The sequence below is a fragment of the Teleopsis dalmanni genome, chromosome X (assembly GCF_002237135.1).
Source record: "Teleopsis dalmanni isolate 2A chromosome X, ASM223713v2, whole genome shotgun sequence".
Lineage (NCBI taxonomy): Eukaryota > Metazoa > Arthropoda > Insecta > Diptera > Diopsidae > Teleopsis > Teleopsis dalmanni.
Window position 1 is genome coordinate 41,322,717 of NC_051848.1, and position 144,179 is coordinate 41,466,895.

Below are 144,179 nucleotides of genomic sequence, written 5' to 3' on the forward strand. Positions count from 1 at the left end.
AAATAATAAATCTTCTACTTATTACCATTATTAATATATATTAATTCATTGTTTTCTTGTCTTTGACTACCAGACATTATGAATTTAATCTACTTTCGATAGAGAAATACCGCTTAATGAGACCGATTATCCTTTCAATAATGTGAGCCTCTAAAACTATATAAGAAATTATATGCCCTTTTTATCAACAACAATATAGAGATTAAAAAAAAACATTTAATAGTTCAAGAAGTCCAGAACAAAATTATTGCATATCTAGCGACCTCAGCGAAAATGTTGAATTTGTATCCACAAAGTTCTAGGTGCACCGATGCATCAACTATAACTTAGAAGAGATCATTGCAACCCGAATTAAGATATGCAGACTACTCATAGAACGTGCATTCTTGCTTACTCCCATAAAAAAGATAGGTAACAAAAGCTCTTTGCCTCACCTCGGAGGGAAGAAATATAAATACAATATATTTCACATATACTCGTAATTAGGAGTTTTTTTAACAGTTACGAATATGTCACAAGATTTTGAAAACTTTACCTGTAAAAAAATCTGAGCATACCTAAGTTTGCATTTGAAGAAACCAAACTTTAAAATACTTGATATTATATATGCCATAAAATAGATAGAAATTTTAGAAAAATATATTCATATGGCTCTTTTACGTATTAATTAATAATAATATTCTAGATAACTAATATATGGGGGCGCCATATACAGTATATGTCAACCTTGGAACTTTTCAGCTAATGCAGTATGTGTATTATGTGGTCCTTCGATTTTAGTTATTCATCGCTCAAATGGGTTTTAAACGTAAAAATATTGTGTAAAGCTCTATTAAGAGATAAATATTTATTTATAATAGCTAATATTTTTAAACATATTGTGTTTCTGAAAAGTTAATTGCAACATTAAGGACTCATAATGGATCTAACATAATTTATAATTTTTTTTTAATTTTTTTATTTATTTTAGAAAGACTGTTAATGATATAAATTGATTGTGCAAATTTTAAAAATTATTAAAAATTATATTAAAAGTATTATTATATATTCTTCACATTATAATACTGTGACTCAGGATGTGTAATCTGCTAAGCTCTATTATCTTGATTATCTTCTTTGATACTTTGATTTGTAATAAACATGAGCATTTTAGGTGATTTTATATTTTTTAATATATTCTATCAGAAAATATTATATATAATAATTCATTCCCAATATTTATAATCACGTTTTAGGTGCTGGTTCCAACGATTACGCACATATTATAATAAAAAAAAAACAAAAATATTTAAATTTAATATAATGTATTTAGCCTTTAACTATATATTAACACTTTAATTTTTAATGAAAAAAATTAAGATAATATTCGGAAGGTAATGAAAATGAGCTGATTTAAATAGATCTTAAGCTTTAATCCAATTTGATTAAATTTGATTAAAAGACCTAATTATAAAACGGATACGGACAACTGTTCTCAGGCTTATAGGAATATTATAAACAAGTGACATAGGATATTGTATATGTTTTTTATAGTTTTTATTTTTTTTTTTTGTGTTATTGTTTTTTGTGTTTATTATTATTATTGTATTTATTCTATGATTTTTCTTTGTAATTTTCTGCTATTAAATTGAATGTTTTTTTTTTCTGAGTTGGTAAATCAGCACCTTTACTCTATTTTATCTGTGGACAGTTTTAAGTCATACTAAGAATAACTGAATACGGGGCTTTATAATATGATAAATTGAATATTGTGTATTTTGTTAGTTTTCCTGAAGATGACTATCGAAGATAGTCGAAATATTGGAAAAATATTTTAATAAAATATAAATTGTTTTTAAATATAAATAACAAATTATAATTTTTTTATTTCTATTTAAATGATCAATTAGCTCGCTAATAAATTATCACCATTTTGATTACTTACATATGTTATTATTAAAACTAAAATATTTAAATTTTATATAATATACTAATTTTTTGATTTTATTAACTTTAAATTCATAATAACACTTTAATAGTTAGGTCAAAAAATAAAGATTACATTTGAAAGGTTAAACTAATGGGCTAATTTTGGGCTGCAATCCGATTTCATTACTCACGTATATTAATATCATAAAAAAAATTTAATTTTATATCAAATATATAGAAATATAAATATATATAAATATATTATTTTAATTAAATTTTAAAGTTTTAATGTATGTGCAAGTAGTTTCTCTGGTTTTTGGGCTTGTAATTCCATTTGATTAGTCACATATTTTTTATCAAAACAAAAATATTTTTATTATATACAATGTACTAAGTTTTTCAAGGAAAATATTCTACAACTTTTTGGCGCCTTACAATAATTAAAAAAAAAATCACTTGTGTTTTAATATACATTTAAATCACCAAAAACGTATCAAATATTTTGACTTGCTTTACTTCATAGAGTCATAAACATTTTGTATTTTTTTTTTATTTCGAAATAAAAATTTTTTATGCTTAATATATTTCCCCTTTAACATATCAAAATGTTCTTAGTTATCATTTAAAATGATGATTCCAATATTAAAAAATCTTTTATATTCAAATTTTATATTTAATTTTGATTTTTTTTATTTTATTTGACGATGTCTCGATTAAATTTTGATTTGGAAATCAGCCAAACGAAACAGAACTTTTTATTAAATATTTTTATGATAAATTTTACCAAATAAATTAAATTTAAACAAAAAACGAATATTAATTTTTTAATCATTTGATTAAAGAAATATGCAGAACTATAAACACTCATAAAAAACTTTTAAAACATGAATAATAAGGCTACATCAAGATATATATTTATAAATTATATTAATTATGAAATTTTTTTTAATTTTATTTATGTGTTTGAACGAATTAAAATATTTTTTTCATATATATTTAAATAACATATTTGAAACGTGTGAACTTGAATTAAAGACACATTCCGTTGAAGGACAATGTTTAAAGGGATTAATTATGAAATATTTAATATTAAGCGCACACGATAAATAACTTATTTAATATATTTTAAATTGCGCACCTTACTTTAATTGAAAATAATCACTCAAAACACTGAATTATATATTTTACGGTTGAACCGACTGCAGCAACTCTTATGCCGAACTAAAAAACTTAGCACTCTCAGTTCATTAAACAAGTCTCAGATAACTTTAAAAATCTATTTTCAAACTTTTTTCTTTTTTTTTTTCCAAAAAAAAATTCTTTTTGTAATAATTTAAAAACTAAACCCCAAATGCCCTACTACACACTTGCTGCGTCCATTAACTAGAAGAAATAATACAAAAATTACTTAAATATTGCCTGCATTACAGCAGCACAAAAGAGACAGCAAATAAAATATATTAATAAATAAACATTTAAAAAATTAAAATAATAAATTTTTAGAAAATAAATAAAAATACTAAAATACTAAAATACTTAGTGCTTTTGTCAGCATATGAAAAAAAGTCATTGGAATTGGTATAGGAATACTTTTTGATATATGTATATAAAAAACGAACATTTTAAACCCCCCAAAAATCAAAAAACAAAAAAAAAAAAACTCACAAAACTTGTCGCCAAAAAATGTACAAAATTTTAAAATAATTTCAAGAAAAAATTATGAAAATATACTTAAAAAATTGAAACATTTTTAAGAAAAACTTTGAAGAATAAAAAATTTGTCACGCATTGCCACAAAATTCTAACATTTCCGCTTGATTTATGGGTCAGCCACAATATCGGGTAGGTATTGTTTTTTGGCCCATGAAGTAAGTAAGCCCGTGGCAACGTTCGTGTGTGCACGATCGCCACAGTCATTTCGCTTTATTCAACAGCTAACAGCTAAACATATGTACATCAATATGAACACAAGGCTATAGGCCACTTGGAAGTCATATATCCACAAGAGATATACCATATTCACTTCTTATTCCATGCTCACACATATACATATATATGACTTTTAGTTAAAAGAAATAAACTATAGGAAATAAAATTCAAATGTAAGCATATATAAAAATTTGTTTAAACAATATATTTTGTAATATTTTATACGGTTTCCATAACTAAGTTATTGCCATGGACATTCCTATGGTCACATTTTCAAACATATCAAAATTTATGCGTAGGTATGAATTACTAATGAATTCTTTTATATACCAAAAATACGTACCACACATGCACGCTTAACAGATTCTGTTGAATATATATATACGTGCATACATAGGTATAAAGCCACCCGTCATAGTTCCTATATATTATACAAATATATATCTTTTGAGATGCGATTCCTAATTTTAAACGAGAAACTTATATATATTTCAATACAAATTAAAAAATTATATTTGAATATTTTTTTAAATATTTTAATTTAATTTTAAACTTTGATTTATAGAAAATTAATATATGTATATATATTTGATAAAACCATGATTTATATTTTTATGATAATAAAATTTATTATTATGATATATGTAAAACCTAAAAGCATCACTTTTAAAAAATCTCCAATGATAACACTTTGCAACACCAAATTCTTTTTTTAGGTTAAATTTTTTAACGGTTTCCAATCAATTTAACGTTGTTGAGCTTAATTCTCCAACTAATTTTTCTCCTAAACATCTGGGTCCCTTGCAATAACTGGTCGTATCTAAATCTCCTTGTTTTTAGTTTAATTTAAGGCTGTTGAGTTTAAAACTTCAATTCGTTTTCTCTTAAGCATATAGGTCCCTTGCAATAACAGGTCGTATCTGGATCTCTTTGATGTTAGGTAAATTTAAGGCTGTTAAGCTTAAAACTGCAAACCTATTTTTCTCCTAAGCATATGGGTCCCTTGCAATAGACCGTATCTGGGTCTCTTTGGTGTTAGTTTAATTTAAGGTTGTTAAGCTCAAATTTGCGAACAGTTTTTAGAACAAAATTTGATGTCTCTTCTTGAAAAGGAAACTACCATTAGGAACAGAAACATCTATTATTGCAACAATCATTGAAGTTTATTTGCGCTTAAGGGAATGTAAACTGCATTAAAATTCAATAGGAATACAAAGTGTATGGATATGGAAAAATGTATGATTGAAAAAAATCATTAAGTTATGGATAAATAAACTAGGCAAGTACAGCACTCAAAACTAGTTGAATTATCAAGAAATCTTATTTTACAAGATGATAATAAGACCATAGTTCTTGTTTGAAAGTGTAACCCTTGGAAAACCAGTAAATACCATGAGCAAACAGTTGTGTTTGACGTTTACGATTGATAAATCTGAATGCAATCTAGATTTACTCTAGATCATCCAAGAACATTTTTAGAGTAATCTTAAATTTTTGTAATTTATACTTTATTTGTCGTAAAAAAAGAAGTTCTAGAGTGTTATAAATTAGTCTCGAGTGTTATACAAATTCACCAACCGAAAATAAAAAAGACACTAAAAGTAAATCTTGATTTAAAAAGTTACCATAGATTTACCAATCGAAAACGCCGTTACTGAGCAGAGTATGAGGATCAATGAAATTCTGAACGGTACCACAATATGTCAGAAATGATGATCCATAAAGAAAAAAAGAAAATAAAAATTAAGATAACGCATCACAAGATAACGCAAAAGACAGATGAAGAAAGGTGATATAATGAGTGAAATATAACAGTCCGAACTGCTTAGTCTATCTTTATGTATGGTAGGAAATTTGTCTATGGCAACAAGCAAAATAGAACAACAGTTAAAAAAGTAGAACTGTTAAAAATCAGCAATTCCTTCCTAGACAAACAATACAATACAAAGAAGATGAAACATGTAGTTTTTTTAGAGGTACCTATTATACCTTTTTTTAAATTTTGATTATCGGTGTTTCGCAGTTTTTTAGACCATTTCTTCAGTGGCTTATAAAAAATATATATATAAAAATATGTATAATATAAATATATAATAATAAGTAGAATTATTTTAATAAGAGAATACATATTGACTTCTTCCACATATTGAATGTTTTTGGTTGTAGAAATCGTTCCTTGACAGTCTAAATGGCTTTATAATAAATCTATTGAAAAATGTTTATCTTGCCGACTTCAAATGTGGTAAAAAAGTAAACTGATGTTTATTTCTTCACAACTGCTAACTAAAATTTAGTAATGGTTACAAAAGACATAACTAATAACATTCTATATGACAAATCTCAGGACAGGCAATCACTCAACACAGAGAGGAGGAAAATTAAAGCTATGGCTTTATGTAAAGAGCTGAAAAAGATTAAGCAAATAGACGTTACCAAAAAATTATTAGCTCGAAAATATCATATGGAATTTTAAATTTATTGTTTCTTCACAACTCATTTTTATAACCCCTAATTTTTCCTAAGTAGGTGGTTTTAAGCCTAATAAACATAATTGTCTACCCCTAGTTCTTAAATCTCATATGTATTATGAACAATTCTTAGCATTATACATTTCAAATATGAAATGTAAAGTTGTGTAGAAATATAAAGTTGTGTAGAAAATAAATAGTTTCCACATAGACCGGCTATATATTTATTGCATTTTGGCTTAGATCCTCCCCCTTAATAATTAAAAACTAAGAACTTTTTCTATTATACGTTCATTCAAGAATTCTTTAAGAATCTTATGAGGTTTCCAATATGAATTTGTGATATGGTAGATTCTTAAGGTTCCAAAACAAGTGTTTTTTAAAAATTATAGTCAGCCTCTTTGCTAAATAGATAGAAGAGAAGTCTTTATTTCTATGCATGCATACCTATTAGACAATGCCTAGTAATAAGGAATATAATTGTTTCCTCTTAAGTTAATCTGATCATATAAAAATTGAGCTTTTCTAATATATATCTTTTACAGATTTGTAATTAAAATATATTTTATTAATTCATTTCTTGAAAAAGCTCTTTATTGGAAATTTATAAAAAGTTCAAACGTTCCATTTAAAATACATGCCACATGTTTCAAAAAAAATACTTGCGTTATTTAGAAATTTTAAAGCTATAAAAGCTTTTTAAAATCTATTCTATATACCTATTCACATAGAATCCCATACAAATCATATGAACAGATAAATATTTTATAATCTATAAAAGCTTTGTAAAGATATATTTTCCAAGGACATTCGCGATCAATTGCAAACCGTCCGTCTGTCCTCTTGGTTGGATAATCTGCTTATTTCATTATTTTGGATTTTATTATATTTTTCTGATCCTCTAAGTTTATACCCTATATTTTACAGAAAACACATATGGAAGACGCGTGGATATGCTTAAAATATTTTTTACATTTTAGTTTTTTACAAATGATTTTATCCGTAATAGAATTCAAGAGTGAAAATGCAACAGGTTTCCTTATATTTAATGGAGAAACCTAAAGTGAATATAAAATCTCACGAATATCTGTATATGAGAAAATATTTTGTATATCATCATAACAAAACTGATTGAGTTGCAAAACGCTTTGGAGGTTGTCAGAAAAAAGTATCTACAACAAAAATGATTTGAAGGAAATCTGCGTTAAATTAATGGACATTTAAACAAGACTACATTATCACATAACCCAGACGATAATAAGAGTTGAGAAACATTATCTCACACTTTATGTTCACTTCAAACTGATCTCCATTGTCGTCAGATGCAACCCACCTTCATTTCTAGATATAGGACATCAAGCCTGTGAAGGTAATTACTTGAATATATCAAACTGATGAGGGACTCTATTTCACAGGTCTACATTCATACAGCATATAACTCATTTGTTGGGTTACTACTTCAAAAAGATGCATAGATCTTTTATATAACGTCCTATTTAAAATAATGATAATGTTAATTGATTTAACAATAAGGCGTGATACCTATTTATAGGCGCCCTGAAATTGATTTGATTTGAATTAAAGTATAATCCGTAATCTAAGCAACTCTTTACCCTATGCTACATACCATTTTAGCTCAATTCTCTAGATATCAAAGTTTGAAGTTGAACAATTTTTCATAAGAACCAACAACAACAAATTGATGGGCCAACTAGATGAAAAAATTGTTTGTATTATCAATGTATATACCCGTTGTAGTTAAATGAAGTGAATAGTTTTTATAAATGTTACTAATAGAAAAAGTAAACAAATTTAAACATCAATATCTGGAGAACTAAGCTATATTAGTATATAACGTAGTGCAAACAGTTGCTTCGAATAGATGACTTTCATTAAGTCCGTTGAAGCAGCCTAGCAATAGGAATCTTACCGAAAATGATTAATTTAAATTTTTAATTTATTTTTTTATTTAAAAACTAAATTAGTATTCAGAATTAACCGGAATTTCATTCCATTATCCTTGAAGTATTATTCAAGGACTTGCTGTGTCTAACAAAATTATTATTGATTTGGTTCAATATTGCGAGGGCAACTAACTGTATTGTAAGTATTAAAGTAAAAATATTAATTTATATAATAACTTTGTTTTTCAAAATATTCCCCGTAATGATCTATACACTTTTATATACATATATAAAAGTACATAAGTATATATATATATATATATATATATAAGTACTTATATATATATATACTCCAACTCTACATAATAATAGTCATTGCAGTTTTTTCCGTTCTATTTAAAGCGGTTCCAAAACACGATTTTGTAGGGGATCAACGGCTTTTTCTGCAGAAGCCAGGCAATTATCTAGGCAATTTGTTTTAGATGTGTTGGAACAAGTAAAAGTTTTTTGCTTGCAAATCAGAACAGTCCAGCTGATGACTAATTAATTTAAATGACTTCTTCATTTGTTTGACCCTATGTTCAAAAATTTACATAATCGTGATGGATTATTATCCGCTTTTGTAAGTTAATTTAATTTCTCTGAACACTTCCAACTAACAAAATATAGTGCACCATTAAGCATTGACTACTTGCCATTTCTCTTATAGCGGTATTACCACATGACCAGTTTTTCTGACAAATTTCATTAGACTTAGTAAAAGTGATACATCCACACCATCAACTGCTGTTTAGTTCTAGGTATGAATCCGAGAGTCATTTCCTATTTATGAACATTCAATTCAATTCGAACAAATCTCTGTCACATTCATGACATCTTCGTGATCACATAATAATTTATGTCAGATAATGGATATATCTAAATATTTAATATTTAAATATTTAAATTCGCATTGATCTCACAGTTTGTCAAAGGACGAATAACAACTGATATTGAACTTGAACAAACGTCCGCGATCATACTCTATATTACAGTTATATAGAACTATATATAGCAAAGCTATATATATGAGTGGTAACAACTTTAATTAGATTTAGTTTACACGAAACACCCAAGAAATAGACTGCTGTTTACTTGTAGGCATAAATCCAAGATCAGACCCTAGTTTGATTTTATACATATCTTTTGAAAACCCGCCATTATATTTGTGTCTAAGCATTTCTTTGCATCAATCTGCAAAAACATCATTTCAAACGGTTTCCAAAATATTTGTAATCCAATAAGAACAAATCTTATTCATAGTAATAATTTAACACAGTTATACAGGGTAAGATCGTATAGTCAAAAATGGCTGTATAGCTGTATAACTTATCAATCCAGCCCCACCTTTGTAATCCACAATGAAAATCTTAATAAAGCTTTGCAGTTCCAAGTCAATGTGAACAGCATGAATCGCGTTCAAATGATCCAACGTTTTAAATGAGATAATGAGAAACTTTTGTAAACTTTTAAGTATTTAAAAGTATTAATATTATTATAAATATTTAAAAAAAAAACATTTTCAAAACAGTATGAAATCTAGAAACGTGAAACTAATAAAGTGAAAGTACTGGGTAACAGTTTTTACAAAATTCGGGGTATAAGTCCATTATGTTAATGAGAGATTTAATTATACAAAGTGACAACAAAATGTTTGCTACAATTTTCTTTGCGAGAACATTTTTATGTAATACAATTTACAAATCTTTAAAAACTAAAAAAAAAAATAATAATTTTATAAATTCCAAAATTTTGAAAAACAAATGCAAATTGATTTACTGACAGATGCCAGCTGCTACTTTTGCGTATTCATTCTGCATACAAAATCCATTTTAAATTATACGTAGTTGGAAAGTAGATACAAAAATCTTCAAGTGTATTTCGATCTAAATTTTATGGGTCAATGATTTCAGAACTTCGAAATAAACAAAAATACTGAAAATCCTATTTTTGTTCATTGACGGTGACATATTCACTGAGCTCAGATTTCTTAGTATTGAACATCTCGAGGTCGAATTGACTTTAAAAGAAAAACTGTTTTCATATATGAAATATAGAGTAAGTACTACCAGCTCGATTCAGATTTTCAATTTTAAACGGATATGTAATAATTTTTCAATTTCAAATACATTCATATAAATACTTCTACTAAAATTACAAAATAATTTTCATCCACAAATTCATATGTATTGATATTCCAATGCGCAATATATTCACACAAACACAATAATATAACATAATATAATCTCATTTTCAGTAGTTAATTTCTATAGTGATCACATAAGATCGTTAACTAATTTCATCCATATATACACCTGACTTCATATAGAAACCTTGTGAAAAGTTTTATTTGACTATTTCAACAATTGAGAGACTAATTCGTATATCTTTTCATATCTTTTTTTTTCTCTTTTCATATATCTTTTTAGTCCGATTCTTCTTCAACATGGTATAAACATTTAATTAATTAAATAAATCTAATCTAACCGATGTAATAAAAATTGATCACGATTCTTACATTCGTTTGACTATTAGCAGTTGTTATTTCCTCCGGTAATTCATAAGCAGAAAATTTTCTTTCGATTATAATCAGAAACCAGCAACCCATAAATGAAGTAATATATGTCTCTCAATTCTGTGAATAACACACTGGTTCTCGGATCTTCATCAGTTTTTGATACATCAGTATAAATTCAAAATGTCCAGTAGATCTTTCTCAATCCTTTAGTTCTGGTGTCAGAAATGCAATTGTACCAAAACTTTTATTCACTTTTCATTTTTTCACTGGCTTTGATCCTCCATTATTTAATTTTTCAAAACATATTTTTTAATATTATTTAAAGCAGGGCTGTCCAAAGCGTTGCCCGCGGGCGTCATGCGGCCCACGACTAATATTGCAGTTTCTGATATAAGCAAATTGTTGTTGTTTGAACAGATTTCATTTGTTTCAGATCATGACCTACTATTTATTACGCTTGACTTCAAGAAAACTAAAAAATCCATCTCAACTAGATTTTCTTTTTGGGATTATAAGTCAATTGATTCAGTGGGATTATTTTGTGAACTTAATTCAACTGAATGGAATGAATGTTGGTCTGGTATTTCAGTTGATCAAAAATTAGATGCATTTAATAAAAAATTGCTTAGCCTTTGTCATCGGTATGTACCTTTTCGTATTATTACCGTCAATAATGTTTCTTGCCCATGGTTTAGTACTACAATAAAACGTTTTATTAATTTAAGAAATAGAAAATATGCAGTTTGGAAAAAGTACCCTACGGAATATAACTGGATGAAGTTTAGAATTGCTAGAAATGTAGCTGCTAGAACTGTTTTTAAGGCTAAGTCAGATTACTATGAATCTAAGCTTGGTGGTACTAAATCTACTAAAACCCTTTGGAATAATATCAAAATGCTTGGGGTTACAAGAAAAAGTAAAAATATATGCAATATGGACCCAAATGCTCTAAATAACTTCTTTGTTTCTTCTGTAGAGGATAATGGTAGCTCTTCTTCAGTATTCTTTGATATGAATATTGTTGACGCTAATAAAGGCTTTAGTTTTTACTGCGTCAGTGAAGATATTGTTTTTAAGAATTTAATGAATATTAAGTCTAATGCTGTTGGGCTAGATGAAATTCCTCTTAAATTCATAAAGCTCATTTCACCATTTATAATATCTCCATTAACTCATATTATAAACTATTGTATTACTACCTCTACATTTCCAGTGGCATGGAAACAAGCTAAAGTTATTCCAACTGAGAAAAAAGTTAATGCTTCATTAGTTTCTGACTATCGACCTATCAGTATTCTTTCTTCTCTCTCCAAAGTGTGTGAGGCTATAATGTCTGAACAGATTCGTAATCATCTAAACGTTTTTCATCTGCTATCTCCTTATCAATCTGGTTTCAGAAAAGGTCATAGTTGTGCGTCTGCCTTGCTGAAAGTCCTTGAAGATATTAGATTAAGTTATGATAGGGATTTGGTTACTTACTTATGCCTTCTAGATTTTTCAAAAGCATTTGATCGAGTTGATCACGCTTTGCTCTGTCGAAAGCTCATAAATAAGTTCCACTTCTCCAGTTTAGCTTCTAAATTTATTTTTAGTTATTTAACTGAGAGATCTCAGTCAGTAGTTACTGATAATAAATTTTCAAATTTTAAACCTCTGTCTTCTGGGGTTCCTCAAGGATCGATTCTTGGGCCATTGCAATTTTCGATCTATATTAATGACGTTTTCTCAGTATGTCAATTTTCGAGGCTACATGGATATGCCGATGATATACAAATGTATTATTCGTGTCGGAGTGATAATTTAAATGACATTGTCACAAAGATCAATATAGATTTAACATGCATACATTGCTGGGCGGTTGAAAACAATATGCTGCTAAATGCAGATAAAACCATCATATTGCCGCTTAGTAGGTCTGAATTAAACTTAGAAGAATTACCATCGGTAGCTATTGGAAACTCAATTATTAAATATAGTGCATCAGTTAAATGTCTAGGATTTAATTTGAATTCAAAGCTACATGCCTCTGATCATATCAATCATGTCGTTAGGAAATCATTTATTTGCCTCAGATATTTGAATTTATCTGCTAAGTATACCCCTGTCCATGTCCGTGGCTTATTGGTCAGACAACTAATATTGCCTATAATTACTTATGCCGCGTTGGTGTACTGTAAACTGGACTACGAGTCCCTTGCTAAACTGAGAACAATAGTAAACTGTTGTACTAGATACGTCTACGGCCTTAAACGTTTTGATCATCTAACAGTTTATAGAAACGCTATACTGGGTTGTGACATTGAGCAGTATTTAAATATTCGAATCTGCCTATTTCTGTTCCAATTAAAAACTTCTAAATATCCTGAGTACCTTTATAATTGCTTGCAGCCTATGCGTTCCACAAGATCTCTTCTTTTCATAATTCCAAGATTTAATTTTGTTGCTACCACTAGGTTTTTCTTTATTCATTCAATTCGATTATGGAACGCTTTACCAAGTTCAACCCGAAATGCATGTGATTTAAGAGTTTTTAAAAAGTTATTGTTAACTGAACTTATTTAAATTATTATTTTTATTTTAAATTAAATGTTAATATTAGTTTAATTTTTATACTTCCTTTATATCATATAATAATATCCAATTTGAAATTATAGCAAAATTGTATTTTTTAACTCAATTTTATTATTTTCTACTATTTGTAATTTTCAAAATAAATTGTACTTGAATAAATATTTTGTTAGCTTTTAAGTTAGTTTTTAAGATAGTGCAATAAAAAGCATGTACTTAATGCACTTAATATTATAAATAAAAAAAAAAAAAAAAAAAAAAAAAAAATAATATATGTGCCTCCCGCGACATGTTGCTAATCTACCACAAATAGGTAAATTTTTCTTTATTAAATTTTGGTAACATCATAGTATTTTATTTTAATTATATCCCAAATAAACGAATTAACATGTTTTAAATAATTGATTACACCTCAAGTTAATTTACTTAAGTGGTAAAGGCTTTAGTATATATTTCTTTATATAACTGGTAAAAAAAAAATATATTCAACCACAAGTCAATATATTAAAAATAAAATCGTTTATTGCCATTTTTCGTATGGCAATAAATAAACGTATGTAATTATTTCTGCGGCCCTCTAATCTATTGATTTGAATTGGCCCGCTATCTTCTATGGTCTGTACAGCCCTGATCTAAACTATAGTATTTTTATTATAGTATGATCTATAGTATCTGCTATAAATTTAATTTGAAAGAAATTAAAGCAAATTGTTTGTTTTTGTGTCGGAATGATGTTTCGTCTAATTTAATCACATCATGAGGTGTCAGTTCTAAGTACTGTTTTCCTGAAGATTTCTTCAGAATGATTATACCCAGTGCACGACAAGTATGACGAATCCCTTAATAACTTCGTAGGATTACGAATGAGGCAATAACTTTTAAGCAAAGGACTTATTCAACAGTATATATATACATATTCCTTTAAAAGTAATACATTCATTCTAACCTTTCAATAAAAAGGTTAACATAAACTTCTATTTTAGTAGATCCAGAAGTTTAGAGTACAATTTATTCTTTTTTATAATTTGCTGTAGATGAGCTTAAAGTTGTAACGTTTAACAGCCAAATAATATTTTCTATTTATTATTTCTTAAAGATAATCGGTGAATCAAAATTTACTCAGCTGAAATTTTGGTTTTTCATCACTTTCAGAAGCTTGTTTCGATTGCTATTGACTCAACTGCCTCATTACAACTGCCTCATTACATTTCAATTTGGCTTCAGACTATAGTGATCGATCCAATTTTATTTATTGTCACATACCATATATAAAAATTGTTCCAATCAACGTTATGATTCATAATCCATTATTACTTTTATTTTACCAGATGCAAACTAATATCGGTCACACCTTTCCCATTTTCAAATAATCGTACCAACTAAAGTGTTCACTTCAATCTTAAGTGAACACTTAAGTTATATATCAGCCATCGTCCTAAACTTTATTTATGATCATTCGAAGTGATTCATCAAATTTTTTAAATAATATCTGGTGAGCAGCGCATAACCAGAAAATAATTGATAATAACTCACAGTCACTATAACACTTTTCAAGAAATTATTGGACCTGCATAATATGGATCATTGCATAGAACTGCACATTCAAAATAATGCTTTATTATCACAGAAATTGCACATTACTCCATATCACAAAAGCAGGAACACAAAATTAGCATCACAAAATGAGCGTCACAAAAATAGCAAATTTATCATAAAAGTAGTATCATTAAAATATCGTCACACAAAAAGCGTTACCAAAGTAAATTGTAACAAAATTTTTTTAAATACCGTTTAAAACCTTGTTGAACTCAATTTGCTACTTCTTGAAATCATGTAAATTCAAACCTACTGAATATCGTAATAACTAACATACAGTGGACGTGTGAAAAACCCCTCAATGCCCTACCAGAAATGTTTTTTGTAGTTTGATTAGAAATGGATTAGACAATTAAACTCTACAAAGGACTTGCCAAAAAATTGTAAGACTAAATATTCATATTGCAGGCAAGCAATATAAACACAACATTAATACTATTCATAATTAACCACAATACCTTACTTTCCAAATCAAAAAATTAAATATATAGGCTATATGTATTATATATACTTTTTATCCTGAGTTCGGATTTAGCCTGCTGCTAAAAATATAGAAGAAAAAATTTAAGATGAAAACTTTTAACTCCTTTTCTGATTTTTCAAAATAAAAGTTACTATCATCGCCTAACTCATACTCTAACGAAATACATGATTAAATAAGTTCCCTCTTAGAACATGATGCTACAAAACTTCATCAGGAGTAGAACGTTTAGAGAGATTGAATAACATAAGTAACATATACGAGTATAATTGATTATATTTATTTAATACATAAAATGATAATTTACTCATGAGGCAAAAACCGGTCACAATTCCTTTATCAGCAGTAGCTTGCTTACGATAAGTCCAGCTAAACAATTCTAAGGTACCTGTATAGATAGATTTCTTATATATATTTATCTTATAGATTTCTTAATTAAATATTACTTAATTAAGGGTAGATTTTTATTTGACACCCTATACTATATATCATTATTATTGAAAGTGAAAATCCTAAACCCGATTCCTTTTCAATATCCGTACAATACTTACGAATATCGCTTTTATATGGAACAGTTTGTATTAAAATCGGAATATAACTATTTTTTTAATAGCAGTGTTTAAACGAAAAATATAGGGTTTTCACCTCGACAGAAAATTTGAAGTCTTCACACCTACTTATAAGATTGGAAAATTCTTGTAGTTATTTTCAAAAAAAAAAAATTGTATCAAAATATCTGTACCGACAATGAAGGCATTATCTTCTTGAACACTCTCCTAGAACTTCTGGCAAAAAGCTATTTCAACAGCTACTGGTAACCAAAAATAGTGTAGTACTCGTACTTTACAATTAACTATAAATCACTAATTAATTATTTAATTAATTATAATTATTGCTGAATTAAGTGGTGTTCAACTGAGCCTCTTATCGACAATTAGATATATTTTGAAAGCCCTCGCTCCTTAATTGACATGCAATTTCGGTCGTCTAGATACTGTAGGCGTTGTGCCACTTTAAACGACCAAACGGATTTACCAAAAATCCGTTATCAATCCATAGAACTACTACCCACTACTAATCTTAATTCCTCGTAAATGACCGGAATGTTTTCATTTTAGTTTGCCATTATCTATTATCTTCTTTTATTCAACATGCTATATATGATTTTATCGGCACTTTCAAGTTTTTCCAAGTGTACTATTTCCTTTTCAAAAAAATTTAAGTAATTATATTTAATTTTCTAACTACAAATAACCTAAATTTTTACTTTTCTTTTTGTTAACAAAGGTATTTTGCCCCTACTGGCCCCACAAATCTACATATACTATTTCGAGGTAGTTTTTTTTTTTATTGATTTTATTTTTATCGCGTACGTTGCACCCTCTGTTGGTCACGCGAATCTGTTTGGATATATTGTTATTTTTTTTTACAAAAAAGCTGACAGTTTATTTGTGTCTCTTTATTATTTAGCATCATGTCCATTATTGCTTGTCTCTAAAAGCAGTTTTTCGTTGGAACTTAATTCTTCCTTAAAATTTCATTTTATTTATAAGGTCTTTTAAATGTTTTTAAATATAATACCTAATTCTTATTTATTTTCTTGAGGTACATCACGTCAAGATCACCACTCTGGAAGTACTAATGATTAAAATTTATGAGTAACCTTACCATTTCAGGAAATAAAAAACTTGAATCCTATATTATAAAACTCATTATTTTTGTTTTTGAAATTACACATAAAGTAATTAATCTTGAGATAACACTCTCAAAGTACTTCTATTGTCTTTACTTTGAAACTATAGGACACCGCTAGCAAAACTTGACACGTTTGTAGATCGAAGAATCAGAAACAAAAGTTTATAAGTAAAATTATCGTTATGAGATAGTTAACTAACAGAGGTCAGGACCTGGGCTACTAGCTCACTTATTTGCACCTTTATGAATTTTTCGTTCTTTAAAGTTTTGATAAGGAAGCCTATCCGAACTTCAGTGAAAACGAACCCCATATAAATTTCACTTTTCCCTTTTAATGCAGTTACGTATTTTTCATCATATATATCAAAGAAGCGAAAAAAAGTAAACTTCAAATTAAGAACAACTATATATATGAACATAGTCAAGATAGACTTATAGGACTGTGGCCGTTTCCTAAAAATATGCCGGAAGCAATATTTCATAATGAAAAGAACGCCCATATAAGAATAGCGTGCTCAAAAAAAAAATTTTTCAAAAGGCTAAGGTTTAGACATGTGTATATGAGGCAGACTGTGTAGCAACAGTAGATAAATTTGAACGCGAAGACTTTCTTCTAGTAAAATAATTTCAGAAAGTATGGAATAGTAGATATTTCAGGAAACAGATCTTTTTTTTGCTTTTTATAAGGGGGCTATATCCTATCCTGCCTACACTAAAGCGCATATCTGACAACGTTGACTTCTCACGAAATTAAAAACAAAGAGCAACTTGATTTGGAAGATTTTACATTAAAATTCAAAATGAGCAAATATTTTTTGGGAAATGCCCTCATTTTTAAAAACCGAAGCTATGGTATATAAGAATTAAAGACAAAATCAATTTTTTTAATTTTAAAACAGAATTACAAATACTTCAAGTTACGCTTAAAGAATTAAACTTAAGACTTTAATCAACTACACAATAAGAAAATATTACAATATGATTACCAAAAAGGAGCAACGAACGATACGGTCAGGATCTGGTGTCCTTCAACGAAAACCGAAGCGAAGTCTCTTGATCTAGCTTCCAATAAACCTTAAGCACAAACCGAACTATTGACGAAAAAGTGTTTTTGATGCCCTATGCTCCAAATTTATGGAGCATCTATGCTTTATGTAATATATCTCTCGAAACAACAGAAATGGTGTTCTAGTTGAAAAAACCAAAATTGAACATAAAAATGTACAAATTGAATTAACTTTTACTCAGGAAGATAATAGCATTACTTAATTTTAGTAATGTGAGTAAAAGCGATTGACCACATCATTAGTAATAGATATTTACAAGCATATATATATATATATATATATAAGAATTTTAATTAAAAAGTTAATATACCTGAGACTCCAAGCTATCACTGTATATATGCAGTATTAAACAATTTTAAAATTCTCAATAAAAATTTTGGTCAATATTGGTCAATAAAAATTTAACCAATATACCAAATTTTTTAGTAGAAATTCAAAATAATTAATCACCCGAACAATATATCAAAAATTACACTAGACCATTACTTTAATGAGAAAGGACCGAAATATTGATATATATAATATAAAACATCACTGAAGACTCAACTAAAAGTATATATGCATATATTTTTACTTTAACTACAAGCATATAAAAATATTATAAACAACTTCTTATAGTATAAATAATATATATGATACTTCACTTTTCAATATTTACTAAATAATTATATGAATCAATATCATGATTATAGATTATAGTCGACATTAATGAAACAGAAATTTTTTTAACTTCTTCTTTATCTTTAACTTTCTATATATGTATTAATATACATATATATTGTATATTTATATAATATACAATATTTAAAATTCAAAAAGCATATACGAGATTTAATTTCTTTTGGTTTTACTCCAATTTAAATTCAATTTTCGTTCCCGTCTGTCGATACCAACGGCTGGTTATATATCTAATACTGAACATACATATATATATGATATAGTAAACTCGGAATTATTCAACACTAAAATTAAACACAATCTCGTGTTTATTGGGGACTAAAAATGGTATCGCAAGTTGAAACAGTTAATATGTCGTATTAGCAGTGGTATTGCAATAATAACGGGTCTAAAAGTGTTAGTGTACTAGAGCGATGGCATCAATAACATAACCTAACTTATTTAATATATTAGTGAAGAATTAATACACATTTGCCTAAAAGTTGATAAACATTATGAAATACAAAAATCTTTAATTAACATTGTTAACTAACGGACAAAATATTCACGAAAACTATATATTTTGTAACCGATGAAATATTAAAAATAATTTTTATTGATAAAAAATTGTTGACCAATTCAATAAATTATTTAATATAAGTTTTTGTAAAATAAATAAAAAAAATTTGAAAAAAACTCATTATAACTTTTTATAGTAGAGTAGTAGTATATAGTATATAATATATAGTAGTATTTATAGACATTTATAACAATTATATTATATATATAAAGCTTACAGCTATGACATTTTAGCCATCGGCAGGGTAACTTTTTATATATTCCTGTTTAAAAAAAAAAATAGTCATTTACATATATGAATATCGCCGACGTTTCGAAGTTTATCTGGGTTTTAATAATACTCAACACTGAGAAATAGGTCAAATGAACTTCGAAACGTCTACGATGTTTATATAGACAACTACATACAAATAAAAATAGAAATAAAACTTAATTTGCAAGCTCTTATTTTACATATTTACATAAACCTTTTTTAAAAAAGGGGAAAGCTTATACCGATAGTCTAAAATTTATTAGTTATTTGAAAACAATCCAAACAACCGCCTTATAAACAACATTTCTCTATTCGAAAATAGATTTACTTATCTTATAGGAATTAATATTTAATTTTAAAATAACTACTTATTGTGTATAAATCATTTAAAACCAAAACAAATTTGCAAATTTTATTTAAATTTAAATCAAACAGTTATAAGTTATAGATCATTAATATAAAAATATATTACATTCAAATTTTAATATACTAAAATCTTATCTTATTTATCTTATATAAATAATATAAAAATTATAAAATATTATTTATTTTATTTATACATATTTATAATATACATAAATTTCCAGAAGTAGATATTAACAATTTTATACATAAATTATATTCATGTACACAAATAATTTGTATATATAATTCATATATATATTATATTATAATTATATATATATATATATATATAGTTTAAAGTTCTAATAATATTATGTTAGGATTTCCTTAAAAATTGATATTTTGGCTTTTATTCTAAGGACGGAGTGTAAGCCGTGGTCGTATTGCTACGATCCACTAGAATCAAGTATCCCACATATATTGTATTTTCTCTCATATCGTTTTGACAAAGTTATTTATTATAGATAAGTTGTATTCTCATGTAAAGATAAGAAGAAAAGATATTGAAAATAAAAGTTACTTAAATAAAAATAAATTCTTGTATTTAAAAAATATTTTCATTGTGAAACATTTTAAATATATACTATAAAAATATTTAAACGGAAATATAATAATTTATGTGATACAATTCAGTACAAAATATATACAAAATACTTTAACAATTGTTATATTAATTAATTTTTGTAATGTATATTAAACTTTTTAAATATAACTATAATCAAGAAATAGTAAAGAATAGTATATAATTGTACAGAAAAAAATTGCTATTTGTAATTTTATATAGATTATAAGATGAAGATTAAAAAATAATAATTTATAAAATGTTTTTTAATATATAAATATCCGCATTATACTTTTATTTGAAACAGATTTTTGATCATAATATATACAAAAATTAATTAATATATTTTAAGATAATTTTAAAATCATAAAAAATTACATACTTTGTTTAAAATAATTATTTAGTTGAACTTATCAAGAATTAGTGTATTATTAAAATTTTTTAAATAAAAAATAATTTTTGAAATAATTTTTAATTTAATATGTATTACTAATTTATATGAAACAAGTTATTGAAGTTATACTAAATAATGCTCAATAAATATATAAGAGGTATACACGATCTCGAGAGTAACGCTTGTATTTGACATGTATTATATTATTGGCGCTTCGCGCTATTACTATATTACTCGGTTACCAAGCGTGTTAAGTTATGTATATAATTGTATAATGATGTATAATAAATTAATGTTTATGTATATAATGTCAATAGTTATGTACCGCTTAGTATAAAACCAGAAAAGCCAAAATATTGAAACTCTAAATTGTATTAGTAGCAGCCGCAATAATCAAAACAAAACTTAATACAAGCAATTACTTAATGTTAGTAAAATATGTTTTAAAACCGATAGATTTAATTAAGTTTATTGAGATTATGATTATACAATTTTTATATTTTTTTTAAAAATAAATTATTAAAAAAATATTGATTTTTTTAACTCTTAATTTAGTTTAAATTACTTAAAGATATGTAATAACATTTTATAAATTAAATGTAATACTAAATATTTTAATTATATTATAAATTCATTGAAACTATATATAAGTAAAATATTAAACAATTTGTTCCTAAATAATTTGCAAATAAATTTATAAATAAAATATAAAATTTCTACAATTAATTAATTAATTAGTTAATAAAACTATATGTAATAATTATTTAAACACTAACATCATTAAGTTTATACTTTAATATATATTCATTCACGAGTCAGTGTAATAGAATAATTTCGTGACTTTACTAAAGCTTTTTTTATTTGATTTGTATATAATTTATATTTATTATATTATAATTGTATATTTAAGTAATTATTAAGTTTAATATGCACATATTATTCAAATACACCTTTCAATAATCACAAATTTCTAAATAATTTCAATTAATTTTAAAGTATTTTGCAAATAATGTGAATGTTATTTAACTTTCTCAATTTCTTAAAAAATGTGGGCTATTGAAACTACATATATATATGTACCTAGAATTGCATCAGAAAAATATGCTGAACTTCAAACTATATTTCTATTAATTTATTTTGACTCACTACCAGAATCCAACAAAGCTTTCATTACAATGTGTTATTTAAGTAGTCACAGACTCTATCGAGTTAGAGACACTAACTCGCATTTCATCAAACAAAGAAAGAAAATATATATACATTTGTACATAAAACATTAAATATAATTAATTAGAGTAGCGAACGTATGCATATATATCTTTCAGGTATAAGCTGATAATCTGTAGTTTATCGCCAATATCTTTGGACAGCATCGCTTATAATAAATCTTTCAGATTTTCGTGGGCTAATGAAATTCACGATCTATAGCATTGCTATATCACATTGATTTCTTACAAGTTAATCGATTCTATCCTATTGATGAGTGTAATAATTTAATGTATTGATAAAATAGAAAGATTTCAATTTGACTCCAGTTTTGAAAGCAGCTGTAATAAAAAAAATTAATACATATAAACAAAAAAGTCCAAAATAATAAATTTATTTTATTTTTTTTATTAATATATTCTTACCATGTTTAATTAAATGTCCTTGCGACTATTTATTCATTAATAGTTTATATCTATGTAAAGATATTTGTCTACATTAACTTAAGTTGTTTTTTAAATTTCACTCTCTCTATCCCTCAATCCGTCATATTTTTACATCCACCTTGTCCTTAGGCATTATGATATTTTATCCTATATTGGTACATTTTCAGGTTCCCTATGTTTGTCTCTCTGTTCTGGGTGGTTCATAGCACTACTCAGAAAATAAATGTATTTGAATATTGGAAAGAAATAGTTTCAATAAATTTAATCATAGTAATAGAGTAGCTTATAAACAAAATATAAATTTAAACACCTATTACACTTCTATTCATCTATCTAAATTTAAACCAATGATTTATTCTATTAAACCTAAATTTTGAAGTGTTACATCAAATTATTATTACTATAAGAGCACCGTGTCAATATTTAATTTTACTTAACACTTTATATATAACACGATATTAGATTCTGTAAAGAGAATGAGGAGTCGGCCACACATGTGCTGTTAGAATTCCCTGCGCTAATGCACATACGTTATAGGCTCCTAGGAATGTGTATTCTTACGGAAGAGGCAATAAAACTCTGTAAAGTAGGTTCTATACTACTTTTAATTGACGCAACAAGCCTTAAAGACCTACTCTTAGCCCAGAAGGGGGCACAATAGACCCGATGGTCGCAGTGCCACATCCCCTAACAATAATAATAATAACACGATATGTTAAATCTCTTCCAGAAGATCTGAAAAAGACTAGATATAAATTATTTCACCTTATAAAACTAAGTATAAATAATTATTTATATGATGTCCTCACGCTCCGGCGAAAAAGGTGTTTGAAGCAGTAGTTGGCGGAAGAAGACGTAGAGGTAGACCGTGTCTCCGGTGGAGTGATCAAGTTGAGGGAGCACTAACTGGACTTGATATACGAGACTGGAGAAGGCGCGCACGCAGCAGAGGCGCCTGGGGAGACATGCTGCGTCAGGCCGAAACTCGGTAACGGGTTGTTATGGCCACATAAGTAAGTAAGTAAGATGTCCTCATGTTGTTTTGAAAGATACACAAACATAATGTAACTAAGCATACAAGTAATAAAAAAAAAATAAATCACATCCGTATAAATACGGATTGCTAAAACACATAGGTACTCCGGTAACATTTGCACTGCCAATGCAGGAATGAAATCCACAGGGCAGACGAAAACGCGCATGGCCCAAAGTAATGTGGAGGAGAATACTTATTAGAATATATATTTTAGTGAATTTGGAGCAACATCGTCAAACAGTAGCAATAGGCGTTCATTTGTTGATAGATTAAGTCCATAAAAGTACAAAAATTATATATGGATTTACTTTGTATAACCATGTCTTAATATTTTATTTATATAAAACATTTTAACACTTTCTTCTATATGATTCAATCACACTTAAATTAACTGTTAAATAATTGAGCAATAAGTAATAAAAACTATGAAACCACGTTGATAGAAAGTCTATAAGAATTATTTAAACGCTGACAGAAGAAACCGAATACAACTTCTCCATTAAAGTAAACCTAAACCAACTGTAAAAGTTTTTAAACTTGATTTTATCCTTAACTTTGAAAGGTAGTCGCTTTGCCAATTAGGTGAGGAAAAGGAGAGCAAACATATCTAATCTTTTGCTGGACAAGTATGGACACTGATATATAAGGTCAGATCTCATCCACTGGAAGTCCGCAACATGACAAAAGTTATTAGGAACATCAAGTCTCATTACATTTTATTCCTACACACAGAGACCTGTCAGCACCAATATCGTTATGCTGACTAGGTATAGCTTTAGTTGAAGCAGCTGAAAGGCAAACTTATGCCGTTTTCGATTGCTTAATCTGGAATAGCTTTTTAATTGTGATTCACTTTTGGTGTAATTTTTATTTACTTGAAATTAATTTGTAACTCTCTAGATATTTTGCCAAAGTAGCAAGATTATCCTAATATTAATAATAAAATTAACAATAATCTTGTGAAAAACAACTGAAATCAGACTCTAAAATATAATGCAATGACTTGTTTGTTTAATAAATAATATTACTAGTATATTATTCCCATAACACTATATAAAGTTTATCATTCTACAATATGCAAATAGTTGTGTATAGAGTAACCATGATATTTACGTAGTTAGAAACGTAGTTGTTGCGTTCAAAGTGACAAGGTTTCAAGATGGCGTTCAAAAAACGTGTTTTTCTAATCAGCAATAACAATTTAGCGCCAAACTGACTGAATACGGGAAGTAATCGAAAGTTAAAAATTAAACAAAAAATTTATCAATAAAAACAAAACAAGTACTGACTCGTTGAAGTGGTCAAGTTTCTTTGCCTCGTCCAAGACCAGTTTTAATAAATTCAGAGACGGAAGTTGTTATTGTAGCCATCCAAACGTTGATCCGAAAGCAAGTACATAGACATTGCACTAAGGGGTGGAGTTGAAATAGTTATATGACATGGGATAAAAGTAATGATGAGGTAGACATGTAATTGCCAATAGATAGTCTCACTTCAAATATATATTTGTAAAAAAATTCTGTTTAATTTGGACTGCACCTTAAATACAAATTATGATTAAAATACATATCTGAAGTTATATTAAAATAAAAACTAAACTTTAGCTCACATATACAAAATTAAACGTTTAAATTCAAATCAAAATGTTGATATAATAAATATAATTATAAACTTATATTATTACTTTGATAATATATTGTTGAATGTATAGTTACATTAGTTTGTTTACGGCTTCAGCGGTTTTATAAAAGATTTTAGGTTTCCAGTCTTAAATTTTTAGACATGAAGTTATTATATATTTCATTTTCCCATAAATTCCAATACGATATAATGTTGAATAATTACTATAAGAGAATAATAAGTTAAATATAATTTCTTTTTAGAATTTTTATAATGCTCACCAAACTCCAAAGCAATCTGACAAAGATTTATTCTGAAAAATATTATTTTTAATATGTAACACAACTATAATGTTTATTTAATATCAACCATTTATGAATTATAAATATGATAATTCACAAATGGTGAATTAGTAATTCCCTTTTATCAATTTATTCAAAATCAATTAAAAACTTTAATATTAATCAGTATACTTGATTGTAAGAATCAAATCGTTAAGAATTTACTATAACTGGATTTTGTTCAAAATTTTTTAAATTATCATTAGTTTTATTTATTTTTTCAATTTGTAAATCACATCGTTCAATACTTGAAAAACTCGATATATATATTTTATACACTGTGGTAATTATTACGAAGTAATATATTAAATATTAAAATTTAGTAACATTTACGAATCGATCCAAAAGAAATGTTACTGGTATTGAAAAAATTTTTCAAGTATAGAAAAATAAAACTTGAATTTTTTTTTATTATAATTGTAATATACGGAATAAAAATCGAAATTAAATTTATAATTAAAAAATTTATTATTAAATTTTATATTTTTTTGTTTAGTTACAATAAAGTTTAAATTAAATCATTATGTGCATAATTTAAAGTTTAATAGTAAAATGTTTTATGCACATAAAATAGTTTTTTCATACATCATATATTATACAATTTCATGAATTTCTTTCATTGCTAATTTTAAAATAAATAAAAATGTCTATTTATATACTTTTTATTATAATTTTTTCACCGACTATTAAATGCATTACAATTAAAAAATGGAAAAGAAAATAATATAACAAAAATAAGGAATTCAATTTACACGCATAAGTAAAAGTTTTTTTGTTTGTTTTGTTTGTCATTTAATAACAAAAATTAAGCTTAGATTTCTTTTCTAAGAGCCAATTATATATATTGCTGTTGCAGTTGTCTTTTCCATTTATAAATATACAATATACTTTTCCTTTTATACTCTTATTTATTGCCATTTTTACATTTATTTCGAAATAATATATATATAAGTTTTTTGATGAAATTTTAAAAGTCTGTGTAGCGTTGGCGTAGATTCTGACGTTTCGCAACATGACGCATCTATAAAAATATACGGTTATGATATATGATTTCGATTGATATTATAGAGTATATATTTCATTCCTTACCAGTCGTGCTTGACGCCGTTCTCTATTTTGATCATAAAGCATGAGCAAATTCGGACACTGTTCCAGTATAAATTCTTCACTTTCCCAATAGACTCCAGGCAGGTCTGCGTAACGTAATAAATATTCAATCTGAAATTAAAATTAAATATTTTAATATTTAAAATATTATTATAAAACTAGTAATTTAAAGCTTTTATATAAACTTAACGAAAAAATCAAAATAAATTATATATATAATTATATATATAATTTAAAATAAATATAATATCCATTATTTGAAATTAATGTTTCTATTACACATTTTGTAGGTTTAAATAAAATTCAGTATTTTGAGAAATGTACGTAATAGGTATGTGCAAAATAAGTAAAATAATGTATATATAATATATTTAATGTATATAATACATATAATACATTTAATATATGTAATATATTTAATAAATGTAATATATTTAATATATATAATATATAAAACATATTTAATATATATAATATATTTAATATATAAAACATATTTAATATATATAATACATTATATATTTATAATATATTTCGTATATATAATATATATAATTAATGTAAATAATACTTAACTGTAATTAATGTAAATAACTATTAACAGTTTGTTGAAATTATACAAAAAGAAAATCTATTTTGCAATGTGTGATTGAAAAATTGGAGTTTACTGTACATCGTTTTTGAACAGTATCCTAATTTACTATTACTATAAATAAAACTAATAACATCAGTACAAATACTTAACTAAAAAGACTTATTTAAAACTTATAATAAATTTGTAGGTTTGAATGTTTTATGCTTTAGTCTTTCTTACCTGATCACCTTTAATATGTTTCCCTAAAATGCGTTCAACTCCATTTTCAGGCACATTTTCGTAGGATTCTTCTTCTTCATCTGATGATTCAGAAAGCAGCGCTAAATCCTCCTCTTCAAGTAGACCTTTTTTCATACACCCTGTGCTTTTATCCTGTGGTCTAACAAACGTAAGCGGATGTAATTTAAGGTAGTCTTGTGCCTCACTTATTGTTTTCTCTATATCAAATTCATCATCTTCGTCTATCTCATCTTCTTCATCCAAATCCATTTCTTCATCCGCGCTGAGAAAGCACTGAGCACTTGTACTTGGTTCATCTGAATTTGGTATGTGCTTCATTTTTTTCTTCTTTTTAGGTATAATACGATTTCCGCCATCATTTTCTTTTACATCTGGATGAAATCGCACTTTTTTTGAACGTGGGTCTTGATCCTGATCAGCATCCGGATCCTGTTCGTTATCTTGTTCCAAATCAGGTTCTATCGATTCTACTGTGCTGAGTATACTGGTTTCTAAATCAGTGATTGGTTCAATTTCATATGGTGAGGAACGTGATGGCGTGTATGGCTCATAATCAGATGATGAAGACGATGTTGTTTCAAGTGTGAATTCTAATAACGGTTTTTGACATGCAATAGCAGCAGCTGCTGCAGCTGTCTCAACAAGTGTAGTATCTTTAAGATTTTTGGAGATCTGTATGACTTTCGTGTCTAAGACATTACTTTTATTGCTGTTATTGCTACTACTACTGCTACTGCTACTACAACTGGCGCTATTATTGCCAATACCACTGTTCGCAAAACGCGCTGCATATGCTGCTTTTGATGTAGATGCATTTTGTTCTAATATATCTACACATACTGCGGTGGTTTCATTTTCAATTTTTAATTGTTGTGCATTTGATACAATCACACAATCAACTGAGTTTTCGGTATTGTTTTCGACACTATCACATTTTTTATTGGCGCCACCAACATTTTCTGTCTTGGTAACATTATAATCTGAAACAGATTTTTCAGTCTTTTGTTCAGCTATAGAACTACCTTGTCGTTTTTCTGGCTGTGATTCACTTGTTGTTGTTTTTTTAAAACTGACTATGCCATTGCACTGCTGCGAAGCGCCCGCGTCTTCTTTTTGACCTAATTCATCGACAACGCACTTTGATTCTAATGACTTATCTAATATATCGCTGCCAACAGAGTCGTCATTCTTAATATCCATAGTTACACTAGAAGATATAGATTGACCAATGTATTTTTATATACTGATACAAGACTTTTGCATTTAAACGTTTCTTATATTTTCGCTTGTCACTGCCACACACACGTAAATGCTACCTGCAATTTTTTCATTACTTTTAACATAATCCTTTCACATTTGATAAAATAACTCACCTAACAAAAATTAAAGGATAATAAAAAATTATATATTAATAGAATAACAAATATAACGTAATTACAATTTTATATATCCCACATAAACCTCTTGTACAGCATCGCACGAAACGAATGAAGGAAAATTTGTTTAAACGCATCAGCTGGTTATCATGTCAAATAATTACTAAGCAGAGATGTTATATAAAATTCTAAATATGATGTTAAGCGTTAACAACAGCTTCAGTTGGACACTAAAATTTTTTTACTATGTTTACGCAAGTACTAAAATTTATTTTAAAATAGGCTTTGAAATCATTTTTAATAGCGCTTACGCACATAAATTCAAAATGCTTTAAGGTTACTGAAACAATTAAGCAGCTCACATTACAGGGTTGCCAAGACTAAAAACTTCTATTGCAAATAAAAAGTTATAGTCAGTTATAATAATAATTTGTTTATTATTAGCATTTAGATGTTCAAGGGGCTAATGTACCTTGTTGATGATTTTCATTAGAGGTGGTATGTGGTAACTCCATATTCGGTGAACTGATAAAATAACAAATGTTTGAATTTTTGTTAAGTCTTACATAAAAGCATAAATATTGCAAGAAAATATGGAAATCTAAAATATAAATTTAAGATAAATTTGTATTTTAATGTTATTGCTATCAACATTTCATTGTTTATAAAATTTTCAAAAGCTACAGTTTTTTCTTTTGTCAGCTGATAAGTAAGTGACCCTTTAAGTACTTGTATTAGGCAGTTATTGCAATTCAAAATTAAAGGTAAGTCTGCATATGTCAATTTAGTATTTAACCGGCCATTAAGTGTACATTTCAAACTCGGTCTTAAAACTTAGGGGTATGTTATGATTGCAGTGACGTCACACAATTATTGCTATATGGTATTGACTCATTTTGGTCAAAAAGGCTCATTTTGGTCAAAAATCAAAAATAGAACAAAATTTCTGATATCTGCATACAAAATCTCATATGCATAAATGAGTTCCATTTGCTTAACTTGTACAATGAGTTCCAAAGAGTTTCAAATAAGTTTCAAATGTTAATGAATACATTGAATATACCCTAAAGAAAAGCTTTTCATGGCATTTTGACAGTTTGAGATAGCTGTTTTTGACATATTTACAAAAAAAGGTAATCAAATATATAAAGGTAATAAATGAAATACATTTCATTTAAAACGATGCACTTGTTTTAGAACTTTTATTTCCCAAAAATTATTTAATCAAAGTTAAAAATATGTTTTTAGTTTATATTGTAAGGTTTAAAGGTATATTCTACCTTTATCCAACATTTATTTTCTCAGGTCAAAAATCGAATCAACAGGCACGTTAACAAATCAGCTGTTTGAAATGAGAACAATTGAAAAACAACGAATGTAAACAATGAATAACTGATTAAAAATGAGTCATTTGAGGCCAGTATAAACGCCATATTACTATCAATGCAAAATGATGCGAGCTGCCAATGTCAAATTTTAATTTTGCATTGAAAGCAACAACAATTACCGTGGCGTGACTGCAATAATACCATACCCCTTATAGTTTCGTTTTGAACTTTCATTTTGATTTTTTTTCCAAAATTTTCACTTTAAGTTAAGTTTCTGTTTATAATTTTTATTATTATTTTTAAAAAAATATAATAATATTTAATTGTTTTCGTATTTCAATTTGTACAGTTGATTAACCAAACACTTAATTTTTGCAAATATTTAGTGTTGCTTAAAAAGCTTCTCATGCATCAAAACAAGGCATTTGATAGCATATGTCAACAAAAGTTAATTTAAAACAAGCCCCAGTTTTGTATGTTTCTTTTTTCAACATGCTTACAACAGACTATCATCCTATAAAGTGGTTCTACACTTCTTAATTAACAATTTACTTATAAGAATTCATTCCAAATGGTTGTTGAAAAAGTGGTATGGTTAACAATAGAATTTACATTTGAATAAAAATATTTAAAATTTTTTATTGTAAATATTGTGTTTTAAATTAAGTTGTCATATAATAATTTGACAATTTTCAAACATAATTTATTTAAAATTGTTATTGTTGTTGTAGTTTCTTGAGTTATTGCTATTGCGCACTTCAACTCTTTGGTGACTAGGGGGTATATCTCTGCCCCATATTAAGCTTTAACTATATTGGAATTCATATCGTTTATCTATCTTTTCATTGATGACGGATCGTGGGTCAGCATATCTTCCTGTGGGTCCTTATTTGAGTATATAGTAATTTTCTATTTTTGAGGTTGAAGTGATTATTATTGAACACCAAGTTTACATTCAAGACCTAAAAAATAAATAATTTATTAAAAGTCAATTGGGTTTTTATAAATTTTATAGAATTTTAAGGTAAGTAAAACCTATTAAACATTGGAATTATATATCATTGTTATTCAATTGAGTTGTCATATAATAATTTGACAGTTGCCAACCATATCTTATTTAAAATTCTACACCAAGTTTACATTTGAGAGCTAAAAAATATTTATTCTTTTAAATGTTAAGTGTGTTGCCATAAATTTTACTGAATATCCAGGTAAGTGAAATAAGTTAGTTTTTATTGCTTATGGAACATATATTGTCAAAATATTTATTTGGTGCTTTATTTTTTTTTTGCTTAAAATATATAAGTTTATAAGTAAGTTACAGATACGAGGGCGGTTTGATAAATCAGTGGCTTTTTGAAAAAAACAAATTTTTTTCGGCAAATAAACCGAAATTTTTCTCGTATTTAATACAACTAATTATAACATTTTTCGCACATGCACTGAGCGCCTTTTATATTGTTTTTAATCATATTGTTTTATTTGAGCAAATCAAAATTTATAATACCGATGCTATCATATTTTACGTAGTTTAGTAATAATTTGCTTATATAAAACATTAATGGGAAAAAATTATCTACAAAATTTTGACAGTAGATCTTTTCTTTTGTAAGTATAACAACTACTTATTTTAAAAATCCATACGCTACTGGCTTATTTAGTCCAACTTTTTTGAAATCGCTTAATTAGTAAGCAGCGCAAATCGCATGGTTGCCATGACCAAAATTTAATCTATTGTAAATGGTTTTTAAAAGTATATACAAAATTTCGAGCAAAGAATACTTGCACAGGAAGGGCAACTTAAATGTAAGCAAAAGAAACCAACTAACACACTCTCAAAATAATTTACTACTGCCAGACCAAGCATGTTGTTTTGTTGTTGTACCACCACCCACCACGAGTGAAAAGTTCCACCACGTCGAACGGAACTTTTCACCACCACGAACGGTCTTCAAAACACATTTAAAAATTTAAGAAAAATGAATAAAACCATTAAAAAAAATTTTAGTAAAATCACAAAAATAAGACTTTTATAATAACTTAATTTGTTTAAAAAAAAAATAAAATAATATAGAAATAAGTTAAAAAATATAATATAAAAAAAACAGTAAAAAAAAAAATAAGTAATATAAAATAAGTAAATAAATAATAAAAGTCGAATAAAAATAAGAAAAAATTAAATAAAATAAAAATAAATAGAAAAAATAAATAGAAAAACGAAATAACAAAATACAATAAAAAAAAATAGAAAGAAATTATTCATGATGCATTTTCAAAAATGTAAACTAAATAAATTTGTTTGCTGTTGCGTAGCATTGACGACAGAAAAGCAACAATCGTACTTTATAGTTTATAATGTAGTTTATTATTCATCACTCATAGAACTCCATGATACACGTTTCTCATAGAATTGTATGACCATTTGTGGAATATTTGTATTCGCTATGTATGCAGGAACTAATAGTGGATGTTCAATATTCTTAAATTTAATAATGAAGGATAAAACTCCAGTTGTGTCTGAAGCAGCTATAATTCTTTCAGCAACTGCTCCATTTTCAAAGGGATTTACTGGATACATATGATTCATCATTTGTAGCTCATCCCAGAGGGAATCATCAGATTTATTTTTGTACTCCAAATCTGCAGCTTTAAATAATTTAAGAATTAAGAATGGGAGCTATAATTTTAAAAAAATTTAATACTTACTCTCTTCAATACGTTAAACGCCACTTGAATTTGATGAACAACCAGAAAAGTTCAGTTTGATATTTCTTGCCGGTTTGCCATTACCATATTCAGAAATATCCTAAATATAAAATGAATACAACTTTAAACTAACAATAATTATGTACATAAAACTCATCTACCTTCTTTTCAAATTTTAATGTTAAATCTTTACAGTTGACATTTTTTTCAGGCTCCCATGTATTCTGCGTATCTGGATAACCCTTCCATTTAAGAAGATATTCAACCTAAAAAGAAAACTCTCATTTAGATATTCAGTATTCAAAAGCTGTAAATATTTTATATATTAAAAATATTTTAATATTATTTCAAATATGAAAATTTCAAATATTAAATATTAAAGATGAAATATTTATATAAATCTAATGTAAATGCATTTGCATGATGCAACGACATTTGTGAATGCACATATATATTTTAGGATTTCACATACTTATCTATATCTATATCTATAGGGCAATAGAGAAGACATCATTACATTTGATAAATGTAAATAATATACCATAATTTTTCATATATGATGCGAATGACTCCAATAATGTCCATATTTTTTCACTATAAACTAACCTATCTTTGAGAATGTATTTTATAATTATACAAAGCTATGTTCACAGTAGATTGCTATTTTTCTTGGTTCAAGTCGTTTGAAACGGATTTAGATATAACAACTGATGAAACCAACATACTATGGGATTATACTCGACTCTGAAATGATAAGTTAAATATCATATTTGTTACGTTTATCGATGAAGTCAACGTGCTAATATGAGTCTTATACTGAATATATTTTCCATGCCGAATTTTTTTATAGGGCACTGGTCTAGTCCGTATACTGCTTTAATATATAATTGAAAGTTATACGGCGTTTACATTGGCCGAAAATGGCTCATTTTGGTCAAAAATCGAAAATGAGTATCGAATGGCTCATTCTTGCATATAAAATTTCAAGCACAAAAACGAGCAATTTTCTCACATTCTGTATGAATGACGTTCGAATGCATTCCACATACGTTCCAAATGCAAAGGAATCCATTGAACATACCCTAAATGAAAGCTCTTCATGGCATTTTGACAGTTTGAAAAAGCTGTTTTTAACATATTTACAAAAAAAGGTAAACAAATGTTTGGTGGTTGCATTTTCTTTTCATTCTAAATGAGCCATTTTCGGCCAATGTAAACGCCATATTAAGCAGAACAAATTAAGAATTAATTTATGTTGGTAAATTCATAGTAAGAATAAGTTCAAAACAATTTTTTCTTACCTTACCCTTGCGTTCACGCCGGTCGCAAATTTTTTCTACAACATACTCCTCATCAGACGAATCCGAAATAGTACGTGCTTTACCAGCTTTGGTTTTGTTTTGTTTAGAGTTCATATTTTATTATTTTTGGAATCAGTACGTTTAGCAACCAATTTTTATAATACGAAGTTCACTCAATTGTTTTGATGTCAAAGACGCAATAAAAACTTTGGTAAAAAAAGATATAAAAGCACTAAAATAACTCATTCACGAAGTGATTTCATTAAAGTGTCCAAACAATTCCAAAAATCAACAATTCTGAGTATTATGTATTAAAGAAAACAGCCAAATTAGACATTTCAAAATTATTTGAATTTTGTGGTGTCACAAAATTCATAAACAAGTGAAACATACACCTTGTACGATTGAACGTACGTTGCTGTCAAACCTGCTTTAAATGCATTTATATTTTTTGTATAACACAAAACCTAAATAAAGCACTAAAATGCAGAAAAAGTAAGATAAACATAAATTCATGGGTATTCGTCGCAAGTCTTCGATATAATGGATTGATTTTTTACAAAATCTTTTTTATAATTATACATAATAAAATATTTTTTCAAATATTAAAAAATATTTAAAACTAGTAACCATGTTTTTTAAACTAATATTTCAAATAAAAAATAATTTTGTTCTATAGTTAATATCATTTTATTGGTACAGAAACTTTCAAATCACGTTAATTGAAGATTGTAAATTTTCGATGTTAAATAATTTTTAATAATTTAAATTTGTTACCGCTGTATTGCTTGATTAATTCTATTAAACAGTATAGAAATTAATCATTTTATTTCGCTCAATTACTGATTGTTAAAAAAGATAGGACTCAACAATTTGACAAGGTACTTTAATTTGGCTTAAAATAATTTTTTTTTCTATTGAATACATTTAAATAATAATTTTAATCTTCTGTATATTCTATACTATACGCATTTTTGCTGCAACATAAATAATTAAATTATTGGATAAAACATAAATCCAAATTCTGTATTTGATTCCAATTTTGAACTAATTAACATTTTTTTTTTTCAGATCCTAAATTGTTGTGGAGTTTTAAAACCTTAACAGCATACTTCAAAACACTTAAAATATCGGTAAGCATTACAAGGAAAATTTATCTTTTATTTAAGAAGTCAGCACATAAATATGGAAAAAACTACCATATAATAAATTTTTCAAAAATACATAAAAACATATATGCAAAGCATATTTCTAACGTCAAAAATATTGACAGCCATATAATTTATAATTAAATAGAAATATTAAATATTACTTATAATATTCTGCAGTACATAAAATTTTTTTTCTTCCTTTTGTAATTAGTAACAGAAGGATTAACGTATTTCAGAAAAAATAAATCCATACAATCGGAAGGTGACCGGGAGATCATTATAATTTATAAGTCAAGAAAGCCACCTCTAAAATAACGGGGTCCATACTCTAATCAGCGGTATTATAATTTACATTGGAATACATCCTTTTATCGGATCTGTAAGTTGTTTATAAATATTATATTAATCTGCATAATAATATAACAACATTTTTAGTGATAAAAAAATATACTTAAAAAAGCGATAAACGTTATATGACAGTTTTACACTATAAAATGCGAGTAATCTTCTAACTAAAAGTGTGGTTTCACCAGAATGAAATCTTACCGTATTTTTTTAAATCTTTGCAAAAACTTAAATAAGCTTCTTTTTCTGGACGTACTTTCATTGTGACCCTACTCCTCTTAACTTTTATATAATTTCTCAATTTGCATTTGTTGTTGTTAGTGTTGTTGTTGTTGTGATTTGAGTTAGTGCTATTGCGCACTTTTACTCTTTTGTGGCTGGGGGGCTTGTCACTGCCCCACACTAAGTTTTAACTATTATTATACTGGAATTATTATCATTTATTTATCTTTTAACTGATGACGGACTGTAGGTGAGCATATCTTCCTTTGCGTCCTGTTTTGCATAATTAAAATCAGCAAATGAAAAGCAATTATTTTTTTTATAAATAATTAAAACTTTTATGAACTTGTATGTATCTTCTTTTAACTACTATAATTGTTGACAGTAGAGATTTAAATCTATCCATTGAAAAAATGTGGTGACTGATAACTGATGACGTCACGGCAATTCGAAAAAACCAAACCGCGCAATTTTCAAATATTACTTGATTTCGTTTAGTTTCGAAATTAAACTGCAATAGAAATTCATTAAATTTATTAAACCATCAAACAGGAAACTTTTTTATATTGCTTTATAGTGGATCTTAAATTCTTATTTATATTGTAATTGTTCTGGTATTGGTCTTCTTAAACTACATCCATAAACCTATCAACTTTAAACTGGATAGTAAACTGATCCTTCATTCTATTATATTTTAAGGGAAATGTTATTTATTATTTATTAACTATATACAGAATTTTTTTATTCCTGCTGCCGTTGATTGTCTTTAGCTGAACCAATGTTTTACGTAGTGTTGAAACAAAATCGGTTTCACCTGGTTTTTGGCGTTTTTGTGTTAATATGGTAGTTGTCCTGGTACACGTAGAGGATTTCCGTATAGCATTTCAGCAGAACTTACACCAAGATCTTCCTTTGGGGTTGTCCTCAACCCCAGCAGTACCAATGGGAGTGCACACGTCCAGTTGTTACTGTTGTAGCAACGGAAAGCTGCTTTTAACGTCCTATGCATACGTTCCACCATTCCATTCGCTTGAGGGTGGTATGCTGTCGTGTAGATGCGTTTGATGCCCAGTAGACTGGATAGTTCGCAGAAGATTGTTGACTCGAACTGACGTCCTAAGTCCGAGGTGATGGTGTGAGGCACACCAAAATGCGCTACCCAACCTTCGAGTCAAACAATATCGTTTACCCTGCGACAGTGGTAGTGGTCCGATGATGTCTATGTGTACATGCTGGAACCGTTTGTCTACACCTGCGAAACTACCTATAGGTGACTTCGATGGACTTTAGATAATTGGCATGAAATGCAGTTCTTTACAAACTTAGCTACGTCTGTTGCTAAACCTGGCCAGACGAAACCTGCTTGAATCAGTTTGCGTGTCGCCCTTACGCCTGGGTGTGCTAAATTGTGTATTGGCCACGCAATTGTCTGCACCAGCAATATGGCGAATATCACTAGAGAACTGGCTTATGAATTCTAGCTGCCTAACACGTCGTTTCGATGTCTTCTCGCTGCTCTGTCTGAACGCAGAGAGACTTCAGGAACTCGTTACTAACTTTATCTTTCGATAAAACTGTCAGCTCATTCAGTAGTTGCGTTGGTCGGCGATCTCCTAGCTCGATTTCTGAGAGTAGCCGCTGTATCTTTCGTTGTTCGCTTTCGCTATACCGCTCTATAATCTGGTTCTTAAAGTTAATGTATTTACCTGTTGTCGGAGGGTGTAAAATCGCATCAGCTACATCGGCAACGACGCTGGACTCGATCGCTGCAACGACGGTGTTGAATTTTATAACATCGCTACGATTGCCTTTTGGTAACTTGCTTTCTCGCTGCCCCGCTGCGGCTTCGTTGGCAGCTGGTAAAAACATGTTGTTTAAGTACGGTGCAGGAACACGTAGTCTTAGTCTTATCTCTTTACTACAGCTCTGAAAAAAGCTTTTTTTTGCATGAGACCACTCGTTAAAACGATTTTTAAATGTGTTCAAATGACCCTTAAATTAGGATCACGTCGGGGTCACCACTTTAATGGAAATGTTATTTATTATTTATTAACTATATACAAAATTTTAAATCATTAATTTCGCTAATTTAATGTTGATGTGCAACGTATGCTGAACACTGAACACTGCTCTGAATTGCCAATACTTTTATTTAAACAACTACGAAAATGCAAGCCAAGTATGTCAAAAGAGCGCTGTCCAAAAAACATCTAAAGCGTCCTAAATTTCGTCCTTGTTTTTAATAATCAATTAGAATTGTTGTTTCCTAAGCTGGAAGGGCAACTGAATGTCTTTTGTAATTTTCCTGAGGTACTTAATTCAATGAATATAAATTTAGTTTATTATAAAAACTACATGCATCTTCAAATGGAGATACAGTCATTTTTAAAATGTGATGGCTTGCAAAAACTATCATGAGTAGAATCATCAACATAATCATTATTTTATGTTTATTGTTTTTTTTGTGTGAGTTTAAAGAACAAAAAAATAGTGTAAATTAGTTATAAAATAATTGATTGGTTTTTAAAGCGCTTATATCCAACATTAAAAAACTTAAAATTGGATGAACGCAGTTAAATATTGTATCAATCATTAAAGGAAAATGGTGTAGGTAGTTTAATTTCAACCTCATTCATATACAATTAATATACTGATGGACTGATTATTTTCAATTTAAATTATTAAATTACATTCATATAAAACATTACAAATATTGTCCTTTTTTTAGTAAATTTATTTTATAGTATTTATGTAGTTAACAAAAGAAATTTACATAATCTTAAATAGTAAACAATCTTAGATTTTAAACAATATAAGTATCACTAGTTAGTAATACTTTTCTTATAGCCATTTTTTTAAATAATCTAAAACCTTAAAAACTAATGCAAATATGTTATACAAAAACAATATTTACAAGTAACAAAATTTTTGTTTGAGAATCAAGCCATTTAAAGCCATGTATTATTGTGTAAGTCAATTTTTTTTATACTAAATTAATTTGTTTTAAAAAAAAATGTAAAAAAAAATAATATAGAAATAAGTAAAAAAATATAATATAAAGAAGAAAGTAAAAAAAAAATAAGTAATAAAAGAAAGTAATATAAAAGTAATATACAAAGTAATATACAAAGTAATATAAAATAAGTAAATAAATAATAAAAGTCGAATAAAAATAAGAAAAAATTAAATAAAATACAAATAAATAGAAAAACGAAATAACAAAATACAATAAAAAAAATAGAAAAAAATTATTCATGATGCATTTTCAAAGATGTAAACAAAATAAAATTGTTTGCTGTTGCGTAGCATTGACGACAGAAAAGCAACAATCGTACTTTATAGTTTATAATGTAGTTTATTATTCATCACTCATAGAATTCCATGATACACGTTTCTCATAGAATTGTATGACCATTTGTGGAATATTTGTATTCGCTATGTATGCAGGAACTAATAGTGGATGTTCAATATTCTTAAATTTAATAATGAAGGATAAAACTCCAGTTGTGTCTGAAGCAGCTATAATTCTTTCAGCAACTGCTCCATTTTCAAAGGGATTTACTGGATACATATGATTCATCATTTGTAGCTCATCCCAGAGGGAATTATCAGATTTATTTTTGTACTCCAAATCTGCAGCTTTAAATAATTTAAGAATTAAGAATGGGAGCTATAATTTTAAAAAAATTTAATACTTACTCTCTTCACTACGTTTAACGCCACTTGAATTTGATGAACAACCAGAAAAGTTCATTTTGATATTTCTTGCCGGTTTGCCATTACCATATTCAGAAATATCCTAAATATAAAATGAATACAACTTTAAACTAATAATAATTATGTACATAAAACTCATGTACCTTCTTTTCAAATTTTAATATTAAATCTTTACAGTTGACATTTTTTTCAGGCTCCCATGTATTCTGCGTATCTGGATAACCCTTCCATTTAAGAAGATATTCAACCTAAAAAGAAAACTCTCATTTAGATATTCAGTATTCAAAACCTGTAAATATTTTATATATTAAAAATATTTTAATATTATTTCAAATATGAAAATTTCAAATATTAAATATTAAAGATGAAATATTTATATAAATCTAATGTAAATGCATTTGCATGATGCAACGACCTTTGTGAATGCACATATATATTTTAGGATTTCACATACTTATCTATATCTATATCTATAGGGCAATAGAGAAGACATCATTACATTTGATAAATGTAAATAATATACCATAATTTTTCATATATGATGCGAATGACTCCAATAATGTCCATATTTTTTCACTATAAACTAACCTATCTTTGAGAATGTATTTTATAATTATACAAAGCTATGTTCACAGTAGATTGCTATTTTTCTTGGCTCAAGTCGTTTGAAACGGATTTAGATACAACAACTGATGAAACCAACATACTATGGGATTATACTCGACTCTGAAATGATAAGTTAAATATCATATTTGTTACGTTTATCGATGAAGTCAACGTGCTAATAATGAGTCTTATACGGCGTTTACATTGGCCGAAAATGGCTCATTTTGGTCAAAAATCGAAAATGAGTATCGAATGGCTCATTCTTGCATATAAAATTTCAAGCACAAAAATGAGCAATTTTCTCACATTCTGTATGACGTTCGAATGCATTCCACATACGTTCCAAATGCAAAGGAATCCATTGAACATACCCTAAATGAAAGCTCTTCATGGCATTTTGACAGTTTGAAAAAGCTGTTTTTAACATATTTACAAAAAAAGGTAAACAAATGTTTGGTGGTTGCATTTTCTTGAAAACGATGCACTGCTTTTTAGAACTTTTACTTCCCAAAAAGTAATTAATCGAAGTTAAAAATATGTTTTAAGTTTCTAATGTAAGGTTTGAAGGCATATTTAACCTTCATGCAAAATTTTTTTGGCACAGGCCAAAAATCAAATCAACATGCAAGTTGAAAAATCAGCTGTTGAAATGAGAACAAATGAAATAGAACGAATGTAAACACTTTCAAATGGCTCATTTTGGTCAAAAATCGAAAATGAGTATCGAATGGCTCATTCTTGCATATAAAATTTCAAGCACAAAAATGAGCAATTTTCTCACATTCTGTATGAATGACGTTCGAATGCATTCCACATACGTTCCAAATGCAAAGGAATCCATTGAACATACCCTAAATGAAAGCTCTTCATGGCATTTTGACAGTTTGAAAAAGCTGTTTTTAACATATTTACAAAAAAAGGTAAACAAATGTTTGGTGGTTGCATTTTCTTTTCATTCTAAATGAGCCATTTTCGGCCAATGTAAACGCCATATTAAGCAGAACAAATTAAGAATTAATTTATGTTGGTAAATTCATAGTAAGAATAAGTTCAAAACAATTTTTTCTTACCTTACCCTTGCGTTCACGCCGGTCGCAAATTTTTTCTACAACATACTCCTCATCAGACGAATCCGAAATAGTACGTGCTTTACCAGCTTTGGTTTTGTTTTGTTTAGAGTTCATATTTTATTATTTTTGGAATCAGTACGTTTAGCAACCAATTTTTATAATACGAAGTTCACTCAATTGTTTTGATGTCAAAGACGCAATAAAAACTTTGGTAAAAAAAGATATAAAAGCACTAAAATAACTCATTCACGAAGTGATTTCATTAAAGTGTCCAAACAATTCCAAAAATCAACAATTCTGAGTATTATGTATTAAAGAAAACAGCCAAATTAGACATTTCAAAATTATTTGAATTTTGTGGTGTCACAAAATTCATAAACAAGTGAAACATACACCTTGTACGATTGAACGTACGTTGCTGTCAAACCTGCTTTAAATGCATTTATATTTTTTGTATAACACAAAACCTAAATAAAGCACTAAAATGCAGAAAAAGTAAGATAAACATAAATTCATGGGTATTCGTCGCAAGTCTTCGATATAATGGATTGATTTTTTACAAAATCTTTTTTATAATTATACATAATAAAATATTTTTTCAAATATTAAAAAATATTTAAAACTAGTAACCATGTTTTTTAAACAAATATTTCAAATAAAAAATAATTTTGTTCTATAGTTAATATCATTTTATTGGTACAGAAACTTTCAAATCACGTTAATTGAAGATTATAAATTTTCGATGTTAAATAATTTTTAATAATTTAAATTTGTTACCGCTGTATTGCTTGATTAATTCTATTAAACAGTATAGAAATTAATCATTTTATTTCGCTCAATTACTGATTGTTAAAAAAGATAGGACTCAACAATTTGACAAGGTACTTTAATTTGGCTTAAAATAATTTTTTTTTCAATTGAATACATTTAAATAATAATTTTAATCTTCTGTATATTCTATACTATACGCATTTTTGCTGCAACATAAATAATTAAATTATTGGATAAAACATAAATCCAAATTCTGTATTTGATTCCAATTTTGAACTAATTAACATTTTTTTTTTCAGATCCTAAATTGTTGCGGAGTTCTAAAACCTTAACGGCATACTTCAAAACACTTAAAATATCGGTAAGCATTACAAGGAAAATTTATCTTTTATTTAACAAGTCAGCACATAAATATGGAAAAAATTACCATATAATAGGTCTGTTCCACGAGCTACTCATAGTAACTTTGAGTAAACACTGTGTATACACAAGCGCGTTCCACCAGCAAATTTTCAAGTATTTTTGTATAAATTTTACTTCTGTTTTACTCATGTTTTACTTTGAGTAGCTCGTGGAACAGACCTAATATATTTTTCAAAAATACATAAAAACATATATGCAAAGCATATTTTAAACGTCAAAAATATTGACAGCCATATAATTTATAATTAAATAGAAATATTAAATATTACTTATAATATTCTGCAGTACATAAAATTTTTTTTCTTCCTTTTGTAATTAGTAACAGAAGGATTAACGTATTTCAGAAAAAATAAATCCATACAATCGGAAGGTGACAGGGAGATCATTATAATCTATAAGTCAAGAAAGCCACCTCTAAAATAACGTGGTCCATACTCTAATCAGCACCTGCGGTATTATAATTTACAGTGGAATACATCCTTTTATCGGATCTGTAAGTTGTTTATAAATATTATATTAATCTGCATAATAATATAACAACATTTTTAATGATAAAAAATATACTTAAAAAAAGCGATAAACGTTATATGACAGTTTTACACTATAAAATGCGAGTAATCTTCTAACTAAAAATGTTGCTTCACCAGAATGCAATCTTACCGTATTTTTTTAAATCCTTGCAAAAACTTAAATAAGCTTCTTTTTCTGGACGTACTTTCATTGTGACCCTACTCTTCTTAACTTTTATATAATTTCTCAACTTGCATTTGTTGTTGTTAGTGTTGTTGTTGTTGTGATTTGAGTTAGTGCTATTGCGCACTTTTACTCTTTTGTGGCTGGGGGGCTTATCACTGCCCCACACTAAGTTTTATCTATACTCGAATTATTATCATATATTTATCTTTTAACTGATGACGGACTGTAGGTGAGCATATCTTTCTATGCGTCCTGTTTTGCATAATTAAGATCAGCAAATGAAAAGCAATTATTTTTTTTATAAATAATTAAAACTTTTATGAACTTGTATGTATCTTCTTTTAACTACTATAATTGTTGACAGTAGAGATTTAAATCTATCCATTGAAAAAATGTGGTGACTGATAACTGATGACGTCACGGCAATTCGAAAAAACCAAACCGCGCAATTTTCAAATATTACTTGATTTCGTTTAGTTTCGAAATTAAACTGCAATAGAAATTCATTAAATTTATTAAACCATCAAACAGGAAACTTTTTTATATTGCTTTATAGTGGATCTTAAATTCTTATTTATATTGTAATTGTTCTGGTATTGGTCTTCTTAAACTACATCCATAAACCTATCAACTTTAAACTGGATAGTAAACTGATCCTTCATTCTATTATATTTTAAGGGAAATGTTATTTATTATTTATTAACTATATACAGAATTTTTTTATTCCTGCTGCCGTTGATTGTCTTTAGCTGAACCAATGTTTTACGTAGTGTTGAAACAAAATCGGTTTCACCTGGTTTTTGGCGTTTTTGTGTTAATATGGTAGTTGTCCTGGTACACGTAGAGGATTTCCGTATAGCATTTCAGCAGAACTTACACCAAGATCTTCCTTTGGGGTTGTCCTCAACCCCAGCAGTACCAATGGGAGTGCACACGTCCAGTTGTTACTGTTGTAGCAACGGAAAGCTTCTTTTAACGTCCTATGCATACGTTCCACCATTCCATTCGCTTGGGGGTGGTATGCTGTGGTGTAGATGCGTTTGATGCCCAGTAGACTGGATAGTTCACAGAAGATTGTTGACTCGAACTGACGTCCTAAGTCCGAGGTGATGGTGTGAGGCACACCAAAATGCGCTACCCAACCTTCGAGTCAAACAGTATCGTTTACCCTGCGACAGTGGTAGTGGTCCGATGATGTCTATGTGTACATGCTGGAACCGTTCGTCTACACCTGCGAAACTACCTATAGGTGACTTCGTGTGACGATGGACTTTAGATAATTGGCATGAAATGCAGTTCTTTACAAACTTAGCTACATCTGTTGCTAAACCTGGCCAGACGAAACCTGCTTGAATCAGTTTGCGTGTCGTCCTTACGCCTGGGTGTGCTAAATTGTGTATTGGCCACGCAATTGTCTGCACCAGCAATATGGCGAATATCAGTAGAGAACTGGCTTATGAATTCTAGCTGCCTAACACGTCGTGGCGATGTCTTCTCGCTGCTCTGTCTGAACGCAGAGAGACTTCAGGAACTCGTAACTAACTTTATCTTTCGATAAAGCTGTCAGCTCATTCAGTAGTTGCGTTGGTCGGCGATTTCCTAGCTCGATTTCTGAGAGTAGCCGCTGTATCTTTCGTTGTTCGCTTTCGCTATACTGCTCTATAATCTGGTTCTTAAAGTTAATGTATTTACGTGTTGTCGGAGGGTGTAAAACCGCATCAGCTACATCGGCAACGACGGTGGACTCGATCGCTGCAACGACGGTGTTGAATTTCATAACATCGCTACGATTGCCTTTTGGTAACTCGCTCTCTCGCTGCCCCGCTGCGGCTTCGTTGGCAGCTGGTAAAAATATGTTGTTTAAGTACGGTGCAGGAACACGTAGTCTTAGTCTTATCTCTTTACTACAGCTCTGAAAAAAGCTTTTTTTGGATGAGACCAGTCGTTAAAACGATTTTTAAATGTGTTCAAATAACCCTTAAATTAGAATCACGTCGGGGTCACCACTATAATGGAAATGTTATTTATTATTTATTAACTATATACAAAATTTTAAACCATTAATTTCGCTAATTTAATGTCGCTGCGCAACGTATGCTGAACACTGAACACTGCTCTGAATTGCCAATACTTTTATTTAAACAACTACGACAATGCAAGCCAAGTATGTCAAAAGAGCGCTGTCCAAAAAACATCTAAAGCATCCTTAATTTCGTCCTTGTTTTTAATAGTCAATTAGAATTGTTGTGTTTCCTGAGCTGAAAGAGCAACTGAATGTCTTTTGTAATTTTCCTGAGGTACTTAATTCAATGAATATAAATATAGTTTATTATAAAAACTACATGCATCTTCAAATGGAGATACAGTCATTTTTAAAATGTGATGGCTTGCAAAAACTATCATGAGTAGAATCATCAACATAATCATTATTTTATGTTTATTGTTTTTTTTGTGTGAGTTTAAAGAACAAAAAAATTCTACGAAATAGCGTAAATTAGTTACAAAATAATTGATTGGTTTTTAAAGCGCTTATATCCAACATTAAAAAACTTAAAATTGGATGAACGCGGTTAAATATTGTATCAATCATTAAAGGAAAATGGTGTAGGTAGTTTAATTTGAACCTCATTCATATACAATTAATATACTGATGGACTGATTATTTTCAATTTAAATTATTAAATAACATTCATATAAAACATTACAAATATTGTATTTTTTTTTAGTAAATTTATTTTATAGTATTTATGTAGTTAACAAAAGAAATTTACATAATCTTAAATAGTAAACAATCTTAGATTTTAAACAATATAAGTATCACTAGTTAGTAATACTTTTCTTATAGCCATTTTTTTAAATAATCTAAAACCTTAAAAACTAATGCAAATATGTTATACAAAAACAATATTTACAAGTAACAAAATTTTTGTTTGAGAATCAAGCCATTTAAAGCCATGTATTATTGTGTAAGTCAATTTTTTTATAATAACTTAATTTGTTTAAAAAAAAAAATAAAATAATATAGAAATAAGTAAAAAAATATCATATAAAAAAGAAAGTAAAAAAAAAATAAGTAATAAATGAAAGTAATATAAAATAAGTAAATAAATAATAAAAGTTGAATAAAAATAAGAAAAAATTAAATAAAATAAAAATAAATAGAAAAACGAAATAACAAAATACAATAAAAAAAAATAGAAAAAAAATATTCATGATGCATTTTCAAAAATGTAAACAAAATAAAATTGTTTGCTGTTGCGTAGCATTGACGACAGAAAAGCAACAATCGTACTTTATAGTTTATAATGTATGGTAGTTTATTATTCATCACTCATGGAATTCCATGATACACGTTTCTCGTAGAACTGTATGACCATTTGTGGAATATTTGTATTCGCTATGTATGCAGGAACTAATAGTGGATGTTCAATATTCTTAAATTTAATAATGAAGGATAAAACTCCAGTTGTGTCTGAAGCAGCTATAATTCTTTCAGCAACTGCTCCATTTTCAAAGGGATTTACTGGATACATATGATTCATCATTTGTAGCTCATCCCAGAGGGAATTATCAGATTTATTTTTGTACTCCAAATCTGCAGCTTTAAATAATTTAAGAATTAAGAATGGGAGCTATAATTTTAAAAAAATTTAATACTTACTCTCTTCACTACGTTTAACGCCACTTGAATTTGATGAACAACCAGAAAAGTTCATTTTGATATTTCTTGCCGGTTTGCCATTACCATATTCAGAAATATCCTAAATATAAAATTAATACAACTTTAAACTAACAATAATTATGTACATAAAACTACTCTCGTGTACCTTCTTTTCAAATTTTAATATTAAATCTTTACAGTTGACATTTTTTTCAGGCTCCCATGTATTCTGCGTATCTGGATAACCCTTCCATTTAAGAAGATATTCAACCTAAAAAGAAAACTCTCATTTAGATATTCAGTATTCAAAAGCTGTAAATATTTTAAGTATTAAAAATATTTAAATATTATTTTAAATATTAAAATTTCAAATATTAAAGATGAAACATTTATATAAATCTAATGTAAATGCATTTGCATGATGCAACGACATTTGTGAATGCACATATGTATTTTAGGATTTCACATACTTATCTATATCTATATCTATAGGGCAATAGAGAAGACATCATTACATTAGATTAATGTAAATAATATACCATAATTTTTCATATATGATGCGAATGAATCCAATAATGTCCATATTTTTTCACTATAAACTAACCTATCTTTGAGAATGTATTTTATAATTATACAAAGCTATGTTCATAGTAGATTGCTATTTTTCTTGGTTCAAGTCGTTTGAAACGGATTTAGATATAACAACTGATGAAATCAACATACTATGGCATTATACTCGACTCTGAAATGATAAGTTAAATATCATATTTGTTACGTTTTCGATGAAGTCAACGTGCTAATGTGAGTCTTATACTGAATATATTTTCCATGACGAATTTTTTTATAGGACACTGGTCTAGTCCGTATACTGCTTTAATATATAATTGAAAGTTAAGCAGAACAAATTATTAAGAATTAATTTATGTTGCTAAATTCATAGAAAGAATTAGTTCATATCAAACTTAAGACACTAACAGCTAACTTTTGCAATAGGATGTATATTTTGATCACTTTAATGTGACGATTTCTTATTGCTCCGAATTATGCATTAGATCTAATCGAGGTACATTTTATTGTCACGCCTGGCTGAAAAAGTAAACAAATTAATAAAAAGCAATTCACATTTCTATATATTGTAATTTATTAGACAGTTTTACATCATTTTTATCTCACTCTAAAGATGAATGATTACTAATTATGTGTTTTATAGGGATTAAACTAAAAATAAAAATTTTAATTGGATTGGATTAGACAATGTTTGTTTTCAAAGTGGCGTTTCAAACATATTAAATTTTATAATAAAAGTACATTGAAGCAACAATAAATATTTTATATCATCAATAAAACTGAAGTCTGAATAGGTCTGTTTAGAATAATGGCGTTAGGGGAGAAACTTTTCTTTCACTTTTTGAGAATATTTCACAAGCAAACATTTGTCGTGCAACTAAAATTAAGGCAAGTCTTTGCCATAAATTATTATTCAGATAAAACTTAATATGAACTGGTGTTTTTAACTAAACTTTTTCTTCGAAAAATGTAAACAAACTGTTGAAGGGGAAAGCCACGGCTTTTTTTTTTTTGCTTTTGTAATGATGAATTTCACAAGACCTAAGTCTTCACAAATATATTATAGTTTCATATTTTATATGCATTGAACACTTATAAATTATATTATTGTTAGTTGTTTAAATTCCAAAACAGTTTTTTCTTACCTTGCCCTTGCGTTCGCGCCGGTCGCAAATTTTTTCCACAATATACTCCTCATCAGACGAATCCGAAATAGTACGTGCTTTACCAGCTTTGGTTTTGTATTGTTTAGAGTTCATATTTTATTATTTTTGGAATCAGTACGTTTAGCAACCAATTTTTATAATACGAAGTTCACTCAATACCTTTGATGTCAAAGACGCAATAAAAACTTTGGTAAATAAGATATTAAAGGACTAAATAACTCATTCACGTAGTAAATTCAATAAAGTGTCCAAACATTTACAAACATAAGTTATTTTCCGTAAGAAATTTTTCACAGATTTGCGATTGAGAAAATTCGTAGACAATTGTTTTGCTTGCGAGAATTATGTATAGAAGAAAACAGGCAAATTAGACATTTGAAAATGACGCTTCGGTGGTGTCACAAAATTCATAAACAAGTGAAACATACACCTTGTATGATTGAACGTACGTTGCTGTCAAACCTGCTTTAAATGCGTTAATTTTATTTGTTTTCCAAATTCGCAAAAATCTAACTCTTTTTTTGTAAGTTTTTTTTGGTATTTCATTATTTTACGTTGTTTAATACAACATCGGAAAAAAGCACTAAAATGCAGAAAAAGTAAGATAAACATGAATTCTTACACTGTTTAAACGTAATAAAGCCGCTGCAAACGCTCAATGGAGCATTTTGAATGTCTATTTTTTGTATATTGTCACAATAATTTATTATTTTACTGCCCAAATTTTATTTATATATGTTACTCAACAGAAAATAATACATAACTTTTTAAGACTTATTTTGTATTAATGCAAATGTGAATAATGAGAATAAATAAAAAAAACTTGCTAAAATCTTAGCTGATGTAGACGCTGAATTAAGGTCGTGTGCGAGTTAGACTAAGGTCGTGTGCGAGTTAGGCTAAGTTGCGTTCTAAATGAGGGAAATTCTAAGTTGTGCCGATAATGTAGTGATGTGTCGATACGTGTTGATAAATGGCTAAATGTGTGCAGTGCAAAAAATCCCAAAAAATTTCCCATTTGGTTTAGCATCAACTTAACCTAACTCGTACACATCCTAAATTCTATTAGTCATTTTTTTTGCAAGCAGAAAAGCCGGACAATTTACTATAAAAAAGCTTTCATATAAATAAGCTCATTAAAAATATATGAAAAAGCAAAAATAATTAATTTCATACACGCAAAAATTGGTGCTAACTTTGCCAGTATCCAAACTAGACAGAGAATACCAAAAACCTGCAAAAGTCATTGCTTGTCAAATGTCAAAATGCTGCTGTCAAAATGCTGCTAAATCAGTGTTGCCATACTGTCTGGTTGTTATGCCAGGCGACGCTTAAAAATAAGTGTCCACTTACTGTATGATGCATATGGCCTCTCAGTATGTATTAAATTTCACTCGCTTCTGCAGTTTTATATGTTTTGGGTGTGCATAAATCTCCATTCTAACAATATGTTGTATGATAAAGATTTGATTTCATTTGATTTTGTTTGAAGATGTTGAAACCATCTGCCTTCAAAATTTCTTAAATGATAAAAGATAACTTCTCTATAAATTTATGATCAATTAAACGTATTTCATTTATACGCATTCTGACTCTCTTTTTCGCATATACGACTCCATCTGATGCAAAGAATACTTATTCTTATTGATGCAAAGAAGTATTTTTTGATCTGATGCGTACATACAGCTGACTGCATTTATAATGATTAATACTCTTTCTTTACTAACAAACACCGACACTCGACAAAAAAGTGATTTAATTGATTTGTGGTTCATTCATGAGTATTACGTCGCAATCGGCAAAAATTTTCTTATTGCTTATTGTACATATAATTTCCAACTGAAACAACCAGTAATTTAATGCACACATAATATTCAAGAACACAAACAAACTAATGCATTTATAATGCTAACAACAACAACACACACTAAAAGCATAACACCAAAAAAAACAAAAAGAATAAAAACAAACACAAATTTTTTGGTTAGCAAACAACAGCACTCACATACAGATTTTACGAACGCCAATAAGTGTCATACACGTTCGATGAGTACATTGAAATTTACTCGAGTACATATTATAATGTTAATGAAAACACTTATGAATCATTTCTGTGGCGAGTGTGAGTGCGTACAAGTAGTGTATGAGAATATATTTATAGGCATTTATACTTTGTTTTTATGAGAGTACTCTGAGTTCTCTGATTCATACATTGTGATTCAATTGGCAGTGTTAGTAACATGTTGTCCAATATACGCATATTCGATAACGCGTTCTAATCTTATGTTCATATAAAATCTCATATGTTCATGAAAAGTCGGCAAGATTTGTTTAATTCGACCGCTTTGTTAGCACTTGTAACAACGCCAGCTTCAGTTCACCGTCGTTGTGAAATTGTATATAGATACGGACTAATATACAGACTAATTAAAGAATGCTTTGAAGTATTTGTTAGAAGCACTATTACTGCATAATTGTAATGATTTAAACGCAAATTTTATTATATTTTGCTCTATTAAACACATGTGAAAACTAAGGCAACTTAAAGTTGCGTTTATAATATATATTTATAAAATGTATAACTATATATAAATTGGTTTTTTAGATTTAGAATCATGGAATTTAATCCAATGATGTCTTCCCATACCCGACGACGATTTGAAGCAAAACTTGACGACGTTCGAGTTAATTCACCTTTCTATGCAGGCGGTGAGTCTGACGATGAATTAATGCAAAAAAAACGCTGGGTATACCCGCCTAAACGAGTTCCACCAAAACCGGTAATATAATTGCTCAAGAATTATGTTTCCTATATTAATTGTATAAGATATTGTTATTTATATAACCATTTTATTTATATTCATTTATTTATTTAATATTTTTATTAATTAATTTAAATCCTTTTTCATTTTATTGGCTATTTTATTTAAATGTAAATAATTTATTTTTATTGTTTTTTGTAGAAGTCATGTATCTTCCCTTTCTTGGCTAAAATTTTTGAGCCGTTCAAGAAGCCTCTAAAGGTTATTGGAGTTACTTCAATGCTATTTATTGTAGCAATGATGTCAATTACTTCATGTAAGCCAATATATCCAAAATTTACGCCGTCAGTATTTCCTTTCGTGAATTATATGTATGCTCGCACCACACTTGGATACGTTTACTCTGTTCTAGACGTATGCGCCGTTATTTTGTTTACTGCTATGGCCTCGTGTGGATACTTTTGGGGATTCATAAGTCACGAACCTTTTCACTCTAGAGATTATGAGAAAATAGATGACATGGAGTTAAGAAAAGGTTGTTTGAAAGCAAGATATGGTTTTCTGCTCATCGGTCCTTACGTATTGTACGTGGCAAGCAACTTGGTATATTTTGTGCCTCGCGCTATGGAAGTGCACCATATCGTAAAATCCTTCAATCTTCCCGAAACCAGATTTATTATACCTATAATGATGGCCTTAAGCGTAGTTGTATTTGTAATAATACTACAACTCGCGTTATTTGTTTATATGGGTGCTCAATTAGAAGAAGCAATTCAAACAACAGTAGATGCATATAATCCGATAAAATATTACCTTCAACCTGAAAATCTGTTGCCTTTCTTTCACGAAGCTTATGTAAGAGAGCATTTAAAAACAATGGACACTGAAAAACTAATAGAATAAATTTTAACTATACACATATATAATATATTAAGTAGACTAATATAACACACAAAACAAAACTATTATTATATTTTACTCCTTGCTTTATAGAAAACTCAAATTATTATTACAAAATCACTAACTATAATGGAATTTTTTTTAAATTATTTGTTTACAAACGTTTCTACAAAAGTCTTGCCAATGTTATTGGCGAGAGCAATATCAATATTATTCTGAGAATATAAATGAGTATATAATGAGTTCAATGAGTTAATTTGGTAAACATACTTTTCATGAATAATATAATTTACACAGGTAATAATTAATATTTTACATATTTAAGCTTTATATATACAAAATTCAAATACTTTAAATTCAAATAAAACTCAATTATAATTTTCACACTTGCAGTGCTGTGGTGAATAAAAAAAATATTAAAATATACTAAAAATTTGAACTAAAAAATTAATTACAAATATTAAATTTTCATTAGTGACCCGCCTAATAACAAACAAAAAGTTTAAAAATAGCGCAACAATAAATTTTTATGTAAATTTTTACTGATTTATTTTAAAATTTTATCCAAATTAACAACTATGACAATATCCACTCCATTATATCCCAATCCTCACTTATTGTACAATTACACTATATATTTTCTACAATTATTCACATAAATTTAAAACCAATAATTAAAAATTGTAATTATATTAACGAAATAAACATTAAATAAATTAAACTGAACTTTGTTTTTCTGAAATGACACCAAATTGCAATAGAGAATCTAGACAAAAATAATTGCAGCTACATAGCACATGTTACTATAATGGTTTTTATATTATTCACCATATTTCACCACGACGTTTATTTTTAATAATAAAATTGAATTTACCACAGCAATTAAAAACATTGTATGTTCTATTGTATGTCCTAAAAAATCTGATAGAACATTGTGTTACTACACATAATTTGCTGTATCATCAAACCTTGTTTGAATTCGTGTTACATTAGCAGAACTGGGTATAATATTTGTAAGATAATACACGTCAAAGAATATCTTACAAAGAACGGAAACTCCTGACACTTCGAGCGTAACGAAAAAAAATTGCTTTTCAAACATTATTTTTCATAATATTTTGGCATATGATATAGGCTTAATTATTTACCAGAATTAATGCAAGATTTAAACGAGATATATTCTGTAAATTTTTAGTTTATTTTTGATGAATTTAATAAAAATTTTGCATAATATAAAAATTAAAAATATTTATTTTTTTGTTATGTTTATGTCATTAAAATAATAAATAATGTCATAAAAAAAATTTTAAAATAACAAAAAAAACAGAACAAACAAAATTTTTTATTTAAATATTATAATCTCAATGTGAATATTAAATGCAGACTTACTAATATTTTAAAATAAATTGTAAAATACTTTTGCAAAACTTTTATATTAGAAGTGTGCATAGAACTTAAATGATAATTTATCTTCTTTCATCATTATTGTGTGAAAATTTAAAAAAGAAACATTTAAAATTTTTTCTTCCCTTGTATTTTCCCATTTCAACATTGAAATTTATTTTTGTTTGCTAAGTTTATTCGTTATAATTTATTATAAGAGCAATATATACTATTACTTTATATGTTATAATTTTTTCAGAAAATCAAAGCCAAAAAACAAAACCGCACACTTTCTTACATTGATTGTGAGAAAGAAATATTTCGTTCTCAAAAGTACCTGAAGTATCGGAAAAAGGTGAAAAGTTGAAAAATTTCAATGATTTCAGCTGATGTTAATGCTATTTTCACTAACATTTTCAAGAGCTACACGGTAAAGTGTTGTTGTGCAAAAAATAAATTTTAGTTCACAATGCAGTTGCCGTTCTTGTAAGATATTCTTTGCTACACATTTTGAAAAATAAAGCAACTCTGTAAATAACATTGCTTTCTTTTTTCAATTGGCGCCTGACGTTTGCACTTCGAGCTGCATTTGTTAGTTGATTTGTTTGATGATGAAATAAATAATGGTTGCTCCGGATTCAACAACTGGAAAGTCATTGCCAACGGACACTGCTTTGCCGTTGGCCCGCATACGTACAATTATGAAGAGCTCCTTGGATACTGGACAAATTACAAATGAAGTATTGTTTTTGATGGCCAAAGCTACAGAAATGTTCATTCAACATGTCACAAAGGAATCCATTACTAAGGTCGACAAAGGAAATACGCTTAAGTATGAACATTTGGCAAAGTTCGCTCAGAGTCGTGAATCTTTGGAATTCTTGTTACAAATTATTCCTCAAAAAATTAAAGTCAAGGAATTTCGAGAGATTCTGAAGAAAAAAGACGACCAGGACAGTGATGACAGCGATTAATTGATGTTAATATAAATATAAATATGCCTGTAAGATAGTCGCTAAAATAAATATGTGTTTATTTGTTTAAAATTGTTTTATACATTAATTGCATTCCTGTATCAAAAGGTGGCATTCGTATGTAGGGTTATTAGTGTTGATGCTATTTTGCGTTTATGCAGCGCGGAAACATTAAGCGGCTGCCGGTACGCACTTGTTATCGCCATTTATGTGCCTACTAGTGTAGAGGCAATATGGAGGTATGAATTATATTTATGAAACAAACATTGAGTATTAGATTAATTTTTGTGTTTGTTACTAAAAATTTCTAATCTAATATTATTTTAAATATTTATTATTGCGGTTAAGTGTGTGAAGAATTATGCTATATAGAATACGTGACCTATTCTAAAATTAATTATAGCTAATGCTAAATTTATTTGCATCTTTTGATTATTATTATTTTAAAATGTGCGATATACATATATATCACCAAAATAGAGTAAAATCTTGTAATAATGTTGATAGAAATATTTGTTGTAGTTGGCGGGTACTGTGAGAAATTTCTTTCGGACCTAGTTTTCTTCAGGCAGTAGCAAAATTGTTTGAGCACTAATAAAAAATCTTTCCACGGTTTACCCATTGTGATGCAATCGTAATCACAACTTCTTCAATATTTAATTTGATATAATTATTTCATTTATAACAAGGCCCATATATTATAAAAAGGCTTTGTCGGTTAAATAATGAAAAAGGTTTTCATATGTATGTTTCTTCTTTCCATTGCATTATTCATCAACAGCAGTTTTTTGGTATATTGCTATATAAATAATTTATAAACTGAAATACTAAGACGCAGGTATTTAAAAACATGCTTAAAAGAAGTGAATGTATTTGATGATTTAACACACATGGTTCGATGGTTAAGGAGTGGAAAGTGTCTGAAAAGACTCTTTGGCGTGAATAAGGATACTGTCGATTTTTAAATTAAAGAAAAAAGTAACTACTTAGAGTCCACAATAACCCACAACTCTTTAACAAAGTCAACTGTCTTTGTGATGTTATGAGATTTTTTTAGAGAGGTTTCAAAAAGTATTAAAGTACAAAAACAAAAATTATTTTTATATTATATTAATTAATTGAATTATTGGCTGACAATACAGCTGTTTCGAGCATTGCCAAATACCCATCTTCAGTCGTCTGGGAATTATTTCTTATATTTAAATATTTATAAATGATTTATATTTAAATCATTTTGAAACATATTGTCTTGTTAAGAAATTCCATATTTACGCTGGGATGCAACATTTTATGCTAAAAGAAAAAAAACTAATTTTTGTATCGCTTCCTAGACTGCCAATTGTGGAAATTACTGCAACGAATTATAAAGAAAAATAATATTTTATATATTATGATTTGTTGTCCTTCCATTTTATATTGTTTTACAGAATTTCTAATTTTCTAAAAATAAAAATAAATAAATAACTATAATTACATAAATTAAGTACATAGTTTAGCGCGTGTTTAATCCTGCTATTTTACAAGATGTCGGAGTCCCATACCTACATAACTGGACTTACTCTTGCTTTTTGTTATGCTTAGATCCAGTTATTTTCCATTTTTAGTGTTTCATTTTTAAGCCTTATTTTTATAATTAAATAATGTGTTTTTTTTTATTTAATAATATTGTAATGCATTAATAAAACGAGATGCAAACTCTGCAAATTCTGTGTTAATATAAAATAATATTTTTACATGTTATATTTAATAAAAAAAACGTTATATTTAATACGTTTTTCTGGTACTTATTAAAAATTTTTTTGTTGTATTTATTCCAGTCGAATGTCTGAACACCAATCGTGGTTAAATTTGATAATTAATATCAAGGTAAATGAAACACCATTTAACATAAAAAATTGTGTTAAAACAAGTATCTTCTGTTGTTATTTTAATAACCCGCTGGAACCTGCTTGTGTAGTCCTTTTGGGGAGTGTTGAACAGCGTTTGATCGTCCAGGTTGTCGAGTGGCTCCGGGATGTAGACTCGGCCGTTCTTGGAATCAAGTATAAGAACTTTTGTTTATAAGCGTTATTTGCAAAGTTGAGTTGTAGTCACGTACATTCCATGTTTACTTCAATAGGTTCCTCAACTACTAAAGGTGGTGTTAAATACTTACAATTTCTAGTTTGCTTAACTATTGACTAAGTATTAATTCTTTTTGTTTCTGTTAATGTATATTCCTGGGCTCCTGGGAATGTATATTCTTACGGAAGAGGCAATAAAACTCTGTAAAGTAGGTTCTATACTAAACTTAAGAAACTCAGAAGGGGTCACAATATGCCCGATGATCGCAGTGCCGCATCCCCTAACAATACTAATAATAATAACATAAAAATTGGTTGTTTTTTAAAATCAAAATTATATTTTATATAAAATAAAAATTAAATTTTATTTAACATTAAAATTACAGTTTATTTAAAATTAAAATTACAGTTAATTTAAAATGAAAATTACATTTTATATAAAACAAAAATTAAATTTTATATAAAATTTTAATTAAATTATATTTCAAATTAAAATTATATTTTATATAAAGTTAAAATTTCGTAAAATACACCAATTTGTAATTCTAGTTAAAAGTTCTAGTTCGATTTTAACTATATTTGGTCACATTCGGCTATTTATAAATGCAATACGTGTTATTTATCGTACTATAATATATTATATCATATTATATAACATTTTATAGTAATTATATATTGTATATTATATTATATATTTAATAATATTACATATATTCACTTACATTTAAGAATTTCTTTAAACTTACTTAAAAAAAATTAAATACAATGGTATAACCTATTGGTAGTTAGTCTCACAAGAGACTCGTATTGGTTAGGCATCCAAATGTGCTTTATTACTAGATAATAATTCCTTGTGGCAGCCCGTCTCAAGGGAAACACTTCTTATGTAGGCGTTTAAATGTATTTAATCACTACATGGTAGATCCCAGCGTCAGGTATATCTGAAAAAATACGCTGCTTAAGTAGTTCCTAGAAATTATACACATTGTAATAATTTTATAACAAAATATCATAATCAATTCTATATTACAGAAAGATTTTAAAAGTTAGTTTAATAGAATGAAAAAATATAATGTTTGATAGAGGTAACTATGCAAAAAATTGTAGATGTGTATATATATATATATATATTAAATTTAAATTAAATTTAAATGAAGTCACGAATAATATTAAGAACAATATTATTTAACATAAATAATAATGTCAAAAATATGTTCCATTAAATCAAAAAAAATGTGAAGGAAACAACCTTAACCATATTTACCAGGTAGTTTTTAAACAACAGTTTATTAATATAATTTTAATTATATTTTTCTCTATGTATATATACATTTCAGTTCTATGTATACAGTTCTATGTATATATACATATATGTAAATAATTTGACTTTTTATTTTTTTGAATTTCTTTTGTATGGCTTTTCCGTTAGTTTATATTTACACTAAATATTGAAGTTTTTTTTTTTATTATTACTGGATTTAGGTTGTTAATTTAGCACATAAGAATTAAAAATGTTTTTTTATTAAAAAACTACACTTATAAATTTGTGTTAAATATTTAATTGTATTTTAATTTTTATAAAAAAATTATTTATATTATAGAAATAAATCGTACACTGAAGATGGTCTATGAAATAGATCGAAATATCTGTAATATAAATAATTTTTTATAAAAATTAAAAAATAAAACAAAAAAAATAACATTTGATACTTCAAAGAAGCAAAGTATATTTGATACTTCATCACAGCTACATACAATATCTCAAATAAATTACTCAAACAGTTTCCCGTTTGGATGAACGAACAGTACAATGAAATTCAATATTTATACTATATACTATATATACTATATTTTTTTTGTTGAATAATAATAATTATTATTAACAAATCGATCACAATGATTTTTATAATTGTATTTACTCATCATTTTAATACACATTTTAACATATTTTATTACAGTGACGACGCAAACTGGTGTCGTCATAAATACTTTGTGGAGATCAGTGATTTTAATTTTAAAAGAACTATCAGTGGTTCTTGACTTTAAAAAGGCAAGAGTCAGTTTTAAAGAGAACAGCATTTTTTCTAACTTTGTTTTATTTTTTGTTTTTATGTATTTTTTTTAATTTATTTTTATTTTTGTTTTATTTTTTTTAATTTTTAATTTTTTGTTTTATTTTTATTTTTTATTTTTATTATTTTTTATTACATATTTTTTGTTTAAATTTTTTTTTATTTTATTTTATTTTTTTTACTTTTTCTAATATTTTTTAAAATTCTTTTTCTTTTTCCTATTTTTTTTTAATTTTTGTTTATCTATTTTTACTTATTTTTAGAGAATAATTATTTTTTATATCTATACACAATAATTAGTTTTGGTAGTGTAAGTATATTTCATATACTTAGTGGCATATTCCAAGGGGTTTTGACCTTCAAACCTACCTAAAATATGTCGGACTATATTGATATAAAGACATAAAATGTATATATTTTATAGAATTTCAATTTAATATATTTTCAACTTCACACTTTAAATTAGTTTTTAACAACTCCGTTTAAATGGGTTTCTACATTAAGACCGAAAAGTTTTCGGAAATTCTCATTTAAAATTCGCGCGCTGTATATTTTTCGATATTTTAAGTTTATGTAGTTTGGCAGCAATTAAGGACAATTACTATGCCAAAAATGAGCGCGATCTGTCAGACAGTTCGTTTTACGGCAGCTGTTGAAACCAGTTCACCTCAGTAGTGCGTTGCGAAAAAAACAATGGAAAAAAATATTGAACAAAGAGTTTGCATCAAATTTTGTGTTTCGAACGAAATTTCGTGTGCAGAATCGTTGCGAATGCTACAAAAGGCTTATGGGGAATCAGTTTTATCGAAAACTCAAGTTTATGAGTGGTACAAAGCCTTTCAGGACGGTCGTACGACCGTCGAAGACATTTCGCAACGCACTACTGAGGTGAACTGGTTTCAACAGCTGCCGTAAAAGAACTGTCTGACAGATCGCGCTCATTTTTGGCATAGTAATTAAGGACAGTGCTGCCAAACTACATAAACTTAAAATATCGAAAAATATACAGCGCGCGAATTTTAAATGAGAATTTCCGAAAACTTTTCAGTCTTAATGTATATACGCCGTCGGTTGTCATTAGTTCTGAGACAGCTGACTATAGTATCAATTTACTGTCGATTGATATTTACGACGTTCAATTTAGCGGAATTAGCCAGAGAAAATTACTGTTTCAAAACTAGTGATCAATGTTTAAAAAAAAATTTTTCGTTAGATTTTATAGTAATGTCTTTAAGTATTCCATAATGGAAGTGGGGAGCTTGAACTTAACGCAGTTTGTTAGATGCAGTTATTAAAATGTTTCAAAACAACTGTTATTTGAACATCACATTTTAAGTCAAGCTTCATATTGATAAGTAAAGAAAACTGCTAATTATAATTGCAGTTATTCAAACCGAAAAACGAATAAAATTCTCGGATATTGATGACAGTTTCCTATCTAAATATTTCTTATTTTTTAGTTATTGTTTTATCCATCATACGAGTACTAGTTTTTGTTTGTGTTATAATTTTCAATGATATATAATGATATAAAAGTTGTAGGTTTTTCAATAGTTCGTAATTTAATGGATTTCGAATAAGTGAATGCTTTTTAAGTGAACGATAGTGAGAGGCTATAAAATATCATAAGCGAATGAGATGAACGAAGCAAGCACCTGAACGATTAAGTAGCTTGAATATAGAGCGATTAGAAAGTTGTGTACATAATGGATCTGTTTAACAATAAATAAAATAATATTCGTTAATGATTTTAATTTTCATTAGTTCATTAGCACCAAAAAGCTTGTGTTCATTATCTTGTTTATAGTTGTCGTATTATCTTGTCTGTACAGTTTGTGTTCATTATCTATAATTATTATACTAGACTGTATTTAAATATTGATAAAAAATGCTTGCAGCATATTTTTAATATATGTAATATCTTCAAAATGACCAACTTAACAATGAAACTCAACGATTCATTTTAAGATATGAGTAGTTAAGATTAAAACTTTTAAATAATTTTACTAGTCGAAAGCAACCGAAAAAAATAAACACAAATAAATGTACATAGTTAAGAAAATAATATAATAATAATAATAATTTGTTATGTATAATACATATTATAAATATAGCAAACAGTAATTTTTTTTATATCGCTTATTTAAAATAATATAGTAAGTACATTGTATAATAAGGTCAACTAGGTTTTAGGTAACACTGGAAATTTTCTTTAGATTGTATATCCTATAGTAAATTTTTGATAATGTTATATTTAGCAAAGAGGCATTGTATTAAATTTAATTAATTAGTCATTTTAAAAGATTATTTATAAAAGTTTTTTAATATATACCTTAAATTTGAAGAAGGGTTTAAATAAAACATACAGCTCCTGATTAAAGTAAGTACGTTCATATAATTAATTAAAATCAAACATGATTTAGTAGCGTGATCGTTTACTAGTCGTCCACTGTAGGGTAATGTCTATCAAAGTATCAAAAAAAAGAGAGAAAATATATAATGCACACAACACACTGAAAAAAAAATATTTTTTAAAAAATAAAAAAAAAACCATATAATCAAGAGCGTCGCTATTAACAAATTAATTAATTTTTGAAATTACTCTTTAGCCTGGCAGTTAAGTTTATACATTTATTATTACTCTGATCTTAATAATAAACTTATTATAGTATTATTCATTAAAACATTTACATGTGTTAATAATACCTATATAGTATGTCAACATTTAAGTTTAATAGTTAGTTGTCCATTTCCAAAACATTTTTTATTAGCATTTCATCAAGTTTAAACATATTTAAATTAAATGTAATTTAAATGAAATTCAGTGAAATAATTAAAGAAAATAAAACTACACTTATTTTAATTAATCACACAAAGTATATATATACAGTAATACCCCCTATACGCGGTACCCGTATAAGGTATGAAGAGTGCTCTGGTATTTTTTTTTTTTTGTGGTGAGGAAGTGGAATGTTTTATGCATCGTCAAACCGACCGTCGTCGGAATAGTGTGCCCGACGCCCTAACATTAATATGTAGTATACTTAAATACCTCCTCTTCAGCGAGATATATACCCTCTTGAAACCGATTTCGCATTACTACGAGGAGGGTCTCTTTTATGTTGGGATTTCAAGCCATGCTCTCTTGATTTTCGATTTGCGTCCAGACCACCACTTTTCACCGCATTTTCTTGGTTTTCTCACTTTATTTATTATATTTTTTATTCTAGTTTTTAGTTCTCCTTTCTAAATCTAATTTCTTCGTTTTGAGAACTTAAATCACATATGACTCCCCAACTATCGTTCCCCAACTCTCTGGGGTCGCGTTCATCTTTTCCACTATATTTTCGGGATTTATAAGTCCAATCTGTGCTATGGTATAATTAAATATAATATGACTGTTGTTAGATTTTGGTACAGTCAGACCAAAAAACGAGTCTGGTAAAATATAATTATATAAATTATAATTTAAAAAAATATAATTTTTATTTATAATTATAATACATTTTTTTTATTTTATAAATAATAAATAATAAAAATAATAAAAGGAATTGGTCAAGTATATTGATTCTCTCGGTTCAAAGGTAGCTTTTGGTGTTATGACAAACGTATTTTTCTTTCTTTTTTTTATTTCATTTTTAAACTTTTAATGATGATATCATATTTTTTCTATATACAATATTTTGTGGTTGGTCGTTTACCATTAAAATGTTATGTTCACTGCAAGAAAAGTATAAAAAATTTATAATTATTTTATGATATCAAATTTAAATTTAATATTTTTTCTTAAAAAATAAAACTAAACTTTTTATTTTGTAGTTATATTTACAATATTATATTATTCAGAATATGTATTATATTATACACAATATATTATATTATGTATATTATTTACACTATTATTCATGTATAGATAAAATAAAAAATATCTATAAAAGGATTGTCTACGCAAAAAGATATTTTTATATATATTTTACATTTTATATATTATACTGAAATATCAAAACTACAATTGTTAATTAGGCTATGTATTACTATATATGTATAGTTTATGCTTGTTATCTGATTAATTAAGCAAATCAAGTGAATTTGTATGTGAAATGACAAGCCTTAAATTATGGTAGAGTAACAAAAGGTACGGTAACCTACCGATCAATTCCTTAAAAAAGATGGCTCTACGTTTTAAATTACTAATAATTTAATTCTGGGTATTTGTAATCTAAAAATTATTTACAAATATTCAAATCCATGAAATATTTCTAAATAGCACTGATGATGGGTATTTGGTAATTTTCGAAACTCACCAATACTTGGTATAGTCCACCATAAAAATTAAATTATTTTAAAATAAAAAGTTTTGTGATTCATTAGCCTTGATATATTCTTTTTTATATATATTTTTATGTGTATTTATACATATATTTTTATTAACATATATATATATATATATATATATATTTGTAAATATATTTTTATTTATATATTTTTTTTATTTATATATATGTTTATTTATATATATATTTTTATTCGTTCATATACTTTTATTTATACATATATTTTTATTTATACATGTATGTATTATAGTTTATTTGTATATTCTTATTTATTAATAATTAATACATATATTTTTATTAAATATATTTTTTTATTTATATATATATTTTTATTCATACATATATTTTTATTTATATACATATTTTTATTTATATATATATATTTATTCATATATATATGTTTATTTATATATATATTTTTATTTATATATATACTTTTATTTATATATAAACTTTTATTTACATATTTTTCGTATTTATATATATATTTATTTATATACATATATTTTTATTTATATACATATTTCTATTCGTACATATACTTTTATTTATACATATATTTTTATTTATATATATATTCTTACTATTATATATATTTTTATTTATATATATTTTTATTCATAAAAATATTTTTAATTATATATATACTTTTATTTATATACTTTTTATTTATATATATTTATATTTTATATTCTTTATTTATATATATATGTATTTTTATTTTTTTTTTTATGTGATTTCCACCAGTTTTGATACATTATAAATTATTAATTATTTGATTAAATCATATTATTGCCAGTTTTAGTATTTTGATACTTTAGTTATCAAATTTATTAAAGAGTCTCATTAATTTGCACAATAATATTGTGTTCCATAAATCTATAGTGAAACTATGAAATCGGTTGAGAAGTGATAATATATTATAATATATAATAATATATAATATATCTATTAGTAATATATTATTATATACAATAATATCTTAATATACTTTTTTCTATTTTTATAAATCCAAAATAAAATTTTAAAATGAAATGCCGGTGTGAAAAACATATATCGGATTTTGCATATCTCTTGGTGAGGAGTTAAGCTTCAAAAAAGGGGTTCATACTTTTAGAATTGCTGTGTCAAGTTTCTTGAAAAATTTATAACAAAACACAAAACAAAAAAAAAAACAAATTTCTCTTAGTGTATCTCTGATAAGAAATTCCTATACTCAGCCGCAAAATAAAGCAAAATAAAATTATCAACTGCCGATACCCTTCGGAGCATGACTTCGGTGGAAATGCTTATAAGAGCTATAATATATTTGAAATTTAATATTGTATAAAAAATTCCATAAAGCAAAGTAGAGATTGTACCTAATCTGTCCAAGTTGATTTGATAATATAAAATGATAGTTCGAAGCAAACAGCGAATTAGTTGGTTTCAGAAGTTAGATTTGTTGCACACGATTAATGCGAATTCATTTGTGGATAATAAAATAAATTTAAAAATAGTTAAAAAAATATCAAAAATAAATTATTTAAACAATTACAAATCACAAAACACAAATCACAAAACACAAAACAAAATAACAAATCGGTAAAATGGTTATAGAAAAGTGGAAGGAATGTGGTATTGCGACGAAGTATCCAACGTACAGAAATTCAAAACTCATCACAGTGCAGAGGTCAGTACATCACTGAAATATTAATAACTACTTAATGAGTTTTTGAAGAATGATTTGCAGATAAATTTTATGTTTATATATAATTAATTTTTTTTTTGTTTTTTTTTTTGAATAAATTTTTTCAAACATAAACAAAAAATATATGATAGAAAATAAAAATAATATGAAAAGAAAGAAAAGAAAACAAGTTTTAGTTTTTGGGAGAACTGAAGCTTGGGTTCTACTATAATAATTATCAGTAACCGGTTAAGTGTTTTTTCTATTTTAGACTAATTTATTTCATTCATGCTCTTTAAAAACTAACCTTTCACCTTGAATTTATAAGTCAATTACAAATTTACTAAATACTACAAACAAGTATTCACATAAACAGAATGCAGTTTATTTAAATTAAATAAATTATAACAACATTTTTATTTAATAATAGTGAGGTTTTTACAAAGTATATCAAAAGTATAATTAAATAGTGAAAAAAACCTGCATCGCATATGAACCACGGTCATTTGCGGCGAAATAATGCTTTTTGCATATATAAGTAGTTTTATAATTTTATTTTTAAATATTAACGAATTAAGTGATTACAGCTCAAGTGCATTTAATTTTTCAATACATTTCCTTTGATTAAAAGATCAAAGTTTAGTTCGATCGCTCACCTTAACACCGTTCATCGAAGCACACGTTAAATATTTAATGTATTTTGAAAACGGCTACAGAAGTGCGGGAAATACGGATCGAGGGATGGTTTGTTTGAAAACAAAAAGTTTAAATGCAATATATTAAAATAGATATAAATAATTCTTCTTTATCTAATAAGAACTTCTTCACAGAAATTTTAAAGTTAGCTTACAAGAAAGTAACATAAACTTACGAGGCCAAAAAAAATTTTAACATATTTGGGTTTAAAAATAGATTCTTCTTGATATCTTAAACTCTATTAACCTTCATATTAATCTCTTTGGGTCAAATTTAATCCAATTAAGTAGAAAAATATTTTTTTTTTAAATAAGTGATTCTTATTTTTTATATATTGAAATAAATAAAAAGTATTCGCCGATTTCTGGCAGAAGAAAGTCAGAAGATAACGCATGCAATTAACATTAAACACATGATAGTTTGAAATAAACACAAAGAAATTTGATTAATTCAATTACTATCAGTGAATCGCTATTGACCGAACGCTACAATCAAACGATTTTTGAAGAGAATCATTAAGGGCGAGGAGAGATGTATTATAGATTCAATGCAGGCGATCAGGATCTAAAGAGCCGGTTACCCTCCACAAACAACTTCAAAACATGTATTGACGGTAAACAAAGTTATAGTGAATGTTTTGTAGGATTCGGACAACTCGGAGAGCTTGAATGAAGCAATCAAAGAACAGCGAACAGAATTGACCAACAGAAAAGTAGCTGTGTTCCATCATGATAGTGCCAGATAAATCTATGTTTACCCGAAACAAATTAATGGAACTTAGTTGGAGTTTTAATGCATCCACCATATAACCCAGACATTGTATCATTTGGCTAACATTTCTTTCGATCTCTGTAAAATTCTCTAAATGGTAAAATATTAAGCAACTAAAAAGCCACTTAAAATCACTTGATCAAGTTCTCAAGCAAGCCGATAAACCACAGAAGTTAAAGACCTATGGATATATAAAGCTACATAAAAAATGGTTAAAAATCGTTTATAATAATGGCCAATATACTCCAATACAATATACAATATAATATATATACTCGATTGAAATTAATTATTAATAAAGAAAAAAAATGTTCAGAAACGTGCCAAAATTGGTGGATATTTTGTATATAAACTATTATCAAGACTGTTATTAAAGCCAATAAATATTTATATTTTAATATTACCACCCTTTTCTACTCAATATAGATTTCTTGTCATAGGATGAACAATTCTTGATAAAAAAAAATATATTTTGAATTTTTTTAACATATGAAGTCTTTAGGTCAATTTTAACCTTGGGGTAAAAGTGTGAAAAAATATACGGATTAAACTACCACTTTTCCAATTAAGGGTATTGGATTTCAATAAATTTAAATAATAATTGTTGAATTAATCTATTGGCATATAACTTACTTGTTATAATCCTTGTCAAATTCACCATCTAGTTATATTCAAAGGAAGTACTCTATTCTTATAATACATATGGTTAAAGCTATCTAAATACAATGTTATATATTTAGTTCTTTATGATTCTGTTACTAAGTAAATATTCAATATTTAGGCTTAAATATGCAAAAAAATAATTGAGTTAGGTTGGGGTTGAATGAAAGTCTTTTTTACTAAAACATATTTAAGCACAAATAATAATTCGTTTTGGTACCATGGACTAGACAACATCGGTACTGGACAACATCCTAGATCCTGTTTAATATCTATAAAAAATAATCTGCGAAGTTTCCAGTTATAAATATCTAATTCCAAATTAATATTATTTTTTTTTCACTGATATAAGTTTATATATTAATAAAATGTTTCGTTTCATTTATTTTAGTTGGTTACTAGGAAAACAAAAAGACGATGAAGCAGAAGGCTTATGGCGCATATATGATTCCATTTATGATTTTACGGATTTTATTGACAAACATCCTGGCGGTTCTTTTTGGCTAAAAGAAACAAAGGTAGCATATATTCTTTATATATATAGATATGTATATATTCAATCAAAATTTAAGTATATTTATTATAGCAAAGTGTTATATTAAAGTAAGTAGTAGCACAATCATACTTTTTGTTTAGATATTGGCTTTTAAGGGAAGTAGCTTCTTTTTTTTTTTTTAACAGAAGAATATGAATTTTTTGCAACCAATTTCATACTTAAATCTTATTGTCTTATACTCTTATCATTATATATTTTGAGATCGGATATAATATGACTTATAAGTGAAAAAGTTATTTATTTTAATTAATTGAATTTTTAACTGACCATACAGCTGTTTCGAGCATTGCCAAATATCCATCTTCAGTTGTCTTGGAATTATGTCTTATATTTAATTGTTTTTAAATAATTTTTTTAAACTGGAAGTACTAGGAATCGAACTCGTGTCCTGCCAAATTTAAAGCTCAGAGTCAGCGCACCTTAATCAACTGACCTAAAGCCGTACTTAACTTTTATGTTCGCACATTTTTCTGGAGCTCTGTTAATTATTATTTTATAGAATATGTATATATGAGTACTATAAGAAAATTGTCGTTTAGATGCTTCAAACTCATTTAATGGAATTTATGCTACTAAAACTCTAATTCTAATTTTAAGTAAGCAGAACTGTAAAAAATATCTTCGACCTTCGTTATCTTCATACATCTTCCGTGAGAAATTGGAAATAAAATTACGCCTAAATCAGATTTGCTATTTCAGCATCTTGAATATTTAAAGTGTTTGATCTAAATGTTTGAATTCGAGTATACTTGCATTGATCGAACATCGTAAAAGTTAGAACAAATTGCAGCACTACTCTCTGTCTGTTTTGTGGTTCAGTTTATTATTTTTAAAAACTTTGAGTATTGAAAGCATTTCTAGAGAATTTTCACTATTTTGCTGTCATTCTTCCCTTAACTTTTTCACATTACCAAAACCTGGCTCTTGGTTCGGGGTAATATACTGGGTTGGCTCCTACACCATTTGTATTTTAAATAAAAATTTATTATTTTTAAAAAGTTTGTGAATTGAAAGCGTTTCCAGAAAATTTTGTCTATTTTGCTGCAATTCTTTCTTCAACATCTTAACATTATTAAAGCCTGGCTTATGGTTCGGGATAATATAGTGGAAAGTCAGTACTGAGTTGGCTTCTACACCATTTGTATTTTAAATGACAGTTCATTATTTTTAAAAACTTTGTGAGTTGAAAGCATTACTAGAAAATTTTCCCTATTTCGCTGCCATTCTTTAACATTTTAACATTATTAAAACCTGGCTCATGGTTTGTGGTAATATAGTGGAAAGCCAGTACTGGGTTGGGTTTTACACCATTTTTATTTTAAATGCACTATTCATGTCTACATACATTTCATCACATAAGTCATATCCATCTCCTTTATAGATACCTAGGATAATATATTGATATACCTATTATTGATACTTAGTAATACTTACATCTATAAATATTCAGTTTTCTGTTTTAGATTTAATATTGAATATTAAATGCTTTTTTGAATTTAAATTTATATGCGTGCATATACACTTTTTGTTTGTCTTGTTGAATTTAAATAACCTAATATTTATTTCATTCACGTAGGGTACCGATATTACAGAGGCTTTCGAGGCACACCATATTTCAGCTGTTCCAACAAAAATGATTGAAAAGTATAAAGTGCGTGATGCAGCTAAACCTAGAATTTATACGCTTACATTACATGAAGATGGGTTCTACAAAACACTTAAGAGACGCGTTCGTGATACAATAAAAACAATGGACTATACACCCAAGCGTACAACTAATGTAAGTGGAGCTATTTAAAAAATAAAATAAAATTATATTAAATAAATTTATGTGTAGTATATGCATTTTGGCTTACTGGTAGCTACTTTCATTTTCATCATTGCAAGTGCTAAGGCTGGGAACATAATTTTTACAGGATTGGCGAGCTTATCCTTATGTTGGCTAGTTATTTCGGCTCATAACTATTTCCATAGACGAGACAATTGGCGTATGTATACATTTAATCTGAGTATGATGAATTTTACAGCTTGGCGTGTATCGCATGCACTTTCACATCACATATATCCAAACTCATTTTACGATCTCGAACTATCTATGTTCGAACCTTTTCTCTGTTGGATACCAAATCCGTATATAAAGAATTTAGCTATGCGTTATGTTAGTTGGGTGACTGAACCAATTGTTTACTTAGTGGCATTTCCAATACAAATGATTACGAGGTAAGTATTTAATTGCAGGCTTTTAAAACGTATGTAACTTAAACCTATTTTATATTTTCAGAATAGTATATTCGATTAAAAATACAAACATAATGCATTGGCACGACTTACTTTGCTTATCTATACCAATTAGCATATATGTCACAAATGATTTATCACTGCTGTTTTGTGTCAGACAATGGATTTTAATAACACTCCTTTCTAGTTTTGTATTTTGTATAATTGGCTTAAATGCGGCACATCATGATCCTAGAATACATCATGAAGGCGATGCAAATCGAGAGGATCGTGATTGGGGCTTATTCCAAGTCGATACCATCATTGATCGTGGAGACTTAAAACGTTCACAATTCTTAGTATTGACACATTTTGGTGACCACATACTTCACCATTTATTCCCTACTTTGGATCACGGTTTGTTACCACAATTATATCCGATACTTTATAAGACTTTAGACGAATTTAAAGCTGAACTACGTGAGTGCAATCATTTAGAACATATTATTGGCCAGCACCAACAGCTTTTGCGCATTAAGACTAATCCTAAACCGCCTGGATTTGGAAAATAAAATATAGTAACGGAAAGATAACCTATATGTTTAATTAGAAATTGTGAGGCAACAGAAGTATATAAGATTTTTTTTAGTCATTTTTGTATTAAGTTTGGCTACAACGATTACTATTGGTTTTGAACATTTTAGAATATTTTTTGGAGTATATATTATTAAAATAATTTTTCTAACAAATAAATATGCTATGTAAACATTATTAAATTTTAATTTTCGCTCATAAGAATAGTTAAAAAAAAGTTTAAGTGCTTCTATTTTTTTGCTATTTTATAAGAGAAATCTAGTGTCTAAATTTTAGATTTATTTTCTAACGAAAAATCTCTTGTATTTATTTTAACATAATGACAAATATTATGATAAGAAATTAATATTCGCAACTGCCTTTATATTATATAATATTATTAACACTACTGTCAATTTATTGTATCTTTTATTGTATAAAATAGGTTAAAAATTAGTACAGAGTTGTAATGTTTATACAGCACATTAACCCCTTCACCGCTCTCACTGAACGATAGAAATGGTCAAGTACCATATTTCAGAAACAAACCTAAAGCCACACATAGTCTGGCCTGAGCTTTATTTCCTGTTCAACCCTAACACCAACAGACCTTGGTATTAGTGTTCAACCTTAGGCGTTCTACCAACTGGCAAACACCTGCGAGTGACGCTAAGGTCAATAACCCTATTCCCTAATCCTTAGGAACTGTTGATGGCAAATAAAATATTCTAAGCATACCCCTTTGTAATATCGTAATCGTAAAGCTGAAAATCTGATTTAATGATCTATATGAACTCCATAATTGGTCGCCTGCATGTCCCAAAACCACTCCTCAACATTAAAGACTGCCGCAATTAGAAATTCTCATTCGCAAGAATTGAGGACTAAGCAGTTTTCCTAAGAACGTTGGATCGAAATGTTTTACTAAGAGAACAATATTTAAATAATTTATAATAAATAGGTCACAGTTACTTTAACACAAACAAATATTTTCAATAATAAATAAAATTTTTTAAAAATAATAATAATATAATAATAAATATTTTGTTGTTAGATTTCTAGTAACAACTTTAGTAACAAGAATATAAAATACATACTTTTAGCATGGTCACACGTCCCTCTACTCTTCTCTCTTGCTTAATTTCCTATCTTGCTTATGTTACTATTCTGTCTTATGTACTCTTCTGTCTTATTTACGCTTCTCTCTTCCTTACTATTCTGTGTGATTCCTAATTATAAGAAATTAGTTTTTAATTTTAATCGATTGTGGTTTTACCAATAAGTAAATTATATATAGTCACTTCAAATGTCTGGATATTATGAATGATCGATGAATGAATGTTGATGTTGTTTATCACGTAATTCAGTTTTTAATGAGTATAAACTAAAACTTGATTGGATTACAGTTGGTCTTTTAGCTTATACTAGCAAGTATATACGTTTGCATGATTTCTATTTCTGATTCTGATTTTCCTGACATGATACTGTTTCCCGAACTCGCCCATTTAATAAAGGATCTTAGTAAAGACAGCTATTTGCACGTCTTTTTTTCTACTACGCTATATGTCAATAGTTTAATTTTGCAAAGTTGAACATTTTTATATGGAAACCAATAATAATCAGGTTATTGTCAAACGTCATTTGTGTTATCTATCTTTAATACTACTAGCACTTGTACATTCTAGTAGTTGATGCTCCACGGAGTCTTTAGTTTTTGTTATTGTATTTAAAATAAGTTGACCACTTTAAAGACCAATTTCTCGAGAATTAAACTATATCAAGATATATCTTAACATTGTGGAAAAAGTTATTTAGAGTAGTTGGCTTTATCGACCATAGTTGTAAGATTGACGTGCAGAAAAATTGAAATCACGCCTATATGCTACATGGAATCATGGCGAAGTGAATATACGATTAATCATAGGTTATGTATTTTATCTTGGCGTTGGATAGGCCACAATCTCCGCAGACCCAATGGAAACATTGCACGTCAAGCAATGAGATGGAATCCTCAAGGCAGCTGCAGACCTGGAGCACCAGCTAAAACTTGGAGAAGAACAATTGAAGAAGAATTAAGAGAAGCGAACTATTCCTGGAGTGATATATGCCGCAAATCAAATAACCGAATCCAGTATAAAAATATGGTAGAGGCCCTATGCTCCACTGGGAGAATAAAAGAGAGAGAGAGATATATTTTATCACAGGTAAAAGTAGTAATAATATTGCTATAAGTATACATTAAGCATTAAGGTATTAAGTATCGGTAGTAAATGATTTATTTTAAAATTGTTGTTGAAGATATCAACTACCACAGCGAAGCAATAGAAATTCTTATAGCCATCGTTGATAGGGATGCATCCTTGGCATCTTCTCTATGACTCAATATATATAAAATAAAAGACAAAATTTTAATTTTGATTTTTTTTTATTGATCTACATTTATTTTGTTCCTTTTTTGTATATAATATTATTAAATTTTTTATTTTCAGTATATAATAATTTTTTAAAAAAGAGTAACATAAACATAAGCTCCTTGATGAATGTGTATGCTTTGTGAACGTGTTTATATGGGTGCATTAATATAATTAATATATATATATATATACATACATAAATTTATATATATATACATATATATATATTAAATTAAATAGTAAATATATAAAGACATTGTATATATAGAATTTCATTATTTATTTCATGTTTTGATTTTCGATGTTGACATTTTTCATTTCTTCTCATATGACGGGGCATTTGTCATTTAAATGAACTTTTTTGTTTTTTACGAATTTTTTTTTGGATTTCCTATTTTGTGTCCTTAGTTTGAACTATAAAAAAATTAAATACATTTAAGATATCCTTTTAGCTAAAATGTCCTCCTGCACATCGAAAAGTCGACAGATGATTTATTTACTTATTAAATTCATCCATACTCGTTAAGGCTTATGTCGTTGTTAGTTGGTATTACAATAGCTTTTATGTTTCTTTTGTTTAAGAGATTTTTTTTAGATTTTAGATTTTAGATTTTAGATTTTTGCCTAAGTGCATTTTCCTCCCGTCGTTCGATTTAAATAAGTTTTTTTTATTTAATTTAAAAACAAAAAAGTTTAAAAATAGTTTAAATAAAATTAAAATAACACAATTATGAAATATTTAAATAAATTAAAAAATGAAATGGCATTTAGAATTCGTTTTCTGGATTAAGGTCGAATCTTGGTGGGAAAGCCATTCCGTCGAATTGTGGCCGTACGGACATCGCTCGGGGCTGTGAAGAGAATAAAAATGAAAATTATTAAAATATTATAAACATTTTTAGAGAGGCTGAAAGAGGTTGTAAATTGTAACATAACATGCAATTCACTGGAATGGGGATATCAACAGTAAGGAATCGAACTGCTAAAATATGATCGACTACACTGTTTCGAGCTGTTGCGGAATAGGGCAAAAATGTAAAGGTTTTGTATACAGTAAGTACTTGATTTGGTTCTAATACTTGGGAATGGTTAATGTTAAATATGCGTTTTTTGTGGTTTCAACGAAGCGAATGCGGTGCACGTTTTGTAGTGGAACAATAATGATCATTTATTTATTTTTTTTTGTTCCAATTCAGTATCACAAAATGTAAAATATGAAATGTAATAATTAATGAATAGGGGGTTTAAAAAACCTTTAACTACAAACTTTACGTGTAGGTCCATACACGTTTATTTGAGCTGACAAATATCAATGTGGGCTAATATCCAATATTAAGTTTGGATGATTTTAGTACAGTACAGTTTAGTACAGTTGAACGAACTGCGGATAAACTTTGAGGTATTAACGTATGATAGCGAACTTACTAATGGCAATGACATTATGGCATTATGGCATTATGGTGAGACAAACGTAATGTATGAGTAAAAGAGAACGAGTTACTATAGAACGAGAAAGTGCAAATTAACAACGATACGGTTTAACGCAACAAAACGTAGTTCAAATACATTTAAAGTCAAGAACGTAATCTTTGAGTTTGACATTGAGTTTGGTGCTGTGGGCTTGGTTGGTAGGGTGTTTCGGCTCAAGTTTCCCAAACACCACTTAATAGTAGACCACATACACAATAATGCACATACAAATACATAGTAACGTTTCGTTGCACTTACTAATGAAATGGAAAGTATTTACTGATCCAGCGCTCTATTGCGGCCACCTTTAGACGCTGTCGGCTGCTGTACACACACATATTTTGTATATATATAATAATATTAATTATAATAAAAAAGTAGTGAAGTTGAAGTATCTTATGAACGATTTTATTGCTTGAAGGTTGTTTTGTTTCGCGGTTTTGAGTTTTAATATTTTGATTAAGTTCTGAATCAGCTAAATTGGCTAATATGGTTTTGATGAGTATTTTTCATTTTTGCTTGAATGATGATTTAAGTTTCTATAAATTGAATGTTGAATGAATGCATTTACAATGCATCGCTTAGATTTGGTTTGGATTTATTTATAATATATTTCTTATGATCTAGACAATTCTCTTTGCATATATTTCACAATTTGAACGGAGTGGCCGATTGTTGTGCCGTATTTAGTTCTGATCGCATAAATGACAGGGGAAATAAATAATATTTTTATTTTAATAAATCATATAAATAGTAATAATATTTAGTGCAGTTTTAACTTACCGCTGGGCTGGCACCACGACCAACTGAACCGGCACGTCCCTTGGCACGGAATTTGCTAATGGCTTGCTCGGCCAAGTCAGCACGTTCTTCAGCTTCTTCAAGTTCTTGTTGGGCTTTGCGGAATTTAGCCAAGTTGAGGGCAGCAATTTCTTCAGCTTCTTCGATTTGCCTCTTGTATGTCTTGATCTTTTGTTGAAGTTTGTCAACCAAGTCTTGCATGCGTTCGTGGTTCTTGCGGTCTTCTTCAGATTGGAAGCTCAATTCCTTAATGCGGCGTTCTGATTTGCGGAGGTTCTTTTGGGCATCAGCATGTCTTCTTTGTTCACCATCCAATTCGTTCTCCAATTCCCGTACGCGTTGTTCCAATTTTTGGATTGCTTTCTTGCCACCCTTAAGTGCGTTAGCTTCAGCTTCATCCAAACGTACTTGCAATTCCTTGATTTGTTGTTCAAGAGCCTTCCTGAGTTTCTCTTGTGTTTGAGCATGATCTTGTTCAGCGCGGAGTTCATCAGCAAGGCGGGCGGCATCAACCATAGCCTTCTTGGCCTTTTCTTCGGAGTTCTTGGCTTCGTTCAACAATTCATCCAAATCAGAGTGGAGTGTTTGCAGTTCAGATTCCAATTTCCTCTTGGCAGCAGAGATTGAAGCATTTTGGGCGGAAACTTCATTGAGTTGTTCGTGAGCATCAGCCAATTCTTGTTCGGCTTGACGACGGCCACGATCGGCTTGTTCAAGAAGGGTGCGGGATTCTTCGAGTTCGTTTTGGAGAGCGTTAGCACGACGTTCAGAAATACCCAATTGTTCACGGGCATCATCACGGGCTCTTTGTTCTTCTTCAAGTGCGGTTTGGATATCTTTAAGTTGTTGTTGGTAGCGTTTGATGTTCTTTTGGGCCTCGGCGTTAGCCTAAAATATTATAAAAATTACATTAGTTATTTATTCTATTCATTATATACGTTTTTCAATTAATTTAACATTATCAGCAAATAGGAAAACTTACCTTGTTGGCATGATCCAAAGCAATTTCCAATTCGTTGATGTCGGCTTCCAACTTCTTCTTCATGCGAAGGGCCTCAGCCTTACCCTTGGCTTCAGCTTCAAGGGAGGCTTGCATTGAATCGAGGGCACGTTGGTGGTTCTTGCGGGTGTTTTCGAATTCTTCTTCCTTCTCTTGGATGCGACGATCGATTTCTTGACGTACTTGAGACAATTCCAATTGAGCGCGCAATACCTTGTTTTCTTCTTGTTCCAAAGCAGCTTCAGCTTCTTCAAGAGCAGCTTGGAGTTCATCCTTTTCGGCTTCCAAGCGTTTGCGTGCCTTTTCAATTTCATGAATGTTGCGGCCACCTTCACCAATTTGGTCGAGGAGATCCTTAACTTCATCAGCGAGGTTCTTGTTTTCACGGCGGACAGCTTCAAGTTGTTCTTGTCCTTCTTCGTAGGCACCCTTAAGACGGAACAATTCAGTGGAGTAGTTGCGGCATTCCTTTTGTGAGGCATCGAGTTCAGCAGCCAAATCATCAACCTTGAGTTTCCATTCTCCAATAATTTTGTCGAATGCCTTCTGTTTCTTTTCGGCAGCGCTAGCAATTGCGTTGGCACGATCGACTTCCAATTGCAAATCTTCAACTTCAGTAGACAAGCGTTGTTTAGTCTTTTCGAGTCCAATGCATTTCTGGTTGAGGGATTCAATTGTTTCTTCAGCTTCAGCCAAACGAGCTTGCAACTTCCTCTTGGCTTCTTCTAATTCTTCAGAGCGGGCAACACCATCGGATTCGTACTTGCTGCGCCATACTTGAGCTTCAGCGTTAGCCTTGCTGAGTTGACGTTGCAAGTCAGCTTTGCCTTCAGCTTCTTCTTCAACTTGTTCACGGAGGTTGTCCAAGTCGTGTTCCAAGTTGCGGAATTTGCCCAAGAGAGTAGCACGTTCGCGGGATTCTTCATCAGCCAAACGTTTGGTATCTTCGAGTTGTGTGGTGAGGGAGATCTTGATCTTGGACAATTGTGATACTTGGGATTCAGCTTCTTCAAGTTGGCGTAAGAGGTCGGAGTTTTCGATGGAGAGCTTCTTCTTGGAGGCATCAAAGTCGTTAAGGGTTCTGTTGGTTTCATCCAATTTGGATTGAACTTCATTAAGTGTGTGTTGCAATTGCTTGGCAATCTTTTCTTGGGCAGCCTGAATATAATTAAAATATGTATTAGTAAAATATAGACAAAAGTTTTGTTTTTGATTGTATATTGCGGCAATGTGTAAACTGTACAAAAGTTAGCACAGGTAAGAAGCAAATATTAAAAGGATTTTCATTAAAATTATCGGTTAATTAGAAGCGATTATACTTGAAAATGGATTAAATATGCTTGATTGCATTTGGTTTGTTGTCTTGCTTTATTTCAAATCAGACAACAATTGGTTTTATATATTAGCGTAAAAATGTTGTGATCTTAAAGCAATTCTACCAAGAAAATATACAATTTTAGATTTAATTTCTATGTAATTTCAATAATTCTTTGAACTGAATTCAGCATATATTTTACAGCGGCGAAATCAGCAAAATTTTGAATAGAAATTTGTATACCTTCTCGTTTGTAATGTGGTCAACACCAGCGCGGAGGTCGTTTAATTGGCCGTAGTATTCGTTCTTCTCCTTTTCAGCCCTAGATTGGATTAAGAGTAAAATTGTAGTGTGTGGTTAGTTTTGTGTGTTAAATTTGTCGTGGGAATTGCTTAAAATTAGAAATTCAGCTGAAATCCAAGTTGCATCCATTAAAAGAGTCTTGCGATAAAATTGGCTCTGCTCTGCCCTGATGCGTTTCTCAGCAAACTGAAGAGAGGCAGACACATTTAGAAAGTATAAGTGACAAATTGGGATTTAAAATGAGGAAGTATTAAAACACTTTTATTGCTTGTTTGTTTTAAATATTGTATGTGGGGATAATGTGACACGTAAGTAACATCGGGTTTTAGACAAGTACATGCCAGTTGTCAATCTTTTTTTGCTATTGTGTGTTTAATAGATTTGATATTATTAATATATATTTTGGGTGTGAAAACCCCTTTGAGTTTGGCATATTACCTTATCGCGTGAAAGTTGATCGCAAGCGGAACGAGTTTGATTCAACTCGTTGTGGCAAGTCTGACGATCGTGTTCAGCCCTAAATATTATCACAGAATATGAAGAAAATTTTTGATTATTAAAGAAATTTTAAGAAATTTTACAACGACACTTTAAAAAAATTGGACGAACATTATTGGACACTCAACAATTCAACAGTGAGGAACGATATTTCATTTATCTTTTCTATACCTATTAGAAAAAATGCATATACTAATTGAAATCTATATACTTACTTAGCCTTCAATTTGTTGAGTTGATCAACTTGTTCGGCCATTTCAGCGACAGCATCGTTGTGCTTCTTGCGCAAGTTAGCCAAGGTAGATTCATGTTGAATGTTAGCTTCTTCCAAGTCACGACGCAATTTACTGAGTTCGGCTTCACGTTTCTTGTTGAGTTCAATTTGTGCAGATGTAGCACCACCGGCTTCTTCAAGACGTTCACCCAATTCTTCCAATTCGCGAGCCAAATCAGCACGTTGTTTCTCAGCCTTGGCGCGAGCTTGACGTTCGGCTTCAACTTCTTCTTCCAATTCTTCGATGCGGGCTTGCAATTCCTTAATTTGACGTTGGTGTTTGCCGACAACAATTTGTTCATCTTCCAATTTGGCGGTGAGGGATGACAATTCCTTGTCTTTGCGTTGGATGGTTTGTTCCAATTCCTTTTTGTTGCGTTCCAAATCTGAAACGGCTTCTTGTGTAAGCTTCAAGTCACCTTCAACCTTGCGCTTAGCCTTCTCAACATCACCGCGCAATTTCTTCTCACGTTCCAATGAATCTTCCAATTCATCTAAGGTTTGTTCGAGCTTAGCCTTAACCTTATTCAAATGGTTAATCTTATCTTCGGCAGCTTGGAGCTCTTCACCAGTCTTTTGGTTGGTTTCGCCTTGCATTTTCTTTTCTTTGTTCAATTTGTTGATGAGTTCATCTTGGTGGGCGATTTCATCATTCAAATTGCGGATTTGATGGTCCTTGGTAGCCTTATCTTGTTCAGCCTTTTGGACATTCAATTCCAAATCTTCAATATCCTTCTTCAAGCCAGAAATCTCTTGATCCGCCTTCTTTTTCTGTTGGAACAATTGATTGCGGGCATCTTCCTCTTGAGTCAAACGTTCTTGGATATCCTAAAAAAATCCCAACAAGTAAAAAATTAGACATGGCGTACACATTCAAAGAAAATACAAAAACAAAAAAATTTGTAAAAAATGTGCAAGAATTTACTGCATATATATTGCGATAGATCAGCTTGTGCTAATTTTAGCCAATTTGCATTAGCTATTGAAATCTAATTCATTTCGAATGCATTCCAAAAATAGCACAGAAATATTTGCTACTTTCGCCCGCTTAAGAAAATACACAAAATTTTCTTTCTTTCGTTGTTTCGTAAAATGCGAAACACTCTGTTGAGTGTAATAAATGGACAAATTGACGATGCCAGCACAGATATCATCAACAAACGTTTTGCTCTATGATCACTGCTAATGAACCGAAATCGTACTAATGCACTTCCTGCGAATGTGGAAGGAAAAGCATGTAATTTATTGAAGTCGGTTCCAATTCTATAGTTCTTAACATAAACGAAATAGTTTTCTATATAAGAAATGGCAAGCAATATATATTCTTAGGGTCTAAGTATATATGTATGCATGCTTCTTCTATACAGAACTCGAAATATATATAGTGTCCAGAATTCGCTTAATTTTTAAGTTATTATTGCAGCGATTTTCACGAAACCAACTGGATTCTACAGGAATTTTAAATAATTTGTATGGGATTGAAAATGGTATTACTAGAATTTCATTTGGAGCATGTAGAGGGAAGAACTGTTTGCAGTAGTAAAAATGTTATAGTCTGGCTATACTACATATAAAATTCAAGAAAATCTTTTGAATATTTAATTTTTGTTTCAGTAATTGAAAAGGATTTCCTATATTCGTTGCTACAGAACTATTTGAATAGAATAAAGGTTTTCTATAATTCTTACAATTTTATATATAATGAATTTTGTATGGCACAAAGGAAATTTATTAAAATAATAAAAATGGTTTTTAATACTTACACGTAATTGATTCTCGAGGTCGTTCTTTTGTGCTGTGAGCTTGGCGTTCCTTTCTTGGAAATCTTGAAGTTGACCCTTCTCACCAGACAATGATTCCAAAAGGGCAGTCTTTTCTGCTAACAATTTAGCGTTAAGGCCTTCCAATTCCTTGCGTACTTTAATTTCAGCAGCATGAGCTTCTTCAGCCTTCTTAGCTTTCTCTTCAAGGCGCTGTAAGTCAAAAGAATCAGAAGTGGAAGAAATTATTTTATTAGTTGCATTGATTTCTTCTGGAAAGGATTCCGCAATAGCTGTAGTAGTTGCATTTTGCATGACTGATGGTGTTGCAGTTGTTGTGCTATTTGTAGCTGGTTGCTCATCGTTATTTTGTATTATTGGTGCTGCAATTGCTGTTGCAGTAGTTTCTAAACTCACTGGAGCTGTTTCGATTGCGTCTACAGAAGGAGAAACTGTTGTTGTTTCGGTTGGTGTTAATGCCTCCGTTTCAGTAGTTGCAACTGGTGTAGCAGCTGCAGCGGCAGTGGTGGATTTTTTCGATTTTTTAGTTTTCTTATCATCTGCCATTGTTTTACTTTAAATAATTTAATACAATTTTTTTCAATTGTTTTATAATTAATATAGATTTTACCGATTATTTAGCGTTTTTAAGACTATTGTATTTTGCGCACTTTCGTAAATGGAAAATATTTTCCTATGTATAATCAATAGGTGCAATTCGTACGTATTCGAGTATTTATTGCTAATAAATTCAATTTAATTTCAATTAATTTAAATTTGAATTTGAATTCAAATTTGTATTTCAATTAATTGTTGTTCGATTTTTGTATTTCCGTTTCGAATGATGGCGCAAATCGTTTTGGTTTCGTTTAAAAAGTGTCTTGTGCTCGCTTGCCCAGGTAACTAGGTCTGTTTAGGTACTGGTCAACAACTGGAATGCTTGCAATATATTGCACGATATTATAAAATTAGCTACGCCCCGAAATATGTACCAACTCACAGTACAACAGTATAGAAGCAGAGTATCACAGCAGCACAACACAGCAGCACAGCACTGTAGATCAGAGCAGATCAGAGCAGAGCACGCTTCTTTGGTAATTATCATTTATTAAAAATGAAAATATGAAAATATGAAAATAATAAAAAATCAGTGCTCGCAATTGGCAGAGCAAAGCAGAGCTGCGCTGCGTTGCGTTGTGACTACAACTGTGACTGCAACTGTGACTGCTGCGGCAAAACCGACACCGACGACGACGACGGCGACGGCGACGGCGACGATGACGATGATGACGGCTGTTGTGGCTGCATCATACTTAAGAATTTAAGAACGTCAACGCCAGCTTTAACATCTATGATATACCACAGGTGTAATAGGAGTGAGAGCACAATATATACTTCTTAATAGAAAAGTATATTGCTATCGCAATCACACCGAAAACATCCAATATTCATCAAGTATATACATTATGGGGGCTAGTATATTTTTTATTGTTGTTTTTGTTTTTGATGAGGATTCAATTAAAAATTATTAAAAATTCATAATTATTACTCATCGGCGCATGCTGACATGATCATTGCATACGGAAATATATAGCTAATGATATCAGCGCATATATTTGTAGTTGTAGTAGCAACAGCAATAACAACAGCAATTCTGGTAAACCACTATATGAGCTGTGAGCTGTGAGCTGTGAGTGTACTTGAATATTAATAGGCCTAGAAGTGTAAGGCGTATTTAAAATTATATTGCTGCTATTGCTGCTATTGCTAGTATTGCTAGTATTGCTAGTATTGCTATAATTGCTGCTGCTGATTGCTCTGTCTCAGATTCTGACTTTTCTGCAGCTGCGGCTGCTAATTTTGAATATAATTAATTTTGAATTTATTGAAGAGTCAAAAGGCACAATGCATATGGTAATTGGCTGGCTATGATTTGCCATGTTCTAGTCATGTATTTTCTTCTTAGTACTCTGATGCTTCAGTTTTTTTTTTTTTTGTTGTTTGCTTCAACAAATGTTATATTTGTTGTTGCTACAAGAAATCTTTCATTGTAGCTCATTTTCAATAAATAAATAAAAAATTATGATTTAAGAGTTGTACAATTAAATGTACGCATCAAGTATTTATATATATATATCATGCCGTATATATATAATATCTGCCAAAAATAGCAGTACTCGGAAATGTGCTGCAATATAATTGGTTGGATACTTGAGACTAATTGCGTTGATGATGTGCTTGGTGCTTTGCTGCTTGGTCTTTGCTGATTTAAGCGAATATATATAAATATATACTTATATATATATATATATGTATATATATATATCTTATTCAATATTTTTATTAGCAGTTTGTTTAGATTTTTATGCTAGATTTCCTCTAGAATATATTTGTTAACTGCTATAAATGCAAATCTCGATTTTTAATAATTTAATTAATGAGCAATTGCTGTACGAGTACGAGTACCAAACACACATGCCAAAGAGGAAACATAGGATAGGAATATAAATAAATATGTGTACTCAGTTATCTTTGATTTGAATTAAAGGAATTCATTTGAAAGATCATTTTTGAAGTAACCAAAATGTGTTTTTTTTTTTTGTTTGATTTGTTTAGATATTAAAAATTATTTTTAGATAATTTCATACATACTAAATCACAGTATTGGTTGGCGAAGTGGTGCTCTGCCATATAGAAACCGCTAAGTGTGAAGTGTGGAGTGTTATTGCATGATCCGCTTAATAAAATTTTTAATTATGACCTCCACTTTGTGAGTTTCCCATTATTTTCCATTATTTTCATACATTTTATTGCTTTTCTATGTAAGCAATAAATTTTTTACAAATAATCGTAAATAAAATATTTGAGTTGCTTTAATTTATTCAGTGGAAAACTGAGAAAATAGATTTTTGTACTGATTTTGTGTTTGTATATTAGAATTTTTAAATTTATATTTTTTTGCACCGTACATCTTCAATGGCGATTATGGAAGCATTAATTATAGATCAGTAATATATATTATAGGATTTATCGTTGCGGTATGATATAAAACGTATCAATATGAATAACGTCATTAGTAAATACAACATCTTACGTAGCTTTATGTATGTAAATGATGATGTATATATACATGTAAGAGAAATGTCAATATATATTAACATTTCAAATGCAACCCAACTAATGCAATTCGTGTATTCAATCATTTTTCTAACGTATTTTCATATAGCGTCGACAACCGATAAAATATTGCAGTGGGTGGTATTAAATTATTAGATCTTATTGACCTTTTTAAAATTTCAAAAATGTTTGGTTATAGAAATATTAATCCAAAAAAAAATATTTATGTATATGCTGTGTAATATTATTACTAAGTTTAGCCGAATATTTTGCAGCTGCATTGTAAATGTTGTGCCTCTTTCAGTCACAAGTATGCGAGGTCACAAAGTCTTATTAGTTGATTAAGTGTTTAATTGCTGCCAAATTGCTTTTCACTTAAGTTGTGAAGTGACAAAATGATATTTGTTTATATTCCTTTGATTTGTGTTTTTTTGTTTTTTTTTTTTTTTTTAATTCGAAACGAAAATCTTTTAGAATTTATGAACGTATAAACGTTGTAGGAAGCCCACGTACCACGGCGCGTATGAGTAACCTTTCGTATGAACAACTACAACAGCTCCATATGCAAATGCAATTTATATGTTAACATTTTGCTATTGTGGAATAATTTATATTAATAATATTTAAATTATTTTAATTCATATCATTTATTGTTTATATTAATTATTTATAATAATAAAGAAATATTATTATCATTATTATTATTATATTTTGTTATTATATTATTTTATATTTTACAGTGTATAATATAATTTATCAATCTCTATATGTTAATAGAAATTTATTTTATTTTATTTTATTTTATTTCATTTATTTTTATTTAAATATTATTTATTGTTTTGTATTTTAATACTTATACTTACAGCAATCTCATCCTCGATACGGGTGACGTTGAGGAGGGGCTTGACCTTTTGCCACAATTTGTACCATGGCCATGTGCGCAATTGCAAGTATTTGCGCAAGTTGCGTTGTACAACCTTCAATGCAACGCGTTGTTGTTGCAATTTCTTGAAGCCCTTGCGGGACAAGTAACCGCGAGCCCAGGCTTGCATCCATGACATAATCTTACCAAGACGTTCATCACGGAATTCTTCCATTTGACCCAAGACACCGGCACGGAAGAAGACCTATATGATTTATAAGTACCGCAAAGTGAATTTGCGTGTGCGGGAGTAAATAATTTGAATAGGTTAGCTAAAGAAGTTCTTGCAAAAGATCTATAAGTGCAGCAATTTAGTGCATTGCTGGCTAAAGTGAGCTATCTGTTATTGCCGAGATGTACATTTTTTTTAAACAAACATTTATTAATTTACTAATTAATATTCTTATTATCAACATTTAGAGGCGATTACAAAGAACTCACTTATAGCTGAATTTCAAGCAGTTCTTCAAGAAACACTTCTTTCCGTAATTAAATTTTTTTTTTTTACACAAAAACGGGATTTCGGATGGGACTTCACGTAACAAATAAACAGAACAAGCACATATAACAGTTGTGTGCAAAACTATTGATAATGTTAGTATTGCAAGATGCATAAATGTAATTATTTTAGACTTAAATTCTATATATCTGTGCGTGATTAAAGTAAAGTTTATGTGTGTGTTAGATGGCAGATATATTTCTGATTTGTGTGTAGTATTTTCAATTTTAAGCAATAATAATATTTTTATTTTTTACGCGATTTCTTTTTTTCTGAATTTTGTTTATTTTAGTGCTGCAATTTTGGCTTTGCGTGAGATATTTTTAATTGATTATAGTAGCGGTTATAGTATATAGTCTCTGATATACCTTGGTTGAACCCAAGCGATATTGGTCATCGGGCAAATCAATGAATTTAATGATAACATCAGTGGCCTTATTGTCTTTTTCTATGCCGTGCAATAGTTTAGGACACATGATCTTGTAGCTGTATGTGTTTTTATAAGTATGTGTAAGTATATATAAAATATGTTTAGTAATCAAAAAATTTTGGAAGTAAAACTACTATATGTATATGTATAATACAGTTAGTCTAAACGAATGTTGCAAAAATACTACTTAAATTATAAGAAGATTGTTTTAATAAATATAAATCATACATAACATATATAAAATAATATTAAGTAAAAATCATTCCAGTAAAAATCATTTGTTGCCACTCTATGCATGCCTTCTTTTTGAAGGGGTCCTGAGCAGCTTCAAATACATACAACTATCTATTTTTGTATGTTTGTATGCAACTACGTGCTGGTAAAAATGTGCGGTCCAAATTTTTGTTGGATTTTTTACACATTTTACCATACAATAATACCTTAAAAAAAAAACGATTTATTTATAGGATTTAAGTGCATTGAGAGTATGAAAGTCAGTGTGTGGGTGTGGGTGTGAAGTACTGGGATATTTCAAACATATATCATAACTTCATATATGGCAAGTTTTTTACTTGTTTTAACAACAAATTACTACTATATGTTTGAGATAGGTTTATTGGAATGGACATCAGTTCATTGAGCCATTGCTTTTGTAGCATAAATTTTATAAATGTTATTATTGCAAAAGTTCTATTTGTTATGTTAATAACATTTGCTATGTTAATAACATTTGCAATATTAATAACATTTGTTATTATATTTTTGGCAATTATTTTTGTGTTTCTCTTTTACGTTTGCATTTTATTGAAATTAAATGGTTTTTTTTTATTTATTAAAAAATATTCGTGCCTTTGTGTTACCAAGACGGTATTGATCGTCTCCCAATTCGGTGGATTCGACAATAACTTTAGAGGCTTTCTTGGGATCCTCAATTCCCTTAATGCCTCTTGGGTTAAGGATTTGGTAGCTGTATATTGTTGTTGATGTGTTGTTGGTGAGTGTTGTTTTCGTATGTATCATACATTAAATATATTTACATAAATATGTTCATTTATGTTGGAGGGGAAAAATGCAAATATGTATAAAACGGTTTAGTAAAAATACAAAAAATATCAAAATAAACAAATAATTTAAAATCTTAACAACTAATTTGTTAATAACTAAGGTAACTACAAAATATGTATATCTATATGTACTACTGTGTTTATGTAAATAAATGTAAATATAAGCAATTATATATAAAAAATATATGTATGTATATAATTTAACTACTCACTACAATAAATGAGAACAAATAAAAAGTTAACAAAATGAATAAGGCAATGCCCTAGTTTAGTGGGGCTTTAGACGTTTTTGGCTAATGTTATAAGTACGTGTTGACTTATTTATTTTAAAAAGTACTGCAGCATGATATTTTTAAATAAATTTATTTATGTAGTTACTCTTGTGTGGTATAGTGGATCTTCTAGGGTTTAAGGAATATGGCATATTTGGCAGGTTCTCGCATTTTCACTTAGAGGATTTTTGTTTGCTAGAACCTGGCAAGTTATTGGCAGGTTTGTAAATGCAGCCCTTTTCTTTTGTCAAAGAAATTTGCTTTGAGTCAGTTCTACTTAATTTGGGCTTTAGTAAAGTGGAAAATTTTGGGAATGTTTTATATTTAAGAGAATTTTAAGAACAAGTTAAGAGACAAATTTTTTGTGTTTCGAAGAAATTTTTCGCAAAATTTTTTTTTTTTGTTTAAATCATGCCTTTGTGTGACCAAGACGATAGAGATCTGGATCTAATGACGTCGATTCGATAACAATTTTAGAAGCTTTTTTAGGATCATCTATGCCTTTAATATCCTTTGGATTTAAAATTTGGTAGCTGTGAATTTGTATAAAACATATCATATACATATGTGATGTAATAAATTTATTTAAATGTAGTAGAAGAATACATTAAATGTAAGTATAGTACATACATTAATTTTTTTAACCTTCTTATCATAAAATATTTACAAAGAAGTTTCTACCGATTTTGAGATTTGTATTTTGTTTGTTTGTTTCTTTGTTTGTTTGTGTATGTGTAGCCGAGGCTTTCTAGTGTGTGCATGTGTGCATGTTTGCTATAATTTGTGTAAGAGCGTTTGTACTGTACTTTTTGCTGTGGTCTGTGCGGATGTGTTTATTAATCATAAGTGTTTTAGCCAATAAACAACTAACTACTTTTTGCATTGTAAATATTTTAAGAAAATTTAAATGTGATATTTTTTTATTTAATACTTAATAACGTATTAGCATTTTTTATGTATTTCAAAACTACAATTTCTACTCTACTTAAAATAGCAATTGTATAATCGAAGCCGTTCGAAACTAACTACAGAGTGAGTCCACAACTCAAAATATCTTATGTGCAAGTGTTCGACGAAGAATATGTACTAAGTCGTTCAATATTGAAATATTGACAACTTTGGAATATATTCTTATTATATAAATACGATAGCATATAAACTAAAGTTTGAATATCATGCCTTTGTGTGACCCAAACGGTACAAATCACCGTCTAAACCAGTGGTTTCAATAAGGATTTGGGAGGATTTTTTCTCGTTCTGGTCTTTGATGCCTCTTGGGTTAAGAATTTGGTACCTGTGGATGCATATAGAATTTTTTAATATATATGAAAAACGTGTTAAAATATCGTTTTTACAAGTTGCTTTCACTAAATATGCTGCAAATGTTTTATTTAATTAAAATGTTCACTAAGTTATAATATTGCCTAAATAATTATTTATTTATATATATGTAAATATTTATTGGTATAGATATATACGCATGCCATTACACGAAACATACTCCAAACAATCTTAAAATATGACGGGTATATATTTGATATGAGAAAATGTGATATTGAAATTGCATACATGTTTATATGACATATATGAGATATATAAGGGGTACATTCGATGGATTTTACATATATATATATATATATATATAAAACAGGTAAACAGAGAAATTATAGAATAATATATGAATATTTGTATAACATAATTTTAATATTTTTATGGGTTTAAGGAGTACCGGTTTTAAAGGATTATACAACTTATGGATAACATAATGCTTTCAATATTTTTTATATACGATAAACAAATGCAGTTGTATACTATAATATATAATGTGCATATATATATGGAAAAGAGTAATTATTAAGGATATACTAAATATATTTAAAAAAAGAGTATGTGATGTGAGACAAATCTAAAAATAATTTCAGGCAATTCTTGCATCTACAACTGCTTCAGTTTCGGGAAACAAACAAATATATAATTGAATATTGCAGATTCACTAGACGTGGGCATTCATACAGAAACATATCGTGATAATAGGTTGGGATATATAGATAGAAATGGAACAAAAAAGATATAAATTGATTTATCGTGCCTTGGTGTGACCAATACGGTACATATCTGGATCCAATCCAACAGATTCCAAACATTTGGCAGCAGAGGTTTTATTATTCTTTTCGGCAGCCATGATAGCTGGTGCCAAAATCATGTAACTATAGTTTTTTTTTATCACAGTCAATTAAATATAATAAAAAATTTTAAAATTCATTTAGTTTTGTAAGTTAATTAAGTTTTCAATATAATTTAAATATATCAAAGAGGTAATAAATATATGAATAAATAAACTATATATTAACTAAGTATATAATAAATAGATAAATAAAATAAAAATGTATAATAAAAATAGTAAACTATTGTATAATGTATATGATTTTACAGCATATGATATTTATTAATTTTTTTTTTAATTAAATATTTACTTCATATCCACTGATAATAGATATTTGGTAGTATTATATATAGCTGTATGGTCAGCTCAAAAATTCACTTTAATATGCATTAAAATATATTGAACTATTTTAAATTCATTTAATATTAAAATCATTTTAGTAATAAATAATTAAGTGAATTGTATTCATACAAAAATGAAAAAAAAAATAGATCTATTACTTGAAGTAGTTATAGTTAGCAATACAAAAACTATTTGCGAACTCAATGGCCTAATGTGTCATCACACCACATTCTACCATACCATATCGTCAATATTAAATCACATGATAATAGAATGATAAATACTAATCATGTCATATGATATTGCAGATAATTGAATATATAACATAATATGTCATCATACCACATTAAGCTATACTGTATCAATTAATTTTTGTTTTGCACTATATCAACATTAAAATATATACATTATTACTAAATAAGTAAGTGATTATCACATCATATGCTACAATATCATTGCTTAGCTTCAATAATAATAGATGCTGTATAAAACTATAAAATCATTGAGATTTCATTGTTGTATAGAATGAAAATATACAACAAATACTTACCGCAATTTGAAATCAGCGTAGACCATTCTGTTGGGGAAACCTTTACGGCAAATACGGATGCCTTCAAGTACACCGTTACAAGTCAATTGATGCATAACCAAGTGAGCATCAACCATACCGGGTTGTTTCATTTCGTTGGGAATGATGCAACGTACGAAGTGAGGTTGTGTGGAACGCAATGTTGTCATCAAGCTGTTCAATTGTTCTTTGTAACCTGAAGATACAGTGGCGAAACCAGCACCCTTCTTACCACGACCACCCTTGGCTTGATCAGCACCACCAGATTGACCTGGATGATCAGCGAAGATTTCAACCAACAATTTGTTGGCAGATTTCTTGAATTGATCGACAACAGTGTCGTTCAATGGATCCTTGTTCTTTTCTAACCAACCGGTGATGTTATAGGCGACAACACCAGCATAATGGCCAATAGCGAAGTGAGCAGCTTGTTGGCCGGGCTTTGGTGGTTTTGGTTTTTGGAATGGAGCAGATTTGCCCAAGTGAGTGTTGGTCAATTTTTCGGAGAAGGTTTGATCAGTAGCCTTGGGGAACATAGATTCTTCTTCAAGGATGGACAAGATACCCATAGGCTGTAGTTTAGAAAATGTTGTATAGTAAAAAAAGAAAAGAAAAGAAAATTTATTAGAAAATTTGTTTTTACCAATAAATTTAGTAGAATTTTAGTCTCCAGAACAAGTGCACTAAATTAATATTAGTAGCTTTTATTGTACAATTTTGATTGTTACTTATGTTAAATTAAAGCGAACATAAAGCTTACCTTTTTTCTAGTTTATTTAGATTTAAGTTATTATTACTGGCAATAAATATTTTATAGGCGTGCAATGCTTAAAAATGACGCCTCTTCCAGTTTTTAGTGCGTTTTTAGATAAATAAAACATGATATGGTTAGGTAAATTAGTTCTGATTAGGTCAACTAATAATGTGGTTATTTCAATATTTCTAAAAATCTTGAATTTAGGGTAGTGTCTTAATATTGAGTATTGCTTTACAATTGCGTATTAATCTTATTTCTTTTATTTCTACATGGCTTTCTACATGGCAGCAGTTTTTTGTAATGCGTTTACGCCAATGACAATACCTTTTCAATCAAATCAATACACAATTGCAGATCCATGCCAAAATCAATGAAAGTCCATTCGATGCCTTCACGTTGGTATTCTTCTTGTTCCAAAACGAACATGTGATGGTTGAAGAATTGTTGCAATTTTTCGTTAGTGAAATTAATACACAATTGTTCGAAACCGTTGTACTGTATGCCGGAAACGGAACAATATGTAACATAATGGTTAGATGTGTTTATGTGGGTAAAATGGTTAGTAATTATTTTTTTCTTTGTCTTTGGGAACGGGTATTGGTCCTATATATTGCGTGCTTTTAAGCACGTTTGTCATTATTTTGATGAAAATATGTAGAACATAAGACACCGTATTTTGCAGGATAGACATTTCTTCTAGTCAAGTTTGCTGCTATGAAATCTTAACATATAATATAAAGTATATAGATAGTTGCGCTTGGGGTGATATTTTACAAAATACACTTGTCAAGCGTTTATATTTAAAGCTTTGTATATATAATAATATTAAAATAAGATTAAATTATATCATTCCATTACGTTGGAATTTTTTATATATATGTGTATATATATTGGATATTTTATTATTTTATGATTATAGAGAGCGTAAAAATATTTAAAAGGCATTTTTATTAGTTCTTTCATTTAAGTTTTTATTTTCGATCATATATTGAATTAATTTAGTATGACAATTGTTCGTGTAGGAGTCAAATTAATACAGAACGCTTGTCAGATACGAAAAAAATTCAATTTCTGATCAACTCCCACTCGCTGGTGGACAAACCTTTTCAATCAAATCGATACAGGCCAACAAGTCCATACCGAAATCAATGAAGGCCCAGTCAATGCCTTCCTTTTTGTATTCTTCTTGTTCCAAGACGAACATGTGATGGTTGAAGAATTGTTGCAATTTCTCATTGGTGAAGTTAATACAAATTTGTTCGAAGCCGTTGTACTAATATTTTGCATATGTGCAAATGTATGTATATATGCAAACATAGATAATAAGTAAGTAAAAAAGTACATTTTAAAGTGCATATAAGAGGAGAAGTGTAGGATACAAAGTGCTGAGTACTGATTGCTTTTGATCGTAAGGATCAAGTGATTTGTGTTAATAATTGGTACTGACCCTAAATATTTGTAGAAAGTGCTAGGAAATTTTTTTTTTTTTGTTGCATTAATTAATTGTAGAAACATTTATTGGGGTAGTTGGAGCTATTGATGGATGTGGTACACACTGAACATTTATGGTATAGGTTGCATTGTTTTACCTACTTGTCAAGTTCTGCCATTTGTGCTATTATAGACTAAAGAACAAAATGCAAAAAAGTTTTTATACTTTTTGCTTGAAACATAAAACATATCTCACGTATAATTTTAAAACATACAAGATTTTATTTTTTTGTTTTTGTGTATTAAGCACCTTTTCAATTAAATCGATACAGGCCAACAAATCCATACCGAAATCAATAAACTCCCAATTGATGCCCTCTTTTTTATATTCTTCTTGTTCCAGAACGAACATGTGATGGTTGAAGAATTGTTGCAATTTCTCATTAGTGAAGTTAATACAAATTTGTTCGAAGCCATTGTACTAATGTAATATATGGAATCAAATTGTATATATAGTGGATACATACGAATAGGTCAAGAATTGTTTTATGTGTGTACACTATGTACGATGTCAATGACAGGTTTTCAGTATATTTGATTGTAAAAGAGAAAAATTTTGGTCTTTCGTTTGGTTTATCGGTTTATAGGTTTATCTAAACTATTTGATTTTTGTATTTCGTTTGCTGTGCTGTGTGAGACAGAGGAATGTTAGTGTTTATTGTAAAGAGAGAAAATTTAAAATCTTCAAAAAGTAATTCAATAATTATTAAATTAATTTGATATACTTTCAAATTATTTCAAGAAAAATTTTTAAATTATTTTTGATTTAGTTTAAATTTCATATACTCCAATGAACTCTGCATTACCAATTTGAGTACATTCACATTTTCATAATGCTAATGCAAGCAAATTGCCAATACATAAGTCGTTTCAAGTGTTTTCTTCATGTGTAGGATCCAGAATACTTACGTCGAAAATTTCAAAACCAGCAATATCCAGTACACCAATGAAGTGTTGACGTTTTTGTTTGGTATCCAAAGTTTCGTTACATTTTTTGACGAGCCATTTGAAGAGACGATCGAAGACACCCTTGCAAAGGGCACCAATGGAGTTGACGACTTGTTGTACGTTACGACCTTGGGTGACGAATTCGTTACCGACCTTAATACGTGGTTTCAACAAGTTCTTGTACAATTCAGCGGTATCACAACCGAAGAGTTTGGCAACACGGCCACCTTCCTCTTCACCATCTTGTTCAGCCTGTTCTTCGCGACCACGTTGCTTGAACTTCATACCACCCATATGCATGACAGCGGCGGTGATTTTGTATACATTTTGCTTCTCTTCGTTGCTGAAGCCCAAGATATCGAAGGCTTGCTATATTTTTTAAATAAATATATAAAAATGAGTAAATTTATGGATAAGGCAGGCATGCGACATTTACAGTAAAATAGAAAGTGAAGCGTATTGAAGATATTTACAGCGTTTTGTGTAGAGTTTAAATAACAAACAATTCACAACACATGCATATATATAACTTTTTAACATTCTTATAGAATATGGCATAAATACGAAACGTTGCAAAATATCAAATATATAGCAAATTTAATTTTATAATTTTTAATACAAATTAAATCACATTTCAGCTTAGCTTTTGTGCTAGCATTTTCGGCAGCATTTTTTCTTTTTTTTACTTAGATCTATGCTTAGATCTATGCTATGCAAAAAATATTTAAACAAAACTATACAACTAAATATACTGAAAACTAGTTATTTTTACAAATAAATTTAAACGTTCTGTAGATAGTAAAACTTACAAGGAGTGCTTGATATGCTTATGTACACCAGTTAAATTTTTCTGGTATAGGCATTTCTTCAAAAAAAATATATATAAACAGAAATATTCCGGAATTGATAGTGATTTTTGGAATAAAAACAGTAACAATTAGAGCACTTAAGAGCTAGACATATTCATTTTCAGCTAAGTGTGAACGTGCATAAGGATTCAATTATCATACAGGGTGTCTCTGGCACCAGTATTGCAAGTCAAGCAACGTTTAACATGTCAGTGTGTTACGTTACATGTTGATTACTTGCAACTTTGGTAGAATTCGTTTTTAGCCAGAATAAAATTTTTATTGGGAAATTATAACTTTTTAAATGTTTTCTTATATAAATCATACAATGCATTCCTGTTTTCGAATTGTACTTTTCTAGTTATGCTTTGTTTTCGTACAAATTCATATAAATTTTTTAACTTCTTCGAAAAAAAAAATTAAACATTCACAAAAATTGGATACAATCAATCAAAATTGCAGGAGGGAAAAAACACTATCGTACACTTCTCGAGTTTTTTCCAATTTTTCCAATAATTGACGATCTTGTACTGTGCTTTTGTCTTTTCTAAAGCTGCAATACACGTCAGTGGACTCAAAGCTCAACTGCAACCTTTAGTTTGTTTGTTGAACTTGAAGGATTTACAATTTAGCGTAATATTGTAATATTCAACAGATGCAATTGGGTTTTTGGGGTTTCGAGAACATAAAGTAGGAAATATTAAGTTTAAAACAATCGTTCGAGATGCAATAGAACAATAGGTGATACAGTAGTAAAATTGTGTGATAGGCTGTGTTGTCACATGTATTTTGTGTGTGTGTAACAAACGTTCAAAATGGCAAACCACAAACAGAATATGGCCTCTGCCATAACTGTCCTCGAATTTTGATTTTGTGCGGTTGTTGTTTGAAAGTGTACACAACACGAAAGTCGAACACATATGTCGATTGATGAGAGCAACAAGGTTGGACTATAAAGGGCTGCAACCCTGTTAATAGTCCGGTACCAGGTTGCGGGTATGCATTGACATGCATTAGGCACATTTGTTGTGCAAAATATTGATGAACTTACATCTGTGGCTACGAATTCCTCACCATCATCCATATTTGGTACAGTTACTTTACCTTGTGATACGTTAAAGTAATCGTAAATATTGTCAGAAAGAAGACACGAGGCTGCATAGTCAAAGAAAAATTTTGATAGTTTGAAATATGCATTTTACATTTCTTTATTTGATTACAATTGATTTGAATTGATTTTAATTGATTTAAATGATGATAATTTTCTGGTTTCTTGTATTTAACACAGAAGTGAAGGAGTAGGTTGTGTGAATGTGTATATAGTGTAATATATGTGTATGTTCTTAAATTCTGATGTTGGGTTGCTTTCTGGTTACGCTGAGAAGAAAATTGGACGACGACCCATGAATAGTGACATGCATTGATTTATATGTCTTGTTGTTGTTTTGTGCTGAAAGTGTGTGCATTCTATCTACAATTCGAAATTTCAAGCCAGGAGCGGGCCAACTATACTTAATATATTGTATATATTAGCACAAGTAATTTCCCGGTGTCAAAATGACTTTTAACTAAATTCGAATTAAGTATTTGTAAGTGAACAAAATTTAAAATTTTTTAATTATAATTTATATTTTTTATCTAAAGACACCTGCTCCTAGCCGTAGTGGCTTTTTTGTATTTACAGCAGTATTTTTGTTAGGGCATATATATATATATATATATTTAACTGTATATATACTTGGTTAATAGAGGGGTGTAAAAATAGAATATACTACAGTTTATATGAAAGCCTATAATAGTATAGAAATTCCGGAATAATATATGAAAATTCAACAACTATTTACAAAGAGTGTTGAGAAAGTCCGCATAGTAGAGTGCGATAAAGACAGCGGTTTATACTGCAAGAGAATAATAAGAGATAATTCACTGCTTGCCAGTGAAAGAGTATAGTAAACAGTTAATTTAAATATATATTAAATATGTATATATAAGAATATATATATAAAAGCAATTTATATATATATATAGTTTAATTAAATTACAACTTCTTCTGAGTTGTTATCTTTTTTTGTACCGACGTGGGTGCTTGTAACAACAACTTACATCCGTTAATTCAAATTCTTCACCATCGTTGACACCGGGTATTCTTGTTTTACCCTGACAAATTCCGGGATAATCACCAATATGTGGTGTGAGAAATGTCATCTCTACATGAATTCATTTGGATTCGATAAAAAAAATTTTTTTTATTTGTTAAAAATATAAATTAAAGAAAAATTATATTTGAAGTATTTACTTTGAAGTAATTTAGTTTGTGTGTTTTTATTTTTTTTTTTTTTGTGAGATTAAAAAAGAGTAATTGGTATTAGATATTAGGATTTAAATACGGAGTTTTTTTTTAAATATTTTTTTTTTTGGTAATAATGTCAAAAAATTATTTGGTTATGTATAGATTTTTATGTAAATATGTATGTTTTGTGATCTCTTCAGATGTAGAGTTATATTATTAATAAAGACTTTTAATTTAAACATTTTTTTATTGTAATTAATAATACCTGTTGAATTTAGCATTTCTTTCTATTCTATATTTTTTTATAACATATTTCTATATATCTCTATTTTTAAATTTATTAAAAAAATTCTAAAATTTTATTTAAAAGCGCTTAATTTATAATAACAGGCACTAAAAGCATATCTATTAAGCACTATTATTACTATTATTGCTTCACTTAATAAAGCTTAAGCTTAAGCTTATTAATTAATTAATTAATATATAATTTAATATTTAGTTTGACTATTACGACATAGAGACAGAGCGCTTACGACATTGAACGCAACAACTATTTTACTCGTAATTGCACGCACATAGGCGTTAGAGTATATTATAGCAATAGGTTATATATAGTATATCAGTTGATTATTATGCTGACTGCTGACAATATGCAAGCAGTACATCAGTGGGGTTAATCACATCAATACATAGAATAAGTATCCATGTCTTTTCATGGTCTTACATCAACAACTTCGAATTCTTCGCCGTCGTCAACACTGGGTATTGTTGTCTTGCCTTGCGAAACAATACGATAATCGTGAATGTTGTTTGAGAGCAAGCAATACGCTGTTTACATTTTGCATTTTGCGTGACATTTCCATTTTTGCATATGTACAAAGTGAATTTATTATCGCACACACACGTACGTTTATATGTGTACGTACGTAAGCAACACAAGTTCATAGTCAGCATTGAGTTGTGTTTTGGAGCAGGTATAGCAAAAACAGTGACAATGGCGGATTGCAATTGACAGGATATGAGGAAAGAAATTTTGGAAATATTTATATAAAATTTTTTATTAAATAAAATTATTTGTTAACCTGTAAATAATCGAATAGCAGTTACTAAAGCACTGCTGTCAAACTAACTTGAAACATCGCAATGTCACGAACGTGACTATTGCAATAATGGAATTAAGTTCCACTATAAACTGACAACAGTTATTGTGGTCTATTTGGGCTCTTTCGTAGCGCTAGGGATTATTCAAAAAATTACTAGGTTTATTATCTAAAACAAAAGCTTAGCTAGCTGTCATCCGTAGATCCGTAGTTTTGGATGTTTAGGATGAACACTTCTTTTACAAACAATATATTTATACTAAAAGCATACATTTTTATTTATATACGCTACTTATTTTATATATCTACTGCATATTTGCAATTTTTGCCAATAAAACTTGGTTACGATATTTAAGTAAAAGAAAAAAAAAATTATAAAAACAAAAGAAAGAAATGAAAACAATATTTAAAAGTAAAAATAAAAATAAAATTACATCTGTAAGACCCATTTCTTCAGCATCATCAATACTAGCAACAGTAACCTTGCCCTGAGAGACAATATGGTAATCGTAGACGTTATTGGACAACAAACAGTATTCTATAATGTGGGGAATAGTGTAGTTTGAAAATTTAGTATATATATTTTTTTTTTGTTTCAATATACCAAATATTTAAAATAAAAAGTTTAAAATAAAAATTGTAAATTTGTTCAAGTGTATATGAGGTGTAATTTTGTAAATATATATTGTGGGAAGGTATGTTTATAGAATAAAGCTAATGTTTTGTTTTTGTAAACAGTATTCGTGTTTTAGTGGTGTTAAGTGTATAAGAACTGAAAACATAAACTACTTGAAGCAAACCATTTTTACTCTCTCTGTTAAGGAAAAATTATTTTCAGATATATAGTTGGAACTTGAGTAGTGAGTATGAACTATGGATCCTTGAGCAAATATATTTATATGTGAATAGAAGGTTGATGATATGTGAATAATTGATTATGAGAGAATGTATGTTTATACCTTTTACACCGGCAACGGAACCAGACATGATCTGGTAGAAGATGTGGTAAGAACGTTCCAAAGATTGTTGAGAGATGACACGAGCCTTCTCCAACAAGTCTAGAAATGAAAAATAAAAATTTCGTAAAGATGAGCAAGTAAGTTCAATTAAATTAAAGTTAATTAAAATGCAAAGTTATCAAAAAATAAGCATTATTTTTTTATTGATTGAAAAACAATAGCAAAAATAAAATTTTTTTTTATTGATTGAAAAACATTTTAAAAAAAAAGGTTATTTTTTTAAAAACCCTATAATCAAAAAGAAAAAAGAACAAAGTACTGCCAGTGATATATTATAAATAATGAAAGCTATTAATTTTTTTTTTATGAATTGAATATTTTTATAAGTTAATTTAACTTTCATAAAAATAAATTTAATTTTTTTTTAAATCAATTTAATTGTTTGTGAATTAATTTTATTTTAAGTTATTATTTAATTAAATAATAGTTATTAATTATTAATAATTAGTAGATTTAATTAAATTAATTTTTAATTTTAAATTAATTTAATAAATGAATTAAATTTTATTTGTAACTTTATTTACTTTGTGTGGTTTTTTCCTTTTAATTTTGTAATTTTTTTCTAATATTTTAATTGTTCACTTAAAGCTTATAGTTTAAAAAGTGAGTTTTAAAAAAGCTTACAAATATTATTATTTTTTTATTATTTTATTCTTATATACTCACAAGTTTCAATATCAGCACCAGCAAGTTTACCAGATGGGCCGAAATGAATACGGATGAATTTACCCTATTCATCAGCAAGAAGAAGCATTGAAGTAAATATGAAAAGTAGAAAAGAAAATATATTGCAATTAGGTTTATTGTTTTTCTTTTATTTTCATTTAGTTTAATTTAATTTATTTGAACTTTTTGCAATACTTACGAAACGAGAAGAGTTATCGTTACGGACGGTCTTAGCGTTACCAAAAGCTTCAAGTACAGGGTTAGTTTGTACGACTTGATCTTCCAAGGAACCCTTGTTCTTTTGGCTTTCATCCTTCTTGGTTGAGGCGCCGACAGTGGCGAAGTACGCAATTACTTTCTTCGTGTTTTCTGTCTTACCAGCACCAGACTCACCGGTAATCAACATAGATTGATTTACGTGGTTGGTCAACATGTCGACGTAGGCACCATCAGAAATGGCGAAAATGTGAGGTGGCACTTCATTACGGCGCTTACCACGGTACATCTTAGCGCAACGGTTGGTATATACGGGGTAGCGCTTGTAAGGATTGATGGCAACGCAGAAAAGACCTGAGTAGGTCTATTGTAGTGCAATTTGTATGTTTTTAAAGATAAGTCAAAGAAGAAAAAAAGAATTAAATGAATTAGATTGTCAGCGGTTTTGTGATTTTGTGAATTTACATTCTTACATTCAATACACACAAATATTGCAGTTCTTTGTTACTTTCTGTATTCTGGATTGTAACTTCTGGTATTATTTCTAATACTGCAAGCTTTGTGTGTGAGAATTGCAAAAGGATATATGCAACTGCATATATTGTATGTTTATTTCCATTTTGCAATTCCCTTGAAAATGATTGAAAAACAATTTAATTTTAAACAAATTCTACGGAAAATGGGGTTTCTTATATAGGTAAGTACTACGGTTTTATGTGACTAATTAACATGATGAGATGTCTGCTCAGCTCTGGGTTTCGTGTGTTGTTGGATGTTGATTTTTTATTGTTATATATTTTATATATATACTTCGGAAGGATTTTTTTCCTTTATTGAAAGTATGTACTATTCACCAATTTGTGTGTGAGTTTTGTATGTTTCCATGTACCAGTTTTTGTTTTAGTGGACTGGTCTTTAAAATGAATGTTGTGACTACTTGGTAACTACTTTTCCACGGTTAAGATAGCTTAGTTAGTGCGTACAATAACAAATGTTGGATGTTGGATTAGTTTTATTAATTGCTAAATAGACAAATATATATTTTCAATTCACTTTATAAGCAATATTTTATACACTAATATAGTTATGATGCCCATATTAGAGAGAAAATATTGCATAAAGTGTAGTTTCTAAGAAAGTCATGTAGTTAACTGGCTACATAACTTTCTAGGAAAATACATTTTAAAAGCGATTAGCCAATTACAAAATTGCATTAGTGAATTTTTGAAGCTTTGGACTTTATATTTAGCTAGCGTTGCTTAATAGACATGGAGATTTGTTCAAAATACTGAATGTTATTTGAAAAATATGAAGTAATTGTAATTTTGAAAACAAAAAACAGACACATTAAAAGCAAACATTGCGATTTTGCTTAATACTTACATAGATGAGCTTGTTGTAGTACCGTTGCCTCAAATTGTGAAGTACAGAGGCATCGTTAAGATATGTCAAGTTGGACATATCTTCAGCTTTTTCGTATTTGGGAGGGTTCACTTGTTGGAGGATGTCTTTCTTGAAATCTTTGCTCTTTTATATTACATATTTTAATGGATTTGCAGTGGATGCAAGACATATTGCAATATTTTGCAAGATAATATTCATAATTTGTAGTAAGAGAACGTTGTTCGAAATTTTGTACAGGTACAAAATGATTTTTTATATATTGGTTATACCCATGGATAACGAACAAATAGTAGCAGACGAAATAGACGCGAGAGAGAGAGAGAGAAAAAAAACTAATTAGTGCTAGGTTCTAGTTGGAACTTACGTAAATAAGTTTGGCATAGTAACGTTGTCGTAAATTGTGCAATACACAAGGTGTATTCAACACAGTCATGTCCGCCATATCTTCAATTTTTTCGAACTTTGGTGGATTCGTTTTTTCCACTTTATCGGCTTTAAAATCTTTTGTCTAGATTTTTAATGAAACGAGAGATCTTACGTTAATAAATATAACGTTTAAAAATTCTATATAAACGCAATATTACGTACAGCAATCTACTATAATACCATTTCAAAAAAATATTTAATAAAAGTAATATTATCAAACTTTTTACAAAAAAAGTGATTAATAGAAAATTGCTGTTCTGTTTATTGCTATTGTTGCATAAAACAACAATTTTTTTTGTAAATTTTTTTGTTTTTTTTTTTTGCTGAAAAAATTTCATTAAAATATCTAAGAAAAGCTTTAAAGCAGCATTGTTATAATGGTTTATAAATTTTAGTGGCAATTTGCGACAGTATTACGCCTGTGTCGGGCTGCATAACTGTTATTTTACCTCTCCACCGGGCAAGCCAACAGAGACAACGTCTCCCTTGGTAGCCTTAATTTCACCGATAAGATAACCCTCCTTCTCATCGGGTACCCAGCACATCTTCTTGGAGTCATAGGGTTTCGATTGATCGATACGCCTTTGTTCCAACGATACAAACAAGTATGGGGTTGGATCCTCATCTTCTTGACTTGCAACTGGTTTCGGCATCTTGAAATAGATTCGCTTTTAACAACAAAAACGATAAACAAAAAACTCGAGTGAGATAGGGCTAGAGTAATGCAAAGCGATTTGCAATTTGTTTAAGATTATTTTTTAAATAGTATTTTTTTTATCGTCTCAGCCCAAATGCTTCCCTGTAATTAAAAGAAAAAAAAAATATGTTTAATATATGTTATTAATAATGTTTCAATATTTTTATATATATTGTGGATTTTAGTTTACAATTTGGTTTTTTTGAATTTTTATATTATAAATTTATTTTATAAAAATTTTTTATAATTAATTTTATTATATTTTAATTAGATATGTTTTAATATTTTTGTATATATTAAGGATTTTATTTTGTAATTTCTTTTTTTGTGCAAATTTTTTTTTATAAATATGTTCTTATTTCAAAATAAAGTATGTTTTTTTAACATATATAAAAAGTATTATTTTTATACAAATATATTTAATATATTAATTATTTTGTATTTTATATTTTAACAGAATTTATTTTAAATATTTTTTTCTTATAAAAATGCTTTAAACACACGTAAAATAATTTTATGTAGTGGTTTTTATTTTCAACAATTGTCCCATTTAAAATTTTTCTTTTTATTTTCTTTTTATTTATTTTCTATTTTGCGTTTCTAATTTTTTGTTTTGTTTTCAGTTCAGTATTCTATGCTGCTTTTTTATTTTTAAATATTTTTGCTCTGAGCACAAACGGAATTTTTCATGAAATTTCCATATAAGTAAAATGCTTTGCACAAAAACGGATCGTAATCCGATATTTTATTTGTTCTCACAAATGTGCCGAATGATATATGCTTTCTTCTTATATATTTTTTTTATTTACTAATTTGTAAAAAATGCAGACCAAATTAATGCCATTTAAATATTTATTTTTTTTGTTATATAATTAATTTACTAGCTTATTTTTGTGAGTTAGGTAAAATATATACTAACTTCCTACAGAATCTGAAAGTTACTTATACGTCACCGTTAACGCATGTGTGCCATAGAGTAATAGTAATAGTCAGGGTTGTTACCAGCAGAATTTATTGTTACGTGATTAAGTTGTATTTTATTGTGTTGCACGGCAATGCTTAGGAGACACAACACAAATACACCAAATACACCAAAAACACCTTTAACAAGTGAGCACAATTGTGTGGGTTGCTGCTAAACATAGAACAGTGGCATACACGCGCCAATACGATCGTTCCCTCAAGTAGGCTAGCGATGATTACTTATTAGTGTGTATGCATGTGTGTAAAGCAGCAGGAAAATACACATTTGAAATACTTGGGCGTCGTTGCAGAGAAGTTACGTAAAATATATTTTCAAAATATTTGCAAAAAATATATTATTTTTTTATATTTTATTTACTGTACAGTACAGTATACAGTAGATTAACTTATTTCAGAAATTGATCATATGATTATGTAAAATTGTATTACTTCTTGATTATTATGACTCTCTAATTATTAAAAAAAAAAATAAAATTCAAGTATTCATAATTTTCTACTCATTACTCTTTTTTCTTAACACTCATTTCTAACACTCTATCTAAATGTACTACTCTTTAGTTGCTGAACTTACTTCAAGCGCGCTTTTTAAGGATTTTCACTTTCTTGTGCGTTCGTTTCAAAAATTTTTTTTCTTTTCAAAAAATTTAAAAATAATTTTTTAAAAACACTTTTTATTTTAATTAAAACTTTAGCACAGAAAACATAAATTAAATTATTTAAAATTGCTTAAATTCGCTGAAGTTGTACTAAAACGCCCGAGTTGCGATATCGCAATGAATTCTAAAGATGAAAAAAAAATTTTTAACGTATCGGCATTTTCCCAAGGAAAATCATCAAGTATTAGATATATAAATATATATGTGTTTATATGTATATATATATATACCAATGAGCTTGTGTGTATACATATCAAAATAACAGCAAACAACAACAGCAAAATTTTCGACACAACGTGTTATTTTTAAAAATTCTCAAATTTATTTCGAAATGCTATGTTTTCGTATCGAAGTAGCATGTGTGAGCATATGTGTGTATGTGTGTGTATGCTCTCGTGAATGCAGCAACTAAAGGCGAACCCGAACCTTATACGAAAATCTTCGTTTTTCTGAGCATGGCATGCAAAAGCTCATTATGGCCATGGTATTACTTAATTATTGTGCACAAATTTTGTGCTATTGCTATCTCTTTTTAATTTTAATGATTAAAATATTTTTGATACTGTGTAAAAGAAAAACACCGGATACCATGGGTCTATGGCTAAAAATGTGGCAATTTCGGCTTGTTGTTTTTATAATTTTTATAGTTGATGTGCTTGCTTTTGTTGTAACAGGTATGAAATCACTTTGCAACGGCAAATCAATCTTTTTTAAGAATTTAGTATAAGGAAATTGGCAAGATATAATGTTTGCTATCTCCCTTTAATATATTTATAACAAAGGCCAATGATTAATTTTTAGTTAATTTATCATTGTTTTTTTTAAATCTTTTTTAACTCTCCTGACACTCAACTACATTTTAATTCTTATATAGTACTTTTATAACCAATTAAATTAATTTGTTTTATTTTTTGTATTTTAAAAAAATTTCTCAAATATTGTATATTTTTATATACATTTCAAAATTTTAGGAGGAATGCTGAAGACTTCAGATAATTTTTTGTTTATTGAAAAAATTTTGAAATATGTTGTTCAGTAAATTAGAATCTAATTAAACATAATTTTAAAAAAATTCTCTATAACTAAAGGTTCAGTTTCATGAAATTAGATATTTAAATAGAAATTTTTGAATTTGTAAAGATTATATCAAAATTCTTACAATATATTTTTTTTAATTAAATGAACAGTAATAAAGTTAACTCTGTAAGATATTGCTCTACTGACAAATTATTTTAAGTTAACAAAAATATCTTAAAAAATTGACATTATATTAAAACTTGCTTATCAAAATTCAATTGTCTTGAAAAGTTTTTTTTTCAGTTTCAGTATAATTTCTGCAGGGATGTTTTAAAAAAAGCAAAGAATATTAATTACTAATCTCATTATTTAATTACTAATCTCATTATTTAATTACAAAAATTTGATTACAAAAAATTACAAAAATTGTTTAAGTGCTTTCTGTTTTTATTTAAATTCGCTTTAATTTTTACTGTTGTATTTAATTATATTTTATTATTTATTTGCAATAAATCTGATTAAATCCAATATATTTAAGCCATTTGTATATCTGATGTATCTTCATTGTCAATGATGTTAATTCTAAGTAAAGGCAGCACTTCGTGAATGCTCGTGACTCATCGTTTTGTCGTTTTAAAGCCACTTGTTAGAAGTATCACTTGCAAAGGCGATTATATGTTATGCGAAAGTTCTCTTCATATGACATTGACATATTAACATATTGTGTATAATTTTAAAATGTTTTAATCAAAAAAAAATTTTTTTTTATTCTATTACACAGTCATATTTTTCGCTATCTGTTAATAAAGCATTAAAAGCATTAAATTATAATCCAATCCAAGTTTTTTTTTTCGATTTGCTGATAGATTATCGATAAAAAGCGGTTATCAAGGCACTTTAAGCACATTAAGTAAATTATTCAGTATCTTTTAATAATTCCTTTATACATGAATTATTATTTTAAATATATATATCTTGTATGATAGATATTGAAACTTCAAAAAAATTTCTTTTTAAAACTAATAGTCACTTTCAATTTTATTACTTTATACTAAATTCTATGTTTTCATATTTTGATTTTATTCATTCTTTTGATATTTTACTAGTTTTGATTGTAGTATGTCATATAGTAATCCACATAAATGAGTTAATCCATAGTATCCGTTAGGTAATCCTTTTATGTGTGTAATTTTAAAGCATTTTTTCATGTATTAAGAACACTGTTTTTAAAATCTTTTAGTATTAAACACTTTATATATAAATTATTGTATAAAAATTTTAATTTTAGAAAATATATTTTAATTCTTTTATATATTGAATTTTTGTTTTCTTGAAGGTTACCCGAAGGACCTTAAACACAATCAAATTAATTAAAATGTTTTCGCTCTTTTTCTTAAAATTTATGAATATCTTAAAGTATTCAGCTTTTTTTTTTATCAAAAACCAAATTGTTAATATCCAACAAAAGATGTTGCACTTACGCGTTCGAAAGCCGTTCTGACCAACACAGCCGGCACCGTTCCTTTTTATATGAGGCAATTTGATACCATTCATTTTCGTGTATTCTGCGCTGTACCGAAAATTGTCATATTGTTGATGGATAGACAGACAGGGCGGACAGACGCATGTATAGGTAGACAGATAGATATACACCCGTTCACGTTTCTGGGTTTTCATTCCGCTCCCTTTTTCGGTCTATGCCACAAAGTCAAATGGATGTTTGTATGTGAGTAAGCAACACTATTCATACCTTTAAGTGTGTGCGTCTAAAATAAGAATATATGTTTGCATGCTAACACAAATCTAATCATGAGTCAGTTAACACACACATATATACACATAGATATATTAAATGTATTGGTATAACTAAAATGTTGCATCATATAATACATTCATTAGTATAAAGTTAAAACAAAGTTTTCATGGTAGCGCAGGATCGTACACATTGAAACTGAGCGAGCATTTTTTCTTTGCTGAGCATGCAGAGAGTAAATACAGAATAGAGACGAAGTAGACGCTTTTGTGCTCTGAGAAAGTGCAATTTTGCATTGTGAGTCCCAAATAGTAAGTTCGTTTGTGTTAAAGTGGTATGCATTTTACATGAAACAATCGAGCAGTGAATTTCTACTTCATTTTAATATAAACTATTAAAATGAATATAATTATACTTTTTTTTTTATTTTATAGTTAAAAGTCACTAAAATTTTAATAATTAAATTAAAATTTATTAAATAAAAATATAAAAAATACTTAAATGTGAAATTATTAGAATTTAAAACTCTCTCTCATATTTTCGCAAGTAGTGCAAATTAATACTAGTATTAGTGCTACTCTTTGATTTTGCTAGTATCATCGAAGTATTATTGTAGTAGTGAAAATTGGTTTTTTTTTTCACTAAAGAGTTTTTTTCAAAAAGTGATCATTTTTCGTTAAAAGTTTTTTATAAAAAAATATACTAAACTTTTTATTAATGCTTTGCTTAGGAATTCTCAGCCTAAAGCCTGCGTTTGTCTAGTCACCTTATTTTTTTTTTTTAATTTTTGTTCTTTCGTATTGTAATATGTTCATAGCAATTGCCAATTTCTATTATACAATAAAAATAATACAAATATAATACAATATAATATTTAGTATTTTAGCAAAAGCAGGGTCTGGGACTGAGATAGCTACCGACTGACATTAGTACTAGTATTAGCGTAATTACTGTGAGTGTGTGTACATATCTAATTGTTATTGTCAATCGCAAGGTGTTTCTGCAAAATTCTTGGCGTTCTATTGAGTACACTACAAACACAAATTTTTTTCGATGCGTGCGATCATTTTACGATCTCATCACAACGACAGCTAAGAAAAGCGGGTGGCAGCCAGATAATATACATATATCAGCTGTTGGTTGCAAATTGTTATCAAAGCTGCTTAGCAGTACTGTGATGTTATTTTGCCGATAACAATGCAGGTCTATTTGGAACAGAATATTTGTGTTATTACAGAATTCATTTAAAATATGTTATTTTAATTGAATTTTAAAGCATCAAGAATAACAATTTATTTAAATTAAAACAAATTTACTTTTATATAGTAATTTAGCAAAATATTATTTTAATTAAAATTTTAAAAACATGAATAAAAATTTTATTTAAAAACTGACATAAAGAAAATAAATAATATCATGTATGCTTTCCTGTTTTACAAAAAAAAGTCCAATCAAACGGTTTTTTATTAAAGAAATTAACGAATATATATATATATATATATATACGTACATATATATATAATGCACATGTTCTTTTCTCATCTACAAACAACTCATATACATATGTATATAAATATGCAGAGCAATTGCTTAGAATAAAACAATAATGTTGTTGTTTCAATTGTTCAGGTTCTATAAAAAAAAATAGTGTCGTGCCATTGAACTTGTTTTTATATATAAATATATTTATTAGTTCTGAATTTTAATACCGTGTAATCGATACTTAATCGTGATAATAATATCTTTTTAACTGTTTTTTAATATAACAAAATAATTCTAAATTTTTTTTCAAATTAATTTGTTTTTATGAAATTTTTTATATTTATAAAGTTTCATATTTTTATAATTAAAAATCATTTTATATGCTTCCTCATTTTGTCATAACGCTTGTCATAATAAAAAATAATTCTGTCGTTTTTATAAAATGTATAATTTTTAAAATATTTGCTAATATATTTATTAATAATATGAATATACATATCAAATTTAATTTTTAATCAGTTAAAAAATAAAACTAAAAATTTCTCAATAATAATGAATTGTGACACAACAAAAAGAAATGAATTTTTGTTGTTGTCATTCATTATTAAACAAAAACCATTCTATTAGTAAATATTTTAAAACACAATAATTTCTTATAAAAATTCATTACGACGAAATAAGGAAATAAATGAAAATGATTTTTAATTATAAGAACTTAAAACATTTTTTGTTAGTAACAGTTTTTTAATTTTTTAATAATAATTAATATTTATTTAATTATTTTTAATAATTAATTGTGAAAAATTAAATATATATATTTAAAAATATATATATTGAGCAATTTACACAATTTTTTAAATACTACACAATTTTTTTTTTTTTTTTTTTTAAAAAATGTAGTTTATTACCACCAATATACCCTAAAAATGACTATAGTATATATTTTACAAAAATAATTTAAAAAGTTATATTAAATAGTAATAAACAATAAAAACAATAAATTCTTAAAATTAAATTCATATATTTACTCTTATTATTGAATATATACTAAATATTTTGTTTTATAATAATTTTAAATTATTAATGAAAAATTTTTTATTATAAAAATAACAAATTTTTTTCCATAAAATTTAAAATATCGTGTTATATTGTGATTATTGTAAAATCTAATTATATTACTTGCTTATTGCAAATAAAATAATTACAAGAAGAAGTGCGAAACGAAAGTTGCTTAATTTTAATTTTGACTTCAGATTTTATTGATTTAATGGTGCTCATACGCTGTGTGGTCCAATGTTCGAAAAAATTTTCTTTGAAAGAAAAATATTAATTAATATAAAAATCTTAATAAAATTTAGTTTGTGTATAAAATAAGGTTCTACTGTGATTAAGTGATATGTAATTTGAATTATATATATACTATATTGATTCAATGATTTACAATTTTCGTAAAAATTGTCGTTGGGAAAACTTATTAATTATTTATTATTAAATTTTTAGGAAATTTGATTTTTTAAACAAATCTCTGCAAAGATTATATCAAAAATGTTTTAAGTTTAATATTAAAAAAAAAATAAAAATTAATGTATTATACTCAATAAATACAAAATGAGTGTCTTATTTTGAACAATTACTTATTATAATATATAATAAGTAATTATTAATAATATATATGTTTATTACAATTTTCCAGTAATATTTAATACTAAAATTTCTATATATAAAAAATAACTTTAATGAATAATCACCAAACGCTGAATCGGTTTTTACAGAAGTATTAATAAAAATGTTATTAAATCAAAAATAATTAATAGTAAAAAATAAAATGTTATTTGTTTATATACATTTATGAATTACTGAAAAAATCATTATAATATGTGTACGCATTTGTGTTAATTAAAAACTTTATTGAATAAATTAAGTTGTTAGTTAATAACTTACAAATTTCTATTTTATAATACAAAACAAAATATTTATATCATAATATTTACATTTGTAAAGAAAGGTAAATTAATAATTAAAACTATTTGGAATACGTTCCATGAATATTGAAAGACATTTAAATTTATTAAAGAAATAATATATTTTCGTAGAATGTATTTGAAGCTATTAAACGATACACTATATACATAACTATGTATGTAGACTAAATACTTTATTTATATCCAAAGACCTGCATAATATTTAAAATGCAAAAATATCAATATTTTTGGTCAGCCAAAAAAATATATATTAAAGTTTAATTAATAAAAAAGTATAATAAAAAATTTGAATGTCTTTTTATGCTAGAAAAGTGGTTCATAGTGAAAAAAAGGACTTTAAATTGATTCTTTAACTTATTGAAATTAAAGAGATGACAGTACACCTATTTTGTGTACTGTCGAATATTTTAATTAGTTATTTTTTAAAATATTTTAAAATATTAAGTTTCCAACAAAAACTTAAAATTAATATTACTTACAAACAAAAAATATAAAAACTTGTAATTGTTTAAATATATTTTAATAAAAATCAAACATTTAAGTTACTTTAAAAAGTGTTGGTTCAAAATAGTTTATTTATACTCTAATATGTATTTATATAAACTCAATTATTTATTCTTTTTTATTATATTTTATTTTTAATTTGTACATCTTGTTGGATTATTTTATAGTTTTGTTGTTTTTGGTTTTGGTTTTTGGTTATTTAACTAGTTGCATTTGCTTTATAAGACTTAACATAATGGGAAATAATAAGATTTAGTACAATACATAAATAGAAAACATTTATGTAGAAATACTTATATGTTGATATAATATTGAATTAATGAATAAATTGTTTATTTTAAAAAGTAATTAATTTATTTAAAAAAAATTAAATTTTATTTAATTTTTATTTAAATATTACAACAAAGTATAATATAAGTCATGAGCAATTTCAATAATATTTAGTTCATTTTTAATTTTTAGATTAGTGTTAATCTAGTTTCAGTTTTCTGATGATGATTTAAGTCGAAATAACGATGAAATATTGGGGCTTTTTTTTCTTAATTTTTATTTTAAAAACAATAAATAATCTGACCAATATGTGTGCAAAAACACTTTATTAAAATTATTTCGTCATAAAATAAAAATATTTTTAAGTTACTTATATTATAAGTTACCTTATAAGGTACTTATATATGTTATATTATATTATATATATTATACTTTATAAGTTACTTATATTATAAGTTACGTTATACGTTACTTATATTATAAGTTATTTTATAAGTTACTTATATTATAAGTTATTTTATAAGTTACTTATATTATAAGTTACTTTATAAGTTACTTATATTATAAGTTACGTTATAAGTTACTTATATTATAAGTTACATTATAAGCTACCTTATAAGTTACTTATATAAGTTATATTATATTATGTATATTATACTTTATAAGTTACTTATATTATAAGTTACGTTATAAGTTACTTTATAAGTTACTTATATTATAAGTTATTTTATAAGTTACTTATATTATAAGTTACTTTATAAGATACTTATATTATACGTTACTTTATAAGCTACTTATATTATAAGTTACTTTATAAGCTACTTATATTATAAGTTACTTTTTAAGTTACTTATATTATAAGTTACTTTATAAGTTACTTATATTATAAGTTACTTTAATATAAATATATTGTATAGGCTTTTGTTTTTTTTTTCTTCTTAATAAAAGAATTTTAACAAATACTTAATATATTTGTATATGTAAATATATATCTTCTTTTATTTTAATCAGAATTAATGGAATAAATTGAAAAAATATTCGTTATGTTTTATATAATATTTACATTAATAAAAGTTCGGGCAAACAAATGTACAAAATAATAATAATATATACATAAAGGATTGTAATTAATTAAATTTATATATAAAAAAAAATTATTTCATGTTATAAATTTTTAAAACCATATTACATTTACTATTAAAAAATATTAAAAAAATATGAAAACTGAGAACCTCTAACTAAATAAATAAAATAAACAAATTAATATGTTTAGAATAAAAATTAAGTGAATCTCTTATAGAATATATATATATATATACTTATACTTATTTCTGTACTCGTATTGTTTCGATTCTTTTAAAGGAATGAATGAAATTGTTGTAATAAAGTATCATTAAATTATTGTTTTAATTTTAAAACGTAATAAAGTTATTTTTTGTTTTTAGAATATTTAGGCATTTCGATTGATATATACTCAAACACTGAACAGGAAGGAAATGGAAGAGATTGTATGTAAACAACGCCAAGATTTTCTCAAAATTATTTTAATCTGCAAATGTAAATATTTACGTATATAAAATAATGAGCTACAATTGTATGAATATAATTTGAAAACTATTTTTTATATACAAGTACTTTATATTTTTATTATTTCTGTACACTAAAGAGCAATATAGTATAACCTAATATTAAATTATTTGAATAGTCAAGACTTAAATTGAAAATTTAATTTAATTTTAATAACAATTTAATGCATTTATATGATTTAAAAAAAATATATGTTCGTTATTATGTATTTTTGCTATTTTATATACATTAAGTATTGTAAAAAATTTAATAAAAATAAAAAAATTTTTTTAAAACGAAACTAACTGAAACTTATGTTTATATATTAAAAGGAGCTTAGTATTCTAAATGAAACTTATCTTCATATATTAAAAAGAGCCTAGTATTCTTAAAATTTAAAAATATATATTTTTTAAAAAATTTTAAATATTTCGTTTTATTTAATTTGTGTAAATGTTTTTTTTTTTCAGAACATGTTTATGTTTTATTCAAAAATCATGCCATAATATGAGTAAAAAGTTTATACTATCTTTACATTTAGCTGAATTACACAATATAAGTCTCCACAATATTATTCAATTTTGGTTGAGTGCCTAACGTCTTTTTCATTCCTATTTCTGTAAAATTTTAACGAAATAATTATTTTGATAATTTTTATGGCTATTTTAAAAAAATTGTTCCATATTTTTTTTCAGGATTTATTAAACATTGTCAATATTTCTAAAGCGGTTTTCAGCTTATTGCCAAACATTTTATTTTAAAGTTAATATTGGAAATATAATGTTGTTTGTTTAATTTATAGAGTCAATATGACTTCAACTGTCTATATTTTTAACATTTTTTTTTATTTATTTGTTTTCTATTTTATAACTACAATTGTTAATTTTATTTTTTTTTGTTACACTTTTAAGCATTAAATAGGATCATATCTTGGAGATCTTAATCTTATACAAAACATATATCATGCCACATATATATTCACAACAGATTTTCTGTGTTTCGCATCAAATGACAAGTGTCGAAGATAATTGCTTTCCCCATGAGATCCAATGTCCACTTTTATAGTCTTAGAGTATTTATGTCACTTATTAAATGTTTGTGTATTATTCCATCAGCAACAATAATGGTAATAACGACCTAATGAATCATCCTGTTAATGTGATATTAATTTTGATATATTAATTATTATTATTTCGATTCGTTACATTCATACTGAAACGGAAAAAATATTATTCCAAAAATGAATAATTTCGAAAAAGAGGTAAAGAAATAAATTTCAGCTAGGCCTAGACATAGCCACACGAAGAACATTTTTAATGGATAATCAACGCAGGAACCCTACCTTAAAGTATTTTCGATAAAATTCTGGGGTAGAAATGGTCTGGTACACGAAGGGGATTGTTTTTAGTTCGTGCCAACCGAGCATACCGCTATTGTGACGGTATAGTGACGATGCGTTAGGTATTATTAAACCTCTTTTCCGAATAAAAAAAAAGAATTATTATTTCTATTATTGGAGGCCAAGTTACATCGCGATCATAATATAACGATGGATTTGTATGTTTAAATTTTAAGTACATTTTAAAATAGTTTATTGTTTTAGAGTTTATATGGAGATATAACAATACTATCTAAATGGCAAATCTTTTGACCACCAAAACCGGGCCATTTGATCTTAACCTGCAATATTTACATAAGAGATCTATATTTACAAAATCCACAACTTTTCTTCTATTAGGATTTTAATATTTTGTTGTCTTCATTTTTGAAGTAAATTTAACTATTCTTACAAAAAGTTCAGTGTTGTGTTGCGCTTTTATCTCTTATCTTATCTTTTCTTATCTTTCATTGTATCTTCGAATATGTTTACTCGAACATGCTGGATTTTATATGATTAAAAATGTAATATTCAAATATTATATACATAATGTTTGCATGGGACTACAGGTCTTCTTATTGTTAAAATTAAACTTTTGTTTAATATTTTTAATATATTCTATATTTCGACATACCTTTGGAGTTATCATCAGGATCAGGATATTGTAAATGTATATACATTATATATATAAAGAATTTTTAAGCCCAATAGCATTAATGTTTAATATAGTTTAAGAACACATGTCTGGCATTTTTAAACCTACTTTCCTACACACAAAAAAAAAACCAGTAGATTTATTTAGACCTATTTAGACCTATTTTAGAATATTAGAAACCAGTAGTTTTCGGAAACGAAGTAAAATTATAAATATGTATGTCCAGAATTAATATTGGCTCGACCACTATGCTTTACTTAATTGTCAACATTTTGTAAAAGGATCGTTGTTATTATAGGTCAAAGAATAAGGACAGAAAATATGCACGATATGTTGTTGTGGTTGATAGAAAGAAATCGGTAAGTAAAACAGTACGAAACCATATCAAATTACAAAAAGTAGTTTAGGAATGAATATTGTGCTACCTCCTTCATCAAATAAATTAGTTTATTTTAATTAACAACAATTTTCAATTATAGTTGGAATGGATGGAATGGACCCCTATAATTTCAATATTTTTCCATTGTTCCACAATCATAACGTTTGTTTTAATTTGTATGCCAATAATTATTTGACATGTGAATGACACCGCACTTTAATGGTCAAAGTAATATAAAAATTGAGTTTTCGAGATAATTGTTATTCAAGTTTATTTTTCTTTCATTGAAATTCAATACAAAAAAAAAACAATTTCTTCCTTAACAAGAAATATTTATTAGAATGTTTGTCTATAAAAAACAATGCATTAAGAATTTTGAAATTTCGATGTTATTTAATTTCAAAAAAAAAAAAAATTATTTAAAAATAAAATTTTTTTTTAATTTTCTTGATTACAATATTTCCTAAGATAATTAAAAATAAAATTAATTATTTACAAAGTTGCGCCACAAAATTTTTGGTGTAAATGATGTTATTAAAAAACGTTCATATTGCTGTCAACTGTCTGCGATTCTCATTCCTACCAAATTGAAAATAAATTTATTATTAATAAATATTGCAAATATGCCAAAATTAAACCAATTCGATTCAAAAATAAATTTAAGTGAAATGTAAAAAATGTACAACAGCATATGTAGACATTTTTTTCATATGAGTTTTAATATTTTAATTTTATGTGTCAGCATATTTCATAGATGCATAAGGCAGGTACAATTTATGTGGGTAAATCTCAGATATAGATATCGAAAAACCTACCCAAACATGTATTTATGCATCCGTAAACTATACGATATTAGTTCAAAATGCATTGGCATTGAAAATTTCATTTAATTTTGCATTTTCCTCAAGGACTTGAAAATTAGAAATATTTTTTTTTTTGGTTCAGAATACCTTATAGTTCGTAGGAATTTCATAGAGAGAGAACAAAATGAATTTTCAAATAAATAAGCATATAAAAAAATCGATAAGTCAAAATGAAACTAAGAATAAAAATACAACAAAAATCTTTTCTATTATATTTAATGTGTTTAATAAATGCTCATGTATTCGTTTATGTTGAAAAATTGATTATAAATGATTCGCAACGAATCGTTCTAAATCTGAACGATCAGAAATGAGAAGTTCTGTGAAAAACGCAAAGTAAAAATTTCACTTGAACTTATTTTATATATTTTTGCTTATATTTCAATTAACAATGATTTTTAAATAAATTCACGAACGAATGAAAAATCTGAAAAATCTTTGAGTACGTAATGCCCCGTTGTACTTTGAATTTAGAACTTTTGATAAGAAAATTCACTGAATACATTTCCTAAAAAGAACTTTTATATACAGGGTTATGCATTTTCTAGCTCATAAAACTAAACTAAAGAAATTTTCATTTTTATATATTATTTAGACACTACTATTACGAGCATAATATGAAATCATTTTAATGTTCTTTACTAGGCAACTAATACTATTGGTTCCTTTTAAGATCAGGTAGCAATAGTTCAGTCTTACATTAAAGGATGTTTGTCTTCAAAGCATCAAGAGCTGTATGATTGTCCGCATATATACGCATGATTTTGGTAACCAATTAATATTTCCAAAACAACCATGTGGCTCACCACATACAAAAAAATTGCAATTCTAGGTCTATAGCTATCGGACGGTTTGTATCACACTTTCATCATCTTTAAAAAGACACGGTCCTATTACTCATACTCGTGGTGTGCTCGATTTGCACGGACTAAAAACAATTCCCATCATGTATCAGACCGTTTCTATCCTAGAACTTTATCGGGAATACTTAAGGTGCTACACAATAGCAAACAGTGACTTTATAATGTATAATATGGCACTTCAACAGTTACTTGTTTATTTTCACAGTCCCAAATATGTGATAATGTTGTTTGGTAATATTTAGGCAAAGAGAATATGTCAGACAGTTAAACCTAACTTAGGTGCACGTTAAGGAATTTTAAATGCTCTTAACGCCTTCTCATAACAGGACTGATATGATAAAAAAGTTGTAGAGTGTGATGTTTGTTTGTTAACAGAGAGGGCTTTATCTTTCAATTGCCTACTAAGACCGAAGTAACATCTGTTGGCAAGAGTGATTCTTCGATGAATCATTAAATAATCGTTATTCATTTTACATGTTCATTAATTTATTTATATATTATCTCATATATATATTTCTGAAGGATTTAAAAAAATGTGTACTATTTGTCTTTTACTCTATAATAGTTAATAAAATATTCCCTGTGTCACACATTAAAATATTGAGTTATTCAAAAGGAAATTTCCATTTTGTCAAGAGAGGACAAAAATATATTTTTATATACCTGACTTTACATATAAGTCTTTTCTCTTTATACATAATATATTGATAGCAATTATAATAAAGCCTTTAAGTAAAAAAGTGAGTTTTATTTAAAATAGTATTTACAAAATAATATTATATTTTAACTATTCAAGATGAAAATATTTTATAAGCAAAAAAATATTACATGCGTAGAAGATATTTTATTTATTTATTTATGAGTTACCAATAGAATTAATATTAAAGCTAACTTAGAATAAAGGACTGGACTACAAGGTACTTCGCCGTTAATCACAGAAGATATATTAATAAGAACGGGTTATCTAGAACAATGCAAATATATTACTATGATATTTTAGTGTTTTATATTTTAAAAAATTCTTTTTTGAGTTATTTATAACGCCTATTTATTTAATATAATAACATATATATAAAAAAGTCTGTAAAATGTTATTCAAATATTTTACTTTATATTTGCTTCAAAAATGGTGCGGTGTTGATAAAGAGGAAAGTACATTATAAAACCGAAAGCTACTGAACCTAGAGTAACTCTATAATATTGTTATTACCAATAGTATGTCAGCGTTGTTTAAAGCTTTGGTTCTTTGGCCTTCATAGAACCTACGGGAACTAATATATAAACCAGCTTTGTGCATTACTTCTCAATCAGTATGGATTATGGTCCCATTCTGATTTTAAAGTGTTTAAAAGTTATAAAATCTGTTGACGACTGTTTTTTTTTACTTCAATTTAATTATAAAAGAAATGCATGTCCTTTATCATAAACGGTATTTAATATTTCAAGATAATCTTGGTATTTATTTCATTTGTTATTGTAAAACTTATGAACTATAAGTGGTTCTATGACCACTCTGAGAATGTGAGATTGTACTGGATTTAGTAGTAGGTTCTGTTTCCAATATTGGAATGATTACATTAGGATTACATTACATTAAAAAAAACAGTCTATGTTTTTTGGGGTTGTAATCTGTTGTGTTATGCACTACAAAGGATTATAAAACGGATCATTTGTTCTTAGATTCATATTGTCATATTTAGAAAAGATATTGCTTCCAAGTGAGTCGTCTCTCTGAAGTAAAGTAAATATTTGTGTAGTTAGTAAAGGGGGAATAAGTCCCCCTTGTAAGCGTGACTGTTGTTATTTTATTTAAATTGATAAAAACTAAAGACAAAGAACAAAGTGAGATTCAAATTATTCTATAACTGTTCCCATATTGTGACCTCATGATTTTCACTATAAGTGATTCTCTTGTCATCTATATAACTGAGGGTTATTAAGCTAATACTTATGAGAACCATCAATAGTTAATTAAGAAAAATCCAACTTATATTTAACAGAAACTTTACCTTATAAATGCTGTTTAACTGCATTGATAGGTATTTGAATTTATGCTTGAAATTAGTATTGTTCAGATTGTCGGAAATATTGCGGGATTTGAGCATTGTGTTAATCTTATTTGTGATTAAAGGTTCAATTTTGAGACCTTTTGATACAGTCTCTTTAGATTCAAAGGAAGTTTTGGTACTTATTCTATGTCTTTTGTTACGTTACTGAGCCGTAATTATTGTAGGCTTGCCTTTTTCGTAGTCAAATTTGGACCTAATTTGCACCCCCATTGCTTTTTTGAAGTTTCCATCTATTCTCTCTCTAATCTTCTCTTATCGTTCTTGAATTGATCTTCTTGTTCAATCGTAATTGTACTACATTTTGTATAAATAATTATGGAAATTCCTTCTTTATGTACTGTATTTAATAATTTATAGGTAAGACGTATCTATTGTTGATAAAAATGCGAACGGAGGAAAAAGTTCTAAAGCGGATGTGCAGAAATGTGAACTTTTAATATTAAATAGGCGTTGAAAACGTGTCTGCGACATTGAGTGCACTTTATCAAAATATTGCGTCTAATGGCATTTCAAGAAAATAAAATATTTATGGATGTCATTATGTGAGAAAAGTCGCATTTTGAATGAGAATATGTGCACGTTCGCCATTATTAATGAGTAAATGTATCGATTTTGCTTAAATCATTAATTTTTATATCAATTAAACTATAAATCGTGTGTAAAATAATCGCACACTCAACCAAACCTACGTGTGATCTTTAATTGATTTGTCTTCGAAATTTAAAAGGCAAAATAATTCAATTAAAATTGTTGCTTCTATTTATTATATTTTTCGTCTTTTGATTCACTGGTGTATTTAAATAATTTCATACCTATATAGAGAGACTCGGGGAGTATATATTTGTAGATGTATATTTTGTCAAATTGACACATTTCATGCTTCTGGTATTTTCGCACGCCGGGAATAGCAACAGCGCCAAAGCTGGCACCAGAACGGTGAGTGCGCAAAATAGACCACAGAAAATGTATCTTTGGCTCCTACAACTGCGAATCTTGCCATATTCTGACGAACTTTTATCTCGAAAAGAAAATGTTGCTGTGTGTATTTATTGTATTTTGTATTTTGTATTTTTTTGTGTGTGCTAATAAGATTTTAGAATTTAAAATATCTAAAGTTTACATTTTATTTTTATTTTCATTTCTCATACTCAGCGTACATATAAAAAAAATATTTTCTTTCTGATTTTCTGTTTAGCCATGAATGTGTAAAAACAAAAATTTAAAGTTTTTCAATTTTCAATATTTTTTTATTTATTTATTTAGTTTTTTGTTCACACATTGAATTATTTTGAAAGCACTTAATATTCTATTTGTATGGGTTGAAACGTTTATGCAGTTTAAATTTAGATATGTATACGAGTATCTGAAGAATTTGTAATGAATAACAATATAGTTTTTGTAATTGTAATTGTAACATTAACAGCTAAAAGATGTTAAAAAGTAACTTTATTGACCTAATTTAAATTAAAAATTCATCGTTTGATAAATATAATTCCTCCTTCTGTATTTGTTTGTTGTTTCTGTATTTCAAATCTCAAAACTTATCGTAAAATACCATACATCTTTGGATGATACGTTAATGCATTCATCCGGCAACTGCAGAGTCAACGAACTAGCCAGAACTACGCACATCTTCGCATAATATCAATTTTTAATTTATAAACTCTTTGAGCCGCAGTTCAAAGGTGACGCAGAAAACTCAAATGTCATAAAGCATATGTGGCATGGAACGAGAGAAAAGTTATTCGTAAGATCTTTGATCCTCTACGAGTTGGCGACATCTACCACATAGGAATGAACCACGAGCTGTACGAGAAATAACATCCAGATAAAGATGCTCCAGCGAAAAAGGTATTTGAAACAGCAGTTGGCAAAAGAAGACGTAGAGGTAGACCGTGTCTCCGATGGAGTGATCAAGTTAATGGAGCACTAACTGAACTTGATGTACGAGTCTGGAGAAGGCGCGCATGCACCAGAGGCGCCTGGGGAGACATGCTGCGTCAGGCCGAAACCCAGTAACGGGTTGTTATAGCCAAATAAGTAAGTAAGTAAGTAGGGCATGGAACATCTGTAATCAGAAAAGAATAATTGAACTGATAAGTTTTATTTACCCATCACTTTTCAAACAATCGCTTTACTGACACAAGTATATTAGTGGTAGTACTAATATACTTACTGGTTAGAATCTCAGCAACAATTACTGGTGCAGTTGATAGTCAAAAAAAAATATAAAAATATCATTAACCTATTCTGTTACTGCCTGATACTCGCTAGAAGGCATAAAAGCACCGCCAAATGGACATATAACTTACTTGTTTACAGACTCAGCAATTGTAACTGAAAGGTTAAAGTAAAAAGAAGGGAATATCTATAATCTCTGCCGTCACTGCTGATTACTAACTAATAGGCTACTCAGTTAATATATCCTGTTTATGGCTTCAAGTTCTTTAATTACAGTCGGATATCTTAAAGTATAGGCGTTAAAGATTTTCCCTGCTTTATTTAAATAACAAATTGCCCTTTCCGTCCAATATAAGAGTTAAGAAATTATGATATCACTAACCTATCTCTTATAAAGTAACTTTATAATCACAAAACTTTGATAAATAAAATATTTATGTCCAGTCAATGAAAATCTATTTTAAATAGAAAGGCAGTTAAATCCAAAAATTGTATTTTTGCTTTTATAAATAAAAACCTTATGGTCTATGACAAGAACTCTGGAATAAAAAAGAATAATGTTGAAGAACTTTTTTAAACCAAATATTTTATTTTTTTTTGTTTTATAATAAAAATTTTATTACCTTTGACAAAAAAAAAATACCTTTAAATATAATTTTGATTCTAAAAATTTAAAAATTTACTTGGACTGACCATACAACTGTTTCAGATATCGCCAAGTATCCATCTTTAACGGTCTTTAGTTTTATTGCTCGTATATAGTTTTTAACTCCAATTAATGGTTTAATAATGGGAAAATCTTCTTTCCGTTAATCCCGTTAATTTAGTTTTAAGCGTACGAAGTCTTGTACTGACCATACGTCAGTTTGGGATATATTTTTTGTACTGAAAGTATCACAAATCGAATTCTGCCGAATTGAATTGATACATGAATTCGGATACTGCATTTTTATTTTATTTTTATGTATTTTATGTATTTATGAAATAGTTTTTAATATATAACAATTAAACTATAAAGCTATAGACATTTTTTTTTTTAAATGATGGTATATTTAAGTTGATATAAATCTTAACACTTTATTCACTTGATGTGAAAGTGGTGTATTATGTTTTATAAGGTTTTCTTGACAACTCAAACGTAACAGGGCAATGGAATAACGTTTAAACTATACATATTCTTTCTTTCTCATATTCTATATACTTTCTGAGAATAAATCATTATTTCTTTATTTTATTGAAATTGTCTATATCGTTTAAACTAAACAATATGAATACACCAGTTTTTAAATATTCGAATATTTTTAGAGTGTGATCAAAATATATATTCGGAAATAGTGGTCATGTTAAAAAACATATATATAATTTTATCATTTTAAATTAATTATTATTTAATATTATATTTCAAAAATAATGCTATTATATTTTAATAAAAAATTATTGAACTGTATGCGTCTTAGGCCTCCTTCTTGTATTATAGTCTTTTGATAATGAATATATGAATATATATAATATATATATGTATATATATATATACATATATATACATTTATGAATATATACCAATATATATGTATATAATATATATAATGAATATATTAATAGATAATATTTTCAAATCAGTGATTGAATTTCAATTTGTCACAGCGCATACATTTTCTTATATATATTAATACTGATCAAAGTGCTGATATAAAACATATAAGCCTTCGGAGAAAATTCTTAAATACACCTACATACAGATCACATTTAAGCGCGACCTACTGTTATTATATTATATATAATTATTATATTATATTATTATATTATATTATTATATTATATTATATATTATTATATTATATATTAAATAAACATTAATGATACTTTATTATTCTTCACATTAGTGATACTTTAAACGAAAGTAATTACTTACTAGATCAATGGATAGTAATATTGACTTACCGTATTTAGTTGTACGTGTTCTAGTTCTTATGCTGATCTCTGTAATCAAACAGATTACAGAGACCATAATATTTATCCTCCAGAAGAGATATATGATAATTATCCATGTAAAGATAATACTTCCTGTGCTCCTTGTTCGATCTATAGAAAAAAAAATTTGCTAAAGCAATTTAAGGGCCTACTTCAGTCAGTCTAATAAAAATGTGTAAACGATTTATCCGAGAGAATTTATCCAACATTGACATTGAATTTATCCAACAGTAATAAATTTTGATTGATGATTTTTTTATTTTTTTACTCAACAATTTTGGATACTATATACAATGAATGTACCATTAAAAAAGGACCAGAATTGCTTTTTCGTAAGCTGGAAATAATTAAAAAAAATATATGGCAGATATTTATTTAAAATATCAATTGGTAATGAATTACCTAATTAAAGAACTAAAAAAGTACAAAGTTCAGATTTGAAATATTAAAGTATATAAATATATTCATTTATAATTACATATATAAATGTCAATATTAATAGATTTTTAGTTATCTGCTACACGTACTAAACAATATGAATGCAAATTTAACCAATACTGTAAGCTATAAACTTATTTATATTGATTTATAATTTAATTTAATTGATTTATAACTTTAGCGTTGTATTGTATATAATCTTGTTAGTGGATTCCTTCACACAATTTTGTCATATAGACACTTTGACTACGAGTAAGATTTATCCATCAATAGTCGTCTATGTCTTTGCACAAAACTAGAAGCAAAGTGCTCACAATATGTAGAGGGTCGTTTGTTTCTTAACTGGAAGACAAAATAGTTTAACCAGTATAATATGAGGAACTATTTTGGAAATAGAGACTCAAGAGTATAGCTCGCCTCCTGGCAACCTTTAGGTCATCAGAATGAGCAGAATGAGTTGTCTTCTAGTGTAAATAATGATATTTGCACCAACACGAGCTTTTTAAATGCAACCTTACCGAACATCACAATGGGCCAATAGGCCTAAGTGGATCCACTAGGGATCACCGGTATAACCTAACCTTATTGAGCCTAGGTTAATAATTCGATAATTCGATATTATTAAATCAAAACATTGAATATTGAATATATGTTATATATGATATATACATCCACTATATATACAACATAAGAAAAATAATAAATGTGTTAAGTCTTACGTTTCTTAAGTTTAAGTCTCTTAGTTCTCAAAGCATTGAAGAAATGTTCTCTCTCTTCACATTTTTAAACAACCGTTTATAACCGTTTACACTATTTATACAAAATTATTATTATATTATATATAAAATGATACAAATTAATTACTTAAAAAAAGTAATTAGTACATCTGTGAAATAGTTAAATCAAATATGCTGATTCACTATCCTAATTTTTCTCTCTCTTTAGTTTATATGTAATTTACTCATTATTTCACTTCTTAACTGATTAATATCAGTTTTATGTTACATAAAATAATTCTTTCTTATCCAATAAAATCTTTCAATTAATAAACATTTGTAATTTGTATTTATTATATAGAAACATATAAGATAAGTACAAAAGATCAATTATGGTCGCGGTGCTCTGCTCAAATGGGAACTAGTACCCTGTTCTTTCTTATTATTACATATAAGATATTATATCCGTCTGACTGTCCGGATAGCTGGTTTAGTCCGATTGCGTTATACGATTGACAAAAGTTTTTTCAAAATCCAAGTTATTAACTGATTCTGGAGTAACCCTAATGATCTTCTTTCAAAGCTACGAGTCTTAGCCTAAGACGAACCCTCGATTTCTCAAAGTTGAACTTAGCGATTAATGAATCCATTAGAGATTAGAATCTCATTAATAGACCTCTCAGAGAATTTGTTTTTTTTTACATTACTTATTGGATTATTGATATGTGCGGAAAAAATACTCTCTTATTTGAGGTACGTTCTCACGCCCCAAACTACTACATTCCTCACTCCAACTTGTGTGTCACCTATTTAAAAATATGTTTCTCAGTTCTAATATTGTTGTTGTTAAGTTGTTGGATTATTGGTTGTTAAGACAAACAATAAAATAAGAGCAAGCAATCTTTATACGGTTAGGAATATAAGTTTCATGTTTCAATCAAAATTACCGAGCTGCCTGAACCGAGTGAGTGGTCCCAAAAATTTTGCGTTGCATATCTCTAGTACTTGTTGCCAGATTATATGTTGAGTTATATTTTTATATACACAAACAAATGTGTGCACTAGAGATTCGGTAGTGTATCTGATACATGACCTATCTTACAATTTCATATAGGTATTTCTAAATATTTATATTTTTAGAATATATTGTGTACAAATTTATTTAGATGCTTTAATGGGTTGGTTTTCAATTTTAATTAGTATATGTGCAAAATAATGAATGGTAGGGCATAAACGCGTAATAAACTAAGGTGTTTTATTTATGAATTTTTCAAATAGTAGCTTTGTATATGTATATGTGTAGTACTTTCATATTAATTTAATTATTTAAAATTATGTTAAATTTAAAATATATTTCATTTAAGTTTTAATTGGATTTTTAAATTGTTATACGTTAAAAAATATTTTAATTTTTATTTAGTATGTAAATATTTTAAAATATATGTTAGTGTCTCTTTTTTGTTAATTCCTATAATTAAATACTATACTTTTCGAAATCGACTATACCTTTTTTTAAAAAATAGTTCAAAAAATTAAGAAAATTTCTTAAAAATATTTTCCTTTTTTTTAATTTTTTTTTTTCATGTTGTTATATATAATTTTTTTTATTAATTGTTGTTGGCGATCTTATGTTGCAACAACCTGTTATCAGTATTTCGATATTGTTAAAGTAAAATAATATTGTTTGTAGATTTATGTGTAGACTTGAATATATGTATATATAGCTATACAAACAAAAGAAAAAATCTCCTCAGAATAAAAAAAATTAAAAAACTGAATAAAATAAGTATTTTAAGTTTGAAAAAAAACGTTTACCTGCCACATTGGCTATATAAGGAGCAAAGTACATATATGAATTAAGCGTTTGAAACAAAGCTGAAAATGCAATTGATTATTTGAGAGACATTTGAGAAACAGTAAGAAATATTAACTCGATAATGATATGTACATACAACATTTGATAAATCCTGAAAGAAAGTTTTGTGTATCCATTTTATGCTTTACTGAGTTTGCTAAAACCACAAAACTTAAGTTTTGGTTTCGTCCTACGTTTATAAGGTATTTATATGGATTGTATAATATAATTATATATAAATATATATGTATATATATGTACATTGAATCCTTTAACTTCTAGGAGGAGCATAGGGCCGCATATTTAAATAATAGTATATATAATGGTATTAAGATATTTTATAGATAGTATAACGAGGACACATGAGTGCAGTTCTCCATTAAAGAATTTTAGAATAATATAAATTTTTTTGTACTATTCAAATGTTAAACTTTTTTATACACAAAAAATAATATGTTAATATTAAAAAAATTTTCTGCAATTATAACGAAGAATAATTTTAAATATATTGAAATACAGAAAATATTTCAAAAGCGATTAATTGAAAGAAAATTTTCAAGGAATAATCTTTGAATTTCAGTCATAGTTTTGCTTGATAATCGAATTGAGATAACTAACTCTATATTATAGATTGTGACTTTTTGATCTTTAAGAATTTCTGATATTGGCTGTGGATCAGCTTTGTAGAGCGTCTGAAAAATATACATTCTTATTATCATAACATTGTTATTTTATTCAATCTTATATTATTCATATTATCTTATTATAATATGCAGAATATACTCACCATTTGGCGCCGTTTTGACGCCCAGATTATGTTAAACCGCTACACCACAGACTAAATTGTTAGTAAAAACAAGAACTTGGACGACAATATGTTCTATATCGGAATTTGTTGTAAAGAACTGTGTCTATACTATATAGACTATACTATATAGACTATACTATATAGACTATATTATATAGACTACACTATATATACTCTACATACTGTATTCTATACTACATTCTTTTTAATTATGTCGAAAATTTTGAAGTCGATAAATACATGGGAGTAAATATGGTGTCTCTAGCTGGATTTATCGTTAATTAACTTAATTATTTTGTAGGTTTGTAGGGGTAAAACCACTTGATTGTGTCTCATAATATTCTAGACGTGCGTACAAATTTCATCGTTAAACATGACTTCAAACACTTTTGATACAACGCATAAAAAATTATGTCTCTATAGTCTAATTTACCCGAATTTTTTAAAGTGGACTCATGATGTCTTGTGAATATATTAAGTAACATACTACATAGTTATCCAATTCACCTAACGTTTATAAAGTAATGCCCAACCTCTTTAAATTTTTACCAAAAAATTTTAAAATATGTATTGCTATTTCGGCTATTTAAATGATTTGTTCTTCAGATATTATGGACTTTATAGTTTGGAAGTGATTTGAGCAGACTCTTTTATGGCACCCTATAACAAGGATAATATAGATAATGGATACCATTTCTGCCATATTTCTGTTTTTGTTTTCTGGACCAAACAATTGGCTTTGATTCGTGACAACATGCCGAAGATTGTTTGGTAAGTCATTGATAACTGTTCTAAATTAGTTTTTAAATATAATACATGCTTATGGACTTTAAATAGCTTACATTTAAAAGATTAGATCAAACAAAAAATAAGCTTAATAAAAGCTGATTGCTGATGTAATAGAAATCTCAAATAAGTACATAGCTTAGTTTACATTTACATTAATATATTATTAAGTGTGAATTTATATTAATAAAACTTTTAGATAAGCCCTGTTCATTTGGTCAAAAATTTAAGATTTATCGAAAAATTTTAATTTTATATTAACGTGTTTCAATCAATTCATTTACTATCAAAATTTACCTATACATATTAAAACAAATATTAAAAGTGCTGCTATAAAGCATGCATATATTTGTAGAAATATATTTGCTGAAATTGACCCTAATTAATGTTGGCCAGAATTATTTTAAATATCATTTATATTTTTTTTATTTTTTTTCTGTTTATTAATACACAACATGTAATATAATATATTCATAGTATTATAATATATAATATATAATAAATAATATATAATAAATACTAAATAGTATGTAATAAATCATTAATTACATGTAATATGTAATAATATATATAATATAATATATATTTTTTTTATTTTATTTTCTGTTTATTGATACATAATATTCTAATATATAAAACATAACATTTAATAGTCCTGAAATTATTTAAAAACTGATAGGTTAACTACAACAACGCGTTATTGTATCTCAGAATGATAACAGACTCCTCGGGAATGTATACAGATCTGAGGTCAATTATTGCTAAGTCTGATGAAGTGATAAACAATAATCCAGTCAAAGACTAGAGAGAGATTATTAAGAAACCTCGCAGTTAATAAAGAGTAAAAGTGCTCCAGTGCACTGACTCAACTAGCCTCAACATAATTAATTAATAATATATAATAAATAATATATAATAATATATAGTATGTAATAATCATTAATAACATGTAATAATATAGTAAATAATATATAATATGTAATAAATAACAAATAGTATGTAATAAATAATTAATAAGATGTAATATATATACAATATATAATAAATAATGTATAATAAATTATATAAAGTATATAGAAAATAATATGTACTATATAATATATACATAACTTATTATATATAGTGATACACATATATATAATATATGACATTCTAAAAACTATATAATTTTTAAAATGTGATACGTAATGTACCATCCTTTTTTAAAATATAGTAAAAACTATTATATTATATAAAAAAATATATTAAAATATAATTATATAAAAAAACGTTAGAAATATTTTAAAATAATATTTAAAGATTATTTATATATTAAACTGTAAAAAAACGATAATTATTTATAACCGACAATAATATTGATAAAAATTATTGTAGGCACAATTTTTTCTATATTAATTTTAAAAATATTTATATTGTATTGTAAAATTTATCATTTTTCTTTATTATACTATATAAAAAAAGTTTAAAAATATTTTAAAAAAATTTATAAAAATTATTTATATATTAAACTGTAAAAAACCAAAAATTATTTATAACCGATATTCATATAAATTAATGTAGACACAATTTTTTCTATATTATTTATAAAATTATTTATATTGTATTGTAAAATTTATCACTTTATATATATATATATGTTTATTGTGAACATATTTTTGACATTACTTTCCATATTAAATGCAAAATAGGACGGACAGACGGATGCTGTAAAATTACTTGTTCAGTTAACTTAGCATTTTTCAAAAATTTATTTCATCCTAAATTAAATTCCAAAATATTTCTTCTTTATTTAATTAAAAAATTTAATTGTAAATAAGTAAAGAAATAAATTTTAAATAAATAATTAATAAATTGAAATTTTTCTATAAAATTTTCTATTAAATTTTTGTATTGTTTCAATAATAAGTTATTACTAAACAGTACTTGATATCAAATGGTTAATAACTTAATAAAAAAAAATTTTATTTTTTGATTTTTTTTTATTTGAAAGTATCTAGTAAAATCGATATTAGGAATATTTTATGTATATAAAAAAAAAATAAATTCTTAAAATTAAGATAAATAAAATAAAATCAGCTAAATCGAGTTATAGTTAGAATAAATTAAATAAAAATAACTATAAAAATAACTATTTTAAACAAAATTAAAATATATAAAATTAAAAAAGACTTAAAAATTAGCTCATGAACTCGACAAATACTTAAATAAATAAAATTCAAACTAAAACTAAATTCTCTGAACGTGTGGAGTGGGCATGAGTCATTTCGGTTAAGCATTGAACCACTTGCAACACTAAATATTTTTTCTTCAAATTAAATTAAAAAAATCTAATAACAAAACTTTAATAACTATTTTATATAACATTTAAATGATGAAGGATTATATTGCATGGAATTGAAATATGATACTTCCTGAAATTGTGCCGTCTGTGTTCTGCGGCGGCTGGTGAAAGTACATGGAGCACATATCAAATATCCTTCCACACTTAACTTCCTATACTCATTAAAGACTGTTTTAAAGGTTTTATGGTGCTTAAAGTAAATAATACATAGAGGTTATATAGTCCTTTAAGTATCACACTTCACAAAATCAATCACTTATCTATTGTTCTGTAATCCTGTATTAAAGTTATAAGCCAAGCTCTTTATACAGTCAATAGCTTAGTTTTTTGAACATTAAAATATCATCAATTAAACTTTCAACTGATGGCATCTCTAGTGAAAACGTACTTGTTGATCTGGGTGGAATGTCAAGCACTTCTCATTGCCCTGTATTAATTGATATAAACTTTATTAATTCTTTTTCTTCTATTGATAATAAAAAAAAATGATTATTAATTATTCTATTAATAATCATTTAATCCAAAAAGTCTTACTAGCAAGTGCTTCTTACTGCACTTAACAGATATGTCATCATGTCCTTAAAAATCATTCCTATCAACTTTAGAAGATTAAAAAAAATATACTCGGTAGAATTGAAAAAACTATTATTGGAATGAACACTGCGACCACTGCTGATCTTTTGTGTTGCTTACCGAACTGAACTGAAGACCGATATTAAATGAAATGATATTGAATGAAAGCCGATATTAACTGTTGCAGACATTCTAATATCAAATAAGGATAGGAATACAGTCATCTTCTCTTGACCCAAAGCAAAGCCGAACAATATCAGTTCTATTTTAATAAGGATGGACGTGCTACCGTAGTTATACGAAGTCTGACGGTTATCTGGAATACTGCACCTGTCGCAAACCATTTTTCAATCAGGAAAAATGCTTGATTATAAAGGAATACAGGTTCAACACCTTATATTCTTTTTAAAAATATAATCTAGTTTGTTTTAGGATTTTTCATTTATGTTAAATAATACTAACCCTTATCTTGTATAATATAATTAGTTTCAAATTAAAACCACTTTTACTAATTTTTTTTCAGATTTTAATTGCTAAAAATATAGAATCCTATTTAAAAAAAATATTTGTATTTTGAAAATATTATGATTATATTTATATATTATCAGATTTAATTTTTTGATTATTTCTTAATAGAAAAATTAAGTTAAAAATATGTTCACGATATCGTTTTAATATCTACCGCTGAGTGGGAACTACGAGAAAAGTTTCTAAAACAAGAACAAATGAGAATTATTGTCTTAGTCTTAGAATCAACAAGTAGAAAAACCCAATAGCGAAAATATTGCATTGAAACTTAAAATTATAGAAGAGAATTTTGATTTTACGAAGGGCTTTACAATATCTGAAACTAAATATGAACTGAAACAATAATGTTTGTAAAAAAATATATTGTATGGTAAATAATGCTAATCAATCATATTGAAACTAAGTGCCTTTGGTATCAAAATCTATTTAAAAGCAAATTCTAAACTTTACCAAACAGTGATAGCTCCGATACCATATCGGTGGGACCTGGACTCTGCGCACGAACAATATTAGAAAAATAGTAGGCAGCCTTTACAGCAGTTTACTTGCTATATTATTGACATTTTACGTATGTCAAAAGGTGTTACCATTCGCTAGAATTTGATACCGCTAGAAAAGGATGATGGCTTCAATAAGTTAGTAATTTACTGTCGTGTACAATATTTATTCTTATCAAGTTTTTAATCTAACTTTCAACTATTTTAATTTTTGTATGTTATTGAATATTTTTTAGTTAAACTTACGGTTACCAATCAAATATCTATATAATAATTTGTAAAAATTATCCTCTCTCTCTCTTATCTCCGTGGAGCATAGGACCTTTACCATATTTTTATATCGGATTCGGTTATTTAATTCATCACTCCAGGAATAGTTCGCTTCTCTTAATTCTTCTTCAATTGTTCTTCTCCAAATTTTAGCTGGTACTCCAGGTCTGCGGGTGCCTTGAGGATTTCATCTAAAAAAAAAAAACTTAAAAAATTATCCTACCTACATTTAATTAGAGTAATGTAATGTGATTAAATTGGAAATATTAATATTAAATTGAAACTACTCTGTGTTGTAAATATAAATATGTAGTATCAATTCATATTGATTATATTACCTATTTTTTGCATAAGTTAGAGTATCTACTTTACACGATCTGATGAATGTTTATACATGTGGCGTTAGAATCTTGGAAAAAGTTTGGGATGATCTTCAAGTTTATTTTTGTATTTGCACTAAATTTTGTTTAATCTAAGTTTAATCAATTAGATGTTAAGATCTTCGTAAATTTCTTCGAAGGTAGTAGTTATTGTGTGTCCTGGATTAATTAGATGCTGAATTAGAAACATTGTCTTATAGGTACTACATGCCTAGAGAATCTTGGTTACAGCATTAAAAAAAATTTTTTTTGCTAATTAACCGGTTTATTTTTTATTTTTAAAAGATAATGAACGTTATTTTTATACTTTTATCTTCACATTGATTTATTTAGCCTTAATATGTTTATGCAAGCTTAATCTTCTATCGAGATGGTTTTCTTGGTAAGTCACAGTATTCGCTTGTAAAATGTAAATCATCCTCCGTTTTTAGAAAAAGTTAATGTAAAATGCTTACTTACGTTATTTGTTTGTATCCAGGTGCATTCTTCTTCTTCTTAATTCATGTATCTCCTTGTGGAGTATAGGGCTTCAATTACTCAGTTCCATATTGTCCTATTGTTTGCGATATGTTTTATTTTGTTCCACGATTTTTCCGTTGCTAAAATCTCGGTGTGTAATGTTCTTCTCCATGATGTTTTTGGTCGTTCTCTTTTTCGTGTCACTTGTGAATCTCAGTCGAGTGCTTCACGGCATACCTCTGTTGGATGTTTCTGCAGAGTGCGACCGATCCAACGCCATTTTCGTTGCTTGTTTAATATTTCCATAGGTTCAATATTGTATGTCCTATACAGCTCGTCATTGCTGATTGGCCACCAAACTGTTAATATTCTCCTTAGACATCTGTTCACAAACCTTTTTATTTTGTTTGTTGTGGATTTGGTTGCGAGTCACAACCGTTATAAAAACTCTGAGTTTAGTGTGTGTTGTTAATATCGATGATCCATATAGTTTTCTCAACTGAGCGTATGTGCCTTTTGCTTTGTTTAAACGGGAAAGAATGTCTTTTTTAACACCATTTTAAGATAAAATACTGCCATATTTTCAATCCAGGTGCATTAGTGTGATAATAAGGTTTCAGGTAGACGTATTTATTGAGACTTTTAAAAGTTAAAATGGATTTTGGTGTAAATTAAAAACAACGACATGTCAAAAAAGGTGGAAGTGATAAGCCAAAAATTGGGTTAAACACGTTATTAGATATTGGTAATTGGATAATTTGGTTATTGATTTTTGCACGCAATTTACTATATTCCAAATATAGTTTTTAATTTTTATTAGCATTTTTTATTAGTTTAATTTTAGTTATAAAACAAGTTTCAAGGCATAAGTTTCAACCTTCACATATTTAATATAAAAACTATAAGAAACAGTACATTTTTTGACTCAATATATTTAAAAAATATTTCACAAAATAAAATATGCCGTACAAGATCCAACTCTGAGTTTTGACATTTATAACAAATTATTTCATATTTATATATTAACTTTTAACTAATACATATTTTGGAGTTTTTCCTAAAAACATATTTAGCAAAACATTTATTATTCTAGAAGTATTTACCTCTTCAGCTTTAAAGGGAAGCAGTTTTCTTTTAAATATTAAAGTCTTTTTTTATTTGATAGAGAAGTTTCAAACAGTAGTGTGATAAAACAATAAAAACTATTTTTATATTATTTTAATTAATGGAATTTTTGGGTGATCATACAGCTGTTTCAAGTATTGCCAAATACCCATCGTTAGTGATCTTGGAAACAATTCTTGTATTTAATTATTCGTAAATAATTTCTTTTTTTGAAACTGCAAGAATCAAACTCTCACCCTGCCAAATTTGAAGCTCAGAGTCAGTGCTTAGTTGGTATAAATTATATTATTTATTCTAATAACAAATAGTTAACTGATATTGTTATTTTTGCTTCTTAAATTCAAGATGCTGATATTATACACATAAAATATTAGCATTATTATTTATTTGGTGTTGGTAAAATAGACCATCGATTATTATGGATTCGTAAATATGAGTATGAGTATGAGTAACATATGAGTCGTATGAGTAACATTTTTAATCAGTTAATAAAACCACAAAAAGTGTGAAAACGAAAAATGGCATTTATAAATTTTAAAAATTTCTAAGTGCCAAAATTTATAAGATAAATATTTTATAAGTTTTCATGTCGTTTGGTGTAAATTGTCAGAATATTTGTTGTTAAAGGAAAAATGATTTATTTTTATATATTTTTATATGAAGATGACAAAAAGACGAATACAAATTTATGTGATTTACATTTTGGCAATATATAAAATTATTGAAATGAATAAAAGAAATTCTGATTAACTTGGTATATTCATAATGGAATGTACCCCTTTATATCGCATGCCGCCTCCAAGGTAATGACTATATGTTTACGAGGTCTTCAATTCTTACAGTGAACAATATTTGCCGTAATTATTGAATTATTATTATAAATTGATTAAAGAAATTTTCAGTTTATTTCATTTTTTAATAAACAATTTTTAAAATTAACAAATATTCAAATACAATATTTCGATTTCGTTTGTAGTTGCTTTCTTTTTTATCTGAAAAAATTATTCATTATGTTTTCATATGTGTTTTAAAAACGTGCTAAACATTCTATGCAGATTCGTGAAATTGATTTCGTTGCCAAAAATTTAATCAAAATCAAAAAATGTATGTATATATACACCCTTTAAATAAGATGTTCCCGTAACACATTCTACCGTTGACCAAGCTAAATAGCGCAATCAGGCGTGAAGAGTGAATAACATTATTCAGACTATGCGAATCTGTGGATCACACCGAGAATTCGGTGAAAGAGCTATGAGAGTGTGCGTATTTTATTGTTTCTTCTCGTCTTAATTATGTTTCTGACCGCTAAACTAACTGAGCGTAATTCTACTCCCTGATTATGTCTATTCCACATAATTTTTCTGAACGCTATAGAATTATATGCCAAAAGCAAAAATAAATTAACAAAATTTAAAAAATATAAAAAACATGTAAAATATATAAAATATATAAAATTTTAGCAAAACATTTGCCTATTCATACAATGTGTATATAATAAAACAAAACCCCAAAAAAACGCTTGAACATAGTTTTTAAGATGCTATTATTATAATATATTTATTATCTCCTAAATTTATGCACAGTTGCATATAGTACATCGGAATCAGTTATTTCGAGTGGGTACTTAAAAGTCATCACTGCTTTAGTGATTTATCCCATAAGACTATTTATGAAAGGTGTAAGATATAGCAAGAAGATCTGATCTTTCTAATATATTCTAAAGCTTTATTTCGTATTAGCTGATTTCATTCTTATACAAATAACCGTTTAATGTTCTTTAACAAATTTAAAATATCTCTATATTTATTAAAATGTTTACTATATAACCAAGTTTACTATTCTGACAACTAGTCAGAATCTGTAGCAGGTACCTCTGTTTCATCTATTTTCGAAGGAAATACATCACACGCTGTATTATTCATCTTAAGACATGTGTGAGTAAAGAAGTAGCGTAGCTAAAATACGTTAATATGATTTGATCTTCAAATATTACTTCAACTTTATGGATAGTCAAGCAGATTTCAGAACGCTCAAATCTGTTAGGGTTGTGTAATCTATTGTGGTTATCTAACACAAAAGAAAATAAACTTTTAAAGCCCAGAAAACCCTACGAAACATATGTAAATGAGACTAATACGGTAATTCGAACCTCGATATGTGAACCGCTTAAAAATATAGATAAATCCATCGCTGCGGTAACAAGCAACGTATGCACTTATCGCGTAGATTTTAGTGTCTCTGCAGATTATTTGAGTTGCAACAAAGCTGCATTTCATGTGCAAAGATTACTAACAAGAGGCAATACTATTACACAAATGCTTGTGCATTGGCTTATTCCAACAATCGGACTGTTCAGAAGTCGTTATGAAGTGGAGTTTTTCAATCATATGCTTTATCTCTGCATGCGACCACAGACTAAGCAGTTCCAAAATCAAGGAAACCTTTGTTATACTGTTCTGCCAGAGATACCGGGAACAGACTTATCAGTAAGTAGGTAGGTTGGAATAGCGGCCCCGTATCCAAAAAAGCTTACTTGCGCTCAAATGATGGCCCATTGTAGTACTACAGAAATAGCGTTGATTCGTTTATAAACTAAAAGGTCAGTATACGTCCAACGCCGAAAAAGGCAACGACTCCCATATTAGCTAAAGGTGAACCAACTTTACAATTCTACAAATTTGGCTATATCTCTAATATTACAAAATGATAGCTCGGTTAGGTCAGTAAAAAAATGGAACCTGAAGATTTTTGATCTTCTCCTAACTAAAAAAGGACACTGACACATAAGATGGAGCAAAATCTCCTTCTCATCCTTAAAGCCACAGCCGTGACACAAATCGTTATAGAGTAGATCCAGCCGCATAGCATGCAGTGGCCCGTTAGCTCAGATACCATAGTACTAAGCAGGTTCCGCTTTAGTTGCAGTAGTTGACTAGTGCGTTTTTAGACCAAATTAGACCAAATTAGACCAAATTAGACCAAATTAGACCAAATCAATTTAGATTTCTGACAGCAGTGTTCATCAGCCCAGTATTACTTGCCTATGCTCAGGTATATTTGTTATCTCAGGTATTAGTGCTTAACGTATCTTTGTTATTTTTATTAAATATTACTATGGTATGTTCTATATGATTGTCACTTCACAACATTTTATATGAAACATTAAGTTGCAACACATTTCAGTCGATTTCTATTAACATTGCAATTAGCCTTATTCAATTTGGGTTTATTGCAAGAATATTTTATTTTAAGATTGATTATTTAATAAATCACTCTCATAACGAAATCTAAATCTGAAGCTTTATTAAAATTTTGCATCCTGTCAAGACATTTGTATTTTTTTAAAACATATGAAACAAAGAAATATGGAAACATCGATCAATTTTCAAATTACCAGGAACTACTAATTTGTCACAAAATGGCTTGTAGTTGTCTTCTTGAGATGTGTAAGTATTGAACATCTAAAATATGATTCCGATAGAATTGAGTACATAAAGGCCAATAAGAAAGGAAAATTAGTAGAATATTGCGAACTATAAGAGCGAACACAATGAGGCACGAATTGATGGCGTCAACAGAAAAAATGCATCATTTAGACAGTCGAGCGGTACTGGCCGTTGTGGCAATATATATTTTTATACGAGCAATTTGGACTCCTTCCAATGCACATACAGCGGCACGATGCATGCAACTGTGAAATGTGCTTGGATACTCTTAAAACTGATATATCATCAAATACTGACGGCATTCAATATGCGACATTCAAAGTTTTAAAATATTTTCAATAGATCACTTCAAATATTTGCGAGTATTGTTAAAAATTTTCGCTAATACCAAATAATCTTCGAACGCTGATTTATGTGCCTCATTATTTTTCATAATAGAAGGCATTTTTCGAAAAATTGCACAAATATTTTCTATACATTTTTAGAAAAATGTACCAGGTTGATCACCGAAATTTATCGTCATTGTATATTTTATTTACTATTGCAATTGTTCAATAGTTTATTATTATTATTAGCAGGTTTACTACATTATCGAATTGTATAAATTTAGTCTATTTACATAAATATATAGTAAAGATTTTCCAATTTTGTTGATATCTTGTATCTTAGTTCACTTATTTGTTTCGCGTTCTATGGTTCTGCACCAAGTATTGCTTGCTCTACCTTGCGACCTTCTGCTTTAGGGGTCCCAGCATAGTATGGCATGTGTCACATCATCTGTGTTTTTTCGCAGTCGTATTTGCTGTACAATTGGTTTCTGTGTGGTAGCAGTCCACAGCCTCTCGTTCGGGATTACTGTCGGCCACCAAGATGGACCGGAGACACCTGTTAACAAAACATTGTAGTTTTTGAGCTGATGCCAATGTTAAGTGCCATGTTTCGCTTCCGTATAGCAGTACCTTGTGAGAAGTTTAATATCTTGTGGTAAGCTCCTGCATCACCAAACTTGCGTAAGACTGCTCTTCCAGATGTTGTCACTCTGCTGCCAAGATACTCAAATTCGTATACATCCTCAATCGGTGTTTCATTGACGTAGAATGATGTTTGATGGTTAAATTTTTATAATATATGCCAATATAAAAAATTTGTATAACTATAATTATACAAATATATGATATAATTATTTAAGAAATATTTCTTTGAAAAATTAAAAAAGAAACGACAGATTATTTCATTGCGTTGACGTAGCGAAATAAGTACTTATTGAGAAGTTGTTAAAAACTATAGAGCTGATTGGAGAGGCGTACTTTTAAAACTCCAAAATTGTTGTTCTTTAATATTCTCCCATGTACTATGTCTATCACTGCAAATGGTTTGTACAGAAAATCTACATCATGTTTATGTCATTAGTAAAATTGACAAAACTCATTTAAAAATATATAGGGCATTTAAGAAAAGGCGGAATATTTAAATATTTATCTAATTTTAATGAAACCGTTTTGACTACAAAAAAACTATAACGAAACTAAATAAAAAATATCAATATATATACTAAACAGAGTGGCATGGTAACAGAACACAATACCATAAATACCACTATCGACAATATTGTCTAGTGTATAGAAGGTACCAAAACTGAACAGGTTTCGGAAACGGAAATCTATAAACTAGAGTACCAAATATCAGTCAATCTAAGAACAATGGCTTCAGTATACTTAACTTAAATCTGTAACATAAATAACTGCGATTGATATCTATTATCAAAGAACTTAATATAAAAAATTATGACCTCATGTCATAATTAGAGAGGTTTTCAAATTATCAAGGTTTCGATTTAACAAGGTCAAGAAAGAAGAAAATACGAATTAACGGGGCTTTAACATTTTAATTGATTTTCACATATTTTATATACATAATTTTATTGGAACTAAATAATCCAATGTACACGTGTGTTCACATCCTACGTACAATTAATTTAATAAGAGAATAAAAACATAAAAAATTATATAGAGAAAAAACAAGTTTTAACTTTATAAATGTTATTTTTTTTGTAATTTATTTTTCCAAACTTAATAAATTATCAAAAACATTTTTTGAACATCATGACTTGAAACATAATATCGTAGTTGTTGAACGGCCGATTTGGCTTGTTTATTCGTTATAAGTTCTACCTCACTGGCGCTACAAGTCCTCATCGCTCACAAGTCCGGAAGCAGTTTTGAATGCAAGATCTACTGACACTATTCAATTTGCATTGCCTTAAATGCAAAAGATCCCATTATACGATTTGCAATTGTCCATAAATAACATTATCTTTCGATTTTTAGTTTTCTTGCTATTATTCAGCATCTGAAGTCATTCGTTAATTAGATCCATTGCCATACACGTTTTCTTATTGTGTCGGTAAAGCATTGGAAAGCTGCAAATATTCTTAAGAATGTTCTTTGTTCTGTATTACAAACTATAAAAGGTTTAATGTTCATTGAATTTTAAATAAAATACAAATTAACGAGGGGACCTAAATGTCTGGAAATATTAGGAACTAACGAGGTTTCTTTAAGGGACCATCAGTTTGTTACGAATTATTGATGTTTACGATTTATTGGGGTACGAATTATCGTGATTCGACTATACTAAATATTCATATATATTTATGCATATATATTTATGAAAAAAAAGTTCTCATAGGTATATATTTTTTTTAAGAAATTGAACTATGCTATTCGATATATGGACTTACTACACCAATTTGATTTTATACAATTCGGTTAATTTATTATTAATTATTGAATTGATCTACAATATATTAGGTCCTATATACAAAACTTCTGATTTTGTGAACAGTTTTTAAAAGTTAGTATTATTCGATTTAGATTCGTATCCATAACTCAGGGGATAATAATAAATTCCATATAATTGAAAATTATGCGGATGGAGTTTATAAGAATTATGAAAATTTTAAAGTCATACCAATTTCTTTTTCGTATATATTAACGTATATATTCGTATATATTAAGCTGAGAGAAAGTGCGGGTGACTTCATATTTAAGTAGAAGCCACAAGATAGGACAAACGGAAGATTAAAAATTACATACCAAAGAACTATTTTCAACTAAACCAAAAAATCCTTTAACATCTATTATCAAACAGACAAAAACATTTCCTTTTTTTATTTAAATAAATTAAAATGTGAAGAAAAATATGATTCGATCTCAAATTATTACTGCATCTATTCTTCATTATCACATATTTTGATATTCAGATTAATCTGACTGGGAATAAGTCACTCATGAAACTTATTGATTTCTAGTAATACAGCACCGGTAGTTCTTAGAGTTCTATTTGTGAGGCAGAGCTATGAATTATTTTTTAAACATTTCTTTAAAAGTATAATATGACCAGGTCTTAGCAGAGCTCAAACCCAGACTGTACGAGTCGCAGTTCTAACACATAAGGACTGCTATATAGATAAATATTTGGCAAGATATTAAACAGTAGTAGATTTTAATGCTTATTCTTTAATTCATTGCCAATTTTTAATAATTCTAAGTTAAAATTTGTTTTAAATTTAAAAAAGTGCAATTAAAATATTTACCAAAAAAATTTTTAATTTTTCTTATTAATTAAATTTTTTTCTTTAAATTTGTAAATAATTTATTTCTCTGCTTCATTGCAAAAATATAATAAAAAAAAAATAATTGAAGAAACTGCCAACAATATTGGCAACGATAATTTAGCGCATATTTTTGACACCTACACTAAACGATGAAATGAAAATGATCATAAAAGGCATTTTCTATGAAACATTCTGAAAGCTGAAATATGTTTAATGAGATAAGACATTTATATGAGTTTGAAAATATTTTGATGAAAAACTAAATAATTAATAAAATGTGTTAGTCATGCATTTTATGCGGTAATTTTCTCACATGTGTATACAAATCTTAAAAATAGAATTTAATTATTTAATTTGTACTAATTTCTGTAAAAATGTATCTTAATGATATTCGTGATGCATGTTCGGTTCAAACAGTCCATAGCATATGTGTAGATATTTTCTCATTCAGACTAGAACATCGTCTTTATAAATTTTTTTTTTAAATTTCTAGATGTACTTAATGTACTAAATATTTAAATAAAGCATTTAAATAAACATAATTGTTCAAAATTTTCATTAAATTTAAGAATATACTTAAGTATACTTTAATATACTTAATAAATCAATCAAATATAAGTTTAAGCCACCGCTTCAATGCTTTCGAGCCAAGAATTGCTCAAGCAATTCGAACATTTCAAATATTCGTAATACTCAAGTTACTCGAGTTATTCGAAACAATAATTTTAAAATATTCCTAAAGAATCGGTCAGCCATTATATTTGTGACAAAACGTGGGATTGCCAATACGATTCAAAAACAAAAAGTCAGAGTATAACACGGAGGTTACTAGAATATAGGAAGTGTGAGAAAAGAAAATTACGCTTTCAGAAGAACACAAAATTAAGATAAGGGGTGATCAAAGAGAGAATTGTAAATAATACTTTCATCTCTGAGGACCAGATTATAAACGCAGAATATTATGTGACCGTTACACAACAATTGAAGCCACAACTTAATGAGTTTGACCGAAATATCGAGGGATAACGAGTTAGATCTGTTGTCCGATAATGTGCCCTTGCACAAAGCTATCTAATTTTGTAAATTCGAATTCTTGGTATTTATTGAAATAGCTGTTTAGATTTTTGAAATAGATAGATAAGGAAATTGTAAGGGGTTTTGACCGACATATTAGCGGCTACTTCTGTTGATGAATAAAATTTCATTTCATTTAATCATACACATTTAATTTTTTTTATTATTAAAAAACACTGTTAACAATAATAAAAAATAAAAAATTAAAATAATCCATAAACTGCATAGATAAAAACTTCAACTGTTGAAATAATTTTTTAATTAAAAATTGGTTTTATTCACGTATTGTACTTAGATTATTGCCTATAATACATATGTTTGTTAAAATTTATTAACAAATCACACTGTTCATATTATACTCAGAATATTATATAGTTATATATATACAACTGAACTGGTATTTATTTATATGTAACTTAAAATTAATTATACAAACAGAATGTCTTCATAATTCACTATTTTGTCAATCGATTTTGAATAACTACAATGTGAACCTCATAGGTAAGAAAGAAAGACAGACAATTGGAAATAATTTAAGCTTACTTAAACCCTTCAATCGTTTGCAACTTCATCATAGTATCTTAAAAGCATATAGTGTATAAATTATTTATAAAGATACTAGCTTTATGTACTAGATACTTATTAGTGCTACCGATACATGGTGTAACAGAATCAAAATACGTTAAATTTTCCTTGAATAGAGTGATATATAAGATGAAGTTCTTTTGTATATTAGAAGCAATCGGTCTACCAAAACACTCCACAAATTTAAGCCCAAGCTAACTTAGTTTTTAAATGTTTTTAATATGTTAAAAACTATACTATGTAGAATAATGATATATAGCGTGTTGAAATGAAATAATTATGCTATATCAATAAGATTCTAGAATATTTTATTCTTAAAAATAATTCTTTATTTCTTCTAGATCATCTACGCGTATTGTATATAAAAAAATACAACTTTATTTTAAAAATAGACATAATCTGTTTATTAGTTTTCGATCCACTAATTAATACAATGTACTAACAAAAACTTTTGAAATAAATAATAAACAAATGTCGCGATCATGTATTTAGAGTAATGTTATATTTCTCTTGATAGTTATTATTAAGATCAAATTAATTTTTAATCATAGGGGCATTTTTTTTAGGATGTTTGGTATTGTTTTTTTAAGTTTTCTACTTGGTTTTCGCGTGTTCTTTTTCTTCGTTAACTTGCACTCATAACTCGACTTTTATTATTTTACTCTAGATATGTGAGCTATGATGAGCTTTAACAGCGTGTCTTCATGGAGTGATTTATGGAGTAGCTGCAAATTAATATAAATACAAGCAAATATACGGTTTGACATTTTCAATATATATTTATAATTTAATGATTAGACTTAATATAATGGATCATTCAACTTCTAGTTATGCACTAAAACATAGGATAAAAATATTATAAACGTTACAATTATGATTAATAAGAGGCTTTTAAAAAGTAGTAAACTACAACAACAAAAATTAATTTTTATATTATTTTAATTAATGGAATATTTGGCTGTTTCGAGTATAGCCAAATACCCATTATCAGTAGTCTTGAAAATAATTCTTATATTTCATTATTCGTTAATAATTTTTTTATTTTTTGAGACTGCAAGTACCAGGAAACAAACTCGTGCCCTGCCAAATTTGAAGCTCAGAGTCAGCACTCCTTAAATGATGTCTATTGAAATGATATTATTTATACATATGCATATTAGAAATTAAGTCTACAATTAATATTTATTTTAATATGTATATTTTTCTTTTTTTGAAACTGTAAAAATTACTTCAGATCCAAAGAACAATATGTAGGAATTATTTCGACGACTCTTAAAGTTAAATGTTATTTCTTATATTAATATTCTATATCCACTTTTTAGTAAATAGAATATGCACCTAATATATAAAATTATCTTTCCGGATTTTATGGCTACTCGTATGTAAATATTTGTTTATAAGTTTACTGTATTTATAACCTTCACCTGGACATAACTTAGACACACACAACCTACGCAAATACAGGTGAGTTAGTTGTGCTTTATATGGTTCATCATTACTCATACTGGCTGTTTGCTATGCTTTTATAAAAGAAATACCATTGCTCATTTATATATAAAAGTCTCAATGTATCTGTAGTTTAACTTAAAGTACAAAATCAGAAATGACCTATTAAATACTACATTGTACCAAATTAGAAAAGAATAAAGCTAAAAATAAAACGATCGAAATAAAGTAAAAGAAAAATTATGTAAAGAAGAGCACATTTTTAAAATTAAAAAATAAGTAAAATTTGTTTTATAGAGAAGAAGCAATATACTGAAGTCAAATAGAAAAAAAAAGTATCTCAACTAAATCAAAAGAAAAAATAGCGAAAGAATTGAAAAAGTTCAGAAAAGTCTTGGGGTTCGCAGATTCTTCATTGATTGTCAGTGCGGACGCGTTCATAGTGTCTTCTGTTGCTTCTGCTTCTGCAGTGTGTCTTCTGACAATATCTCCGAATCGCTCACAACTTTTGCACAATATATCTAAAATTAAAATTAAAGACATTTAGTAGCCGAAGAAGTTCACGAATACTTTTCTCTTCTCCTTAATAAATATTCTTCAGTCTTCAGTCTTCTGTCTTATACCTTCTGCCTTTAGTATTCATTTTTGTTTTTTTTTTATAATTCTCCTTAATTCATTTCACTAATTTTTTCTGAGCTATTTTGGTTTAGAAATTTTAAAATATTTACTACAAAAATAAAAGAAAATAATAAATGCCCCATAGTATTTTGAGAGCTAGAAAAATGTTTACAGTAGCACCTTCACAAGATATATAGAGTATGAGTATTTGTACATATATAAATATATCATAAAGAAAACTTTATATGTATTATTTTTTTATTTTTTATTTTTTATCTTTTTTTTTTTAATGGACGCAAATATTTTTGTATTACAATTTAAAATTTTGTATGAAAATTTTAATTTCTTGTCATTGTTTAGCTTCAATATAAATTTTATTTACCGTCATACTAAAATATACTATATATCATACATATATATATGTATTTATATAGAAAATATATAGTCGTAGAAATTTCTTATTTAATTTTTCGCAGTAATTCAATGTGGTGGTAAATTTGAAAAAAATATATTCTTATTTTTAGCAGAATTTTTGTTTTTCTTTCTATTTTATTATTTTATTTTATTTTATTTTATTTTTTATATATTAATCTTTCTGCTATATATTGTATATTATT

The 144,179-nt window shown here is 27.7% G+C and overlaps 8 protein-coding genes and 1 long non-coding RNA gene across 44 annotated transcripts; 3 read left to right on the forward strand and 6 right to left on the reverse strand.

Annotated features, from left to right (window-relative positions):
* Positions 1–22,327: 22,327 nt before the first annotated feature.
* Positions 22,328–25,490, reverse strand: LOC119662787. Its single transcript, XR_005250901.1, has 3 exons — positions 25,427–25,490; positions 22,655–22,883; positions 22,328–22,570 (listed from the first exon to the last, which is right to left on the reverse strand). It is a non-coding gene; the product is annotated as an uncharacterized LOC119662787 (long non-coding RNA).
* Positions 25,491–26,436: 946 nt separating this feature from the next.
* Positions 26,437–30,920, reverse strand: LOC119662721 (probable serine/threonine-protein kinase dyrk2). Of its 5 annotated transcripts, none has more exons than XM_038072421.1 (4): positions 30,819–30,920; positions 27,594–28,930; positions 26,762–26,890; positions 26,437–26,693 (listed from the first exon to the last, which is right to left on the reverse strand). In XM_038072421.1, the coding sequence occupies exons 2-4, from the start codon at positions 28,812–28,814 to the stop codon at positions 26,640–26,642; spliced, it is 1,404 nt and encodes a 467-aa protein (XP_037928349.1). In that variant the 5' UTR covers positions 28,815–28,930; positions 30,819–30,920; the 3' UTR covers positions 26,437–26,639. The 5 variants fall into 5 exon arrangements, with proteins under 5 accessions (XP_037928349.1, XP_037928346.1, XP_037928347.1 ...); XM_038072418.1 differs by having other exon boundaries at positions 27,594–28,987; XM_038072419.1 differs by lacking the exon at positions 30,819–30,920 and adding an exon at positions 29,053–29,245.
* A 518-nt stretch (positions 30,921–31,438) lies between these two features.
* On the forward strand, positions 31,439–52,450 carry LOC119662722. Of its 4 annotated transcripts, none has more exons than XM_038072424.1 (7): positions 31,440–31,529; positions 35,397–35,458; positions 35,688–35,855; positions 42,507–42,568; positions 42,950–43,123; positions 51,326–51,500; positions 51,684–52,450. In XM_038072424.1, the coding sequence occupies exons 6-7, from the start codon at positions 51,336–51,338 to the stop codon at positions 52,383–52,385; spliced, it is 867 nt and encodes a 288-aa protein (XP_037928352.1). In that variant the 5' UTR covers positions 31,440–31,529; positions 35,397–35,458; positions 35,688–35,855; positions 42,507–42,568; positions 42,950–43,123; positions 51,326–51,335; the 3' UTR covers positions 52,386–52,450. The 4 variants fall into 4 exon arrangements, with proteins under 4 accessions (XP_037928353.1, XP_037928352.1, XP_037928351.1 ...); XM_038072423.1 differs by lacking the exon at positions 31,440–31,529 and adding an exon at positions 35,010–35,206; XM_038072425.1 differs by lacking the exons at positions 35,397–35,458; positions 35,688–35,855 and having other exon boundaries at positions 31,439–31,529.
* On the reverse strand, positions 32,684–32,958 carry LOC119662725 (heterochromatin protein 1-like). Its single transcript, XM_038072429.1, has one exon. It carries the CDS (start codon positions 32,906–32,908, stop codon positions 32,684–32,686), a length of 225 nt encoding a protein of 74 aa, XP_037928357.1. The 5' UTR covers positions 32,909–32,958.
* On the reverse strand, positions 39,345–40,025 carry LOC119662724 (heterochromatin protein 1-like). Its single transcript, XM_038072428.1, has 3 exons — positions 39,904–40,025; positions 39,743–39,842; positions 39,345–39,682 (listed from the first exon to the last, which is right to left on the reverse strand). The coding sequence occupies exons 2-3, from the start codon at positions 39,795–39,797 to the stop codon at positions 39,402–39,404; spliced, it is 336 nt and encodes a 111-aa protein (XP_037928356.1). The 5' UTR covers positions 39,798–39,842; positions 39,904–40,025; the 3' UTR covers positions 39,345–39,401.
* Positions 46,546–49,167, reverse strand: LOC119662723 (heterochromatin protein 1-like). The gene is made up of 4 exons (XM_038072427.1): positions 48,700–49,167; positions 47,154–47,258; positions 46,988–47,087; positions 46,546–46,927 (listed from the first exon to the last, which is right to left on the reverse strand). The coding sequence occupies exons 1-4, from the start codon at positions 48,811–48,813 to the stop codon at positions 46,647–46,649; spliced, it is 600 nt and encodes a 199-aa protein (XP_037928355.1). The 5' UTR covers positions 48,814–49,167; the 3' UTR covers positions 46,546–46,646.
* Positions 52,451–54,307: 1,857 nt separating the features above from the next.
* On the forward strand, positions 54,308–54,811 carry LOC119662726 (chromatin accessibility complex 16kD protein-like). The gene has a single exon (XM_038072430.1). It carries the CDS (start codon positions 54,389–54,391, stop codon positions 54,737–54,739), a length of 351 nt encoding a protein of 116 aa, XP_037928358.1. The 5' UTR covers positions 54,308–54,388; the 3' UTR covers positions 54,740–54,811.
* A 9,737-nt stretch (positions 54,812–64,548) lies between these two features.
* Positions 64,549–70,513, forward strand: LOC119662727 (cytochrome b5-related protein). Its single transcript, XM_038072431.1, has 5 exons — positions 64,549–64,880; positions 67,396–67,522; positions 69,137–69,340; positions 69,398–69,780; positions 69,842–70,513. The coding sequence occupies exons 1-5, from the start codon at positions 64,798–64,800 to the stop codon at positions 70,347–70,349; spliced, it is 1,305 nt and encodes a 434-aa protein (XP_037928359.1). The 5' UTR covers positions 64,549–64,797; the 3' UTR covers positions 70,350–70,513.
* Positions 70,514–73,025: 2,512 nt separating this feature from the next.
* On the reverse strand, positions 73,026–103,046 carry LOC119662728 (myosin heavy chain, muscle). 29 transcript variants are annotated; one of them, XM_038072457.1, is made up of 18 exons: positions 102,981–103,046; positions 101,178–101,527; positions 100,667–100,810; positions 98,882–99,262; positions 98,683–98,746; positions 97,957–98,055; positions 97,432–97,535; positions 92,721–93,128; positions 90,645–90,815; positions 89,546–90,135; positions 85,092–85,209; positions 84,166–84,429; positions 80,189–80,398; positions 78,367–79,253; positions 77,594–77,672; positions 76,018–77,193; positions 75,018–75,923; positions 73,026–73,615 (listed from the first exon to the last, which is right to left on the reverse strand). In XM_038072457.1, the coding sequence occupies exons 2-18, from the start codon at positions 101,379–101,381 to the stop codon at positions 73,532–73,534; spliced, it is 5,889 nt and encodes a 1,962-aa protein (XP_037928385.1). In that variant the 5' UTR covers positions 101,382–101,527; positions 102,981–103,046; the 3' UTR covers positions 73,026–73,531. The 29 variants fall into 29 exon arrangements, with proteins under 29 accessions (XP_037928385.1, XP_037928384.1, XP_037928382.1 ...); XM_038072456.1 differs by lacking the exons at positions 77,594–77,672; positions 85,092–85,209; positions 90,645–90,815 and adding exons at positions 78,092–78,170; positions 86,003–86,120; positions 92,062–92,232; XM_038072454.1 differs by lacking the exon at positions 100,667–100,810 and adding an exon at positions 100,282–100,425 and having other exon boundaries at positions 102,981–103,045.
* Positions 103,047–144,179: the final 41,133 nt, after the last annotated feature.

Coding starts and splice junctions, on each gene's coding strand:
- LOC119662723 (XM_038072427.1), bottom strand. CDS start 48,813: ATGAACTCTAAACAATACAAAACCAAAGCTGGTAAAGCACGTACTATT. Junction 47,259..48,699: donor GGCGCGAACGCAAGGGCAAG/GTAAGAAAAAAC, acceptor TTTTCTTTTTAG/GTTGAATATCTTCTTAAATG. Junction 46,928..46,987: donor CGTTAAACGTAGTGAAGAGA/GTAAGTATTAAA, acceptor AATTATTTAAAG/CTGCAGATTTGGAGTACAAA.
- LOC119662722 (XM_038072425.1), top strand. CDS start 51,336: ATGGAATTTAATCCAATGATGTCTTCCCATACCCGACGACGATTTGAA. Junction 51,501..51,683: donor AACGAGTTCCACCAAAACCG/GTAATATAATTG, acceptor TGTTTTTTGTAG/AAGTCATGTATCTTCCCTTT.
- LOC119662728 (XM_038072457.1), bottom strand. CDS start 101,381: ATGCCGAAACCAGTTGCAAGTCAAGAAGATGAGGATCCAACCCCATAC. Junction 90,816..92,720: donor CTGGTTTTGAAATTTTCGAC/GTAAGTATTCTG, acceptor TCCGGCATACAG/TACAACGGTTTCGAACAATT. Junction 80,399..84,165: donor GTATCGAGGATGAGATTGCT/GTAAGTATAAGT, acceptor TTTGACTTACAG/CGCCTTGAAGAGAAAGCTAA.
- LOC119662725 (XM_038072429.1), bottom strand. CDS start 32,908: ATGATGAATCATATGTATCCAGTAAATCCCTTTGAAAATGGAGCAGTT.
- LOC119662726 (XM_038072430.1), top strand. CDS start 54,389: ATGGTTGCTCCGGATTCAACAACTGGAAAGTCATTGCCAACGGACACT.
- LOC119662724 (XM_038072428.1), bottom strand. CDS start 39,797: ATGAACTTTTCTGGTTGTTCATCAAATTCAAGTGGCGTTAAACGTAGT. Junction 39,683..39,742: donor CGTTAAACGTAGTGAAGAGA/GTAAGTATTAAA, acceptor AATTATTTAAAG/CTGCAGATTTGGAGTACAAA.
- LOC119662721 (XM_038072421.1), bottom strand. CDS start 28,814: ATGGATATTAAGAATGACGACTCTGTTGGCAGCGATATATTAGATAAG. Junction 26,891..27,593: donor AACATATTAAAGGTGATCAG/GTAAGAAAGACT, acceptor TTTTAATTTCAG/ATTGAATATTTATTACGTTA. Junction 26,694..26,761: donor AACGGCGTCAAGCACGACTG/GTAAGGAATGAA, acceptor ATATTTTTATAG/ATGCGTCATGTTGCGAAACG.
- LOC119662727 (XM_038072431.1), top strand. CDS start 64,798: ATGGTTATAGAAAAGTGGAAGGAATGTGGTATTGCGACGAAGTATCCA. Junction 64,881..67,395: donor AAACTCATCACAGTGCAGAG/GTCAGTACATCA, acceptor CATTTATTTTAG/TTGGTTACTAGGAAAACAAA. Junction 67,523..69,136: donor TTTGGCTAAAAGAAACAAAG/GTAGCATATATT, acceptor TCATTCACGTAG/GGTACCGATATTACAGAGGC.